Source organism: Diplotaxodon limnothrissa, linkage group LG19 (assembly GCF_057381915.1).
Source record: "Diplotaxodon limnothrissa isolate DT_005_m linkage group LG19, D_limnothrissa_male_GT1.1, whole genome shotgun sequence".
Taxonomy (NCBI): Eukaryota; Metazoa; Chordata; class Actinopteri; order Cichliformes; family Cichlidae; genus Diplotaxodon; species Diplotaxodon limnothrissa.
Window position 1 is genome coordinate 7,457,381 of NC_140614.1, and position 136,648 is coordinate 7,594,028.

The following is a 136,648-nucleotide window of genomic DNA, read 5'->3' on the forward strand; positions in this document are numbered from 1 at the left end:
CACTGTGTAAAGTCCCCAGAAATGTTTTCCACATTTTAATGAGCTGAGTCATTTCCTGATCATCTTCACATATGGCTTATTCTTTGCATGACGAAGCTTTAACCTGCACTTGTGGATAGCACAGTGAACCGTGACAGAATCATGACTGCTTTTACTTCAGTGCCGCCGGGCCTGCAGGGCATTCACTGGTTTTTGGCCCCAAGCCTTGCACACAGAGATTTCCCCAGAGTCTCTGAATCCGTAAATATTGTGTACTGTACTGCAGATAATGACATATTGAAACTGTTTAAGATTTTATGCTGACAAACTTCATTCTGCTGTGGTTCCACAAAATGTAGATGCACTTTTTGGAATATTGGTGAACCTCTGCCTCCAAGGTGCTCTTTTCATACTAATCATATTACTGACCTGTTTCTCTAACCGTTTCCTTTTAGTATCCCTTAGTTGTCCAGGTTTTTGTTGCCCCATCCCAATTTGAAGATGAGTTGCTGTCTAATTCAAAATGAGCTAGTATTTTTCAGGAAAAGGTAAAATGTTTAGTTCACATTTTAGCATTCTAACGTTTTTGTAAGTGGGGCTGTACCTTCTGCACAGAGCATTTGTTTGGAGACACTATTCGGCTAATGCTTTGCAAAAAAAACAAAAAGCCCTTTATGAGATGATAAATGAGAACACCCAGAGCTCAAATTAAATACAGCAGTAATGATTTCTTGCTACACCGGATCTCTCCTTTCAAACAGGGGAGGGGGAAACCTCAATGGATGCATTTGACGGAGCAATCACTCAGGGTGTTTATGACAGGTGGAGGTGTCTGTGTGGAGGAAGGACTGCAGACAGATTTTTTTCCTTGTATAGGAGACTTAACAAACAGATGGAATCTGCAGTTTAACAGGAACATACACGGTTTATGTTTGAAATGTAACAAATGTGTGGTTTCATGCTGTTAAATCAAACTTCAAAGCTTCTGTGCTTCAAAACAGAAATATGACACAAATATTGTCCCACAATCATTGTATTTATTGAAAATAATAAAGCTCCTTCTTCCCCAACAAATAAAAGCAGAGCTTATCTGTAACTCTTATGAAAGGGAGAGCCAAATAATCAGCTATAATCTCAGAGTTATAAATCTTAATCTTCTCAAATGAAATTGCTCTTCAATTCATTTTCAGTCCTGCTTGATGAAAGCATCGAACCGGTGCCAACTGACAAAGCACAAAATTATGTAACGCGCAAAACTGTAAATCCTCCCGGCGCTGCAGTACCAGGCAGGGACGGGAGGAGCCTGGTGCTCCTGCTGGATTACCCGAGCCTTAGGAATGACACCAGAGTGAGGTGGATTATAAACTCTGTTCCAGAGAAATCCCTCTCACTCCAAGCTTTAGGTTCTTGGTTTGGTAGCAAAAGTAAGGTACCCCGTGTGGCCGGGCATTTCTCTGGGCAGCGTGGTGGTCTTCAGTGAGATGGAGGCGTGGTTCGGAGGAGCAGCGGGAGTCGCCTCCTCTGTGGTTTCGGGATCAGGGCCGAAATCTGGCAGCGGTAGAGAGACAGTTCGGACATCGTACTCTCTCAGCAGCACCTCCGTGGTGCTGATGTCTTCGAAGCCCTGATCCTGCAACGCCTCGCATGTTTTCTGAACTTGCTCTATGCATGGAGAGAAGGAGCACAGCCGACCACCTGCAGGAGACGCAGAACAGAAAACAAACCACAAGTAAACACGAAGCTCCCAAAAAAGTATCAAGACCATGTGTGACCACAATCGTTTAAGCGCCCTTTGTTGTCAACTTATCCCAGTATTGGTCAGCTCATGTTATTTAGAGAGGTAATGCAACATAATCGCTGCTTTGAAAATAATCATGACATCACTTCCTGTCTAGCTTCTAAAACACTACTTTCAGTAACCAACTGCAGTCTCCTGTGCAGCTGAACAAGTGCGTCTGCTACCGTATCTTGTTTTTCCCGATATATATAAAACTCAAAGCTCTCTTCTACGGTCCTGTCAGAATTCCTGCTCTTGAAAGATATCCAGTGTTCATGACCATTAAATTGAGCCCGAAAACCTTATTTTGTCAATGTCACGGCCAAACCAATATTTCAAAGCAGGGTGTGAGTTCTAGTTTTTGGCACGTGTAATCAGCTGTAACGTTATCATCAGGACAGCGGAAAGCATTCTTGTTACCGTCACCAGATTCAGGTTTGCGTCTCAAAAAGTGTTGCAGTAACAGGAATGAGCTGTCGTCGCCTCAGTGTCCTGGTACAAAGTCTGTTTTTTATCCATATTTTCAATAGTCTGAAGTAAGATCTTTGACCTGTTACTGTGCAAACTGAACAATAATTACCGTCAGACTGCCAGGTTGTATTGACTCCCAACCCTTCTGTTTAATGTCAGTACGAGACATCTCTGCACATCTTAATCTGTTTAATCTGAGTTTATCTGCTAATCATTACACAGTATCATCTTTAGAGTTATTTTCATCACTCTTTCTCAAAGCATCCAAGTATAGAAAGTGTTCCACGTTTATAGTCTGAAAACAATTCTCCTCAAAAACATCCCTGAATGAAGATTCATAACATAAACCAGATTTGTAGACCTGATATGGACCGAGAAGACATTGAAGTATCACCCCTGGGATCCCTACGATACTACACCTTCTATTAATAATTTGTTTCTTTCCAAACACCCTGTAGCACTTTCCAGGCATATTTCCTTCCTAACAAAGCAGTCCTGTGACCTGCTGAGTCCAGACTGCAGCTTGCGGCTCATCAGGGGATAAGCCGGTGCTTTAATGAACACAGATCACCTACTGGCCACGGCCTTTCGTCTCCAAATGAATCCTTGCTGTGATCGCAGCGTGAGGCTGGAGCGACCAGCCAAGAAAACGCTCACTGGCTGTCCTGAAGCCCAAAGAATGTGACTCTGAGCGATGCAGCTGCATTGGTCAGGGGTTAGGGTTAACAAATTTAAACATCTTAGAGTGAAAATCTTAAGTGCCTTAATAGGGGTTTAATATGGAGAATATAAACTTTTCTAAAACCAACACCAACTAATGTTTCAAAATATGAATATGGTGACACCAAGACAAGCAAGTGAAACACACTCAGTCTAAATCTGTGGATTCTCTGTTTGGATGTCTCTGATTGAGCTGCTTATGTAATCAGAAGGCTGCCGTGTGGCTCTCTGTCATCTGTAACCTGTCGTTGTTCAGTCACATTCTACTCATAGACCTGCTCTTGCACCACATTATACAGCATTTATTGTAGCACAGAAAGAACAGGCAGGTCCACCACCACATACACTACTAGCAGAGTACCTGCTCTGGTTACAAACCTAAAGTCTGACCTGATGGTTGCACTGAATGCAGATGTCACAACAAAAAAAAGAGCAAAAGAATAAGATGTTTACATTTTCGTCTTTGATTACTGGCTTGTTGTTTCATGCTACAGATACAGGAGTGACCCTACGCTGTGTCCCTAAATATAACTTGTAGCCCAGAAGATTACAGCCGTCCTCTGCAGCTCTTACTTGCCACTGTTGCCGGTTTTTAAAAATCACTTAACACCCAGAAGTGGAAAAAATACTGCATTTTGACTCATGTGGCACGGCTGACAATAAAAGGATCACATCTGCAGTCCATTGTGTCTGTAAACACTGAAGGAGACGGCGGGATTATTGAGATACTGGTCGTTCCTTTGGCCAACAGAACCAGCGGTCTCCCTCGAGACAGCATTAAACACATTCAACACATTCAACAGCGGTCTCCTGGAAACCACGGTGAATACACAGGGAGGGGCTGGGTTGATGATTATACAAGGGTGTTTCAAATGGTTATTAGGGGCCCCGAATATCAGCCGCACAAATGGCTTTAATATATGCACGAAACTCTGATTCCTAGTTGTAAAGTTTAAGGTTCTTGAGTGTCTGAGACCATGGGACATGTTTGCTTTATACTTGCATAATACCACCCATAAGTCTGCGAGGGGGAGCTCTGATAGGATTCAGGATCCTTCTCAGGGAACAGCCGAACACAGGGCCGGGCTGCTTGCCAAAACATTAGGAGAATTACAACTTTGAGAGAGAAAGAGAAATATTTCCCTGCCCCTTGTCTCACACTCTGTTGACTAAAGAAAATGCGCTCTCAGCTATTTTATTCCTCCAGTCTCTGCAGTTCTCAGGCAGGTTCTGAAGATGGAGAATTTCTTTTCAACAGAATAAGATGTATGAGTTTTTAATCATGACAGAAGCTGTAGATGATAATCCCACCAGAACCCTGGTGTTTTAATTGATTATGATATGGCCTCAGCAGAAAGCACGTCTCTTTCACTTCATGTGGGAGCCTGAGAGTGTGTAAACCCCACTCCTGGGGACTGCATCCCTATCACCAAGCACACAACACCCCATTCTACTTCTATCTTTGTTAGTTTGTTTACTATTACATCTTTTTGTGTTTAGCTGGAACATATTGGGGCATTGATGTTCTGGGGAAAACCCAGTTTGAACAGTGGGCAGTAAACCAAACCTTTCCTCGTGGAGCCTCATCAAGCAGCTCTCGGCCTGCAGCATAACCCTGTATGGTCATGGGACTGCTTCTGCAACAAGGCTGCACTCTATTTATCTCTATCTTTGTGTGTGTGTGTGCGCGCGCATGCACGTATATGCATGCAAGGGCCAACAGCTCATGGATGGAATATGTAGCTGTGGCACCATAAAAGGGAGTCAAAGAGGTGGTGGGAGAGTTTCAGGGCAGCATCCTCGTCCCCTCTGCATTCCTGCTCATACTCGGCTTACTTTGTAAAATCATTCATGAACTCTGGCTTTAAGATTCATAAAATACTAATCTTCTGCATATTAACTCTGACTTGGATTGAGATGTTAAATTAAATGTGACTGTGAAAGAAAACTTCAGTGCTTGTCGTGGCAGAATAAATATTGACACCAACTCCAGTTTGTGTTTTCAATGCACAGATGAAATTTAAACCCAGGATGTAGCAGCTAAGCTAAGCAAGTGTTCACCTACACAAGTGTATTCCAGTATTTTGGCCAAGGTGACTTTCTCAGGGCAACTATGTAGAGCTCAGCAGATTCTCATTACAGAGGACAGAGCCATGGTTTTTGGCTTAAAGTGTTTTACAGTAAACAAAATATGAACTCTCATGTCCACAAAAGCAGATCTTTGTTTATATAATTTCTGTGGCAGTATTTGTGCACATTAACAATAAAGCAAAGAATATACTTTCTCACTGTGTTACTCATCTAGTGTTGGGCTGTGCTAATGGATTATTTTGAGAGTGGCCGGTGACCACGATGGAAAGTTTTTCCTGTTCGGACCAGGGCCGACCCATCAGATGTAACGGATTCTGTGTTGACCTGCCGCATCCTGACGTGAACCTCTACAAATGTAACCATCAGGTCGTGATGCTGATCACAACAGCTGTGACTCTGCATGGAAGCAAAAGGCCATGCAAACCAAAATAACCACGACAGACTGAACTAAACAAGCATCTTTCTTCTTCTTCTGAAATAAAAGGTAATCTATTGTGGGGTTTAACTGCATCTTCACCTGGAGGGCGGTAGAGTTCTACAGTAACAGTATAGCCTACTGTCATTTCCTCATTTTCAGAGCCAATTCATGCATGAACCCCACTGATTCTGAAACAGATAAATAGGACACATGGTAGGAATGTGGCCAATGTGTTCTCAGATTAATGTGAAACTTCTCAAATAACCCCCACCCCTTTAAAAATAAATAAATTAAATAGTCATTGGGCTAAAGGTGCAGATCTTGTGAGCTCTACACAGCTCATGCAGTCTGAATTTATCGCTAACCACTGGTCCCCCCAGTGAACTGCCAACATGCCCGGGCATGCTGCAGATCCTGGTTGTCAACGACGCCTACGTGCTTTGTAGCTCACTAGCAGAGTTTGGATTGTGCTCCTGTTACTATGAAATACCACAAGGGCAAGGTTAATGAGAGCCGAAGAGCAGGATCGATGGTTGTTCTGGGAGTGCAGAGTGTGGCGACACGGCCGGGGGGAGATAAACTCATGGACTGGTATTTTAAAATGTGCCCGTTCACAGTCATGTTCCTGAAACACCAGGACGAGTCACGCCAAAGTCATCATCAGGTGGTGCTGATTATTTGTCTGACAACACACACTAAGTACACGTACACACAAAGCAAAGTACTTAACTATCAGGATCCAGATTCTCTTTCCTAATTTCTGCATATAGTTAGATCGCAGTCAGACTTAGTGGAAAAATATTTCTTACACATTTATGTGAAGAACAGGTAAACATGAGCTGCAGCACAGCTCGCAGTTTGGAGGAATCTGTATCTCCAGCTGGAATTGATCCCAAAACCTTTTACTTTTCCACCTGTAATCTTTCTGTGTGCTATCTGGGAAGACCTCTGTCTCCTGCTGATGCCCGGTTACAGAAACACAACAGGTCAAAAATAGAGCATGAGCCTACAGTCAGCCATGATGCAAACCATCATTGCTCGACCTTGCAATTTGTAGACTGAGCTAGCTGAAACACCCTGACTTGATAGTCATCTTGCTACACGCTCATTAGAGCTCTCCCCCTCCCTCACATGCACACTCACTCTTACCGTGCTTCTTCATAGCAACTTTGGCGTGTCCCACTGCATCCCAGGGGCTGGGGATGTCAAGGAAGACTGCATCTGCCACCCCTGTCACTCCAAAGCCATCCTTGCACACATCCTGGTTCCTGACGGTGACCAGATGATCCACGCGATGCTCCTTAAACTCCTCGGCCACCTTCTCTGCGCGCTGCTGGTGGAACTCCACTGTGTGGAGGTGACCTGTTGGGGCAATGGTGCGCAGGATGGCGTGGGAGAGGGAACCACTACCTGTACCTAGAAAACCACAGACAACAAGGGTCACGTAGTGAAACACAGAACATCTGAGAAGAACGCTTTAGTCTACACGAAACGGCCATTTCAAAATAAAAGTCAGCAAGCACAAACTAAATAACCAAGAAAGATTCAGACTTAAGGTATTATCAAACCTCATCTCTGTGTGTGGACAAAGCACTGCTAAAGAACTGGTCTTGGACAACACTTCACATTATGTTGCATGTATAGCAATCTCACTGACTTCCCTTAAATGACCAGTCTAGATACAGATACAAATTTTCGGGTTAAGTATTCTACGGAACAACGCAATCTCACAAAACCTCAAAATGAGGTGCTGTTGTATTTTAGAATAGACAGTAAACGCTGTCCTCAGTCAGTAGAGCCAGATCACAGATCCGACTACAACACACACCCACATTTTCACACTGCTCTGCTGTCTACTCTGGACGATAAGTGGACGCTACATTTCCGAGCAGGCCTTTTTCACCCTGAAGCAGCCCCGTGCTGTGCCCTAAACAAAGCCCACTAATTTACAGCTTGTGAACAAATGACACAAGTGATTGTGATTTTACAGGGAAAGTTGGGGGGGTGGAAGGGAGGACACCACTCTTCATGTGACTTGTTCGGGCAAGGAGTGTCGGGAACACAGCCAGAGGCCAGCAGATCCCCTCCTCCTCCTTCTCTCGACATTACATCACCACGGCCTTTGTTATTGTGGTGACAAAGAAGGCAGTGTTTAATACACGGCAGCGCTTTGACTTGCTCAAAGCTCAAACTGCTGGATTGGATGGTCTGTGCCTGCAAACACAGAACATTGAAAAACTGGAATGGCTGCAGCAGGAAACACTGGACCACATTAGAAGCTGGGGATACTTTAATAACGAGCCCTGTACAGGGCTGACAGAGCACGTCGTTTAGAAATGTTTTCGACTTACATTGCCTCATTTACAGAAAATGAAAACTTAGTCATTGTTTCTGTAGAAAGACTGAACTGTAAATTCTGAGTCACTGCACTAAATTAAGGTTAGACTTTGGTCAAAGGGGGGGGAAAAAAAAGCACACACTGATATAATGACTACAGTATCAAGAACATTACTGATGGAAACCTTGCAGATGCTAAAACAATGAGAAATCTAGGTGGTGATATGATGCACCGCACTGTAACACTGCAGAGAATTTTGGTAAGACACTTGTTTATAAACCAGAGTTTACAGTGGAGGCTCAGACAGTACCTAAATGCTACTTGCATACTCAGACCATCAGCCAATGACTAAAAGTCTCTGGACCTCAGGCGTCATGCCAGGATAGTGACATGCTCAGTTTCCATTATAGTTACCCTGATTAAAAGGGAAGAATGATAGCAAAGTCTGGCATACACACATACTAACGGGAACTTTTGAAATTTTAAATTAAACCCAGAAAATGAGTTTTTAATTACAAACTGGCATTACCGTTCATCATCAGTGCAGCGTCTGAGTGCAAAGTCTGGAAAATCTGGAAAAGGACCACAATTGATAACAAGTGTCTCTCTAAATGGAGACAAATTAAAACACTGAGAATGAGAGAGTGCTGGTACTGCAGAGATGAGGACTGCTCCACTTAACATCCGAGTGCACTTATTTCTCACTTTAGGACTTAATACGATAGTGACTATGGAATACTGGTTTCAGTATGAGCCAAAAACTGAAAAAGGGAAACTCGATTATGATGTGATACCACACTAAAACAGGACAAACATCTAAAAACAGGACATATAGAAGCAGCTGGTTTTACACAGAACAACAGAAAAAAATAGGCATCATTGAAATGATGATGATCAAATTTTAGCAACAACAAGACGAAAAAAAAGGTGTAAGCAGTGCGACGCATTTACAGGAGACATATGCTGTGAAAACTGTGAGATACCCTTCCAATGTGAGGCTTTCACGCCCATTCTGAGTAATGACGTTACAACAAAGAGTCATGTTCTGACTAAGTGTTGGGACACGAACAGTTGACCTTTACTATAAGTCGAGAAAGTGCATTTCAATGATTTTAAAAAGCCTCTATCAACATTTCTAATTTGCACACAGTGTTACACTGATTTTAGTGGTTACAATGTTTATTGTTGCATTTCAGGTTTATCATGCTAAACCTGCTCTTTAGTACTAAGGGTGTAGTGTTTGAAACTGACATTCCTCCCAAAAACCCCAAAAGGAAATTCATCAGACTTCCTTTTCTGAATGTTTTTTCAAAGTTTTAGACAAGTTGAGTTATTTCCCTGCGGTTCATGAGCAGCACTGCTAACGAGACAAAAAGGATCATGGGTATTCTATGATGTATTAAAAATAAATCAAACTAAAAACACTAGATACTTATAGCAATTAATATTAAATTAGTATTCACAACCTTTGCTCAGTGCAGCAGCAATAACAACCACAAGTCTTTTTGAGTATGACGCAAAACTTTTGGCAAACTTTCTTTTTAGGTTTCCTCCATTCTTCTTAAACATCATCAGGTTGGAAGGGGGCTGTTGGTGCACAGCCATTTTCAGAACTCCCCAGAGATGTTCAATCAGGTTCAAGCCTCGCTACCGGCAGCGTCACTCAAGGACGTTCAAAGAGTGGTCCCAAAGCCACTCCTTTCTAATCTTGGCTGATTGCTTAGGGTCATTTTCCTGTTGGAAGATAAACCTTCAGCCCAGTTCAGAGTCCAGCGCACTCTGGGGCAGCTCATCTGGAGCAAAGATGTCTCTGTACAAAACAGCATGATGGTTCCACCACCGTGCTTCACTACAGGGATGATATTGGCCAGGTGATGAGCATGACACTTTTTTTCCTTTGCATTCAGACCAAAGAGTTTTATTTTTGTTTTAGACAGACCAGAGATTTTTTTATTTTTCATGGTCTCAGAGTCCTGCAGGTGCCTTTGGCAAACTCTTTGTGGGCTGTCATGTGCCTTTTACTGAGGAGTTGCTTTCATCTAACCCTTCTACCATACAGGCCTGATTGGTTATCCTTCTGCTCTCCACAGAGTAACACTGGAGCTCTGTCAATGTAGCCATTGGGTTCTTGGTCTTCTCACTTACTAAGGCTGCTCTACCACGATTGCTCAGATTGGCCAGGTGGCCAGCTGTAGGAGGGGTCCTAATGGTTCGAAACGTCTTCCATTTACTAATGATGGAGGCCAATGTGCTGCCTTTCTTTTTCCTTAGATCTGTCCCTTGATACAATCCTGTCTCTGAGGTTTACAGAGAATTCCTTGGATTTCATGGCTTGGTTTGTGCTTAAATTTTATTTATACAATACCAACTCACAACAACAGATGCCTCAAGGCAATTTATATGGTAAGGTAAAAACCCTACAATAATACAGACAAAACAAAAAACCCTCCAATGCAGATTTATCGATTTTTGTTTTTCATTTTTAATAAATGTCACTTTGTCAATATGGGGTATTTGTTTGAGGAGGAGTTTTGAAGGTAAAATGAAATTAATCTATTTGGATTAAGGCTGACAAATTGTGGGACAAGTAAAACGCTGTAAATACTTTCCAGATGCTCTGTACTACATCAAACATGTAGCTCTTGTCCTCGTTAGGACGTGGGAGACTGTCACATGGTGTGTGTCGCTTTTAAATTTTCGGAATCTTAAACCTTAGTGTTTTAGATTCAGACATGTTTTACAACGCAACATGTAAGAATCAACCACATCCATCTTTTCTCCACTGGGGAAAACAAACAAAAAATACCTACATGACTGTACATGCTACCAACTGAGAGCTTTGCTTCAATGCATGAGTTTAAGAAATGAATCATATCAATGTTTCTAATCTCCTCCCACAACAAGGCGTCAAGTCAGCTGGTAGCCACTGTACAAGAGGAAGTAGTGATAAAGCCAGAGTGGGGGAGGGGGCTGAGAATGGGAATACAACTGACCTGAACTGAAGGTCATTCGTGCTTACTGTTCCTCATCTTGTTCCTACATCGAGTACAACATGGTTACTGGCCAGATGAAATGCAAAACCCTGACAGAGGTCACATAATTTAACTTCCCAGCAATTTAGAAAGTGAAAGCAACAGCAAAATGTCATCTGATCATTAACTTGTGATGTGTGAATGACCCTCAATTCCAAATGTTTTAGTTAAGCTGCTTGAGAGCCAGCTGTAAGAGGATGTTGTGGCTAATGTTGAGAGTGATCATTACAAAGGAGTAAAGTTTAAAAATGGCCAGCTTCCATTGGTCCCTTTGAGTCGTCTTATACAAGATATAAGCGCACAAATGTAGCTTAAAACTGAATCAGACTTTCAAGTAGCTAAAGAGAACCCAGTTATACAACGGAAAGGTATTTATTGTACTTTCAGATTTAATTATTGAGGTAAATGATCTGATAATACACATCTGTAACGAAGATAATATAAACATCAACGATTAGCAGTAAACTGAAAGGTAAAATCAGAGCTGGATATTTTCAGTGAAAGGGATAAGTGAATGCCCTGTTGTAAAGAAAATGTATCTTTTAAAGACTTATCCTCAAAAAATATTTTTGATGACGCATTTCTGAGGTCCTCTGGAAAAATGCTGTTTATGCAGCCTGGAAAAATCATCTAGAAATACTTTCCACTCCACAGTCAGACACACTGTTACCAACCAACAAAAGCACTGTATAAGCAAGGTGTCAGATCCACTCTGGGATTTCTTAAACGTTAACTTCTAAACAACAAATGTTGTTCTGCTAAAGAATGGGCAAAGATGAATAAATATTGTGCTTTGCAAAGGCCAAGTTGAGTCTTGGGATTAATCCAACAGAAATGGTTTGGAAGGACATGAAGGGAGCAACCACCAGCATCCCAGTTTAGTGTATTCTGGGCGCTACAACTGAGCATCGGGCTAAAATTTCAGGCTAACGTCAAGGTGCAGAGCTAACTGGCACTTATTGCTAACATTTAGGGCCAGAAAGTGGCATGTAAGTGCAATCCCCAAACAGCCCTCATAGGTGTGGTTAGATTTATGGGTGATTTACAGAGGTTTTGCGGTTTTCTAAAGACATGGGCAGTCGATTAATTTCAATATCAAGAGCAAAAAATAAGACATGCTTTTTTTGGCGTCACTGCAATTAACTGAAAATAAATTGCATGTTGCAAACATTTATTTGAAGCGCTTGACTTAAATATTCTGAAACCTATATTTAGGAAATTTAACAAAAAGAATGCATATGCAACAGGGTTTCCACGTCTTACACACGATCATGTCACTGTGCTCTCTTTATAAATACTAAAAAAAGGAGTAAAGGCTTCGGCTCACACTTGCCCAAGCGCTAAATGTTATCCTGACTTGATGTTCCACCTTCTGACATGTACGGTGTTACCCTTAGCAAATATTTGACAACTTCATTTGCTCTGGACCTGATTGATGACGCCTGATAAAGCTGTGAAGAAAATGAAGCCAGCAGGAAATCATTACCTACAAACCTTGGAGACCAACTTGCCTTCAAGGTGACTCCTCTACAGGAATAAATGCTCCTTCAGCAGGTTTAGCATGTCAGCACAAGAACAGCAAAATTATCACATCCAATCTCTGCTTGTTTACACAGCTCACTGGCAAAAAGTCTCCACAGCACATACTCGCTGTTGTTGTTGACTGTAAGGCTGAAATTTGTGAGTCACCACTGAAATGCTGATTTGTACCTCATTGACAAAAATGATGCTCAAGCGCCCCAAATAAAAAACTATAATCATTCAGGAGTTTACTTAACCATGTGTTTTATCTGCTATTCTAACTTTATTTGTTTAATAATTAAAGGGAAGACTTTTGTTGTATTCTATCTTGGCATGATGAAGCACTGCACCACACGCACACATCTTCTCCTACCCTCCTTTCTGCTTTCAGACTAAGATAAAGTGCAATCCATAGCCAAACACAATAACACACTCTGGGTGATTGCAATTAGACAAATGGAAATGATGGCCAAGCAGTGATTGGAGGAATCCCCGAGGACAAAAAAAATGGGAATGACACTAAAACTGCAGGTTACATAATGTCTGAATGTTCAGAGACACATCTGTAACAATCCCATAATGTTCAATACGAACAGCTGAGTTTCATTACGTGACAACATCTGGCTAGAACTCCAAGGTGTAAACAGGGTGATTCAAATGAGGCGATACTTAAAAGCTGCAACAGAAAAGATTTGAGGGCAAACTAAATTAAAAAATGCAGGACGTAACAAATCAAACTTTGCCACTTTAAGAGTAAAAAAACATTTGTTATAAATCCTCAGGTGAGACATTCTAAAAAGAGGATTTACAGCTTACCTGAACAATGTAACATTTTAATATTTAAGAGTTTCTTGGAGCTTAATTTAACATTTTCTAATGACTTCCACAACAAGCAAAGCTGCACAGGTCACTTACTTTAAAAAAATAAAAATTCAGCTGATGAATGTTGGATCTTACTAATGGATGACATCTCTACATCCATTTCATGAATGTCTGACAGAAGACACATGCGTTACCCCACTCCAGCTACAGGTTGGATAATAAGCATGTGCTTGACAAGTCAACCTTGTAAACATGTAAAACCTGTCTGTACAGCAAATTACTGCGAGGATTCAGTCGTCTGTTTGCTAAATACTAGGAAGAAAATATTAGTACCCAAGTCATCTGATTGCCTAACATGAGGTGTGGTAAGATTAGATGCTACTACACTAACAGGAGAGACATGCAGAGCTCAAAGAGGGACTACTAAAGTTCTCAATAAATCTGTTTACAAATAAACAAAACAAACAAACAAACAAAAGAATCAATGCTAAATCTGTCAGCAAAACTAGGGAATCATGTTACTAAAAAACCCACACAGAACAAGTGGAGCTTCAAAGAACAGCTGATTAGTCCCTTGTGAATGCAGAATAATATTTTGGAGTGACATGCACATCCCAAATCATAGGTTAAGGGTTGAACATAGGTTGACTTGCTAACAAAATCATGACAGAAAACAGCTGAATATTTGATGACAGAGACTGGTGCAGCATCAGCAGCATCCACCTTTAAGACTTGACTTTATGCTCAAGCAGGAGCACTGATACCTTTTTAGTCAGCAGTGACCCTATAAAAAGCCACACAGACCCTAAAGAGGGATGATGGTCATAATCTACCCAATATAACTGAGCTGACAGCTGCAGTGAACAGACCTGTGAGTGAGCTTCAGCTTGATAATCGCTTGCTAATTCAAATAGACCAGTTTGTCCCAGCATCAATAAAACACCCAGTATACATAAAGTTTGTTTTAAAACAGATTAAAATAGCAATCCAATAACATAGTGCACTGAAACCTTTCACATCAATTGAGATCACATTTCTTTATGATTTTCTATGTATTTGGAATATATTGTTAAAGCAAACACACACACTGATAACCCTTCCTTTCTAGAACGGTTTCCATCCACGAGACATCACCATGATGCCACCCTCACCTGACTCGCACACGATGGAGCCTGGCTTCAGCTCCAGCATCATGGTAATGAAGGCGATGTCTGTGGTGTAGAGGATTTGTGTGCGGTGCGGCAGGGCAACTGTCCACAGCTCCGGCGTTGGGTGGAGCACATGGAACCATCCTTTGCTGCAGGTCACCTTTGACCCGTAACGCTGACCAATCAGGTCTGTGGAGTGGCGAATGACTCCATAGCGTGTCTGCGTTTGGGCACCCTGCTGCACCTTGACAGGCATCACATTGTTGTGGCTCAGGTAAATGATGGCAACATCCCCATCTTGAATGAAGTCCGAGTACTCCACAAAACTCATCGTGAGCACGGCCACTCTGGAAAAAGAAGACGGGCCTACTTAAAGGGCATTTTTTCTTTTTACTATTTTAATTACACTGATGTAGTTGGTTGATCACTAATTTGACATATTTCACTCAACTTACAACTTTAAAATCAGGATAAGCCAGGGGTGGGCAATTCCAGGCCACGAGGGCCGGTGTTCTGCAGGTTTTAGATCTCACCTTGGGTCAACACACCTGAATCACATGATTAGTTTGTTACCGGGCCTCTGGAGAACTTCAGGACATGTTAGGGAGCTAATTTAGCCATTTAAATCTGCTGTGTTGGTTCAAGGAAACATCTAAAACCTGCAGGGACACCGGCCCTCGAGGCCTGGAGTTGCCCACCACTGGGACAAGCCATCACTGTGAAGGGATTTTTTTTTTTATAACAATTTCTTTTTACCTACAATCTACAGTTCAATTTAGTTTGCAAGCATCTCATGAGGGGAAAGGATGTATAAACTAATATGTTTTACCAAATCTTAATATCTTCCCATTTTGACATTGTAGATTCTGGTTGATCGTTTTGCAAACAATATCTTTTTAACTTTGTTTTCAATTGTATTTTCATTTTTGCACATTACAAACAAGCGGAAAAGGTAGTCTGCTGCTGATGCAGGCTCCTTGTTGCTTTGGTAACAACTGTGCCACTGTCACACGTTAATTGACGGAGCTGCTCGTGAATTGTCACGCGCACTGAACGTTGCTTATTAAATCCAGTATCGTTCAACCTCAGGACCAACGACTGTTTTAGTTCATCTGAACGGCGGATCTACTTTAACCAGCTTCTCCTTCAAGTGAAAAAAGGACAAATTTATATCGGAGAAACATGGAGAAGATGTCAGTGAGATGACTTTACAGTTATATTTCTATTTGTTTGTTAGTTTTAAAGACAACTTTTTTTTCTCTGGTATTGAAGTCAAGCAAACTGTGATGGCTTTGCCTATTAGGGGCAGTAGATCGTGTTATATTACCTCTTCGCTTAAATTTAATTTCTGTTTATAGTAAAATAAAGAAAAACAAGTCAATAGAGAATACGTTTTGTGTAAATGATGCTAACGTTAGTTACCTGAGCAAACTAACGTTCATGTTTGGGTCGCATTTACTGTAAATGTTTTTGCGTGTTTGACTGGTTTTGTGTTTAAAGTGGCAAAATTTGTAACTCCACAAAACCGGCAAAAGGCCACAGTGCAAAACGTCTGAAAACATAAGTCAACTTACGAAGTTTTCGTTTCAACGTTTACATGCTAACGTTAGCGATGCTAGCACCTGTTAGAACACCGGCTAACGGCTATTAGCGGGGGAAAAAAAGCAGCCGTTGGAAGCTCTCCACCTACCTCCTTCAGAAGTAGTGTTCTTTGACTGCTGGACAAAACAAGCAAAAAATAGACTTAAGAGGACCAATTCTGTTCTTAATGCGGCTCTATGTTCAGCAGTGACATCCATTCATTCCTCACTCACACATGTGGCTTTGTTTTCAGAGGAAGTTGAATCGATGAAACCGGAAGATAACCCGGTGTACAAAGCAGCAACAATCAGTAAAAACCTCTTTTGCCGAAAACCTGCAGATTCATATGTTTATTTTGTGCAGTTGGTTTGCGAATTTGCAAATTTCGCCTTTGGCAAATTTTTTTTTTTACCATCTGTACGATTATTTCCTGAACATTAAATAGGATAATTGTAAAAAAAATAATAATAATACAACAACAACAACAACAACAAAAACAGTTATCACCAGTAAGTTAAACTAGTGGATGTAAGATTGTAGTTTTACCGTAGTAGGAGAAAAAAGAAATATATGCTACTATGTATTCGTTTGCACTTTAAGTTGCATTCTGTTTTTTAAAGGTGCTGATAATTTGTCTAAAACTAGAAACCAGAAAGCTGAACGTGTAATAAGTAATTTAATGCACTGCTGCAAAAATGCAATAAAGACCACAAAAAACAGAAATGGGAGTGAAATACCAGCGAACAAAAGGAATCCTCGCTGGAGCGCGTCCAATTGAATGAATGGACTACAAATACTGACCAATGGGAGCGGAGGATCGTCTGCTATAAATCACCATCTCAAGTCTTTAGTCCGGTTGGAGAGCTGCTGGGACGCTGCTGGTGGCTTGTGAGCTCCTCGGTCAGGAAAAATAGGGATCTTTGTATCAAGCCCTGGTGGCAGTAGTAATAATCCGCAAATTCTACAACAGGTAAGATTTTCGCTCAGTTTAATTTAGAATTAGGTCGCACCGGCAAAATCTCTTTAGCTTTTACGATGAAATTAAAGGCGCTTTTTACTACAGGAACTAATGTTAACATTTGAGTAGTTTTTTAAGGTGATTTAAAAAAAAGAAAAAAAGAAATACGATCAATTATGCTTAACAAAACTGATGTGGTGCATGTGTTGTCACCTGCTAAACGCGCTGCACAGCGGGATGAATCGTTTATCTGCTAACCCCCCCCCCCCCCCCGAAACTAACACCCATTTGTATGTGCATGTCAGCTGTAGACTCAGTCCTGACTCTATCGGTATTTTGCGGTTTGTTTGGGGTTTTTTTCACCGTCTCTCCCTTCCGTCCTCCGACCAGGGATCAGCCATGCCTTTCGGTAACACGCACAACCAGACGAAGATGAAATACTCCTCCGAGCAGGAGTACCCGGACCTCAGCAAACACAACAATCATATGGCCAAGGTTCTGACTCCTGCTATGTATGAGCGGCTGAGGAGCAAACAAACACCCAGTGGATTTACTCTGGATGATGTCATTCAGACTGGGGTTGATAACCCAGGTATTTATTAAAAAATAAAAAATAAAAAATCCCAAGCAGCTTTTCAGCCAAACTACCATCTGTTCGGTCTGATCCACTGCCTGTAATGGTCTCAGCGGTGCTTTGTGTCCCTGTTTGTGTGAGGGGGAGGCTTTTTGCACTGTGACCTTGTTAAGGGGATAAAGTCAACCAATTTTTACAAACATATGGAGTACTGATTCTATTCGAACCTGCCACTCTCCTCTAAATGGGTTTCCATTTTCAGGCCAGTATTGCACAACTTAAAAGCAAAGTGTAAAGATTACCAGAGTTACATAATGTATGCAGCTGATAGTCCCTGCTGCTTTCAGTTTATTATGTGCGATATTCTCTACTGTATTGAAGACTACAACACAAATGAAGTTGATGTTATAACCCTTCAGGTTGGGATGACCTGGTAGCTGTAAACTGTATGGCAGGTAACTCTCCTCACCCTGTAGACTGTTTCTGTTTAGCTCTGACAAAATGGTCAAGCTGACCCTGAAGAGGCTGTCAGCTGAGGATGAGTACCCAGATCTCAGTCAGCACAACAACTACATGGCCAAGGTTTTAACCCAGGACATGTACAAGAAACTGAGAGAGAGGGCTACACCCAGCGGCTTCACCATAGATGGTGTCATTCAGACAGGGGTTGACAATCCTGGTACAGTAACAGTCCCAGTCTGAGCCCTGACGACACAGAGCACATTTAATTTGTGAGGATGTTTGTTTGTATATTGCTGTCCGCGGTCTCTTGTGACCCTGTTGGCTTCACGTGCAGGCCACCCCTTCATTATGACTGTGGGCTGTGTTGCTGGGGATGAGGAGACATACGAAGTCTTCAAAGACCTGTTGGACCCTGTGATCAAGGACCGACATGGAGGATACAAACCCACAGACAAGCACAAGACTGACCTCAACTCAGGCAACCTGAAGGTACCGCAGCTCTGCCATCGCTTAACAAAGTCGAATTTAACTCTGGAATCTCAGCCAAGCCTAATGTGACTCTGCTCTCTAAGGGTGGTGATGATCTCGATCCCAACTACGTGCTCAGCTCCAGGGTCCGAACAGGCCGCAGCATCCGCGGCTTCAGTCTGCCACCACACTGCAGCAGAGGAGAGAGACGCGCTGTGGAAAAGCTTTCCATTGAAGGTAAGGAGGCCTCTGTACTGAAAGAAGATGGTTAGTGACAGTGATTGTACTCTGCTGCAAATCACTAAGCTGATCTACACAGATGGAGACGGCCTGCCGCCAGATGATTGTTATATAAAAGCAACACAACTCTATGCCCTGAAACCAGTGATTCACGTTGCTCATGCTTGTGGACTCGTTTGTGAGGCAGTAGATGCCCCCTAGTGTTTGTTAAAATGCAGCACAGAAACAAAGGTGGATTAGACTCTTATGACCAATTTATTCTGATGCTAAAAACACTAGTAAATCTTTTTATCTTAATTTGATTTTCCAAAGCTCAGTGTGGAATTGGATCAGTTCAGCATTTTTTTCCCCCCAAACTGTTCATCACAGACCGGAACTGCAGCCTAAGAGTAATTTGTCCACAAATGTCATAGTGGATTTTTCATGTCTCAGATCTGTCATAAATCACGGCTCTTGTCCCTGCAGCTCTGGCCTCTCTGTCTGGAGATCTGAAGGGGAAATATTATGCCCTGAAGAACATGAGTGACGCAGAGCAGCAGCAGCTCATTGATGACCACTTCCTGTTTGACAAGCCAGTGTCTCCTCTGCTGCTGGCCTCAGGGATGGCCCGCGACTGGCCCGATGCCAGAGGCATCTGGTAATGTCTCGTCTTTAATGCAGTTTGTCTGCCAGGAATATGTAAATCTCTCCACTGGTATTTTGACTTAAAATTGTATTTCCTGTCTACAGGCACAATGATAACAAGACCTTCCTGGTGTGGGTGAATGAAGAGGACCACTTGCGTGTGATCTCGATGCAGAAAGGAGGCAACATGAAGGAAGTGTTTACCCGCTTCTGTACCGGGCTCACAAAGGTTGCTAGAAAAGCCTTAAGTTTCTAATCACTGATCTTTAGCAGAGTTTCTGTTCACATTAGCAAGACTCTAAGAGCATATTCTTATCTGTGCAGATTGAGAGCCTGTTCAAGGAGAGGAGCCATGAATTCATGTGGAATGAGCACCTGGGTTACGTCCTCACCTGCCCGTCTAACCTGGGCACTGGCCTGCGTGCAGGTGTACATGTGAAGCTGCCAAACTTGAGCAAAAATACCAAGTTTGAGGAAGTTCTCAAGAAGCTGAGGCTCCAGAAACGTGGAACTGGTGAGCTTTATTATTTTAGTTCCTACTGCTGGAACTGGTTTGAGTGTTCTCCAAATTTAAAACTACATTGAGCACATTTTCATATTTCACGACTAGTTGCATTTTCCTGAGCAGTACATGACAAAGCCTTGTTTAGAAATGCTCCAAATGTCAGTTTCTGTGAGGTGTGTTGAGTTGCATTTAAAAACCCTTTTGCTTTACCATCAGGTGGAGTGGACACTGCTGCTGTGGGTGGTGTCTTTGACATTTCCAATGCGGACAGGCTGGGCTTCTCTGAGGTGGAGCTGGTGCAGATGGTGGTTGACGGAGTCAAACTGCTGGTGGACATGGAAAAGAGGCTAGAGAAAGGACAGTCCATCGATGACCTGATGCCCGCCCAGAAGTAAATCCCTCCCAAACTCCCATTCTCCTCCATTCCTCACCCACAGTCTACTCTGGTTGACTCCATCCTTGAATGCACTCTATTACAGCTGGGATTTGTATTTAAGTTGAAACTGTTCCTGTAAGTTCTGACATCAAATAAACTGTTCTGTTCAAAGCAAAGCCTGCTTGTAATTCATTGCAGTGAAACTGATGAAATATTTGGAATATTTAATACTAGTCCTGGTAGCTGTGGAAAGGCCTGTAGCTAATTTAAGGCAAATGCAGATAAATGCCACATTTTAAGGGGAGCTGCTGATCTCTTTACATCAGTCTGAACTATGACGAGAGCCACCACCACATTCATTTTAAATGCTGCACAAGATGAGGGGGGGAAAAAAATAAAAATCAATGCAGTGGAAGATTAGGTGCCCAAAGCTTCCAAGTGACTCTGGTTGCACTTACGACATTAAACAAGCTGCAAATTTCCTTAAATGCATTTCCTAATAACTCCAGCACCCATTATGCATCAGCCAGTGTCCTTAAATACAGCTAAGTTTCCACTGACTCTCCTCAGCTAGTATTAGACTGGAATCATGAGACTTTGCTCTTTGTTTTGGGAAACACTGATGCAAATGTCTCAGACATGTAATTTAACCCTATCTTGGTGCAGATAGCACCGTTGAATTCAGTGAAGTTGGTGATAGAAGCAACTTGCAGGTAATTTTTTTTTTTTTTTTCCCCTCAAACCTTTGAGGCAAAGTTGGGAAACTGTGTTTAAGAGACCTGAATGAATAAACAAGCAGATGTCCCAACATGCACTGACATCAAATGTAATTTAGATGAAGCTGGAAACAAAAGCCCAACACTGATCAGACTCGAGGTTTAGGTTGACAGACACTTTAATTGAGACATGAGTGACCCTTAACCATGTGGGCATTTACATGGACTCCCCATCTCTACTTTTTAACAAAATACAAAAGGAGAAGAAAAAACAAAATGAGTATTGCAGAGAAGCCATCTTCAAAGTAAGATACATTATTTACACTGAAAACAGAACGCTACGTCATTTTCCTTTTTCCAGGAGAGAGAAAAATAAAGGTGAAATAAATAAGACCAGAAATGCTTTTTTGTCCACATTCACAGCATGACAAATCATATTCAACTCATTAATGTCGACCCTGTGCGGTCAGAACAGACTGAGATATTAGTAGGTAATTCGGTGATTATTGCCAAAAGCCTTAATCTATACATTATAATATTCAATACATACTCTGTGTTTTGTTTAGAAAAAGGAGACATTTGGAAACTGCTACTTGGATGATTGTACAGCTTAAATACTTCTAGATATATATATATATGTATACTTTAAACCCTTTTGTTCATAGCTTTAACTCATTGGCAACTTTGGAAGCAATGTTTTTGAAAGCGATGGATGAGCCGGATATCCTTTTGAACCTGACGCCATTGAGGGAGAGACGGGGAAGCTTGCAAACCTCCATCTCCCACTGCACCAGGTTTTCAGCTCGCCCGTCTCCATGGACGCAAAGAAGCAGGAAACTCTCTTGCTGTTCGTAGTCGCAGTTGTTGGCGTCAAGCACCTTGCGAATCTCCCGCATGATATCACAGGGCTCCATGGAGCTGGTGGTCCTCATACTCCAAGTGAATCTGAGGGAGCGGGGTTTACTGTCTTTATTTTCCCCTTTTTGATCCCCAGGTACATGGCGACTGTTGGGAGAAAGAGACACGGAGGAGAGGTTTTAGCCTCACACAGTATTCCTCCTGCATTTTACAAAGCAGGATCTGTGAATATATTTGAAAGAAAAACATTTTATTTTGAAAAAAATATGTTTTAAACAGGCAGAAGCAGCAGGAATTAGTTTGAATTAAATCATGTTTTACACAGCTCTGATGCATTTCCACATGAGATTTTCTAGCCCCAGTTTGTTTATTTTCATATGAGGGAAACAAGCAACATGAAAAAAAAATAATAATAATTTAAGTCTCAGCATGAAGCTGAAAAGCAGTGAAACTGACAAAATGCAGTAAAAACTTAAGATTGCACTTTATTTAAAGAAGCAAACCTCAAAGGTTTAGATTTCTTTCTACACAACTTTTATCATCATTCTTTACTCACCATTTGTTTGCATTTTGAACTCAAATATTTCACGTTTACTACATTTTGTCAGTTGTTTGATAGTGAGCAGCAAGTCTGAAAAACCCAGAAGACCGCTGCACTTTCTGCAAGCAACTTAAATCTGAGCCCACGTTTGACTCATTTCTTCAGGACCTACATATCGTTGTTTTTATTATATTAGACACTTAGATTAGTCACACTTTTGTCCGCTTTACATTACTTCTAAATCTGGGATCCCATCTTTTTGCAGTTTTATATCCAGTGTGTTGACTTAATATTGAGTCAAGATGAGGTGCGCAAACTGTGACTGAATGTCATTTATTTAGTTTTATAATCATATAAAAGATAACCAGTCTGGCATATTGGACAAATTAAGCCCCTACGATATTTATACACTACAGCAGTCAAATATTTTTGAGAGTATTAATTAAAAGACTCTAGTGGAACAGATTAAGCAATAAAGGACAGTAATCACTGGATGAAGCTGTGATTAAAAGACCATCACCATCATCCACCATAGTCTTGTAAATTATCTGTAATTCAAAGATATTAGGGTTAGTAATGTAAGTACTGGGTAACAATGAAAAGCAAAATTATCCTGTACGCATTAGAAATGGTTCTGTTCTAGTCCTCGTCTATATTTTGACCTGTTTTTGCTCCTCCCATCACTTCATTTTGAATTTAATTTTCATTTCTTATGTTCATTAGTTTCAAATTCATTTACATTGTAACCAATATGATCATTCAGAGGATTAAAACGTTTCTGGGTTTTTCCACATATAAATTTTTATTCTCTGGAAATTAACTTGTATGTAAACTGGAGCTAGACACATGGCGGCAGTCTTTGAGCTTCAGGAGTGACAAAATAAACAAGCATGCCATGCTAACAAAAGTAGCTCACAAATACAGTGCCATGCAAAAAAAAACAAACAAAAAAAACATTATGTCAAAAAACACTCAAAGACGAGGCTTTAAAGATGCAACAGTACATTCAAACGTCCCTGAAGGGAGTAAGCACAAAGTGGTTCCTATGCAGGGGGAAGGGGATTGAGCAAATTGGATGATGGTGCAGACGGAGACAAACTGAAGCCTACGTTCGGAAGGGAAGACACACTGAACGTGGGGGAGGTAACCTCACCTTGAGCCCTCAAGTCTCCCGTTTCTCTCAAACTCGGTGGAGACTCTGGGGCGTACAAGAAGATCAGACGGGGAGGAGGAGTCAGGGCGGGGGGGAAAAAAGAAGAAACAAAAAAAAGATGTGGGTCTTGCATGACAATCATTTTTTTATCATTTCCAGTGAAAAATCATATTTAAAAATGAGAGAACGTGACGAATACTTGAACGACGACGAGAGCCACCACCAAAAAACAGAAAAAGAAATGGAAGCTTTGACTTCCATTGAAATCAACAAAGAGTCGTGAGAGAGAGAGAGGAGAATAAATAAAGAAATCAAACAAAGAAGTGATGACTGTTCATGTCCCAGACTGAAGCCAACAGGAGCACACACAAAGAAAAGCTTGACAGCGGTGTGTCGACGCAAAACAGCAGCAAAATAAGAGGAGATGCAGCCTGCAGGCCACATTCAGGTGAGGTAGGAAGTGAAGGCAGTGATGCAGCGCTACTTGACTGGACTTTATCGCCTCTCAAAAAGAAAAAAAAAAAAAAAGATTTTAATCTACATCTGAACAGCACACAGCTAAAATAATAAAAAAGCAGATCCTTCCACTGGCCTATAGGATGACAGGAGATAATAGGGGGGTAAAAAAATAAAATAAAAAAGTAAAAAATTACAAGAAAGCTGATTATTGCTCTGCAAACACGTCCTTTGACGATGTATCGTACAGTAAATGTATATAAAATCCCAGTTTAAGCCTTTTAAATACACTGTTAGTGAACACGTGACCCATCTATTCTTTCTATTTAACAATTCGACACGTGACATTTTAAAGACGTCTACTTGCATTTGGACTAATTATCAGAATTATTTGATCACTTTAAATATTACATTTAAAACAGCTTCTGAAATGCTTACCTTTCCTAATATTAACAGTAATTATTATTATTTTTTTAAAAGGCAACTGATGATTAAATCCTGATTTGAGCCGTGTGTGTGACGCACATGAAAACAGACACCGTTTAGAGAAAAGCTCCCTCCAACATGAAGCTCAGGCTCTAAAAACCAAACCAAATGTTCACAGTTTGTCCCTGTGACCGAAGCTGCAGCACGTTCAGCCGCGCTGCAGAAGCGCGCTCGCTCTGATCGACAGAACAAAAAGCTCACCAACTATTTTTAAGTCACAAACGTGAGCCGTAGACAGGACTTTGTGTATATGTGCGGTTCTGTAATGGCTCTCCTACCAGCTAGAAGACAAGCTGACAAACTGGGCAGTGAGATGACATGCGGGACATTTTAAGGAAAGCACGATGAAATCTTCTGCATTAGTCAGAAGTAATTTGCCTTCCTTGTTTGTCCTCATACAAGTATTTCTATGGCAGGCATAATGAAGAAAATTCTTTACATAATGTGTTTCATGTGCAGTTTTTCCCCTCCATAAAGCAAAAATGACCTCTTTGGCTTACCGCTGGATTCATTCTGAATCCTTTACTGTTCCTGTGCATCTTATACACAGGAAAAATTAATTTCCTAGCCTCACTAGACTCAAGACAAAGACTCAAACAAAGACTCGAGATAAAGCAGGGGATTCCTTCCTACTAACCAGGTTGATTTCACAGGAAAATTTACTGGATTGCAATAAAAATTTAGACCTCCTGCAAGATCTTTCGCTCAAAGTCTTGACTGCCAGAAAAGACTTTTTGGGAGGATGCTGAACGACTACAAACAAGAAAAAAAAAAAGTCTGTACTGTAAGACAAGATTAGATTAAAAGCGAATAGTCAGTAATCTCCCCGTTTCTCGGACAGGATGGGTGTACTGTGTCAGGCTCCCAGCATGCATTGCAGCCTGCAAAACAGAAAACAGGACGGGGTTGTGGAGGAGGGACAGAGTCCAAACTCCTGACAGCTTGAGGGACTCGACAACAAGAAGACGAGCGAACAGACAGGACTGACAGCAGGTCCTGGGTCGGCCAGAGAGGCTGTGAAAAATCACAAGACCGAGGGGGGAGGGTGAGGCAAGGCGGGGTGAGGCAATGTAGGAAGGGAAGTCTGAAACTCAGACTTTAATCTCAGGAGAAATTGAGGGATGGAAACAGCCCCTTACTCTAGATCTTCATCTTCCTACAACTCTCTATATCTTCCGCTCCTGAATCTGAAAGAAAAAACGTGAATCTGAGGATGTGCCGGAAATCTCAGTGGACTCATGACAAGAAAAGAAAGAGAAGGAAAGAATATTTAAATGAATGGCATGAGGACAGGCTGAAAAGAAAAAAAAGAAAAGAAAGAAAAACATGGAAGATAATGAGAAGGAAGGAAAGAAGGAAAGGCTGAAAGAGACTGGAGGGCAGAAGACTTACTAAGGGTCTTTCCTCCCTGGGTAGAAGGGTTGGCAGGCCCTGTTTTGGCCGACTGCCGTTTGGCCGGGTCAATACTGACCCTAGGCAGAGAGGAAGAGCAGCAAGAGGTCAAGGTTAAAGGACACAAGAAGGTAAGGAAGACAAAAAACACACCGGGAGGAGAATGTGAGTGAACCTAAAATGTCCCGAGGACGAGGAAAATAAAGAAAACTCGTTAAGATCAGAGATGAGTTTTTAGCAGAAATGTACGGCGGCCCAAACCGGACAAAATGAAGTTAATGCCTATAAGACGAGTCAAAAATGGAACCAAGTAAATAAATAATATTGTTGGTTAAAATGGAGATTTTTTTAAAAAAGTGTAGCTAAGACTTTTCATCTTCAGAGGAAATTGAACATAAGACAGTTTAATAACTCCACTTTTCAGTTTGTTATTTTTATGTCTGTTCTTTGTAGCATGAAAAAAAATAATCATGCAATTGTTCCACATTTTCTGATTAATCCTTATTTAGATAATTAATATAATTGGACTCATTTTTAAGCTAGTGAACTTACTATTTTTGCTCTTTGTTGTGAACTTTTGCAATTGATATTTTCAGTTATTTTTACTTAACAGCAAGATCTTAAAATTGATGTCGCAGACCAAGATTGAAATAGTGACTGCACCAGGGTTCACAGGACAATAAAGATAACTTTAAACTAAAAAGAAATTAAGCTCAACTCTTATTTGAATACTCCATTATATTCATTTAACCAACTACACAATTTATTACTGTATTCGGTTTTATTTTCGACTCATCTTATAGTCTTTTGCTCTATTTTGTCACAGTGAGTGCGCCACAGAAATGAGGACAAACACAAAAACCCTAGTGAGACGCCATGAGTGGGAATGCAGGATGGTGATGACACCTGAGCAGAACCGACAGGAGGCTCTGGATGACGATGATGCTGCCAAAGGAAGATGACAGTTTACAAATCAGCCACCAGAGGGAGCCATGGGCCTCAAGACAGCTCCCTGAGAAGGCCGCAAAGCTCCTCTGATCTTTTGATATGTACATCAATGACTGGTTCAGTTTGGCCACAGCTACCATGCTGTTTCACAAGATCCGTTTGAGGAATTCAGTGTTTAATAGCCTCCTCTCTTAAATCCCAACCCCTATTGGAATGGCTGATCCGACTACTTGGAACGTCCGCAGGAAACCATCAGCATGTCCAAACAAAATAAGGCCTCCTTTTATAAAGTGGGACATTAAGAAAAGTTAAGAAAATGTCTGAAGAGACCCATTTACACTATCGTGTCACCACACACCCATTTTAAAACAAAAAACACCTTGTCGTAGTGAAAAAGTCTTACACATTGTTTAGTATGGGCCCAAATGCTGGAAGACACTAAACGGAAAGCAACGAGGGGAGAATATTTCCAGCACCTGCGTCTAAAACAACTTTCTGAAGACACAAAAATACTTTGAGAATTAGTATTTTTGTGTCTTCAAACATTCTCTGCAGCTTTTGCTTGCCTGACAGATAACCGTGAGACAAATGAAGTGCACTGAAAGCAAAACATGTTACAGAAGAAGTTTTCATTTTCTTCAGTAAAAACAACCTTGCTGATTTAAAAAGAATCACAAAATTAGAAAATATTTAACAGAGCATTTTAAATAAGGTCATTTCCAAGTTTAGGAACTGTGGAGTTTTTAATGTTGATTTCTAAGTTAAAATCCTAATCTGTGATTTGTATTAGTACTAGTGCTGTCAGTGTTAACCTCGTTAGAATGACGTTAACGTCATGCTGACAGCACTAATTAGTACATTACAAAAAATTTAATAAAAATAGCCAAAAATTGTCAGTAAATAAATGCTGTATTATATACCTGTGTGATCCCCCCCTTTTTTTTGTTCTTCTGACTTAAACTGAAAGTAAAAAACTAAAGCCCAGAAAACCTTCAAAGCGAAAATAAAGGGCAACGAGACAAAAGCTGAGCGACGTGCCTTTTAGAAGACCCTTTCTCTGAACATGATGTTTGTACCCACCAAGGGAATGAACCAAGTCTACAAAAAACATCAGTGTATACAAAGTTGCATTTATAAATGTACTAAACGGCTTAGAAACAGATAAAAATATAATCCTTGGTGGTTTCTTACTGACACAACTGGGTCAAAGAAAGTAAGAAAATATATATTTTGGTGAATAATGCAGCAGCAGAATAACCTACGATGAGTTCAGTCATTAAAATCAAGAATCAATGGCAGCTGTAAGAAGCAACCTCATGCATGCAATGACGACTGATTAGTAGCAAGCTGCTTTGTTTTTGCTGTATGGGTAATTGACTGATTGTTCAAGGAGTCCGGTCTGCTTTCCCAATCAGCCTTTATCCACCCAGACCAACCGTGGCCACCCCGAGCACATTTACACACAGAGACCAGGTAAAACCCAATCAAAGCAAAAGGAAGTTTCAATTTTTATTTAAATTGCAATGCATTCATCTTAAAGGAATAGTTTGCCATTGTGATAAATTTCAATTAAGTCACTTTTTTAAATAAAAAAAGATGAAATGATTGACAGCTCCCTTATGTACAATAGATATATACGTGTATTAAAAATAAAAAACCAACACATCTCAGACAACGCTGTCAACAAAAGCTAACTGATACAACCTACCACCAATACTCAGTTGCTAGTTTTTTACTACACCTGGCTACGAAGTCTAATCGTCCCACAGTAAATCCTCCTGTCCTCGTGAAAGCTTAAAATTCAGAGCTTCTGATTCTTCTGTATATTCGTTCTGCAGGATGTTGAGCTTGAGGAGGAGGAGCTTAAAAAGGTCCACAACATAGCTCCTCCAGAACAAACACCTCCATAAAACTGTTTATACACAAAACAGCACAGATAGCGTTGGGCGATCCAGTATCCAGGGCAGGACGGGGAGTTTAATTTCCACTTGAAAGATTAAGAGAAAGAAAGTGGGCTACACCTGCATCACAGCCTCCTTCGCATACAAAAGGTGACAGATTTAGTCTAATCATCTGACTGCACTTAATGACCATAAATGGGCGGATATCAGCCGAACAGCTAAAACAGTACTGAGACCTAATGTCTGCCCAGGTCTTTTTTGCTTCCCCTGCTTTAAGCCAACAGTTCTGCTGACTCATGTAAGCTGTTTGTATGTGTGTAAAATGAGTTTGGTTGTTTCCACATACGCACACTTATCTTAAACTCAAATTTAAAAGACAAAAAAAACCCAAGAAGAGTCAAACCAGAGACAGAAACCCTCTCAATCTGAACAGGAACTTGTGCTCATGCACACAAATGACAAAACAAGCCCACGTCCTAAGTGTCATTTACAATAGTGAAACATAATGAGACAACAGTGAGTCTGGTTACATTTAAAATGAATCTAGTAATCAGGAAGTGAAATATCACCGCCATCACTGACCTATGAGATCATCATCCATCTCCACCATCTAAAAGTATAACCTTCATGAAGGGAGGACTGCACGCACAAGTCCTCTAATACATAACACATAAAACCAAACTATTCCTTTAAGGACAATCTTACCTAGACATTAAATTATGTTACTGTGGGTTACTTAGAGTCACGTCAGTAGACCTAATATGTGAGAACAGAAATCTGTCACGTTAATCTGATTGTAAGCAGTGTGTGTAAATGCACCCAGAGAGCGTTACTGTTCTGCTAAGCAATGTGTTAGTTCAGTGCCAGCAGCCCCACACGTCTAAAGAGTTTCAGAGGAAGTTGTTCTGTGAGACTGTTGTCATTGTTTTGGTACAGAGTGAAAGGCAGTACAAGAGTCCTACCTTTTGGTAAACCTGAATGACATGTTTCTACAACAGAATCAGACAAAGAAACAGTGAAAATGGTGAAAGAGAAGTGAAGGAAAGGGGAGGGGGAGATCGAATGAGTGAACAAAAATGGGGTGATTGGAATCATTAACAGTGAAAGGTAAAGATTCATTTGTAATTTTTTTTTAAAAATTCAGTATTAAATGATTTCAATTCCTCATTTTAGGTCAGTCATTGCAGGTGGGATGTCACTGGCTTGGCTGCTGCTTTCAGTACCTGAACTCGAGACTCTCACTGTGACAATATTAACCACAATAAGAAGTGCACAAGAATCTGATGTCGAGATTTCAGGGAGGCCTGAAAATGCAATTTAAAGAAAAGCTATACAAGACTAACCTCGATTCAAAATGTATGCTTTCACTTTGTTTTGTTTTTAATGGACTATATCAAACTACAAGTATAATAGTAACACATACAGCCCTAAAGCACGCATAGTGCAGGAAATGATTACCGTATAAAAACATTACCACCCAAGATCTTTAAAGAATCATGGAAGTGAAATGATCTAAAATGGTCTGCTGTGTGTAATGAATAAAATGTTTGAATATCCAATCAGTTTCTTTACGGTGTTTGTAGGTTTTCTGGCAGCAACCAGGCAGCGACACACAACAAATGTAGACTTGAGCATAAATCACATTGTACAGGACAGTGAAGTGTTCCTCCAGCATGTAATTATTTATCTTAACTCTACATGGCACTGTGCTGATTGGCTTCAAATCTGAACAGAGTCACAGTAGATTATAAGGCACAGAGCAGAGCAGCGCTGGAGTCTTTCCTCTTTATATTCAAGCTTTAATGTTTTTAATCACTTAAAAAAAAATTTGCTTTAGAACAAATTAAACCTTTAAACTGACTGAACAGAAAGGAGCTAAACATCAACCCGTCACACTTCTCTACAAAATGTGCGCAGACGCTTTTCCTCGCCTACCTGCGGGTGAGTTTAGAGGTGAGTTTGGAGAAAAGGTTGCTGGTTCCACGGCTCCGGGTCTGAGACAGAGGCGTGGCATCGTGGGAGAGAGTAGGGGAGGCCGGCGGCCCGTTGTACGTGGCCGTGCGGCGGTCTCTCAGCTGGCCACCGTGGAAGGTGCTGCGGCTGGCTGTGCCTCGGGGGAAGCGGAGACGGTCGGGCGTAGTGGTGTTGGCGACGCTGTGGGTGGACGCCACCGGGTTCCTCTGACTGCCGGGAGACACGGCAACGTTGCTGAAGTGGACGGAGGGGGAAGTTACAATTAAAGCAGGTTTTACACTCCGTTTTTCCAGAGCAGACGTGTACTTCAACACACTGAACATTTCCACGTATTTGTGCAGGTAGAGTGTGATGGAGCCAGATTATACACAGTCACAGAAGCTGTGACTGTGCAACATACTCGAGTACACTTCTGCAATGGAAAAATGTTTGTGCAGAGTCACTGCACGTGCCTCTGCATTCCTAAAATGTGTGGTCTGGTTATTCTACGTGGACTTCTAAAACTGCCATGGGTTTCAAATACTGCAGGTTAGACATCAGCAGGGTAGGAAATTAAAATCACAACAGGACAAAGCCGCACATCAGCTGGTGGATTTAGACGCAACAGCCAGTCTGTGAATAACTAATTTGCAATACATTTTTTTTAAATTACAGCGAATGTTTTAGTCTTGCGACCACTGGCCTCACACAGCTGACCAACCACAAGCAGAAGCTGCATGTAGCACAGAGTAAGATCATCATTCCCTATAAACTGCTGAGCAGTTGTAGCCATAACTAACAGATTAGAACAGAGATGTCAAACGTCCGTTACCTTAGGGGACACATACAGCCCACTTTGATCTTAAGTGGGCCGGACCAATGAAACTCCCCTTTCTGTCAGTCTAAAGAAGTGCACATTTAATCTCTGAGGTATCTCAAGAAGAAGAAGTGCAATTTCAACAGCACATCTCAGTTTTACTAAGTGATAAAGAAATGTTGCTCTATTTAATGAAAGAAATCTTAGTTTATCTATTACTTTGGTGTATTATGGATGGTTGTGGGAGGTTTTCATCAGTAAGACAAGCTGTGAAAGTTATGAAAATACAGTTAAAAGTCTAAAACGTATGTCCTCCTTCACATTTACCAAAGACCGCCAGTGGGCCAGATTGGCATCTTTGCTGGGCCATTTCTAGCCCCTGGGCCTTATGTTTGAGACCCCTTGATTAGAGCATAAGTGTTTATTTAAACTGAATCCATAAAGCAGTGTCTGGTAGTACCAACAAGAGGCAGATTTATGATAGAGAGATTATCAGTAAACAAATACAGCTGGAAGATTAATTTTATGCATTTCATACCCACAGATGTGCAAGTATTTTGTGCAAACTGAGCTCCAGCACAGATCTGGTCTAAGAACCCAGCTTTAGTGCCTCCCTTTGGATTAAACGACTAATGCGCCACAAGGACTTCTGTCCTCATGTGTCTGTGAGTCATTTGAAGATTCTTCAAAGCAGAAAAATAACAGGAGAAATCTTTATAAGATCATTACATTGTTTGAGACCAAACTGAAGAGTTGGGACTTTCTGGGAGCAGAAACAAAATTAGGTTAACCTATTAAAATGGCGGCAGGGCAAGAAAAATAGTATAAGTGAGGTCACATGACCAAAACATCTTTATGATAATATTTAAGGCCAGTGTGTGAGATTTATTTCATTAAATTCGGAGCAATTTTAGAACAGGAAACGTATATAAAGCAGCTGGAACCAAAATTCACCAGCAATGAGCTGTTAATTTCACACCCCAGATGTCAAGCTGTTGATATGTACAATGAAACAGTGAGTTGTGAGCCTGATCACTTAAGAGTCTAAACAGAAACAGACGAGGGTCTGAGGAAGCTGGGACAGCAGGGGAGCCGTGAGCAGTGGGGGCTTTTCCATCATTTCGGAGACCAACAGGTGCAGGACCCAGACAGAGAAAATCAGGGGTCAAAGTTCACAGCAGAGGATGGAGGAGAGATCAGGAGCAGAGCTGTGTGAGTGCGTTACTGCAATGTCGCAAGGAGGGGGGGGGGGCCCCAAGCGGTCCTCTGGTTTATGGCTGGCAGAGGGATGATGGAAACATGGAAAAATATTATCACACACTGAGTTTAACCTATCGCTCGATTTCAGTGTGTAGATGCATATTTTTCTCCACTTCTCCTCTGGTTTGATCAGCGTCTGAAATAAACACTCAGAAATTTATCTGTCTAACTGACCTGCTTGGTCTCCCTGCTTCATTTATCATCTGGATTTTGGACAGTTTTGTGGAAATTAAATCTGGAAAAAAAATGTCTTTATTTAGCCACCTCCTGAAAAAGAAAGTGGCTAGTCCTAGTCTATGTGTCTGACTTTATAGCAGTGCAGTTACATGTCAGATTGACTACAAGCACCTTGACTAAGCCTCATTTTTAAGTCTGTTTATGTTGTGGAAAACTAATGATTCTTTTGATTCAGTAACACTAGCATACAGATAATACGTACTGAGGTGTTTTGCAGATCCGAGTATACAAATGCTTCTTCCTATCAACACCACCTCAGCAGTGTTACCAAACATCAGGTAAACCAAACAGTAGCACTAAGGCTCGTGTTTATATCTAAAAAGGTCTTCATTCTGACCATGAATCAGCACGTTAGACCGGCTAGACTTTGGTAGAGTAACAATAAAAAGAAGGAGGACATATTTTATTGAGGTATACCAGTCATTAGAGCAATTCATTTTACCTGCTCCTGCTGATGAGCATACATTTCAGACTCTGGCACCAAAAACCACTTTGCTTACTGTTTGTTGCAGGAAATGGTGTCCATGGTTTAGTTGTAGGGTTACAGAGTGTGAAGCTGGCTGGATGTGTGGGTTAGCAAGGGGCCAAACAGGGGCTGAGACATGAGAGGAGACAGACAGGGGGGTTTGGAGACCCTGTCGTCTTACTTGGGCGAGCAGTAGTCCAGAGCGTAGTAGGAGTGGGGCAGTGTGGCCCAGCCTGCCTGGCAAGCGTACAAAGGGCCGACAGTTTGATACCTCAGCCGCACCGAACTGGACGAGGCACCGAATGCAGCGGCTGCAAAGGCAGACGGGGGGCTAGTGGCACAAGCCATCTCAGTCATGCTGGTCATGCCGTAACAGGGGGGGGGGGGGGGGGACAAAAAACAAAAACCCCACCCCGAATCACAAACACACAGGCAGAAATGGAAGATAAGTTGATGAGAAAAGGGGAAGTAAACAGAAAGAAAGGAGTAGAAAAATCAGGGACTGAGACAAAGGAAATCTTTTCTAGGGATCCCATGTAGGTCCTTTTTTCCTCTATTAACAAGAAAAAGGGGTTTAAATAACTTCGACCAGTGTGAGTTTGAAATACCATACAAATATACATTTTCACACAGGTTGAGTAGAAGAGTCTCTAAAACAGTATTTATCTAAATCTAAAGAACTACATACAGACTCTCACCTGTTCTCTTTCCCGTTAGGAATGACGGAGAGGCGGTCTGTGTTGTTTCTGTCACTGCAGACATACGTGTTCCTCCTGGTCATACCCGCAGATGCAGTGTTATTCTGCAAACAGACAAATGCATTGCTTCAGTGGATGACCTTTTTTTTAAATGAAAGGCTCAAAGAAACATGTGTTACAGCAATTAAAGCACAGTGCACTTAAATTCAGTCTATCATGCTGCCAATCTCACCAAATTCGAATGAGTTTTGTTTAAACTTGGAAACAATGCGGCAGACTTTAGAAGTAAAACTTGTTTCCTTTGTACTGTACTGATATGTCCCTCGTGTCTTTGATCTCTTAAACATTTGCATTACTCGATTGTATATTAGTAGTACTCGTCTGTCACATTTTGTATCGCCACAGAGGCTCACTGTGGTCGATGTGGACAGGTGGATTAATCTGAAGTGACTCACACAGAGACTGCCACGTCATGGTTTGGTGGCTTTAAAGTGATAGAGTGCAGCTTAAAAACATTTCCTAATCTCCAGACCATGAGACTGAATCACATTGTTAAACAATACTCGGGCATTGTTCGTTGTGTAAATCTGGACAACTACATCGACACACAAAACCAGAGCTCAGGAGTCGATTGCTCACTTCTTTGATCTTTTGTTTTTTTTCCTTACAAGGTGGGATCACATGTGATGTCACCTGTTAGAGGAAGCTTTACCCATTTATGCATCATTTTCTCACAGATGCATCTGAACACAATAAAGTCTTTACACCATTATTTCCCCTTAAATGCAGTGGACTTCCCCAACGCCAGGAAGTACACACTGATGTGTAAAATTGGAATTTCCTTTTAAGTAACCATGACAGCCACTGTCACTAAACACTCTCATTTAGCTTAACTCCCCCTCCCCAAAACTCTCATACAAAAACAGAGCAAACAATCAAGTTTAACTTTTAAGCCAACTGCTGAAACACTCACGCTCGGGGCCGTGGTGGCTCCTTTCCTGCGGTCAGGAATGTCAGCCTTGTTGGGGTTGTTGGCGTTGCCCAGCAGAGGGCTGGAGGGTGGTGCCCCGCGGGTTCCTGGGATGCTCGGTTTACGGAGCTGGACTCCACCTTCCTCTTTCACGCTGTTCTCAGCAGTAGTTGTCTGACTCCTCTTCGGATGAGCCATCCCTGGAGGGAGGTTCTGACCAACTATAGAAAGAGAAAGTATAATTATCAGAGTAACGTTTGCGGGATGACTCAAGAATACGTCTACCTCTGTCAGCAAATACAATTTTTAAAGAAGTTCTATCTAACCTACATTTTGAAAAAAAAAAAAAATATGACCCAGACTTAGTCAAACATAATTATAGTTACAATTTACAATATAATCATCATCACAATGTTTGTTTTTCTTTTAATCCATGGTGGCCTTGAATCAGGTTTCACCATTTACTAAATGAATAAAGTCGTCTTCTTAAATTCCCAAAATATCAGAAACACAAGGCTGAAAATGCCACAGCAGTTTTTGAAATCACAGTTAACAATGTTTGAATGTTGGGTTTCTGCTGGAGTATAAAAAGGTTCTCAGCGTTGCCACTTAAGCTGCAGATCTCACAGACAGGAAGCATCGCAAACTGAGGTTACTGACAAAGCATTATATCACAGTGGACAACACAGAGCTGTGCAAACAAAGGAAAGGCTAAAGTGCCTCTACCATGTGACAGGTTTCGATTTGGCTTCTTTTATCAGCTGAAAACAAGCAACTGACAGAAAAGTACTTTTATTATTAGAGGTGACGTACAGCAGAGTTTCAAGTCTGTTCCTTTTCACGTGACATTGAAAAGGAAAGCTAGGACCACGACACTGTGTTTCACACAAAGAAAACAACACACCTTGCTCGCTGTAACGTCTCTGTTTGTGGTTGGAGGAGACGCTCCTCTGGACTTTGAGGTGGGAGGGCGACTGGCCGTTGAGCTCACTGCTTGGCCTCGGTTTGGCCAGAGACAAGTTGCTGCTGGAGGCCGAGTCGCCGGGCTCCAGCTGAGAGACAAAGGACACATACAGAACATACAAAAACCCTCAGTTTCTACAGTTTTACTACAGTGAATGTGATTTATGAGTCAAGACAGACCAAAAATCTAGGGCACATGATACGCGATCAAAAGAATTTTTGTGTACAAAGGATCATTTTAAAACTATTATTTCTGATGAGTGAGAAAGCTGTCATTTGTGAGCTTAGAGCTTCAGATGGCGACTTCAGACCCACTTTGTTTCAATTCCTGCACCTTTATTTATATCAGAACCAAGCCCTCATGGACAGTAAGGGGACTTACATGACTGCTTAATTAGCCGTCTGAAAAAAATGCCCCAAATGCCAAATCTTTGACAACGAACTATTTCACATGATCAAATTTAAAACCATTAGGCTTAACAAACGGAAAAAAGCCCCCAAATGCTTCAAATCAATTATTTTAATGCACTTTAATATGTGGCGAGAGTCTGCAAACAAGGTAGAAGTCTATAAATAGCCGAGTCACACACTGGTTTACGAACCACTGATAGCTGAACGACTGAAGAACTAAGACGTTTGTTATGTTTGTACCTCAGAGGCCTTCCTGCCCAAGAGCAGGTAGGTGGCTGTGATCTCATCATACTTCATCTTGGCCAGAGACTCCTGGATTTCCTCCAAGTTGTAGCCCATCCCGACCATCACGTCTGCACAAGCAAAAATGATCAAAGGCTCAATTTAATAACCACTTTTCACGACACCACTGAAACTAAAAGGGACACTGTAGATAACTGCGATCATTGACAGTTCATTGGGGTCTACATTCACCACAAAGTGAGTGAGAGAGTGCTTAATTTTAGACCCTTTCACAGTGATCTCTGGCGATTACAGCACAAAACCAAAACATGACTATTTCTTTTAAAAAACTTGTTTTAAAGTTATGTGGTTATCAACTTTATGTCAAATCTATGTTATTAAACTGACTTCTCTTAATGTGATTTTGCACATTCAAGAATTGTGTGTGTTTATTCTGGTGACTGAGCCGTGCAGGTTTATGATCCCGTGATATGCGGTGGCGCTACAGCGGATATCACGGGATCGACTACATTACACTAGAAGTTTGTAACGTAGTCAAGCTAGACACGCAACGTCAGAAGTTTCAGGCAGTGAAGTTCAGCTAATCAACTTCCTGCCTTTCTGGTTCACCTTTGAAGCAAAGCAATGCTGACTGGAAAGGGTTTGGAGTGTGAGGACAACATTTTTTTCCTGAAAGTCTAATCCGAAAGTTAAACTCAGACTACTTTTAAATTCCAAATCACAGCTGTAGTTGGGTTCAGAGCAGTCAGGTATGTAATCTGCTGTGTTTCATCTGAACAAATAGACACCTAACAAGTTTTTAATGAATGTCCACACATCAAAGCTGCGTGAAAAACGAGAAAAAGAGTCCCAACAAAGGAGAGATCATCGTCCATCTGTGATTTGTGGGTATAGTTTGATCTAGTCTTAAGCCAAACTTGAATCTGTTTCTAACCCTTACCTACCCTTTCAATGTTGGTCAAGCAGCGAAGACACAAGAGAATTGTCTCCACTCGCAATGTATGAAACTCAAATTTGTCCCCAGGAGACAGATTTACAGAGAAAGACATGCACAGCTTTGACATTAAGCTTCCTCATTGTCCAGGTCACATGTGTGGCAGCACACCAGGTAAAGCTGTACAGATCCAACATGATTTGTAAATATATTTGTGCTGTGTGTGTACACGCATGTTTTGTTCATTTTAAAAAAAGGTACATGAATCTCTGCACACTTACACCGTGTAAGGAGTAAAAAGCAAATACCTGCAATGTAATTCATTAAATTGTAGTAGGAACACTTGGTTTTTCACTGTAGCACTCATTTGTAAAGAAAAGAAAAAAAATGCAGCAATGTCGTCTGAAGTAATGGAAATATGACTTTGTTACGCCACCATGCATCACATGAAAGCTTTTTACACGCTGTGCAGTCTATAAATCTTTGAAAACGCTCTTCTATCTGAGACACGTTGGAGAGCTTTTTTATGCAGATTCCATCTTCAGAGATGGAGCGTCTGGTCTCCAAGGAAAGGTGTAGAAATGAGTCACCGGCTTCGTGACAGTGACCTGTGATGGGCTCTGACTTCCTGCCAGTAACCGTTCTGTCAGTGCAGGCTGTTTGTGTCCGACAGGAGATCGTTTTTTAAAATCACACTCTTTTTAGTGCAGATGATGTGCTGCCGTAGCCAAAAATGTATTTCTCAACCACAAACTCAGCTGCCAGACTTGACAACAAGAGAGAGGTGTGACCGCTTCATCATCATTTCAGACTCTTTACACGGCATCCTCAGGGGTTTATGAATTGATTTTAAAATGTTACCTATTACTACTAAATATTTTCATGGCTTCTCTTTCTACTACACTTCTAAAGGCTTAAAATGTATAATTTTCAGCACCACTCGAGGGTTTCTTTGTGCTTTAATGATTTTAGTTTTTGAAACAAAAAGCTCAGCACAATAATTTTAAAATATCTTCATTCCTTTGTTAATTGCTAAGTATCTACTTCACCTGGGCACGAACACTTTGAGTCTAACACCAGGTTTCATGCGTGGGAAGAGAGAAAGCGAGCAAAAAACGAGCTGCGCCTCTGTAACCAGGCAGAACCACTGATCTGCCATCTTTTCCCGTCCTTTGTTGGATCAAGCTCATCTTTCTCACTCCTGCGTCCCAACACTTGTGTTTCCCTCTCTGATTCTCGGCTCATTAGATGGTTTATGGCTGCAATCTTTGACAAAATGCTCATAGCTGAAAGAAGAAAGGACATTTTAACACTTATCTGGTAACACTCTACCTAAGAAGAAAAAAGGATTACTTTCTAGGCTTGAATTATGTAACATTACTGGCTTTATTCATCTGTTAACGCTACTTTTTTTTAGTTATTCTGACATAGGCTACACAGGTTAGGTCAGTTATGTAAAAGTTCTGTGTGGCTATATTCAGATACACCAGGACCTTTAAAGGAATAAGAGCGCCTTGGTTGCCTCCTGATATTTAGCTATGAGCTGATCACGCTGTCAGTGATAGATTGTGCTTTTCCTTTTTTCCCCTAAATAATTCCCACTGAGCTCATTGCTTTTCACAGTTAATCAACACGGTATACTACAAGCACAGAAAATTAATCTAGAGAGGCATGTAATTCTTATGTGCTCAGGTTTAAAGCCACATATGCATTCATTCATCTATGCAGCTGGCATGAATCAAAACTAAAAATATCAAGACTCATGTCACTGTGGAAGAATTATGGAGAATGTCCTCCAGGTCTACTACTTCCTTACACGCATCACATAAAATCAGACATTTAAAAACTAAATGGTGAAAAATGTTTATCCAAGAGTCCACCCATCCCCTACCCCAATAAATAAATATATCAGTTATGAATTCAATAATGTAACAGGCATTTGAGGATTTGGGGCCTTCGAGGTTGAGGATTTCCTTTAAATTGATCAGCTAATAGTTTCACCTTTAAGCTGGCCTGTTCACAGTGTTTCCTGGTGTTAAGAAAATAAATGCTCTCTCTATTGGCCCTTGTGCTGCTGAAGCCTTTAGATAAATTAGATGTCATCCACACTGAAAATTCGAAGCCTTTTCCTGTGTAAGACAGCATCTGCTCCACAATGCATTGTTTTCATTCAGTAATAATTTTAGGTAAACTTTTGCAGGCATTGTTTAGAATCCAGAGACTAGTCGGCAACTTCAAGACCTCATTCTCTCCCCTCCTCCATCTTTCTTTTTTCCGTTTTCCTGGGTGACTGGGAGTTCGCACCGACACATGTGCACCAACGGCTGACCCCAGCTGCAGTTATGTAAGAGCTTTCATCCAGGGCATGATGGGGAGGCTTCTCTGGTTCTCTTCTCTGCGTGCAGCAGCGCTGCTCGAATTTATTTATTCATCGTCACGTTTCATCTTTTTTCCTTTTCAAGCTCTTCAGCACTGAAATAATGAGACTGCCTCTGCACTGTGGAGCCGTAACCCCACTAACGTTCGACATCTCACGTCTTCTCACTACTGACGAAAATTACCGACTGAGCTTTTACAGTAATAATGGAGAAGGAGGGGGTGTGTACTTTTTTCTTTTGATTATAGAACAGTGTATATGACAGGCCTGAAAGTCAGAAAACTGACTTAAAAAGAACTTCAATGATGAAGCAATCCATCCTTCAAAAGGGGAAAACAAACAAGCAAAAAAGCAGTTACGATATTAATAGTAACATCAGCCTTACCTATTCTCTTCTGATCTGTGATGTCCAGCTCTGGTTCAGTGTAAGGTTTGAGCTCGTCATCATCAAATCCTGCATTGATCCATCGATCCTTCATAATTTGCTGTAAAAATAAAGACAGACAATTAGAACAGATGTGGCTACACATACGTAAGAGAAACAAACAAAAAACAAACGCCGACGGCACACATGCATACCACCGAATAAAAAGTGGCATTTTCTTTTTTCCCAGCACAGAAGTTTACAGGGTTTTGTAGGCAAAACAGGCAAACCTGAATAAACTGTGAGAAACTAATAGTTTGAAACGTTTGAGAGTGCTCAATCCTCCAGGTAAGGAAATCCCAAAAAAGGTGATCCATTCATCTGGACACCTTTTCAATGGGAGAAACTGGCGAACAATGGGCTGTGAGGCCACAGTCCATTGTTATTCAGTGGGCTAGTTAGTTCAAGTCTAAACTTGACAGATTTATATTTCTAACAATGCATTTAACATCCACTGTAATAACAGATCAAACAGTAAGTCGAGTGCATGAGGCATTCCACTCAGGTTTAATTACAATTCAGTCCTTTCCCAGAAACACTACACATTGAACTGTGCTCCATCACATTTGCTTGCACCCTTATTTTATTTCGCTAATCAATCATCAGCTGATCAATTGGTCCCTGGGGTTTTACTGAGGACAGAGCCAAACTAATTATCACGCTCTGCTGTGGCTGCCATAATCCAGGTCAATCGTGTGGCATCAAACGCCAACAGATGTGACCCCGACATTCGAGCCAGCACTATTTATTTTAACTCACGTACTGTCTGCTCTAAAGAATTCAGCAAAATGCAATCAAGCCATTTCCTTGAAATGAAAGGCGAAAATCAGCTTTGAGATTAAATAGCAAGTTCAGAGCTTACATGCCAAAAATAACTGTGAGAAGAACGATTTTTCTTTGTGTGAATGATTTACTGCGGAGTGTGAACAGCTAAAAGATGATCATTCACACATTGATCTGTGGAACAATTCTCTCTGTCCTCTCTTCCTCTTACATTTAACACTTGGATTATTCCAACCACCGCAGATGTTCTGACGGAAATAAAAAGTCCAGGTATTTCTGCCATTTTCTGTCAATCAACTTTGGAAAACTGATTTATTTTTGTCCAGTAATATTTAACTTAGTATGTGGACTCTGAGGACCTTTAATGCTTTTGGTTAAGAGGTCAAAATTTCATTTGGCTCATCAGAGAACATGCTGAAGTCTGATCGTACAACACCGCTGTTCGTTATCCTCCTACTTCTGCTGGAACTTTGAAATGTACTACAGACACATTTCTACTTATACATGAATGTTTTTTTTTAACATGTTTGCATTTACAGTTTTGTAGCTTTTGCTGCTCATCTATTATTTAATACTGTGACAAAAAGCACAAATGTTTCCTTAACAATAACTGGAGGATTTCTTGGACCCCAAATATTTGATCAAACAACATTATATGCTGCTCAAAAGGCAATGCACAATTACAAAAACAATGTAATGAAACTCATTTACAGTCAAACGGGCAATTTCATATTATATTTTGCTAACAGAAGAGTTTTGAACTCCTATTATGTTCACTTTAGAATCATGTGCTGATTAAAAGCCAAAGATATTTCACATGTCATCTATTAACCAGCTAATCCTCACATCCATGATGCTCGATGGATTTTAGGTGTGAGCACATTTCTGGACACCAGATTTACTGATAACAGATGGATTGTTTTCAGCAATGTTCCTGTTAAGTTAAAGCAAAATGAAATGTACTCGTGAGGACTGTGTGCTGTTTCTACTCAAAGCGAACTGAAGTGTTCGCTAGCACACTGCACGTTTTGATCTTGCTTAAACCGGGAGATAAATAAAATGCATTAAAAACGCAGCTGTACTTTGTGCTCATAATGACGCAGACTTAAATAAGTAGGTTATATGCACCCTCTTGAAAACTGATGTATACTCGAGGCACAAATGAAGGCAGAGAAGTGATCACAGAAGCCAATTTTGGCACAAACACAAAAACGTCGATGCATTATTCATGGTTACAACATCATAAGAGGAGGAGTGTGGGCCGGGCACACACGCACAAAACAGGACGCCGTCGGCGTCAGAGGAGATGATGCAGTGGGGAGATGCAGGGACTGAGAGGAGGGGTTTGAGGATGGATGGCATTCTCCAATGGTGCAGACGTGCTCTGGGAGTGCGTTAAGAACTAAGAGGTATATTTACATTTTCTGCGTCCTCCCTCACCTCGAGAGTACCCCGCTTGGCCGGGTTGAGCACCAGGAAGCGTTTGAGGAGGTTCTCGCAGTCTGTGGACATGTAGAAAGGGATGCGGTACTTCCCTCTGAGCACACGCTCCCGCAGCTCCTGCAGAGAAGGATGAACGGACTGATCTCAGATCATTGCTAGAAGAAATGTAGGGGCTGGTTTGTAGACTGTAACATCGTGCATAAGCTTTACTTTAATCATTTAAGAGAACCTGGAACAGCTTCCACAGGATTTGCACCATATAAACCCATGGTACATGTGACACTAGACAGTACCAACAGTTATATATAACAGCATTTAAATGACAACTACGATTGTTTTTATTATCGCTTTCTCAGTTGCTCTAATTGGACTGCTAAATGTAAAAACATCTTGTATTGTGTAACCTAGGATCCAATATAATAAGGTAGTCCCTTTTATTTATAGAAAATATGGAGAAAGAGCATCATCTCTCTCCTTCTGCTATGAGAAAGAAGCTGCAGCATCATGTCATCCACACGCTACCTTAAGATTCTGTCCGTCAAAGGGCAGCGAGCCGCTGACCAGCGTGTACAGTATCACCCCCAGACTCCAAACGTCCACCTCTGGCCCGTCGTACTTCTTTCCCTGGAAAAGCTCCGGTGCTGCGTACGGCGGAGAGCCGCAAAACGTATCCAGCTTGTTGCCCAGAGTGAACTCGTTGCTGAAGCCGAAATCTGCGATCTTGATATTCATGTCTGCGTCGAGGAGCAGGTTCTCAGCCTTTGAACAGACAAACCAGTAACTTTTAGGCAATCTGCTGAGCACTGAACACTGGTCAGTGTTGGAGAGGCAGCCACATGAAGGCCAAAATGTTTAAATAATTATTTCTTCTGTATTGCTGTCATTCAGCAGCATGAAGTTTGTTTTTGATGATATTATTGATAGACTTTATTAGTGATTATTTTTTAGACAAAGCCAAACACGATAAGCACTTTTTCTGCAGTCGCTTGATTAATCATTTTGTCCATAAAGTGTCAAGAAAAGTGCCAAAAATCAAAAACCTGTTTATTTATTTATGAGTCCAAAAATCCAGGATTATAAGGCTTTAAAAAACACATAATTTCTCCTTTGTGAATGAATGAAGATTTCAACCCAGCCATCTGCTCTTTGCTGACATGTAGCTGTAGGCGAAAGACTAATTAGAAAGCTGAGATGAGTACACAGAGGACTCATCCTTCCAGCTGAAACACTGAACTGACATCCTGAGAGGCTTGCAGCTGCATGCAAACAGCACTCATCACAACATGTCTGACCGTCAAAATCTCAGCAGGTGTTGCTGCTGAAGCCACAAAAAGCCCAGAATTCCTCAGAGGCACAAAATGGCCTACAAGCCCGAGGGACAGTGTTTGGTTAAAATGTGGCTTGTATACCTCTTCTACATCGAGTGTGACATTTGGACGCGCGCTGAGCAGCTCCGTGCTGCTCTGTCATCTCCCTACTCATTGATCATTGATGAAGCTTCGCAGAGGAAACACTTTGGATGTGCAGCTGCTGGCAGAGCAGATACACGGGCCTCTCTTCTCTTAGCTACTCCCACTGATGCCGAGATAAAAATACAGAGGCATCAATATTTATAGTTGGAGAACTAAAATGGAGAGCATCACGGCTGTGAAACAGAAGAGGCGGGAGAACATGTAGACAATTTATAGGGCCACCTACTTTTTCTTTTTTTTTAACACTCCTCCCACCTCTATGGTGCAAAGATTTGTTTCATGGTGGCCATAGTGGCCAAGGACACTGTCGGAAAAGGGAAAAGATGAGCCTCACTAGCTGTGTGTGTGTTGGATTCATCTGTGGGAACATGGGAGTTAAGACGGGAATCATAAAACAGGGACTGATGTGACCTTTAATTCATGATGGACAGCAAACTCTTTAAAATCTACTGACCCTAATATAATATGTACAGTATATCAGCTTCTTAAATGTGAAGATTCTGAGGACAGAAAGAGGAGTTCAGATGGGGATCAAGTTCCTCAAATACTTCAAGTTGAAGTAGAAATACATACAATACAAATACCAGCTGGATACAAAAATAACAGTGATCCCTTTTAATCTGAATGAATGACTTTCAACTGAATGATGCATGATGCACACCACAGTGTGACCTATAAAGGCTTTTGGATAAATACTGAAAATTCAAGTTCGATCTTTTTTTATTTGCTGTGTTTGCATTTTTAACCACTCACCTTGAGGTCTCTGTGAACAATGTGCTTCTGGTGGCAGTACTGCACCGCCGATACAATCTGTGCCGAACGAAACACAAGTACAGCTTAGTTAAATGTTCTCAGACTGTGATAAAGGATGTGGTGTAGGAGGAGATGTGGTTGAAACTAACAGGAAAGATACAACTCAGCTAAGGTGGGGCTGACGACACCAGAGCGGTGAGAAAACAGGTTTGTGCAGTAGCTCTGTCGTACATTCGTCTGACTCGTGAGGCACGTACGAGTATTGCTAGTATCAGGGCACAAGGAGTTCCTTTGAGTGACACATTTTAGAGCTTTTAAAATGATCATTTTTGAGTCTTCAGTTCCCTTCATTTTTAAGGCTTCAAGATTTGCACAGAATTTTATTTGTGTTGTCTTGAGAAACCAACACTACAAAACGCAAAATGTTAGTATATCCACCAACTCAGATGCACAGAGTTTATAACTTAAACACTGGCAAAAAACACCACCAAACTGAGTTTTTTGCATGTTTTCAAACTGCATCAAGGTTGTGTCACTTTTATGAGCATTATCAAAACAGTTCATAAAGTAGAATGGTAACAGGATGGGGGGTTACATAAACTTCTTCAACTGAAATTGCAGCTAGATCTGATTATCAAGGGATTGTTTCTCATTACACAATTTAAGATAGTTTTAATCTAAAATCTGATCACACCAGAGGCTGTTTCATTTATGATGCCAGATCACTGTCGTTCACTACTAATTAAACCAATACCAACACGGGCAAAAAGATACAGAGAGTCTGAGTGTTGAACATGAATACATAACAGCCAGGTGTTTTGGACCAGCTTCTTAGCACTTCACACAACAGTCGATGGCTTGTTTGTGACAGTCATGAAGAGGTAAGTGATGGGGAAGCAAGTCGGTTTAGACATTTCATCAGTCTCAACACAACAGAGACGCTTCTGTCCTCCGAGGACACACAGAGGACAGCGTCCTGTCTGAAGCACAGCCAGGAGCAGAGGTGTGAAACCAGAACACTGCAGGGGGAGAAAGCTGGGTACCTGTCTAAATTTAGCTCTGGCCTCTTTTTCCTTCATTCTTCCGTGTGCAACCAGGTAGTCAAACACCTCTCCTGCAAAAGAGCAGAAAGAGAGAAATTGAGGAAAACACTAAAAGTAGAGAATAAGCAGTGAGGAAAACGGATACGAAAAAAGTAGACAAACACAAAGTGAATCGCAGCTTCTAAAAATCTGCAGATAAAAATAACTTATACGCAGCTGGCCTGCACCATCGCCCATGTGCATGGTTCGAGGGCGTTTCTTGACCATATTGAGTTGAGCTCGGCAACGCTTCCTCCACACTGAGCCTCTCCTGGAGGCACAAAGCTGCCGCCGAGCTGAGCTCCACAGCAGCAGACCCTTCCCTCGGCCCACACGCACAACCAAAACGTGACTACACTCCCTCGTGTGTTAATTGAACTCGAGTTGCTGGTGCGTGCATGTGCACGCCCATACTCGGGTGATAGGAAAAAGAGAGAAAAAAAAAACAAAACAAAACAGAAAAAACCTCCCCCACTTCTCTTGAATCCTCAAAACCCTTCCGCGCTCTCGGCGCTGACCTGCAGAGGCAGCCAGAGTGTGCGATTCTGTACTTATAAGCATCAATTCATCAGCGGTCTCTGACTCAACCGCTAAAGACAGAATGAGCGTGCTGAAACTCTGCATGTCAGAGGTAAATAGCATGTCGTATGTTGTACATAAAGATGAGCTTTAATAAAAACTGCATGCAGAACAAAACTATAATTTTGTTGTCTTAAATTAATTTGAGGCACAAGACTGTAAGGCTTCTTAAATTCTGCCATCACTTTTCTGCACTATCAAATAATCCTGGGGCAACTTATCAAGTCGGACTCAGCCACAGTTAGAAAAGACGAATAGAATAAACTTGTCACTTTGTCATTCAGCACATACAGTTTTACAAATTTACTAATAAATCTAAAAATAAAAAAAAAGGATCTAGGATATACACATGTAAGAATCTAAGAGAAATGAGCTGTATACATTATGGAAAAAATGTACAAAATATCAGGACATAATGATATTGCACAGCAATAACAGCATTCCAGGTATGAAATTGCACTGCCCTAAATACAGTCTCATGTGCATATATACTGGAGTGGGCAGTTTGGTTAGTTATTACACGCCACCTCTTTGCACCGAGTTTTCTGCTCTTAAACATCACACAGCAACTTACTGCCAATGGTAACACTAATATTCTGACACTAAGCAGGTATTCTATCATGACAACATTAGTTAAGCTGCACTTTTTTTTCAAGCAACCTGACAGGGTCACCTTAAGATCCTGCATGACTTCTGAGAAAAATCAATGACGAACTGAAACAAGTATTCGATTTACGTCACTAAGAGCTAATGCAATTGGCCAGTGATCAGAGTTCCCATCTCAGTGATAATGTGATTTGGTACCCAACAAGCATGTCTTCACAATTTGTCGTCTCTGCTCAGCTCAGCAGTCCAATAATGAACAGCTCAAGCAATCGATGGAAAGATGTGGCATGACATGACATGAAATGAGAATTCAGAAAAAGAAAATTTCCCCCAGCTGAAGACTTCCAAGAGAAAACTCTTTGGGGGTCTTACAGCTACATATATCTCAAGTTGGAGGGTAGGCATAGTTTATTGTAGCTGTTGCGTGCTCCCCTTCACTCCTCTTCATTTACTGCAGCACAAAACCCACCTCACCTCTTTCACAAGCTGCCTCAAGCAGACTGGGAGAGAAACCCTCAGCTATCCTGTGACCACGGCACCCACAGGCAAATGTATTTGGATGTCAGTGTTCGCAAAAGTATGTATTGAAGGATTGTTTCAAGGCTCTGAGTGACAGTTTGCACGCCCTAAAAGGTAGTATGACTGAGACTTTGATAAAGTAAGGCATGAGGAACTGTAGCAGCTGACCGTGTGAACAAGACCATAATCCCAAATTCACCTACAGAAACATTTTAATCTCCTTCATTCTTGATAAATCTTGTTCACTAAGGTTTTTTCTCTTGTCTTAGCTGAAGCTAATCTAAGAGCAAGTTAGTCTTAGCTTTTAAAGGATGCTTTTCCAACAAAGTCATTTATCCAGTGAACAACTGAAACTAATGTTTACTTTAGTGGAAGACAAAATGTTCAAATCGCAAACATGCAACACTGTAGGAACTTTCAGACATGCAGTGTCCCACAGAGCTGATGGTAGCTGACCAACATGTTTTTCCTGCTCTGACTCGTCTCCTGTGTGTTGAGTGGATTTGTTCATTTTCCGCATGGATTAATACTTATGTCACTATGTTTCAACGTTTGGGGAGTAGCTTTAAACTTTACATTCCTTTTCATATATACTGCATGTGGGATACAAATGTCTCAGAATGTGGCAATAGTTTCATGAGAGCTTTCATATAAGCATTTTGTAATTTTGGTAATAAGTATAAAAGAATGTGTTTGAACTCTACGTCTAATTAACTTATGTTTAACTTAAATTTGGTAGTTTTTTATAAATTATAGTAAATTTTCTGAGAATAAAAATATGTCAATGCCTATCATACAGCGCTGCACAAAAGTCTTGAGTCACCGCTCATTTCTATACATTGCGGTAGGAAAATAGGTTCATTGCGTTAATAAAACATGCAAACATATAAAACAGAGTTTGTACAATTCCAATGTGCTCGAAAGCGAATATTTGGTGTGAACACCTTTAATCTTCAGTACAGCTTGAACTCTCTAAGGCAGCTTTCTTATCAAGTAGTGTTCAGGCTTCTTGAAGGACATTCAAAGCTCTACTTTAGATGTTGGCTGCCTTTTTGTTGTGCCACAATTCTTCAAAAATGTTGCTTTTCTGGCTCTGGGGAGGCCAATCCATGACTGATCGTGTCCCACTGTGTGTTTTTCTATCCAGATGTGCTTTTACTGCACTGGCACAGTTCTTATGATCACTGTCATCCTAAAAAAATGAAGCCATTGCCAATCAGATGCTTTCCAGATGGCACTATGTGGTGGATTAAAATCTGACAGTATTCTTTTGAATTCATAATTACATCAATTTTACAAGATCCTTAACACCACTGGCTGAAATGCAGCCCCAAATCATGACACAGCCTCCGCCGTGTTTTATACATGACAAAAAAGGCACAATGCACACCATGCCGAGATATGCCACATTTGTCTGATAGCTCTATTTTATGCTGATCCAACTGTGTTATGATTGTCATTTTTCATAGATTCAGCAAAAGAGTGTTTTGGTGACAGGCTGCTAGTAACAAAGTGCCTGAAAATAAAAGACCAATAGAAAGCTTAGAGAACTATTCCTGAAGACAACCTTTAAAACAAATTACAAAAAAAGTCCTTGGAAGCAAAATATATAGACATGAATGAGGGTTCAAGACTTTTTCCACATTACTGTATACTTCGTGCAGAAGTCAGGTTAAAGCTCAGGCTATGGTATAAAACTGTTGTTGAGCTCTTTGTACAAGTAATCTTGTTCCTTTTTTCCCCTTTCAGCTACAAGTGCAGTTTGCAGATGATATGCTGCTCCAAAGATATATTAATTATTAACATGCACATTTATCACATTGGGCATTAATAAATTATTCTCGGGAGCAGCACAGAGAGCAGATTTCTACCAACTATGTGGTCTTGAGTGCAGCAGCTGTTAGTGGAGTTGTTTTTCACATTATTTATTTTCATGGGGGTCTAGGAAATTCTTAAAGTTCTTGGCATTATAAAACCATAACATTTGTTTAAAACCAAAATTTATTATGCAATTATATTTACTAAATGGCTGCCTGGGGGTGTAATAGTACATGGTTCATATTTACTTACATTTTGAGGATGCGTTCAAATCTGACCAGTTCGAAGTATAAAATAAATTACAACAACCATAACAAACTCTTAATCAACTTCAAAGAATCCATTAAAACCAGAACTGCAATGTCAGCTTTAACACAGCACAAAGTCACAGGACCTCGCACTTTCTTCGCTATCACAGAGAAACTTTATTGGAATTGCCGGTGGACAAAGTGAGTGGGGGCTCGTTGCTCGTGTTCAGAGTGAGCACCACATGGCGACCAGTCGACTGAGCCGTAGAGTGTGAGCACAGAACTTGCAAGTTCTGGCATTTCCATTTCACCATGTTGTGAGTTAAAGTGTCGTGCAAAATAAAAACCACACAGCATCTGCCAGCTGTCAAGACAGAACCTCGACTTCAGGTAAATATCATCCAGGAGTTCGAGCACGGCAACATAAAGGGACTTCTGCAGCCAAACTCTTGAACCAAATGTTGCACTTACAGCTACTGTTACAATCCTAATGGTTGTAATTCACAAGTTTGACATGTTGGAGATACTTTGCTAACCACTGCATCTATGTCTCACCTCCACTGGCGTATTCCATTACCAGGTAGAGCGTCCTCTCGGTCTCAATAACTTCAAAAAGCTTGACTGCAGGAGGGAGAGAAAGAGAGAGAGAGGAATTATAAATTCAATTATGTCAAAAGACGAGAGAGATCCAGACAGAGGCAGTAATGAATTCATGCTCATGAACACGGAAAAATTGTTTCCAAACACACACCCCGAGTGAGTCGAAGAAAAAGTGAAGTCACGTGGAACTGTGCGTGTCGTGACCATGTAAGCACATCATAGTTGAGCTGAGCAGCACTCGGTATTTACTGTACAGTCCAAATTCTTTTTTCTTTCTTTTTCCCCCTCCCTTCCTTCTTTTACTGCAGTAGCTCACCGATATAAAGGACTGTGACGAGCAGCTGAGAGCTGCACTGCTAAATATAGACAAGGTGGGATGAAAAACAAAGGGAATGCAGGAGGGGAGAGAGAGTTTATGGGCTGGTGATAGCATTTACTATCACTCTGATAATTACTATTATACTTTTGTAGAGGAACTCAAGCAGAGAGGACATGGGGAAAAAACAAAACAACAAAAAAACCAAACAAACAGGAAATTCACATTTCAAGAACAAAATGCACTGTGGCAGACTTCTCTAATCTGTTTCATGACAAATAAATTTGTCAGATTTTACTAGTATATACTTATATGGTCATAGTACATATAAGTGCACTTTCATGCCTAGAAACATTACCAGAGTTGAGGGGAATACAAAGAAAGGAGAGGAAGGAAAAAGAAAAGAAAAAAAAAAAAATCCAAAAACTTAAATTTCCCCCCATTAAAAATCATCTGCTACACTGGCAACATCTGTATTTCCTCTAAAACGTACATATAAATAAAGTCATCATCAATAGGACTTTTGGTAAGCTTTATAATACCTGAGGATAAAATATTTTTCTTACATTTTTTTGGAATAATAATTCATGAAGATAAAATATAATATTAATTATTCATTTCAGCACAAAAGCTTTCCTGTGGCTACACATTCCATAGTCAGGCGCTCCACAGCTAAGGTTTGTTTGTAATGTAGGTTCCTTGTTGTTGCTGTGGTTTGGCGTTTGTTGGCATTTTTGGCTCTCGCAGACGACTCAGTGTTTCCAGCGTTCATTATGGCTCCGAGCAGCATGCGCTCTCTTGTTTACCGATCATACTCCGATTCCAAAACAAAGCGGGACGAACGGTCCTCCAGTTTCAGCCTCAATTACCGGCAGTTAACAGCAGATGAAGGTAGTAAAGTCTGAATGTCATCTGGGACAGCTTCCTGTTTTATAGTTTCTCTTTCACAAGCATTTTATAAAATGCCAAGAATGCAGGCTTCGACCTTGTTACTGAAAATGTTCCTGGTACTTTAGATGGCTTGTTACATGTATGCTACAAATCCATCTGCTCAAATCTCCTGACTTCTTTTATGTTTCAGTTCATGTAGAAGTAAAAAGTTTAATGAGTCATATCTAGTTAGATAGATACTTTATTGATCCTACAAGGGAAATTAAAGCAATGACAAAATGCATAGCAGGAACTTGTTGTTTCATGTCCACCAACAGAAAGGTCCAAAGGTTGAACCTGCATGTCAGTCGTCCTCGTCATTATAAAGCTCATATACTTAAAATTCTTATTTCTAAACAAGATGCACTTACCTATATTGGGATGATTCAAGATCTTCATTATTCTAACTTCTCTGAAGAGCTGAAAATTAGAAAAATTCAGAGTTTAGACTTCAGCATATAGTCTACTGAGCAACAAAGCACATTATTCAACCTCAGAAGATAAAAACCACAATAATAAAAGCTGCTGTATGTCTTTGAGCACTGAGCACTTTCATGAGGGAGTCAGCATGAAGTCAGACTATCCCAGTGGACTGTGTGAGTTAACCTGTCCCTTTTCTTCATGACAAAACAACTTCAAAGCAAAGAAAACAGAGGCTTCATGTCAAAGTGTTTCAGTGCAAATGCTTTTTTTAAGAAATATTTTTAGATAGCAGGCTACAGACATGCCATGTCATTACACAGGCGCAGGAGATAAACACATTCTGAATAAACTTTGAAAAACATTTGCAATGTTTTTCCTCGGCTGATTGCTTTGGGAAGGCAGGAGGTTTTACATGAACCAATCAAAAGCTTCCATGCAACCTGTCCAACTGCAGTCACAGACTGCCTGTCTTATTTCAGAGAGCGTAGCACTTGTTTGGGAGCTTTTGCTACACTTGCAGTAGGCTAAGGAGTTCTCAACAACACAAGTAAGCCATCTTGTCTTCTACCTGTCTTTACTCAACGTTATGCTGTGTGCAATGCTCCACCCCCCCGACACACACACACACACACACACACACACGACAACATCATTAGAGTTAAATCATGACGACAAACTAGTGCAACTACATGATTATTTGGGCATAGGTTTAAGAGATGTGGCTCACTGGTTTTGTTCATATAGTGAGGGGTGAAAAACTCCGAAAGCCCCCCCAAACTGTGCATTAATACATTTTTAAGAACACATTCTCAAAATGTGTGACCATTCTTAATATATTAAGACTTTTTAAAACTATTATTAACACTGCTTTCCTGAGTGCTAACATGGCATTTCAAGCTCTGGTCTCTACTAAACATCCTCAGCATATTTGTCAAAGAAATGTGGTCATTATGTCGCTGCTGCTGACACAGTGACAGGATTACAGGAAATTCTGCAACATAGTGGTGGTTTCAGAGCCACTGACGGGCAAAGGTAATCTAAACTAAGTTCAACATGTGGTGTCAGATCTCCATCCCTCAGAAAAGGAAGACACTTAGCTGACATGCTTCCTCATTATGCTTCAGAGTGATCAGACAAGGAGATCTTTAGTGGCCAAAAATCCTTTTTAGTGTTTCGCTTTAGGAGGCATAAAGAGCACCACATGGGATTTATTATTGAGCTGCTGAAAACTACACCTCACTTTCTTCTCTTCCATAAAAATATAAAACAAGGTATCAATCTTTCATGAGGCAGGAGAAGTCCCAATGTGCTGGTTCGCTTGCTGACAAACAGATCTTGGACAGCCCGAAAACACAAAGTCTTCAATCAAATGAAGAAGTACATGTTTCAGGAAAGATTTATCCACTGCGTTTAGATTTTTTGGCTAAAAAGTGGAAACCTATAAAACATTCATTACATAAAACTGTCATCTTTTCCATAAATGAAGAAATGTTTCAGCAGCACCATAAAGGATCCTTTATAGCATCACTTTTGCTGAAAATTCAGAGAGGCAATGAAACATGAAATATGAACCAGGAAGTCCAGTTTGAAAACTGTAAGGTGGCAAAACATGGTGCACTGTATCAATGACACCTATTGCATAGTTACCCATAGCAGCAGAAATTGTGACTGTAAAAATACATCATTCAGTCATTACAGTTTCTGCCACAGATGATCACTTCTGCATCACAAGTCTAATATTTATCCAGTTGTTGAATAATTGACTATTATTAATCCTCTTAGTTCACAGAAAATGTAAACGCTCCAAGTACGGCTTTGTTAGAACTTCCCCTACAAGATTTCTTGGTTTTCCTTTCATACCTTGGATAATAAGATCTGAAATATTAATAAAGGTTTCTCACAGGTGACTACAGAGTAGGTTCACTAATTATTTACATCTAAAAGGATTCGCTCTTTTTTGTCAGATTTCAGAAAGAATACATTCTATTATCAACTCTGCATCCCCTATACTTAAAAACAAAACAAACAAAAACAAACGATTAACAGTAATTTTAAATGTTCAGATCATGTAGAGAATTCCAGCTGTGGGCAGTTGTTGACTTGGATAATAAGTTTCATGTAATTCCTTGCTCAGAGACTGAAGGGAATATTATGAACTCCAGTTAGTGAGGCCTTAAGGAGTTTTTTTATTTTTTGAGAAGCCCCCCAAAAATAAAAAAATTAAAAGACAGAAAAACGAACTGATGCAGGAGTTGTCTGGCCTCTGACAAAGATGACGAGAGGAAGAGGAGCACTGGAGTGAGCTTGAGGTCTCCTCACTGTCATTACACCCTGATCTGCCCGTCATTATACTCAAAATACTCTCCTGAGCTCTCTGAAAGTACAGGGGAATAAATCTAAGCTGGTTTTCTGTGTGACAGTGGAAACCTCTTCACTGCAGCTCAGAGAGGAACTCTTTCCTTCTTACTGAAGAGAAGCTGCTGCAGCTTTGAACAACCTCATCAGCGACAGAGAAGCATCTCAATTTATCTTTTCTGTGTAACTTTGTGAAGACTTCGGTACAAACTGTGCTGTCCTATATAGCATATACAAGCCTTCTGAAACTTGGGTGGGTTCTAAACACAACACGCCAACAAGTACATGGGAATACTTTGTCAGGTATGTTACGCAGTAAACAGAATTAGTGGAAAAACTCTGGAGAGACGGGGCTGATTCACCACATAATACAGCTATTAGGTCGAGGACTCAAACCTGCTGGTGATCCAGTCATGCCGCTGCAATAATGCACAGCTGTCCTGATTACGCAATCCATCTTATGATCTATACAAGGAACCTTTAGGCCACATGACACACAATTCGAGGGTGAAGTCACACCTAAAACTAGTTTTTGTCAGACTACATTTTTAGTTGCTGCATTTTTCTGTTTAGATTGAAACAGCCTCAATTAAAACAGATCTGAGGCCTGTAAACAAAATCTCACGGGTGCTACATTAGATCATTTACTGGATGTTTTCTTTATAAACTCTCATCCCACCAGGTTAGACGCTTTGAGCGGAGTCATATCAAATCAGATTACAGCCCCTGCAACTTCAGCTAAGAACGATGGATGTCTGTGCACTTTTTGAGGTAATCGACCCCGGCTGTTTACTTCAGCTAAGAGAAAATATATCCCGACGGCAGTTTTACTTTACTGTGTTTTGTTAAGTTCACCTCCTCAGTGGGCTTATTTTGTCCCTTCAAAGCTCCACGGTTATTGTTTTCATCCGGGCAAACAAATCAACCTGAAGGAATAACACTATGGTTCAAATTAATGGCTACTATCACACCATGTTTATGAGATTCAGAGAAGTCACCAGTGGTAAAAACAAACTTGAACGCTGGCTTCTCCAATTCTCTTTCCTTAGTCTCCATATAAAAGAAGGACGTAACAAACCAGTGGCTTATGTTGCGGTGGCTAAGTGCCATTTTTTAAAGATTTAAAGTCAGCATTTTGGTCGTCACCATGTTGGTTCCTGGAGCCACGTGTGACCATATTTGGACATGAGTGTATAGTGTTAGGTTATTATTAAAATGAGCTGTATCTGTAGATGAAGTTTGGATCTACAAAAAAATGGTTGATAAGTCTAGCTTCGCCCTTAAAACTATGTTTTAACATGGGAGTCTTTTGGTTCAATTTTGGAGCTACTTTTGAAAAACTTTGTTTTACTTTTTGTTTCCATTTTAAATGGTAAATGACCCCAAAGTGCTTTACACTACATTCAGTCATCCACACATTCACACACTGGTGATGGCAAGCTACATTGTAGCCACAGCTGCCCTGGGGCGCACTGACAGAGGCGAGGCTGTCGGACACTGGCGCCACCGGGCCCTCTGACCACCACCAGTAGGCAACGGGTGAAGTGTCCTGCCCAAGGACAAGACCGGAACCGGAAACCTTCCGATTACAAGACAAACTGCCAACTCTTGAGCCACGATTGCCCCATTTTAACAGCTCCCAACATCTAAAACTATGTAAACACTTAAGTGACTAAGATAGTTTTCTTGAGGATTGAAAACCTACAAATAAAACAATACTGGGGAAAAAAAAAAAAAAAAACTTTCTCCCCAGTAACTTTTTGAAGGCACTTCTTTCTCTTAAAAAAAAAATGACATTTCTTACTTTTTTGATATTATGAGGTTTTGTTGTCAATGTCTTATGTGAACCAGTTTGATTCATACATTTGGCTCAAATTCTTTTACATCCAACTGATTCTTCTTCAGTGCCAGTAACTAAGTCTTACTGACAGCTCAGGAAAAATTTCATGGAAAAAACGTCATGTTAAAAGCTTTTAATAACAATCCTCCAACCACTAAAGGCAAAAACAAACCTGACACTGGACGTTGTCACAGACTAAGCTTCATACCAACACTGTTTACATTTAATCAAGACTTCCAAGCATCATACTCCCACCCTGACCCCTGACAAGGATAACAAGACCACCACAGCAGGTTGAATCAGGACAGAAAGACAAGAACAGAGCGGGAAGCTGGAAGCAGTTTGCCAGGAGCCGGTGACAGATGTGAATGTCGACTCATCTCCGCCAAACTATTAAGAACAGAGGCTGAAAATAAACATTTAGGCTTCAGAGACGATACACCCCCTCCACCCCCACCGCTATCAGCCTCTCGCCAAGTCTTTCAGTTACATAAGAGGTCAGGACACAGCGGTGCTGGCTCTGATGCAGGTTGGCTGTTTCACCAGCACCAGCTCAAAGGTAAGACTTGTGCAAAGAAAAATAGAAGAGATCCAGACATTCAAAACCCATCTGAACCGAAAAACGTCATCACATTGACAAACTTGGAGCTGTGCGATGACAGTCGGCTGTTAAAATACTCAAGAGATTCAGCTGGCATTTTTGGATATTTTTCTCATGATCAACAAAGCCAATGAAAAGACCCACCCCCTTTAATCTTCATCCAGGCTGTCTGTGGCTCTGTGCCCATTGGTTACTACTGCAGAAGTAAACACTTAAAAACACATAACTTTACTCTAATAAGCAAGTCCACAAAAACCATAACAAATTACATTAAATAACACTCATTTTCACAACTAAAATGCATCTCTTTAGCAGTGGATTCGTCTTTGTGGCATTTTGTAATGTCATTGATAACATGCTCTCACATTCAGGAACTTTATTTTTCAGTCCGTGTATTTGATTAAGTTATCGGATGTTAGCAGTTCTTGAAAGAAACTCACTTATGACTCATCTACTGAAAAGAAGGAGCTGCGAAATAAAACTGCTGCGACTACAGCACAGGTGATGAGGATGTAACAGTACTTTTAGATGGATAGTCTTCAGGTTCCTGTCAGATGGACCGAGTCAGTTCTGAGATTAATGATGATGCTCCATTTAAATCATCCTCTGGATTTTTAAAGAAATACCACTGTGAACTTTTACAGATACCTCCAACAGAGGTGCATTTTAAATGCAAATTTCTGGAGCAAAGTGCAACAAATCAGCTACAAAGTTGACACCATATTCTACTCTTTGTGATGTCCTTCTGTGCAAATGCAGGCACAGTGCAGGGCAGGGGTGGGCAACTCCAGGCCTCAAGGGCCGGTGTCCTGCAGGTTTTAGATGTGTCCTTCATCCAACACAGCTGATTTAAAAGGCTAAATTACCTCCTCAACATGTCTTGAAGTTCTCCAGAGGCCTGGTAATGAACTAATCATTTGATTCAGGTGTGGTGATCCAGGGTGAGATCTAAAACCTGCAGGACACCGGCTCTTGAGGTCTGGAGTTCAACACCCATGGTGTAGGCAATAATCCAAACAAGTCAGGGTCATGTGCCTTTTCCCCCCTTTTCCCAGCGTTGTTCCTTAAAACATCGGTATGATTTTTGTGTGTGATATAAAAGTGTTATAGTGAATATCATTACCATAACAATGGCATGTAATTACACTCCCTACAGTACATGACCAGACAAGCCCAGGCATGTCTGACAGGAAGATCTGGGCATCAGCCTAGGATGACTTTTAGCTCCTAAAAATGAACTACTTCAGCAACCTCCAACAGAGCACAGTACTTATAATTAAAGTTAACAAATTAGTTGTGTAGTACGACTATACAACAGAGGATATTCTGGCTCTTATGAAAGCCAGATATATTTATTAAAAAACAAAACAAACAAAAAAAACAATAACACCTTGATGACACACACACTGGCCAGTGACATAAACATGTACTGCGTTTCTTAGTGCTCACCTAGATCCCTGCTCGCTTGCTGCCAAAGAAACAGCCATCTGTTTCTGTAGGTGGTGTTAAGTCTAATGATCCACTAGGTTTTACTGTTTTTGAAGGATTGGTTAAAACAAACAAACAAACAAACAAACAAAAAAAATACAATAATTACCTTTTCAAAGCCCTCATCTTATGCAGTTGTGAGCTGGTTTACAAGTGTGGTTACAACACAGTGGCTTAGTTTAGCTTAAGGACCAAAAGGAGAAAACAGCTACCCTTGCAACTACCAGGCCTGCTATGGCTCAATTAAATATATTCTAATTGTCTAATACATTAAAAGAAAAAAAAAGGTCCTGTTAGCATGGAGCTGGCAGGAACCAGCATCTCCCCCATCCTCATTCTTTATGCTAAGTTATTGTATAAATGGCTGAGCTTCAAGTTTGCCAAAAGAGTTAGGGTTAGGCCAAAAATGACTCCTTTAACAGGAGTGGTCCTCCTTATTATGAATCTTGCTGGATTCATTTCTCATGCAATTACTGCTCCAATTATCTAGGCCAAGTCAGGATTTCCTTTAACTCTAAAACTCAAAATCAACAACAACAAAAAAAAGTGGGAAAAAAGAGATAGTTAGCCTATAAATGGCATCAGGTGACAGGAATGAGAACATTTAATGTGTCAGTCATGAAAAGACTTTAAAAAGCCTTTAAATGTGGCTTCTTTTCCCAGCTCGTTCCAATTGCTTAAAATAAACAGTAAAAAAATAAATAAATCTAAATCTCTTGTGGAACAGTAGGAAAAATAACTTGACAAGCACCTAAAAGAGTTTTTATTCTTGAGTGTGACAAAAGCAGTAACCTAAAAACAACAAGGATTGCCAACAAAAGCCTCACGCTTTGTGTTTCTGTGAACAGCGCTGTCATGACTCAGTGTTTTTCTGTCAACGTAGTGTCACAGCCAACGCCAAAGGGCCCGGGCCTCTGAGATACAAAGGCCGCAATCAATGGAGCTTTGGAAAAACTGATGGAAAACCACTGGCCGACTGCTGAGAGGGATGAGGGAGAGAGGAGCCGAGCAGCAGGGTCCAGCTCAACATCAACACACGACATCATAAGCGTCACCACCAGCTGCAGCCGCATTGCTCCGCTTCATCCCCTCTTATCTGTCTAACGATGGGGGAGAAAAAAGAAAAAAGGGCCTCGGGAGCTGCAGCAGAGTCGATATCGTTCCGACTTCCCCGAAACCACTTCCAGGCCCAGAGACAGAACCAAAACTCACGGCGGCACAGATCAAAACGACCACGCACACACATTTCTACTGCTAACGATTAGAAACAAAAAAGGAAAAGGACAAACACTGCAACGGGCAGCTCACTCTCAACTCGCTGACTTCAAACTGTAAAGTTAGACTGCCATTCACTAAACTGCAAAAAAAAAAAAAAAAAAAAAAAAGGCATTCACCCTCAGTCTGTGAAATTTGCATTTTAAAAGAAAGCCCACTTCCTGATTTGGTTGATTTAACAAGGAAAACCAAACCGTGGCTCCCAAGTTCCATGACAACCATGCAACATGAACTGGGAAAAGGTAGCAGGAGGAAAAAAAACAAACAAAAAAAAACAAAAAAAAAACAACTATGCTTGTTTCCAACACATCAGGAAAACCACCTAAAAACCTTCAAATGGGACAAATCTACAGCTATATCTTATAAGCCTGTTAAAACAGTTCCACTAAGAATTCTTCAAGCAAATTCAAAATCAAAGAAAACAAGCCTCAACAAACCATACAATCCTTTTTAAAGGCCTCAGTCTGAAACATGTATCAGGCAACTTGGAACAAAGTGATCTTTACTGCAGCAAAAGCCTTATACCTAATCATAAAAAGAAGCTCCTAATTCACCCCAGGAAGCTCTATGGAGAACATAGCTCAGTCTCAGAATGCCCTGCTTCCCATTTACACAATTAATACGCAATCTGTTGTGCTTCATGAATTAGTAAATGAGTTCTGCCACATTATAACAGGAGAGAGAGAGAGAGAGAGAGAGAGAGAGAGAGAGAGAAAGGGAAGGAGGGGTAAATTACCTTCTGAAGGCTGTTTGGGTTCAGCTGTGTCTTGTCTATTATTTTAATTGCCACCTGTAGAGAGGGAAAAAATAGAAAGTTAGCTAAGTGGCAAATAATAGCAGAGGAGAAGTGTGGCACAGAGGAAGAGGAACATGGCACCGAAAACAAAAACCAAAAACGAGAAAGAAAAGAGCTGAGAAAAGGAACGTGATGCTGATGTTTTTCCAAACTGCCGTTTTAAGACTTGAAAACTAAACAGGGAGGGTTATAAAATAGTTTCAACATCCTCTTTGAGTTAAAAATATGTCTAAATGCACCTGCCAAATTATTATCTACAGAACAGAGAGGACAAAGGCAGCAGAGACGCTTCCTTTCCTTAAATGTCACAGGCTGCATTAAGAAGACGCTTGCCCTTTCTCCTCATCAATTATGAACAAATCAAATGTTCAGCTGCTACACACTGCACTGAAAACAACCATTACTGCCTACAAGATTTACAGCGATGAATGGGTTGGTGTACAAAGCTGGCAGCACTGTTTTTATGTTCCAATAACATACACATTTATGAAAAATGCATTTCAAGGCTCTAAATTGTAAAAACTAAAGCTAAAAGCAGTATTATAAATCAGGATCAATCTAACTGAAAAACAGGCAAGCAAAATTACAAATCTGACCAGACATTCAATGTTAGTGCTTGACAGTTTGTGAGACACTGCCACACACAAACACACACACAGGTCACCATCAAAGAGGAACTGAGATACAAATTAGGTGTGAGCTCAGCAAAGACATCCAGCTCCTTAACCGCAGCTATTTCGCAGCATGAGGGAGAAGCAAACAGTGATAAAAACTTTTTTATCTGTAAAGCTTTGTACTGTTTTGGATCCTTTCTTAAAGAGAGAGAACAAAAATAGTCAGCATCACTGTACATCTTACCTCTCTGCCGGTGAGCATGTGTCGGGCCAGTTTGACCTTGGCAAAGTTGCCCTTGCCAATGGTTTTGAGCAGCCGGTAGTTGCCTACGTGGGGCTGCTGCGGCTCCTCGGAGCTGCGGGCCGGACGCACGCCCGTCCGGCCTGAGCGTGTGCTGATCTCCTGACGGCCATTGCTGTGAGAGGTGTGCTGTGGAAAAGGCACAATGTTAGACAAGCACTGGCTGTTGAATGGCTCTTATGTGTTGCAACATCTACTTGTAATCAATGGTGACTCATGTTGACCTGCTGTGGCACCTCGGCTCAGCAGGAAAAAAACACTACTGATATTTATAGTTCTGATGCACACAAAGAAAGTAAGCTTTTCTTCCAGCGGCCACAGATGGCTGATAAACTCTGTGCTTATCCCAGCAGTTTCAGAGTTTCATCAACCAAACATCCAAAAGTACAGATATTCCCATGAATATTATTATTATTATTATTATATTAGCTGAACAAGATCCAGCTAAATAATGTTAGTCAAATATTGTCCCACTAAATACTGTTTATATTGAAGTGACATTAGAACCCATTAATCGCATTTTTCAAAAAAGAAATCAATTTCAACCGTCACTGAAATGTGTAATATTATGGACCATGCACAAAGCCAAATGTGGATAATGCCAGCACCACTAACGGTCTCTCCTTACAGGTTTAAGTCCACATAAGTGCACTGAACAGGTTTATGCATCACCATGTTTGAGTGCTTGCATGCTACGTTTATTCGAAAAGCCTATTTTCATTTTCTGGTTGCAGCAAACCTGCCTTCCCCCACATTTTTCCACTGGTGCATAGCAAACACCACTACTTGCTTTCCTTTTAGATGCTTCTTTAAACCAACTTAATTATTGCATTTTCTCCAAAACTATGAAATATGAACATCATGATCAGTTTTAAATAATGTCAATATGGATAGAATATGTTGAAATCATAATTAGATTCATGTAAAGTTTGTAAATTGTGAGCATGACAAGGCTGTTAGTTATAATTTGGTATTAAGAGATGAACATAACAGTCACTTGGCTTCTTGTTTATGTGGCCAAGAATTTCAGGGCCACTTAATCAAGTCCTTGGACACAGATTTATTTGTTATTGTTTTGGGGAGGGTGGGCAAGGGGTAGAAGCTGCTAAACTACCCATTAATTCACTGTTAGAGATATTGTTCCAATGCAGTGCTTTGTCACATGCTTACAGAATGTCCTTATCAATCAACTAAAACTGAAAAAAGTAGCATATCCTTTGATGGGCATACAACAGTTCCATTAACATAAGGGTCCTTCTCACAGTGCTACCACAGCACCAGTGGTAGAAACTACAGAGAGGAATCTGCAAACCAACAACGTCTCCTTGCAACTTCTTTTTAAAACAGTTTAAACAATATGCACACCAATATTTGGCGTTTTCTGCTAACTAGCTGAAGCTAACCCTTGATACCCTGAAAAGTGTTCCTTTTTCTTGCCAATGTTTTCACCTGGTCAAAGTTTCATGTCAGGACTTTGAGGCTAGCAAAAGAGAGATGTCATGGAAAACACAGCACATGTGGGTGGGGGGAGGCAACAATGGTGGTTTCTACCGCTCAGTCTGCTGGCGATTACATACAACAACCACACAAAGCTCTGCATATGCTCTGAGCGCAATTGATCAACTAGTCATTTAATTCCAGTCGACTTCTTTCTTCATACATTTTCATTCTAATAAATGTTTTGGGTTAACAAGGTGCCATCTCAAACCTGCGAACTGCCACTTTAAAAACAGAAGTGAGGTGATGGAGAAACGTGCCTCTACACACATTTCCTGATTCTGTATGAGCACGCTGAGCTGTCGAGTACAAAGTGGAGAGGGGTTCAGTGTTAGATTTAAAAAAAAGTGGTGATAAAACACAATAATGACATTAATTGCAGAGATGGGACCTTCTCCTTGGTTAGAGGCTACACCAGATTACACATGCGGCAGCATCATGATGTGTGCCCTGTAAGCATTAGGATTACAGGGCAAATTGTAAGTGTTCCACAAACAATTTATAGTCTTAATGAAAAAGAGAAACTGCACAGCCTTGTGATTTTGAGGTGGTGTACTCTGACAGCACAGCTGATAGATGGATCAATTCTTGGGTGCTGTGCCCAAAAACTGGAACAACAATCTGGCAGATACTAAGTGTGGCCTCAGTATCGACCACCTTACCAAAGCCTCATTAAGGGTAGTGATGCACTCTGCCCCACCCGGTTCTCCCCATCCCCTACAGTCCCTAACCTGGCTGACCCCATTCACTAAGCAGACAAAAGAAAGAGACACTGATAAAGTGGGAAATTAAACAGACGTGTAGTTGCTGCAAAATTAAACATTTAAGAAACTGTGCACAGATTGCACCTCATATCAAGGCAAGGTCAGTTAAAACTTAATTAACACTGCAGAGTATTAAAAAGTATCAGAGCAGTTACAACACAGCAACTCTCAGTAAGAAACCCATAATTTGGTTATGCATGTACAATGACAATAAAGTGCTATTCTATTCTAGTCTATAAGGTCACTTTAACAGCACAGACATACTTTTAAGTCACTACAGGAATATTTTAGGACTTCTACAGCGATAGCAGAGGAGATAAAAATACCATCAACTAGGATAAGGTCACTGTTGGATACCAGAGACAGACTGGGAACAAATGCAGTGGAAACACTCAGATGAAGTTTTCATTATCTTTGAACCACACAGAAAACATCCACCTGTGTTACCATCGTGTTATTTTTCCAGCTAACAACTTGTAAGAATTAAAACAAGAACAACAACAACAAAAAGTCCCTTTTTATTGGTTACTCACAAAGCTGCGGTGTCTCCTGGCTGCCTGGGAGCCAGTCATGTTTCGACAGGAAAGCACTGCGCCCCGCTGACGATGCCCACAGAGATTCCCACAACACCAGATTTTTCCCAACTCAGAGCCCCGATAACCGCAGAGACACAGAGAGGGAGACGGCAGGAGGGGGAAGCCACTGATCCCAGTCAAGCCTGCGACAGCCAGACACACCCAAACCGGAAACCAGACGATAGGCTTTCATAATAAAGGCTTCCTGTCGGCTCCGTTCTCATTGTTGCCAAAACGGAGGAAAACGCCAGTATCGAATTTCGTACAAACCTTTAACGCTTCCAGAGCTGCCCCTAACACTTTATTTGGTACTGCTTAATCTTTTGCCAATCAACGTCAGCGCCTATGAAGATATTAGAAAAATGCCAATCACAGTACCACATAGTACAAATGATATGAGGTGTTTATTTCTGTCCACATATACAAATATTTTAAAAAAAGGTCTTAGACACCCCCCCCCCCCCCCCCCAAAAAAAAACAAAAACAAATTATCAGCACTTTACAACAAAAATGTTTTAAAATGCTGATTAATTCCCTTTTAATCCCTGTGACGTGAAATGAGCCCTTGTATTTACTGTTGCCTCTACTGATTTAGTATTTCAGTGCCTGCTGGTCAGTAATAGATCACCAGAATTCTCTGGCGTCTTATCACCCACATGCTTCTCTCGTGCAGTATAACCCTTATCACCATCCCGCTCTATACTGCAACTCAGATGAGTCATAAGAATCTGGTGGTAGTTCTTGCATATTTGTACCCATGGAATATGGGGGGTAAATGTGTGACAGAGAAAAAGCGTGGGGGAGATAAGTTGCAAAAGACCTCCAGGATACACACAGTCTTCCATAAAAAAAATCAAATAAAATGAATAAATACAAATAAAAACTTTGCAGCTAAAATATTCAGGACATTAAATTTTGTAGTAAAGATTTGATTTTCAGTGGAACAAGGCTTGAGGTCTATTAAAGAGTGCCTAAAAATTTCCACTATAGTCACTTCCACTTTAAAAAGGAGAGAACTATAGGTATACTTTAAAAAAACAACAACAAACAAAACAAAACAAAAAACAAAAACAAAACAAAACAAAAAACAAAACAAAAAACAAAAAAAAAACAAAAAAAAAACAAAAAACAGCCCTTTGGTGATTTCTGTTTATTTAAATGTACTATATAAATAAATTTGAAATTAAGAAAAATAGCGGAGAGTCAAATTGACCAATCCTGCATATACATTATGCTCATTTTGCAGCTTTTATGATTAAGTACGCTTAAGTTCTCCATTTTAGTTCAATTCTAATTTTGAAAATCCCGACCGGAAGCTCAAATGGCTACATTGTCACTACCTTCACACCGGAGGTTCTGTTAGTCACGAGGGGCGGACTCACGAGGCCCTTATTTGGAAGCTGAACGGGTGAAACCTCTGAGCGACAGCTGGGGGAGCCAATAGACAGGCTGAAGACAAACTACTGTTGCCTGCCAGAACCAGCAAGCAAAGTACTGTGGTTTTGTTCACCGTTGGGCCTGAATATTCTTAGTACAGTCTAATTACCTACAGTCATATCGATACTTCTCACACACCAACAAAAAATACACACCAAGGCGCAAATAAAGCCCATTACTAACACTCATTAACAGAGGCGTGTTTGACGTAGAAGATATGCTTGTTTACGATTTACCAACCAAGTGTGAAACAACCATCTATCATCCGGTCTAACAAGGCAGCAAAAAGCTATTGAGGATCTACGTTTTTTTGGCAATCCCGTGATATTTTTACATGTACTTAAAGAAAACAACCCAAGAAAAAACAGCCCCCTTCTACTTACACTTTCCGTCACCTTCTCGTTGACTGTAGGTAAAGGAGTTTTTGTTGACATCTTTTATTCCTTCTTCCTCAGCCAGTCGCCGTTTTAAGTCCAAAATACACAGTCTTCAGCCCGACAGCCGAAGAATGAAATTATTGCTTTGCTTTTCGGCTTCCTCCGGAGAAACAGTCTCAGCATGGATCGTGACAATTTTCAAACGAGACCGGACGTGTTAGAGTCGAGCACCTGAACAGCTATGGGCAGGAAAAACCCTCACTAAAGAGCATAACAATCCCTCTTACAGCATTTACACGGCGTGTACAAACCGTGCATGGCCTGTGCTAAACTCGGCAGGGAAACGAAATCAGTGTCCGTCTGTCCGTTTAGGTTTGAGTCACTGGAGCTAACTATAATAACGTTAAGGCGCTGTCGGTCGCCACTTCCAAAAATCGCCACAGGCTTTTCTTCCACAAAACCACTCTGTCTAGAACCGTGCCATGGCGTCGAGTGTCACCTCTGGATAATTCTCGGAGTGATTCAAAAGATTCAGGTAGCTGAAATACTCGTCGTCGGCTCGGTTTCTTCCATCTCCGGCGGCCCAAAGTGAAGCGGGTCTGTCTGTTTTAGGTGGGACCAAAATGGCTACTCAGCGGCTGGGCTGGATTATGCTGCCTTCACGGACACCAACTGAGCTCCGACATTAGAAATTATTCTAAAATGTCGGTCAACCGACCTAATAATGGCATTTCTTTGTTCGACTGGGTGATTCAAGAAAGATCAAAGAAAATATTTTTTCTCTTAGGAATAAGATTGAAGCTTTTGTGTGCAATATACTACTTAACAAGCTTAATAAAAAGTAAGAGATTGTCATAGGATTTAGCCTGCAGTTAAATTGCTTTTATTAATAAATATTTTGTTGATTATTTTCAGTCTCTCTGCAAAGTTATTATTATTTGACCAACATCAAAATGTATTAATTATCCTTATAAAACACAGTGTGTTTTCTAGTACTACAACTCAACTGTAGCAATCAGAAATTGCGTTACAAATACTAGTTGTTGTTTTTTAAACCCCACATTATCTGAATTAAATTAAAACCATAACAGTGTGGGATAAAGTTATATAACAGCTACATTTATAAATGTTTCTGACGTGTTTGTGTGTGTGGTAGTTTAAAAACATTAGAATCAGTTTACATTCTACAAATAGACACATTACATATGGTAGGTGTTACTGCTTAGTTATATTTTTGTAGGTCGGACTGGATGTTTCAAAACTAAACTGCGGAGGGATTTAGGGTTAAATGCCTTAGACAATAAGGAGTTGTTTTTCTAAGCCTTGCTTATTTTCATGTTTGATTCCATACACTAAGACGACGCCAAGTTCCCCGTTTTGGGTTTAATGTCGAATTCAGAGATTTGTTTGTGATGGAATGTGAGTATCTTATTTCCCAAAGCACCTGAAGGCAGCACGACTGTGTCCAGTTGAACGGGTGGAGGAAGTGAGGAAACCGACTGACCTCAGTCCCACAGGACCACAAGTACAGAGAGGCCTGTCATCAGTCGGGAGGAAATGGGAATTTAGTGAGCTTCAAAGGAAAACAGTTGTGCGCCTTTGTCAAATATTAGCGAGACAGAAAAGAATATCAACACCATCCTTTTATTCTTCGAATTCAATTCGAATAAATGAGAGCTTTAAAGGTCGCTAGTATCTTTTTGTTTTTTTTTTTGTTTTTTTACACAAAGTCTTATAGGTTTCATACAGGATACAACATTTACAGGTCGTAGATATACCTTTTGGATTTCTAGGCTGTGAATTTCTACACCACAGTTTAAGTTTGAGCTAATAAGTTCACCGTTTCCACTGCTGGAAAAGTGCAATATAATAAGTTTGTCCGTGACATGCAGCTCTAAATCAGTAAAACTGAATAAACAGTAGAGCTGCCAAGTGTAATGAAGGAGTTTTCGTTTTACAAAGCATCCGTCTGCAGGTTTTTCAGCCTAGCAACAGTTGTTCTTACCAGTGTTTTAAGTAAACCAGTCGCAAATATAACACCATCACCAATGTCACCTTATTCAAAGTTCTATTTCAATGTGAGATGAGGAAGAGTGGTATAAAACAAAGCTCAGTATAACTGGATTAAAAACCACATTAGTTACATTCTGGCTTTTTATCTCAAAAATATAAGTTTTATGTGAAACTGCCATTTGGGTTCCTTACTTTGCAAATTAATTCTCAGTCAGTTTCCAGGTCTCTTTCTGTAACATGAGGCGAACGTGTATGTTTAGTTTAGTACGACCAGTGGCGTTACAGATAGTTGATCTAGTGTTGTTTGAACTTTGGTTTCCTATTACAAAACATGGACACATGCATATTTTCCCTCCCTCACAGAGCTGCAGTGCAGATTTTTAAAAACACACCATCATGCTCTGAAGATGAATCTGATCACCTTTTTTTTTTTAATGATTTAACAATTATGTTATTTTATTTATGATATAGAAAACATCTGGCTTCACAGCACAACATTTAAGGGAAGAGGTTTCCCCTCAGATTCTCTGTTAATCACCTACCAGAGAAAAACTGTCCAATCTCACAGATGAAACAGTCAAATGTGCTGGATAGCAAAACATTCATTCTTTATTGACTGGAAAAATACAAGGACCAAAAGAAAAAAAAAAAAAAAAGTGCAGTCAAAACAAAATTCCCAAATCACCCGTGATTAAAACCCCCAAAAGAGACTTCATTTCATCAACTGAATACACTTCAAAATGACAGCGTTAATGTGCAGCAGATAAAGCGCTATGTTAAATCATGCCACTAAGCGGAGAAGGGATCGCAGAGAGGGCTGGTGGTGGGACAGGTAGTAAAGGAGGGAAAAGGCCAGCCATTTAGCTAGTGCAGGGCATCGTGAGTCAAAGCCGCAAGTCAGGAAAAGCATCATCACTCGAGTCTCTCAGATCGCATCGATGTCAATGTCGTCCTCTTCTTTCTCTGGCGTGTCTGGTTTCACAGTCTCCACTTTGAGCTCGCGGGCAGAGGACGAGTACACCACCTGAGGACAGGAAAACATGCAGCTGCTCAATAAACACCCCCGACTGCATCAGCATCAGTCCTCTCACAACAGAAACAAATCTGTCGCATTTTAAAAATTAGTGCAACTCTAACCTTCATGCTTACTGTCATTTTTAAAAATTGACTTTCAAGCTGCTAACAAGCGAGGTGTCAGTAGACCAGAGTCACCCGGTGGTCAGCCGGTGAAACGGAATATTGGAATTTTATGCAGGTTTCATACTCAGTCTCCAAGTATAGTCTACAGGTATTAAAGTGATTTGATTTTCATACTAAATTGCAGTTTTTATATTCGTACGGAGCAAAACAAAAAACAAACAAAAAGCCACTAAAAGTTGGCATCCATTTTAAACTGAGTGACGCAATAGTCACAGGACTGGCCTCTTTGTGCTTCCTCCTTTCGGGGTGCAGCTTCCTTGTTAGAAATGTTATTCCTAATTCTTCCAGGAACTAGTGGGTGGAGCTGACCCAGTTAATGATGCAGCACACCTGAGCAGGCTGACAGACTGGTGTGAGTGCATGCATGCATATATGGATATAAGTATACAAGTAAATGCACTCACTTATATACACACCTATATCCATAATGCACACTCTGACTACATGTGGCAGCTGGAAGCAGTTGTGACAATGACGCGATTAATTTTTGCTTTAATCTGGACGTTCTCAGTAACTCCTGAACTACAGCTGTTTTTTTTTTTTTTAACTGTACTTCACGGCACACAGCCAAGTGACCACTTCAGATAACTCTACCTCAACATTCTCATCATCTTCCTCCTCCTCTTCTTCGCTACCCTCGCTCTCCTCCTCTGCCTCCTTCAGCCATTTGACAAAAGGAGCGGCCTTGGCATGGATCTCTTTGGCAAGTTCCTTGGAGACGTACTTCTTAGAAACCTGATGAAGAAGAAAATGGATTTAATGCAATGACTGATTTCAGTGTAAAAGACCTCAAATAAACAAGCCCTTGGGGTTATTTGAACTGTAGTCTTCATGCTGCTGTTGCAGTATTTAGCATCTAACAGTTAATGTGTATCCAAAGTAAATAAAATACCGTAACAAAAGTCACAGTTAAGGGAAATCTAGCTCAAATTTTCAGGACGTAAAGACTTAGCAAAACTCAAGTAATTCTGTATTTATTAATAGCACTTTTTATCTTTATACCTATTCCTCCACTTCTTTGTTTAATATTTTTAATTCACACATTTTGAATTGATTACAATTCAATTTGCTCTCAGCTGTGTCTATTCATTCCTAAACCAGCTTGATTGCATTTAAAATATGCCACACACAAAACTTACAACTATTAGGGGCCTCAATAGTGCACCCGAATCTCAGCCCACACACAAAGCCCCTTTAAAAAGACCAGGTCTTACATTTCTTTGTTAGTGGCCTTTTTAGGCTTTCTTTGGTGTAACACTGTGTGAAAGGATGTGTTGAGCCCAACACTCTGCTTTTGTTATGCAGTGCAGGTTAGGTGTGTCACTCTCACTCCCCACTTGTGGTGGGAGATGGGGAGTCAATGTATGGTCAGACTGGTGTAACAAAACAGACTAGTTTGGGCTAACACACACACACACACACACACACACGGGAAGTGTGAATTCATTCTTTGTCAAAGGCGGCCCTAGTCCACTGCACTTCCTGCTGTTTGATGTATTAATGTCCTAAAAGCTCTTGACCTCAACTTTTTGGCAGCATTATACTTTCAGCTTAATATAGTCGTACTCCTGCAGCTAAGGACCTGGAACCAGACACATATTAGAGCTCATGTTGTTTCATTTGCAGAATGAATCTGTTCAAACAGATTCCAACCACCTCTTCCTCACGCTACTCCAATCATCAATATTACCAGAGAGGTTTGATATGACGACTGACACCTCTGCATACTGCAGTCTGTTAGGTGTTTTTAGTGGCTCAGTGCTACAGTTTCTGAGGTTGGAGGTTTATCCAAGTGTCCCCTGAAGCATTTCAGTCTTTCAGAGTCAGGGTATAAGACAAGCTCTAATTTCACCAATTTAACAAATACCAGCTTTCAGTAGAATACAGTTTAGATTTTTATTGTTTGTTACTCTAATGAAGGCTCTGTGCTGCAAAGAATAAGCCTAAATCTAATTTAATTTGCCATTTCCCTTTTAAAGATCTATCAGTGAGTGCTCATAACCGATTCATGGGGTAACGATTAACTACCATCTGCTCCCAGATCACCTTTAGGCTTTTAATTTCTGGGCAAAATGGGATCAAGTTCAGCAGGCATTTCTTTTTGTGATTCAGAACACAGAGTTTAACTTGACATTAGTAGTTAAGTCCCTCACCTTCTCTGCCCAGGCGAAAATCACGTCCTCCTCCAGCAGGTCAGCGTCGTACAGGTCTTTGAGGATGATGGGAACACGTGGCAGGAGCTGGACCTGATGCAGCTTCACGACACACTCAAAACCTCCCAGCAGATACTTCTGGGCTTTCTTGTTGTTGTGGCAGAACTAAGGAAAAGGTTAGGAAAGCCATGAGACATGTGAAACACACCCTAATGTGAGGAAGAGGACAAGACAGCACCATAAGGACACGCAGCACAGACTTGAAAATGACTTACACGCAGGAAGTGACGTTTGTACTTCTTGATCTGGTCACGGATGTTTTCGTTGAACAGCAGTTCGCTCAGGATGAGCGGGCCCATGGCCTTCACATCCAGGCGCTCTGCCTCCGCCAAGATCTCTTTATCAGCTGCGTCAATCGTTCCGCTTTCCTTTTTGTTCTGCACATTTAAAGAACAAATGGTTACAGGGGAGGAACTAAAGTATCTCCAATTCTTGTGTGTGCAAATAAAATCTATGCGTAAAGGCCAAGCACCGAACACCGGTTCTTCATTTTTAAAGTGTACTTTTGATGTTTCACAAACTCCTGCCGAGAAAAATTCAGGACAATCGAGGGACCCTTACTTTCACAAAGCTGTAGAAGAGGTTGACCCTATCCTCCAGGGGTTTCTCCAGGTCCTCGCTGAGCGTCAGGTTCTTGGCGTGATCGCTGATCTCCTCCATCCTCCGCCTCTGTGCCTCCTCTGTAGTCTCCTCTGCCCAGTCTTCATCATCGTCATCTCGATCCTAAACAGGAAACCACAGAGGATTCAGGCAAAGCGAGATGGTGCAGAAACACTCGGGCTTGCTTGGATTTTGCATCTTAGTGGGTCATATTATGGTGAAATGCAAAAGAGGGCTGTGCAGCCAATAATAGTAATAATAATAATAGAAAAAGAAAATTAAATTCAACCAGAACCCCCCCCCCAAAAAAAAATTGCATTAAAAAAAAAAAAAAAAAAGAAAAAAAAGAAATTGCTGATGTAAACTCAGTCTAAAGAGAAACTCTTTCATTTGAACTGGAGGAAGTGGTTCCGGTTGAGAGCTTCGAGGACACGTATACTGCAAACGTGGAAGTTGCTAGACTCCCTTTTTATGCAAACGCAAACTCTTTTTGGAGGTCTTTGGGTGACGGCCCCACCCTTTCAGTGAAAAATCCATTACAAAGAATGTTTCACAACACATGTGTCAGTGTGGACCTTAATCATTATTACCATTCCTGTGAAGGGGGAAATGTGGGATACATATCATGAATTGTGAATACTAAGGAGTTTGAACAGTTCTACAACACTGATGCTTCACTAGGAAATCTGCACCACAAATCACTACCAAGCATCAAACCTGAGCAAACTGTCAACTCTGAGCTTCTTATTTTGACGGGGTTGGTTGCTGAGAACTTTTCAGAGTAAGGGTCATCGGGGAAAAGTTACAATTTACACCAAAATAAAAACAGCATACGAGCACGAGAAGACCCCTGAATCTCTACTCAAAAGCCACTAGACTGTGTCTAAAATAAAAGCTGGCACTTTGCTGACTACTACTGACTTCAATGGTGTCTGAGAAAACCGTGTGTGAAGTGAAGAGAAACGTTTTGTGCTAGTGTCCCGTGGCTGTAGAAGCCCAGCGGGTGTCTGGGAGCACAGCAGACGCACCACAGCCTCGGGAGCATCAAAGTTGTCATGGTTTCCAGCCTCGCCACTGCCAGAGCCGTTCTCCTTGTCCTTCTTGCGGTTCTTCTTCTCCTTCTCTTTCTTCACAGATGCAGATCCACTATCATTGCTCTCTGTGTTAGGAAAGACAAAAGTCTTCATTAGCAAGTCTGTCTTGGGGTTTTGGCTGCAGTTCCCTTTTCTGGATTCACCACAGAGGAAAAAAAAGTCTCACCAGGTGGGTTTTTGAGGATGAATGTGCAGAGTTTGTGTCTGGTGTCTAGCATGCCGCGGTATCCACAGGCCTTACAGGAAGTACCAATAGTTTGTTTCTTGGGATTGACATGCTGCAAGGACAAAAAAATAAATTATTTTGTACCTAAAAAACTGCCACACAATCTAGTACTCTTCTTTACACAGGCAACTTTTCTTATACTGAATCTAAAGTGGGAAGTATCTTTATTTAGTAATTTAATATTTATTTATTAACCACGTGATTTTCATAGTCACAAGGTGCTGTAAACACAAAGGAAATAAATGAAAAAAATTTCGGGTCATAATAGCCAATAAAAGGGGACACATTATCATCATTAAGTCATATAGTTGTATTAAATTATTACTTTGTTCTTTCCCTTTCTGTCGCCCACCCACAAAAAAACAAAAATACTCTGCACCTGCCCCGGAGATGCTGTGAAATATTTACCAGATCAGTTTCAGGGTTGTCACACTCGGCACACAGCACAAATTTTCTGATGAACCCATCAAGCATGTCCTGCAACTTGTTCGCCTCGTGGGATCCGTTGACGATGTAACGATCGTTTTTGGTATCAAACTGGGTCTGAGCGCCGAGTTCACAACCAAAAAACTTGGTCGGGTCTGCGGAGGAGAGGAAAAGCAGCACATGAGGCCACCATGACCCAGCAAAAAAAAAACAAAAAAAAAAAAAACAAAACGAGGAGACTTTGCCCTGGTAATTATTGATTTTGAAGAACGTTACTGTTTTTTTTATCTTTAAAGGAAGATGTTAAACATTAGGTGTTTGTTTGCTTTTAAACTGGTAATGAACATGACAGACATTTAAGCTTGATCATCAAATACTCCAACTACAAAATTGTGTAAACGAAAAATGTCAAGAGTACACAAACTTGTCGACCAAGCCAAACAGCCTTTCCCCCCCCCTAACGTGCCGGCACATCTTACAGTCTCAATCGAACGGGGTCATTTCATTTGAGTAATTGCCACATCATCATGTTTAAAGAATTCTATAAACAAAACATCTCTCCTTCACCTGGGGTGAATATTACAACGATGAATTCAAAAGAGAAAAATGAGAGAATATAAAAGTGACAGTCAAAACGTCAAAAATGTCATTGTGAAAATAAACAGACTTTAACAAGCTCTAGTTCAATTCCAGCTAAACACTAAGATTTACATGTTGTTACTCACATGTTGGAGGCCTGTTCAGAGCCTTTGCAACATCAACCATGTTGACAATGACCGTCTTGATTCCATTCCCTTTGCCTTCAACCTGGATTGAAAGGAAAAACCCACATGTTATATTCACACCCAAACATTTCTTCCTACAGGACTCAGGAAACTTTAGACCAATTCCAACCACTATTCTGATGCTGTTTTTTTCTCCCCAATGGACAAATCTAAAAAAAACAATAATGAGTGGTTACCTTGGCAATCAGACGGGGCATCTTGTAGCGATAGAACTGGTCTGACACGCTGCGGTTGACGTTGACAGACATTTTGGCTGGATGTTAGCACTATCAGTAAGATAAAAGGATCTTGGTTGGGGATTTTTCGGGATCTTCTGTCTGGAAAAGAGGGGATGACATAAACGACTGCAAGCGTGCTCGGTCTCTGACATGAAAAACGCTGTGCCGCTGTGGCTGCAAGCTCCTTGCTTGAAGTCTAGATTTCCACCACACAGGTTCCAACGGCTGCGCAACAGCTCTGAAAGACGAGAGGGACAAACATCAATATTTAATAAGGAAACCCCACAGTTCATGTGGGTGTTGCAATCCTACATTGGGTGCAAATACAGGGTTTTGCCCGCCCCCCCCCAGATTTGTAGACATGCACTCATGTTACACTTCTAGTCTGTCTTTACAGAACTTGGTTAACCATCTAGTCTCTGGAGGAGTTTGTTTATATTCTAGTTCTACAAAGTAACAACTTGATGACTGCTGCAATTGCATAAAGACAGCAGTGCAAATATTACATTTCAGATGACTTATCATGTAAAATAAACATCTTTTCACCACTGTCAGTTTATATACCATCCAATTGAGAAAAGGTACCATGATGACAACAATAAGATGCAGCCTAGTTCATTTTGTGAACCCAGTGGTTTGTAGCCTTGGTAGCATCTAATCCACAAGAAAACAGTTAAAGATTCCTGTGGTGCAGGCCTGCTCTTGAGTGACTGCCACTATTAAGAAAGACCAGACTCCATTACGACACAGATCCAAGCCAGAGGGAGAGGCAATCGAGGACCCAGTGGCTCCCAGAGACGACTTATTCAAATCATTTTCTCAATTTAACAGGAATTCCCACAAAAATGGGTCAAGACTGAAAATATCCCAGCAAATCCAAATCATAATCATGTGATCCAACAGTGAGCAAGCATGACGTGGGCCCAAAGAAAAATAAAAGCTCTGCCACAAATCTGGATGTTTCTCCCACCTTTTGTTGCCATATAATGCACAAAAAAAGAGCTTTGTGGACACCCTTTGTCTTACATGAGGGCCCCTGGCTTTAGTCATATAAGGCCTGCACTTTTTTACTAGGTCACAAACAGGGAGGCCTAGCAGCTGCCAAACAACTCCCCCCGCTGATGGTTTTAATATCAACAACAAAGTCTGCAGCAGTTATTGTCTCACACACGCAAGTGCGAGTCTCAATGAAATGCCTCCCAACTTGTTTGCGACTGACACAGTGGTGTCCGATTTTAAGATCTTTGAGAAGGGCAGAGGTCGAGCCTATTTCAGGAGGAGGCTAGCTAACTAGCTTAGCAGCTTGGTGCAGAGTGCGTCATACAGTCACTGCACACGAGTGACGGACTGGAAGACGCCATTTTGATACAGTGGCACAGAAATCGTGTCATATTGCTCAATAACGCTGACTAAAGCGTTAGCTTTGACAAACACATAACACGACACCAAATATCGCGCAAGAAAGTTGAAATAAATCGTAGATTGCGTCCAAAAACTTACCGTTTTCGCAAAACAAAGACATAAACACAACGCTGATCTTCCAAGAGCCGCAGTGAACGGTGGTCGATGCCTGGTGCTGGTTGATGTTATTGACTGCAACAGGGTTTCTTAATGATTTTGATGCTCTCAAAGAGGCACGATTAAAGACCATAAATATCCAAAGTGCGGCTGCTCTTCCTCAAAGGCAGAAGGAGGTTATCTGGAACGTCCTCGGGCTTTGGGGACCTGTGGGTGGGGGGTGGGGGGGGGGAGAGATAGTTTCGTTATTCACACAAACTGCGAAGTAAACTGTTTATGTCGAGCGAGACAGCCATCTGTGTTCACTGGGTGGGTATTTGAATAGTCACGTACAGCATAACTGCCACGAGGATTAAACGCTCCATTACCCCCGTTAGCGATTTACCCCCGTTAGCGATAGTGCCACACCGTGAAAAGATAACGTCAGCCAGCTAACTGGCTATGGTTAACATTGCACGTGTTACGCAGTAAAATTCCCCATAAATTATCTTATAGATATAACAATGAAAGCGGGACAATTAGAGTTAATCCACTAATTTGTACCTTCAAATTGACCTTCATTGTTAGCATTATCCGATGCGAAAACAGTAGCTTGAGGGCCAGTAAATAGTCAGATCCCATGCGTTAAAATGAAACGAGTGGACGTCACACAGCTAACGCAGTTATTAGCCAAGTCCAATCAACGCGGTTGACGGAAGATAACGTGATTAAAATTGTCCTCGGTGGTAGCTAGCAGCTATTTCTTTGTAAAATTACAGTCATCGCTGTGAAATCGTCGTTAGGATGAGACCATGTAAATGTGATGAAATAATTTCGGACCTACCTCTCGAATGTTCTGCGAAATGCTGCTACACTCGTCGCTTTTACCAACGAACGTCAAGCTAACAGCTGCAATAAGTTTAGCAATATCCGGGTCTCAGCATTAATTTTAAATTAAAAGTCTGCTGAAGTCGCACTCCATGTGTATGCGAAACATGAACTTAGAAAATTTAGGGGAAAACCCCATCCTTTAGGTTTTAAACAAACGAATTAGAAATAGAGGCATAAAATCGTTTTAGCCACCTGATTTTTCTTTCAATGCCAGACTGCAACTGTTACCCCCTCAATACTTCTCTCAATTCCTCCATACTTTAGCTGTTTTATTTTGAAAGGAAAAGGAAACAATAAGCTTCTATTGACACATCCTCGTTCCCCATTGGCTGACGTCGTGACGCTGTACGTGCGTAGGCGCTTCCTCAACTTGACTGCCTGCAAGCCGAAACATTGAAGATGGTGAGTATGAAATGGCGAAAAGGCCACGGGTTCTCACGTTTTCATTCGGTGTATCGAGCGCTCGACTTTTTATGAAACTAGCTGTCGACGTAAAGGGACCGTGATCATGGCTTCAGTTTCAGGCTGTGTTGCATTAAAGCTCAGTTCCGAGATGGATCAACGGATCACATGACAGTTGAGCAATTTAGTCTCCAAAATTCACCGGAACAAACTGCAAACACCCATAAAGTCACACATTTCCATTGCACAGCGGGCTCCCAGTGTGTCTTGCTTGTTCGTGAATCATTTTGTTATGTGTTTGATGGATATAACGACTTCTTTTACTTTTCCCTTTTTGTCAATGAGTTAGCTTCCGGAGCTAATAGAGCTAACACTTCATCTTACGATTTTACGAAGCACTTTCCTGGTCTGCTTTAATGTTTATCATCCAGCTAGCAGCCCGCACATGAGCAGTCATTTTTAAAATTTATTTATTTAATAACCCAGCTAAACAAGACTGTTGCTACTTTGGAACTACAACTCATAGGACTACATTCATTTTGTTATGTTTTATAATTTCCAGGTTCTGTAGTTCGACATATTTATAAACACAAATACTTCGACACTAGACGATTCATCAGAGCTTAATTGCAGCCATCTATTTAATTTGCTTCACCGCATTATTTTTCATTTGCTCACTGTCAGGCGACTACAATATGTTTTGCTTAATGATTATCACTAACCATCGACCATTAACAACTGTTTCAACCACATTGTTGTTTTAACCTTTTTTTTTTTTTTTTGGTTTGTTTGAATGATTAATATCTGTCTACTTAATCCATTCACTTTTTAATTTCTAATTTCAGTTTCCCCTTCTTGTCCCCACTGTTTCTTGTCTTTATTTTCATTTTTAAAATTTTGTTTTTGTATTTCTTTACCCCAATCTCTGATCACGCCTCATGTTGATCTCTCCACGCACATCATGCCTTCCTCTCTATCTCACCCCACCACCGCACTCTGCCTTTTTTGCCTGTCTCCAAACAACCAGGCTGGTCACCGGGTAAGTGTTCCCGCTCTGTCCTGGATCCCTGTTTTCTGATCGCTCCTCTGCCTGGCTCACTAACATGGGACTGGGATTGCACGGCCCCAGAGGTCTGCTGTTTCTGCATCTCTTGCACAAGTAGCTGCTGCTCCTATAGCAACTGCAGTGCACTGAACTGTTGCCTAAGCAATATTAATAAGACACTAATCAGTTACAAGAAATCCACTAAACGTAACACAGCAGGAAGCTAAAGATGTTTCAAAGTCTAAACTACTAAATTATATTATCTTTTCTTTTTTTTGGGGGGGGGGGGGGGGGATTCATCTGTTTTTAGAGAGGGTAAACTGGTCTTTACTAGGACAGAAGATAACATGATTGCACAAATTCAGATCAAGTGTAATATTGTAATATAAAATTTTGAACATGGTCTAACATACTTTTGTGCATCAGTCCTGGTTTGTCTTAATGTTCACCAGTTGAATTCAGACTTTTCTTTTTTTTCTACCCAAGTCATCACATACGATCACAGCCATTGCTCAGAATTTCTGTGCTGGCTAGTAGTTAAAAATATTTGTAGGTTTAATGTTTAATATAAACTCCCGGTTTTAATGGTGTTTGTTTCTCATAGACTCTTGGTGCAGTGTAAAAACATAACTACCTCTTTTATCTGCCATTGAGCGTCTGAAATCCAGCTGTGCCAATTCAAACCATATTTTTCTGCCGTGGGCTGTCTTCCAGTTGTGTCGAAAGTTACTTTCACAATCATCATCATCATCGTCGTTTATTTGTATAGCACTTTAAGAACACACCAGGCAGACCAAAGTGCTGAACAACACAGATCAAAACAACTACCAAATTAAAAATACCTTAAAATCATTACATACAATAAAATAAATAAGAAGGTGTCAGTTTCCTACAGAGTTAAAAGCCAGGGAATAAAAATAGGTTTTCAATCTGGACAATGCCCAGTTTGGACTCAGACACTCAATTTAGTCAGATCTTTACTCACAACTGTTGCTTTTTTTCCCCAGATTTGAGCTTTTTGAGTGAAACCTGTTTATCCACTGTACTAAATTAATCTGTGCAATAATATTAAACTGTTCTGAAAAAAGTACAGGAGAATTTAACAATAACTAACAGAGGAGTGTAGCGGTTATGGTGGAATCTGTTTGCATTATTCTCTCCTGCAGAATTGACCAGTGGCGTCCCGCAGGGCTCTGTCCTCGGCCCACTTCCCCTTTCTGTATTCTTATGCTGCAGCATGCAGGCTGTAGCAGGGATGGGGCATAAATTTCTTTTCAAGGGACCACATGAGAAATTGGGATTGTTGTGCCACACCAATAAGCTGAACTCGGCTCTGCTCAATATGAATTTTATCTCTTTATAAGCTTATTGGTGCGCCCCTTCTCAGCTGTCCCATTTTCTAATCTGGCTCACTGGGAAAATGAAATGCTCAGCTATGGCAGAGAGCTCATCGGTGGGTAACTAACCTGTCTGTGTGTGTCTGTGCGATGATATCAGTTGGTCCTGGTGTTAGGTGACCTGCACATCCCTCACCGATGCAACACGTTGCCAGCCAAGTTCAAAAAACTGTTAGTGCCGGGGAAGATCCAGCACATTCTCTGCACAGGGAACCTCTGCACCAAGGAGAGCTATGACTACCTGAAAACCCTCGCTGGGGACGTCCACATCGTCAGAGGAGACTTTGATGAGGTTTGCGTCTGTGTGTGTGAACAATAAAATAAACCACGTAGAACATACTAATCACCATAAAACAATTTTATTTCAAAGAATGTTCAAAAACAGGGTTCAAATTATGTCTACAAATTGTGTTTCTGCATATTAATAGCACTGATGAAGAACATCATTTGCTGTTCCTAATGACTGATTGCTCTGTAATTAAATTGTAATTGCTGTTCTCTCAAACTGAGATTTATCCATGTAGATCATGATTTTCAAAAATGATCCCATTGAGGACACGACATCTTTTAAATATAGCTCATTCTGCCATTTGCTGTCTGTTTTAAATGTGTGTATAATTAGTACTTTATTCCATAATTGGACTTGTCAGATAAAAGCAGTGTATAAAACTTACTTTACTCCATGTTTTTCCCATCTCTCATTTGTCCTCCTGATATTTTCTCAGAACCTGAACTACCCAGAGCAGAAGGTGGTCACAGTGGGCCAGTTTAAGATTGGACTCATCCACGGCCATCAAGTGATCCCCTGGGGCGACATGGCCAGCCTGGCACTCCTCCAGAGACAACTTGACGTTGACATCCTTATCTCTGGGCACACACACAAGTTTGAGGCATTTGAGAATGAAAATAAGTTTTACATAAACCCTGGTTCTGCAACTGGAGCCTACAGCGCCCTGGAAAGGTGGGAGCCAATATAAACCATGAATTGAGCTCTATTTAGGAGGCGAGTTAGCCATGTTTTCATGATTTTGACATTGGAAGGTTGGTGGTTTGAACCCTGGCTGCTTCAGCGAAAGTATCAGTATCTAGGTGCAAGATACTGAACCCAGAGTTTCTCTTATTGAAGTGTGAATATTAGATAGAAAGCAGTTACATTTCTACTTGAGTGCTCAAGTAGAGTAAAAGAGCACTGTATAAGATACACTTATAGACATTAAATTCTCATAGCCCTGCATAGAACAAGTACACAACAATATACTACTCGACATGTACTGTGGAAAAAACACGGGTGATCTTATACTGCAGTAAAAAAAGTGTTGAGAGTCACTGGGCAACCCGTCACTGTCCCTGCAACAACCAAGTAAAAAAAAGTAAAACATGCTCTGCACTTGTACAGTGTTTTACTGCTCTTAGCTGTGCACTCAGACACTTTCAGCGACAAGCCTCATACTTCCAAGCACGTTGTAACTTTCACGCACACACTCACACTCCAGTGGATTCATCAGGCTTCAGTATCTTTCCCGAAGACACTTTAGCATGTGAACCAGACTGGAGGCTCTACATTTTGAACCAAGCTGACAGAATTTCAGTATATTAAGATGCCCTGTTTTCCTTGTCATTGCAAAAAGACATTTTGACAGTTAGTTTGGTTGGTGTGTTTGAGATTATTTTCACAGTGAAATATCATATTATAGTTATGCCTAAAAATAATGAAAAATGCTCTTTCTCATGTGCAAAGTAGTAGAATATTTGGAACAATTTCATATTTTGATAACTGATTCTAATTGGAGAACTGATCATCAGCAACTAAGAAAACTGATTGCTTCAAGCCAAATTATGGCATCTTTTAACATGAACTAGTTTTCCCACATTATAACAAAAACAGATTTTTGCTCATGTCGCATAATAGATCTCCATGCAGATAGTTCTGGATTGATGTTTGAGGTCTTTAGATATTTGTCTCTGAATTTTCTCATCCACACAGACGTAATGGCAGCAACTGAAATTCTGTAAATCCCGCTCAAAGCATTTACGTTTAACACAGATATTCTAGGAAAGAAACACTGTTGTGGATGTTTTTAATACTGAGGTGTTTGCAGTTAAAGGTTTTTTCATTAAACTGGGTGTAATTAAAGAAATGCATCTGTTTTTTTTTCTCTCTCACAGCAACATCATCCCCTCTTTTGTATTAATGGACATCCAGGCATCTACAGTGGTCACGTACGTTTATCAGCTGATCGGCGATGACGTCAAGGTGGAGCGAATTGAGTACAAGAAATCTTAAAGGAGAGCACAAAGAGATGGAGAAAAATTTGCATTAACAAGCCTCAGATTATATTTCATTCCTGTCCACCAGGGGGCGGCAGCTCCCTCAGAGTCACCACAGTGTTAATGCTATGACTTCTGTAAGTTAACTCTAAAAGACCTGTGTATTATATTGTTTATATGTCATCAGCATTTGCTTATACCTGAGCTGTCTTTTGGTAACTGTAGAGAATGCAATAATATTGGGTGCCATTTTTTTTTCCTTTGGGTTTTTTTGTTGTTGTTTTAATAAACACCCTCCTCACATCCTGTACATGTAACAGGCCATTGCTTCCTGTAGTTAGCCTCCTTTTATTCATTTCTTTCCCACAATAAAGATGTAATTTCACTCCATCTGTTGCTGTGTGTTAAATTATATTGACAGCAGTAATAGCTGTGCGTAAATAGTGTTTTGATATTTCATTTGGGAAATTCAAATTTATTTATACTTTTACTCTTCTGTCTTGAAAAATTTGAGGATAACGCAACGTGCTTATTTGAAAAAGAAATCCCCCTAAGTATCAATGCACATAATACTGGAGCTTTGTGATACCACACAGACAGAAAAAGCCTCCCTGTTCCTGATTTCAGGCTACTGAAATGTTTAAACCTCTGTCTGGCTTGGTGTACATCGCTCTTTTATACTCAAAGCTGTTTGCTTCTCTGAAAATTGCAAAGCATTGATTTTTTGCCATGAGGGAATTATGATCATCTTTGCATATATTATAGTATTGTCTAAATAAAAATAGTTATGCCCCCATTAAATAACACACCTGGTACAAATCATGATTACAAAAAGGTGGAAATGATTATTAAAATGTCTTTGAACCACATAATAACATTATTGGCGGGGCCATGGCAAACATAAGCAGGATACATTAGGTTTCAGGTTACCTTAAATAATAGTTTAAAAAAGGCCCCTAACTCAAGTGATGAACCAGTGTTGTCTCTGCACATAACAGACAACTTGGCAAATCTATGAAAAATGCCCAAGAAAGCAGTCTGACAGACATGAAATAGTATTTTTGCACGAAAGAATGTGATTCGTAAAAAGCTATCAGCTAAAAACTTGGCATATCTCAGCACAGTGTGCAGTGTGGCCTTCACAAATTTGGGGAAACTGGACCAGTAGAGGACAAAAGAAGAAGTGGCAGGTCTAAAAAAATCTATTTACAGCATACATTTTTTGGATATGACTCATCTTTTAGAAATTTAAAAAAAAAAAAAATCCAGCAAAGACCTGACACAGGGCTAGAGACTCTTCAGTTGATGAATAAGTGGACTGAAAATCAGTGGCAACAGGTCTTAAGGTGTGGTGAGTCGAAATCTGAAATTTTTGGTTCTAATCAGCCGCTTGTGAAAATTAACAGAAATGTGAAAGCAGAAAAGTATCATCAGACTTTAATCCACCATTTAAAACAATCTAGAAAGCATCTGATTGGCAGCACTTTCATTTTTCAGCAGGACAATAATCCTAAACGCTGCCAATTCAGTAAAAGCATACCCGGACAGAAAACCCCCATCAGTCATTGACTGGCCTTTCCCAAACCCCAGACCAGAACATTACTGAAGCAGTGTGAGATCATCTTGGCAGAGAACAGAAGAAACAACAGCCAACATCCAAAGACGAGAGTTGAATGTCCTTGAAGAAGCCCGGAGAACTATTCCTGAACACCAAAGAAATGACAGGAAAGCTGCCTTTTCTTGCAAAATATATTAAGAAATGATGGGGTGGCTAAAGACTTTTGCACAGGACTGTAAAACAGATGAGTAGAAATTAATAGCAGTGACTATTAAAGTGAAAATACAAGTTCCTAAACAGATAAAACAAAAGAGACAGTCACACACAACTATAAACATATACATTTAAGAATTGCACATGCAGAACATAGATGTCAATGACTTTATTCTAAGTGAAAATAAAAAAAATAATACAGTTATCAGACCTCAGCATATCATCAATGCCTCTCTCAGAGAGTTTTCATCCATACTAGTTCACGTGAAGAATTTGAAGATTTTAAACTTTCCTGAATTCCAGAGGTACTTATGCAACTAATGCATCCCAAAACATCTGTTTCATATCAACAATGGGAAACCTGTGTTAGCAGCAAAAAAGGGGGGGAAAAGGCTTTACTTTTTCCGTTAACACTAAGAAAAAAACATCCAAGTCGGCTTCATTTAGCCAGGGAAATGAAAAATGAAAGCAAACTCTTCTTTAAAGCAGCCAAAGAAACAGTATCTGCTCGTGATGAGCCTGTGGCCAGCACCAAGCGCTAAGCACGCCAGCACAGGCACGCACTTCCCATTATTCCTCTCTTTAACGGTAGCGATCACGTGACTTCATGGAAATCAAGTCTTCCAAAGGATTTCCCCCAGTCACAGAGGGCGCTACATTAACTTCATCTTTACGTCTTACAAAAACTGATCTTGCAGATGCATAAAACATCGTTTAAAGCTTAAATAGGCTTTAAAAAAAAGAAAAACAGTTACACATTCTGATAAGGAGGAATTCTAACTTAACACAAAACTAAGACACAGCTGTACATTTAGAAGCTCACATACAGAGTATTTATTTCAACAAATACAAATAATGCATGATCCAGATAACTGTAAACAATTTCTAGATGCAAGTGAAAATCTCAATTCAAAATTCCTGAAGCTTTCCTTTAAACACCAGTAGTGTCTGATCAGTATATACAGTATATATACTGGAAACTGCATTTTGTGGCATTTAAGTAGCAGAAAGCGTCACTATATTATTATAAAAGAATCACAAATCAGATAAGCTGTCACCGTCCCATCCTCCCACAGAGAGGGAGCTCAGACATTCACTCAGAGAATCATTTGGTCCTCCCTGCTCTTCTTCCTCATCCGACAGTCTGATCCTGGCTCCTGGCGAAAAATGAAATGTTTAACTCTACAGAAGAAAGTGAATATTTATAAGATAGTTGATAATATTCTTGGTAACTGGCATACTCTCACTGGCTGCCTTATTATGTTGATTCTCTGTGGCAAAGATTCAACAAAGTGCAGGAAACATTGCTCAGAAGCTTTGGTTCATGTTGCTAAACATCCATGATGTAAATCTCCCATCTCACTACAAAAATTGCTCTACTTGACTGAGATCTGGTGACTGTGGAGGCCGTTTGAGTAGAGTGAACTCATCTTCATGTTCAAGAAACCAGTTTGACATGATTTATAACATGATACCCTATCATGGAGATGTAGCGCTCATAAAGGGTCAGACATGCGCAACACCCAGGTAGGCTGTGGCATTTACACAATGCTTGGCTAGTACTAAAGACCAAAAGTGTGCCAAGAAAAACATGAAAAAATGATATCCTCGCACTAGCATCTACCTGTACTGTTGATCCAAGGCAGAATGGAGCCATGCTTTCATGTTGAATACTCCAAAATCTGTCAGTCTTCTATTGTCCAATTTTGGTGAGCCATCAGTTTCCCGTTCTTAGCTACAGGAGTGTCACCCAGTCTGCTGCTGTAGCCCATGTGCCTCAAAGTTTGATGTGTTGTATATTTAGAGATGCTCTTCTGCATATCTGGATTGAAATAAGCTGATTTGTGAGTTACTGTTGCCTTCCTATCAGCTTAAATCGGTCTGGCCATTCTCCTCTGACATTAACAAGGCATTTTCATTTTGCCTCTCACTGAAGACTTTCGTTTTCAAACGTTCTCTGTAAAGCCTAGAGATGCCTGTGTGGGAAAATCCCAGTAGATCAGCCATTTCTGAAATACCAGCCTATCTGTCACCAACAACTATGCCATGTTCAAAGTTACAAAAGTATCCTTCCTTCCTCATTCTGAGCCTCAGTGTGAACTTCAGCAGGTTATTTAACCATGTGCCTTAATGCAGTGACTTGGCACCGTTTGCGTGTTTATGCGTGCATATTCCCATGTATTTGTGTTTATGAGCAGTTGAACAGGTGTAATTAATAAAGTGTCCAGTGAATTTTTAGTTCACAGATGATTGTAAACTAAAATATAACATTTTTGAAGAAAGTTCCAAATAATTCCAAATGTTTTGCTGACTTGCTCCTCGGACTTTTCCTTCTCTGTGTTTGTGACCATGTGCACTTCTTAGCCTTTCTATGTGTTGATGCAGATGCATTAAAGGACCTGCAATTTCAAATATGTTACATTAAAAGTTTTGACTTCTCTTTCTTTTTAAAAAACATTTTCAATGTTCTCATTTTGAATAAAGTCTTCTTAAGTTCTCTGTATTGTAAGATCTTAACCTTACAATATGAAGCACTTTGATGCAACTGCTGTTGTGATTTTGCACCATATAAATAAAACTGAATTGAATTGAGAATTCTTTATCATTAAATAATATTATTTATGTTTTTTTAAATTAATAGTTTTTTCTTTTTTTGTTTTCCCTTTCTCAGTGTTTTTCTCTCTTTGCTTTCCTTAGTCGGTACTTTCCAACCCAAGGGGAATTTTCTTTTTTTTCTTCTCCACACTGTTGCCAGTTGTTTGCTTGGGATTCTCGAGTTCCTATCTATAATGTATTGGGAACTTTACAGTATAAATTACCATGAAATGATGGTTCTTATATTTTACATTTTAAAAAATATAAAGATGAGCTAAATATTGTGTCAAAAAGTTTTCATTTTAACTCTTTGCAAGTCTGAAAAGTAAACATGGAAATGAGCTGCTCGTTAAGTGCTTTCAAAATCTCCATACGTGACAACTATAATTATCTACATGTGCAGACTAGTTCAGATGCGTAAGGCGTAAGGGTGTTAGAAGGACATATTAAAAAGGGAAATAAGGTGGGATAAAATAAAGCGATGATCCTTAGGATATTTAAAATATTGTAACTTCAGCTATCACTTGATAGCTCACGTCTCACCTGGCTTCTCTGTTCTTTGGGACGGTTTTCTAGAATGTTTTGCACTGGTCTTGCGCTTGTTTTTTGACCCTGAAGAAACTTCCGATTGTGTTTTTGATAGATGATCCTCTCTGTCATTCTCAGGTGAGGCCACAGAAGCCTCAAAAAGTATGTCTCTTTTGTGGTTGTAGTCTATGACTTGGCACAAAGACAAAACAAATATACAAAACAAACCACAGTGTGAAAGCCGTTACTCAGCCGTTGCTCAATGACTCACTGTAAAGGACTGTAACAGGATAAGTCAGATGCTTATCAGTGAAAGTGGTTTACAAACAGTTTAGAAAAACAGAGAGATAGCACACAACAACAAGTTACATCTGAATTGTATTTATTTTATTTTGTTTTGGTTCTTCTCACCTGCTCGTATACACCTGTACTGCACGTTCATGTAGTGCTGGGTGACGAGGCGCCGGACATGCTCAGTGCTATAGGAAGCTGCAATGCTGTACAGATACTTCCTCTGAGCTGGTGTTAGTGCTGCATGCTAAGAGGCAGGCAGAGATCACTTTTCACTGGGATCCACACCGAACATATGAATCCACACGTGCAAACACATTTAGGTGTGGATGTTACAGAAGTTACAGAAGAAACAGAAATGTATGCTTTTGCCAGTGCTTCTAAAGTCCTCTGACTATGATGAGGGCACATTATTTGCTGATGATAGTGGACAAAAATGGTCTATAGCCCATACGATCAACAGTTTACCTTCAGAAATGAGGCTGTAGTCACACTTGTGGGGATTTGTATAGCTGTTAGGCGTTGATCAGCTGGTCTGCTGATTTTCAAACCGCTGTTGACGTTTCCAGCACTATTTTGAAATTCTGTTAGTAAATAGAAAACAGACATTTGGAAAAACTTGCATTTGAGGCTAATTGACATTTTTACTTAGAGGCAGGATGTGAGGAACTATGGAGCTTCAGGTGAAACAGAGAGACTGAATAAATCAAGCAGGAAATAATGCACAGGTACTGACCCGCCCCTCTGTGACTGTGACAAAAGGCAACGTTACCACAAAGAGATGAAAAATAGCTACAAAGATACTCAAAGCGACTCCACATTGACCAATAGGAGATGCAAAATAATCGTGTCTGTAATTTCAAAAATGAAAATTTAAAACGGAAGACAAAAAGATGACAATTTTTATGCCATATTGACTTATTTAACTAATGTAACACTGGTTAACTAATGGATGTTGGGTTCGGTTCTTCAGATGATTTCCTGTTGGATTTTGTGCCATGAAGGACTCTCAAATAAAAGATTTTAAAAGCTTAAAATCCACTCAAAGACTTCTGGAGTTTTCTGGAATTCTTGCACACAAATTTGACCCATTTTGATGTTTGACAGCTGTAAAAATGACATAAATCTTCTTTTTTTAACCTGAAATTTGATGACTTTTCCTTAAGTGACCCAAAATACATTTACTATAAGATTATAAAGTGGTTTATAGTAAAGAGAAACCTCATTAATTCTTATTAATTAAGCATTCTTCATCCATGTATTAATGTCAGGTATTTATACATTCTAAATAGATCTGTAGTTCAAAATTTGATATGAACATTAATTAAGGGAAATTTTTGCAGTAGGTCAAATTGACCAGGGTCATATTAGGTCATCTGGAATATAGTCTATATAGTCTGCAAGAACCCAGAGATTTGCACATGGGCTCAGTTACACTGTCAAACCAAAAGGACTTCTAATTAAAAATCAGCACAAGTGAGCTTTCTTCCTGTTACCTATCAGGCCTGACCCCGGTCAGATTCAGGTGTGGGATTTCACCTGGTTTCCACTTGTCCTCAATAACAAAAACCTTCCTCTCAAGTTTCAGTGCAGACAAGATGTAAGATGTTTGGTTTATTTAACCATGGAAGTAGCACATGCATATCTGAAATCTAACCCAAGGAAAAAGACTGAAATAGACACGATACAATGGATTCAATATGCAGAAGGGTTCAGTAGAGTGGCGTCACCGTGTGAGTTTCTTCATAAATCTGCTCATTTTTTTTTACTTTACTGCTCACTTGTTCATTTTTAATGATATGCAAAAATTTACACATACCCATTTTCACTGATGCATCAAAATAAACCTGCAACAGAAATGTATGAGTTATATTAACATAAAAATAAAATAAATGCAATAAAGATGGCATGTTCACTTTGGCATGGATTAAATTTCAAACATTACTTTACCTTGGCATAGCCTCATTATGATTGATCCCATGCAACACCTGGTTTTCTGCAGATTTCACTTGCTTTTTCAGTATGAAACGGCACACAAAGCCAAATAGTCCGTGCACAAGCAGCAGCAGCCAGTTTACCTTACCTTTAACACATATCGTCCACGCTGAGGCCAGTCTAGATAATTAAAGAAAAGAGGCGGTCTGATCTAAGGACTTTGAACAGTGGGCGTGTCCTTTCAAAGATGTTGCAATTATAAACTGAAAGAAAGATATGTTTAAATTAATATTGGTAACGTTAACTTAAAGATGTCCTGTAATGCTCAACATGGACAAAGAGTACACTGAGATCCTTGGAAAAAAGCAGCCGCGTTGGGCTGTGGTTATTATATTGTTTTACGCATGCACTACTCTAGTGGCTACTGGAGGCTTGCTCTAAAAGCAAATCAGTCCCTGTGAATCACTCCCATGGTACTCTCAGGGCCTCCCCCTTTTATAACAACTGTATGTTTATGTTTAATGATTTCTTTGTTTGTTCATTTGTCCTGTTTTTGCAGTTTTCTTTCCTGGAAAGATCCAACATTTTTAAACAATCATAATTCTTTTGAAAAATAAAATCTTCTGCATACATTTGAAGCTATCAGACTCTGAGAGGGCCATAAATAAGGTGAGCTCTTGTCCCCACAGCGAAGCTTTGTACAGTATTTTCGGTACTTTCATGTAACTATTGGAGCTCTTTTATCTCTTGACGACTCAGCTCCTAGTTAGATATTTGTGTAAACAAATTTCAAGTTGTAAAAATACACCTCATACTCCAGAGAGTCAGTGGGTGTTAAATTGTATTTTCAGTCCATGCAATAATCTTTTACCCAAACAATCAGATTGATTCTATTAAAGCATGCATCAAATAAAAATGCAGACTACTTGTGACTGTTTTACCATTTACCTTTCAAGTTTGCCGGCAGTGAGGGGATTATCCAGATCGTCTGCTTGCTGTTGTGCACGCCCATGTAGGGATAATCCCCGCCATGTTCATAACAGCTTTCTCTCCATAAAATATTTGTAATGGAAATTTCCTCAAGGTTTGCAGAATTAGACACGCCGACTGTAATTAGTTGAGGTAAACGGTTTGCAGCAAGCAGCATCAACAACTGCAGGAAAAATTTTAAAAATTTGAATGCAGGCAGTTTCATTGGCTCACAGAGGCAACTGTAAAGTGTGATGGCGTAACAGAAAGACTGAGCACCATCAATTGGGTGACTGAAAAATAAATAAAGGGAGCTAATATTTTACAAGATTATTTGCACATTATAGAGTAAGCTAAAGAAAATTCAGCCTCGTGTCCAATGTAGATACAGAGTAAACACATTAAATATCCTCCTGGACAAGGAGGGCTGCCATAAAGAAAGTAAATAATGTATGGTATGTATAAAGTAAATAAAATACCTTTTAAAATACCTATATTCATGCAAGACTGATATGATTAACTATAACTACTGCTTCTCTATAAATTGAATTCCTTTATTGATTCATAATTAAGCCCTTTCAAAGCAATTTTTAGCGAATATTAAAAATAACACTGATCATCTCGTTAACAGGCATTGTTCTTTTGGAAACCATTCCTGTGGATGTTCCTTTGACTCACAACAACTAGTTAAAACTGTTGTATTTGTTGTACTGTTGGGAGACGGTTTTCCTGGGGAAATTCCACTCCCAAGTCCACTCCTAGTCTCTCTCTCATACACCTCTCATCCAGTTGCTGACTTTCAATTCATCATCAAAATGAGATACAGCACCGAGGAGTTGTACTTTGTTGCAAACAATGGCAGTGACAACAGTAATTTTTTAATATAGCGCATTTCATTACACTTAACATAAAACCTAAAAACCTATGTAGGTCTACTATGCCTCAAGGCAATGGAATCAACAAAAGGCACACAGTGATTAAATATCAGCCTGTGAGAATAAAGAGGTTCTGAGTTTGCTTTTGAATGTAGACACGGCTCTGTTTGACCTCACGTCAGCAGACAGCTCGTTCCAAAGGACAGGAGCACAGTAACTGAAAGCACCAATGCACTAATTCTGGTTTAAAAGAGCTGCATTTGTATTAAAGATAGGTAAAGAGTAACAAAGAACACATCCTCAAGGATCCACTGTTCGAATTTTGATTTCTGCAGATCTAAAACTACTGAAATACAAACACATCTATCCTCATTGTGATAAAAATCAGTTAAGAACCTGATCTGTTAAACCAACTAAATCATGAAACCTTTGAATGCTGAGAAAATAAAGATCTGAGACAGGGCTACAGTTACCACTTAACAATTGATTTAAGTTTTTATTTTATTTTGAAATTGAACAGTGACATGTCTTCGTTGCACTTTCGTGTATCTCGTTGACATTACATGTACATTATCTTCTACCTGTATGTTACATGTACATGTATGTATATTTCATCTAAGTGTACATTATGTCTATGTTATGTCTACATTACAGGTGCACTTACCTTGTTGACGTTACATGTAAATTCCGTGTACGTACGTACGTATGTATGTATGTATGTATTTCGTGTACGTTGTTCGGCTTAAAAGTGAGGAAGTGTCCCGGGATGACCCGGTGTGGGAAGAAGCTATTGGTGCACCGTTTTCATGCTGATGTTAATGCCAGACGCACTAAGCAATTTATCTGTAGCTTTGTGTGGACTGCCATTTGCTGTGGTTCCCAAAAACTTCCACATTTGCAATAATATCACCCACAGAAATTTCACAAACTCACTTGTTGTAATGGTGACACATTATAGAACGCACTCAAATTCACTGAGCTCTATAGTCTTTCACAAATATTTGTAAAAGCAGATTGCAAGCCAGGTGATTTTATACAGTTTTAGGGCCAAAAACACCTGAATTCAAAGAGGTGTGACCCAGTACTTTTGTACATATAGTGTACCTGTTGCCATATTTTGTCAGCTACTTTACAGATTAAAAATGTCTGTTATGTTCAACATAAATCAGTACTGCAGTTTTACTTTACTTTGCATGCCTACACATACACACATTTCTTTTTTTTCTTTTCACTCTGACTCATTACATTGGCATTGATAGTTATTTATAGACAAAGTCCTAAGGGCAGAGCCAAAGAATGTCTCCAACTCACTTTCCTGCTGTTGCTTTTTTAAGGTTACTACATAATTGTAGGTTGCATATGTAATAAGTACACACAGTATTCTTTGACTGATTCTTAATGAACAGATTTCATGTAGTTTTCATGTGTGCAAGTTAAAGTGGGACTCGTTTTACACTGTAGTACAACGACTCATTCAGCAATGTGTAACCACAGTGTTCACACTTTAACCCCCCAAAGTGATATATTATTTAAATGTTAGGATGTTTTCACAAATTTCACAAAAGTTAGGACAACAGGCTTTCTTCGGCGAGTTGTAGGTATTATTGTTGTTATTATTATTACACATTGCATCATTGCTGTTAGGATGATGTCAAATGATGCAGAAACGAAAGCATTTTGTACAGTCGCAGTGATGCTACGGGAAAATCCCTTCGACTGCTTTATAAGCTCCACACCACACAGCGCTGCCAGGAGTGCATTACTGAAACGTGACACTGCATGTGTTCAAGCATCGTCTTTGCTAAAAGAGCGAGCAGTTAAAGTCGATATGAAGAAGATTTTCAGCAGAAAGAAGAAGATTCGGATGAGTGAGGGCAAGAAACCCTTAATAGAAAATAACAACAACATACAAGACGGTAAGAGCGCTTTACTATTATTACTGTGGGAATCCTTCATCTGTATAGTTTATATGTAGCAAGGAATAATAACTGGAATCATCCACGGACTGGCTATTTTATATTTGTTTGAAATAATTGCTATTTATTGATTGATTGTTACTGATAGGCCATTAACTCAGAAATAAAAACTAGTTTAACACACGAGCAGCACAAGCTGTTGCTGAAGCGGCAACAAAGTAACGTTGCAATATTTGCATATCAGCGCAGCTTAGCCTCAGGTATGCAGGGTATTCCCAAACAAACCACAACAAATATGTCCCAACATGCATTCCCAAGTTAATATCGATAAGTGTCGAGGCTTCCAAGTTCACACTTAAATTTCATCATAAGTGCTGGTTTTACTTCCTCCTATCCGAAAACAAAGCGAATTTTATGTTTGGATATGATTAAGTGAAAAAACATGCACTGTAGCCAGAAACTAGCCACAAGCTACAAGTGGAATGTCAAGATTAAAGGAAGTAGACAATAAGACTCATAACCAATGGCATCAGGTGACTATCACCAATGTTAACACTCTCGAGGCAGGCGTTGCCGATTTGCGACAGTTAAAAACTAACAACCTGATTACCCCACATAAATATTTTATGAGTTTTTTTTTTTACTCAGAAGTACCACTGCAGGACTTGGTTGTGCATCAGCAACAAAAAACTTAATTTGAGCCTGAGAGGGTTAAAACTGACACCTATTAGTCCTTCTCAAAGGGACCAACTCAGTGGTAGACACTGTTGTCTTGATGGAAAAAAAAAATCACCTGAGCTCAAATGGAAAGAGCATCAGGAGTAAGGATGAGCTTGATAAATTGCTTAGTCTCTGGCACTTCATTCATTCACAATTACATCACCCAGGCTTTTAGAAGCTGGCAAACTCTGACAGGCTCATTGTCACAGATCTTGGCCGAGTCACAGCAAGAATTTTACCTTACCTCGTCTGACACGGTGCCCCTTTTTATCAGAAAAAAAATATATAAAATATAACCCCTTCATTTGGCTTGGATCAAGTCAAAACATGAAACAAATGTAGAGTTCACATGTTTGTTTGTTCTTTCTGGCTCTTTCATAGGACATGACTGTGCAGGTCATGGGTGTGAGAACCCTTTGGCCCAGAACTCCTTTAACTCTGCAGAGGAGCAATCCATGCAGAGACAACAAAGCAGCTCACTTATGGATCTCATTCAGTGTCTTGGGGTGTCCTCTGAAAGCCTTTACAACCTCATAGAGGCTAATTTGGGACAACAGAGTGTCATTGAATGGTCCAACCCTCAGACATTCAATATCCTGAACAAAATGCTCCAGGAGATCAAATCTGTCAAGCAATGCCTGCAACTGATGGACTGGGTCCAACATAAATATCCGAGGTATTTATGTGCCAGCTTACTTTTTTTTGTTTAACTAGCCACATCAGCTCAGTGCTGTTGTGTGCATTTGTACCTTTAAATATAGATTTGGTGAAGATCAAACCAATGACGCACTTGGATGTTAAGCTGGTTGTTGGGCGTGTCTTCCAGCCCAGATGCCAGAATATGCAAATGAGCATTTTGAATGGTCAGTAAGACCTAAGTAACTATATAACAACCAATCTAGTCACCATTCACATACATCTATGAAAACTAGCGTTCAAATTTATAGTTAAGCACAAAAGGTAAGAAAAAATATGAACTATGATCATCACTTCTAGAGCTCTCGGATTAATTCAGTGTGTTATTTCTGTTTTATGTGTTCAAAATTTAAGCATAAATACAGAGATTTGCTATAAAATCCTGGCATATAGCAAACTGGTTCAGTCTGCTTTTATTCATTGTTATTCACAATATCTTCAACCTGTTATTTCAAAAACAGGGAATTAAAATGTTAAAGCAGGTTTCATCATATCAATAGGGAATTAGGATTGAAAGCATTTGTCTCTTGTCTGAATGTTAGCTGTTAACACATGCTGGTGCTCACTTCTGATGTGGGTATTTTCTGGTACTTTCCAAGCAGGGAGGTGCTTTTTAGTTCAGACCAAAAGCTGTTCTGTGAATGGAAAGACAAGGCAAAGGAGAAGCTGCTTCAAAGTGTGCAGGTAAGAATACCAATATAACTTATCATACATTTTATGAGCCAGACAATCTTTGGTGACACACACACACACACACACACACACACACACACACACACACACACACACACACACACACTGATATCATTCAAGGTTGTTTTCTACACAGCCTCTGTGTAGCTAGGTGTGTCTTTACAAATACTATTTGTTTTTTTTTGTTTTTTTTAAATACCCAAATATCAGGTATATTCAATATAAGCATCAGCATTAAGCATAATTAACCATCAGCAAAATCACAAATAAATTATGATTTTGTGTTTTTCCAAGTCTTGTTCAAAAACATGTATAATCATGTGTTGGTGACACATTTCTAATGCTTCACATTCCTGACACTATTATGCCAAGGTCAAAGCTAGATCATGTCTACAGACACAAAATCAAAACCTTTTCACTACACAAATCACATTTCTCATTTAACATATTGACCCAACTTGTATTTTGAGTTATGTTTGATTAAAAATAATGATGATTAGCAAACGCACACAAACTCTGTTTCCGGATGTTTAGCCTTTTCTCAGATGTAGTGAGAGGTAAGCCAGTGGGACTTCAGTCTCTATCTGTCCCACCTCTCTCAACACTTCTCACGCAGAGGTTGTTATTGTGTGCCAGTGTAAACCACAGCTGTGGGACCAAGTTATTTCCTGGAAGTGTAACACTTTCCCCACAATCCCTTTGGTGGCAGTGTTGCTCTTTGGTTTGAAAGGTGTGAGCAACCTCAGGCCTTAACCAGATCAAAGAACAGATGCATAGAAGTAGTTGAGAAAAAAAAAAGCCACAATCTCAGCCCCTGTTCACAAGTAGACTGGCTCATGATCGCCATATAAATGAACTGGAAATGAAAATGTTTCTAAACGCAGTATTTGCATTACTTCATTGAGTCTTCTTTGAATATGAGTTAGTAAGCAAAGTGGTTTATACATTTTAAGTATCTGTAGGAGTCATGCAGGTACTAAAAGTGCTCAAAGTTGACTTGACTTTCTGAAACTTCAGCCCAATCAGATGTCACAAGAAGAAAAGGAACAGAAACACTGTTACAATCATCTGTAAGAAAAACAGGCCAGACAGTAATCTGATATCAACAGCCTGCTGGGAGAAAGTGTCACTCAGTAAGTCTGTCAGATCCCTCAATGACACATTTAAATGAAAGCAACAACGTCCATCCTCTCAGCAGTACAAATGTACAAAATAGAAACCAAACTACTCTGAACCAAAATGGCCACTAGAGTTAACCTCAACTGACATGAGCAAAATTGGCCTCAGGGCTCACTTCATTAAAAATATGCAAAGTTACATTTCTAATTTGGGACATGGTGTTTCCCTGGTAGAATCTCAGATTGTATGCCTGATAGAAAGTAAGCTTACAGTCTACTTCTGTGTCGTTTTTGTCCACAGAAAGAGATCAGAGAGTCGCTGGACAAAATCCTGCAGAATGAGACCGGCATAGCTCCAAACTGCATAGAAGAAGATTATGTTAAACTTTATGTGGACACTATCCAGGTAAGAAAAATGCTCTTCAGCAGGAGCGTCAGATGAGTTTTATATCATAGGTCACATACAGGGCACTTTTTGTCAGTCTAATGAAGTTTATGCATTTAGTCCATGAGTTAGCTGAAAATACAATGTTAACAGTATGTCTCAGTTTTTCTGCATGACAGAGAAATGCTGTTGTAGTAAATGACAGGAATGCTAAAAGTTTTCTGTGAAATTATAGAAAATGTTCTGGTAGATCATTGCAAAGAAAGTTTATTTGAAATTTCTGTTGTAAATAGTGAAAAACTGTTAGTGACCTATCATATCATTTGTCCCTCTTGAAGTGTATTAATGCCGTACCCAGAGAAGCACAAAAACTCCTTCCAGAACTGCACGATGAAGTGCAAGAAATTTGTTTCCAAGAGTTTCGAACATTTGTCAAGAGGTGAGTCTTTATCTTTTCTTCAGAAATAGGTGATTCATCACGTCTGAGATTTTGAGATTTGATGAAACTCATGTTTTTTTTTTCACTGTGTATTCTCTTTGGTTTGTAGGTACAGTGAAGAGCAGTATGTCGATCTTAAAAAATGGGCACAAACTGACAACCCAGAAACAATACACTTCCTCAAAACACTGAAAACATGTAAGGAACTCAGGTGAGTGGTTTCTGTGTTTCTGTGGCAAATGTTAATTCAGTTTCTTTGAGCCCTATAATTGAATCAAAATACTTATTCACCACTGGATATCTACTTGAAGGCTTAACATGCTGTAGAACATGATGATCAAAGCTGATGCCTGTTTTATAAATATTTTATGCTGTTTCTTTCAGGAAGTATGCTCAGACGATTGGTACGGGAGTCACACCTTCTCTTGTCAAAGAAACTGTGGAAACACTGGAGAACCTGGAGCAGTCTACTTTAACATTCCTGATGGAAATTATAACTGTTATTGCAGAGGTATCTATCCATCCTAACCACAGATTAAAAAAAATATATATATAGGTAAATATATTTTCTTCTATTAATACGACATTTTCTGTCCGGCAGAACCACTTTAAAGATTTCTTCAGATCGGGCAGCAACTTGAACCACTTTGTTTACCGTGTTTACAGTCACTTCCCCACACTGCCCTATGTTATGGATGAGAAAAAAGTAAGAAAATTCCCAGATGTCAAATATACACAAATTTACCTGTAGTTGTTTTTTTAAACCGATTCAGTCAAACTGCATTCATGTTGTCTTTATGTGTCTCAGGAGGTGGTGGATGAGGCCTATAAGATCATCGCCCGCACTTATGTCGAACATCTTATAACAAACAAGCAGAGAACCCTGAAGGGCCGATGGGCTCCTAATATTGGTGAACAAATACATGAAGATGCAAACCATCTTCACAAGAGCATTTCACTCTTGGTGAGATCAACAAGTTGCAAACAGTCTGCTTATTGTTATGTGAATGACGTTTTACCAAAAGAGCAACTGGAAAAAAATCTTAACCTTGACATGAATTCCTGTCATACTTTTTTGTGATTTATCAGGCTCCCGGTGTCCACGAGTGGCGCAAGATGATGCTGGGCATCCAAGAGGTGTTGGACTGCACATCCATTGATGCACTGAAGATAATAATGGCACGTCTACAGCAGGACTATTTCAGAAAGAGGTAAAATGATCTCTTACCTGTATCAATACAAACATGTTTACACACCTTCTCAGTAAAGGCCTCAGCCTCTCGCTGATAGGAAAGAGGGTGCTGCATCGATAGCCTCCTTCTGACTGCTCTGACCAGCAGATTTCTGTAGTTTCCTTCAGAGACACAGACTTATTTTCAAACTGTAGTGCAATTTGACACATGCTGGAAATGTAAGTCAAAGTACGCTTCTTCCATGTTATGAGCAAACTATGGGCAACCACAGCAATCTGCTTGCAACCAAAGCAATTGCAAGGACAGGAAGCAACATCCCTGACCAACTGGTTGTGAAACCCATTTTCACCAAGAGACCATGGGATCACTAAGAGCCCTAAGGATTTTTCTTGATATGACTATTTCACTGCTGTAAAACAAATGTAAATATAACTATAGATCATAATTAGGAGCTTCCATAGATAACCTATTTGATCGAGCAGTCAACAGTCTCATTGCTACACTCCCCTTGAAAATGCACACAAATTTGTGCTTCATTCAGTCGTTTTTAGTAACGTCTTACCAGCTTGCACGTGTAAAACACACTTCCCCAGCAGAGCAGCTATATTCTCAATTCGTCAAACATCCCTCATGTCTATTTTCTGGATGCAAACACTTGGCACAAAACAGTTGTGCGCAGTTTAGCTCATCCTTCCAGATGACAGTGTGCAAAGAGGTCATCAAGGAAAACATCTTTTCTAGATGCCTTATTTTATACTTTTAATCTTGTAAATATTGTTCTTCGCTGTATAAAAGAAAAGAAAAACTCTTTTAAATGAATAGACCTGTCTAACAGAATAATTTATGTGTCACTAACTCTGTGGGGTTTCTTCTTTGACTACAGTGAGGACTTCAAGTTCCTGAACAAGTTGCTGAAGTGGAAGGGTCTTTCTAATGGCGATGTCAACGAGGTGCTGGACGCTCTTCCCGGCAGTGAATCCAGACCTATTTGCAGGTCCTGTTTCTCCTGCCTTACCTGCTGGTGACGGCTTAGTTGGGCAACACGGGATGAAGCGCAACAAAAAGATCAATGCTGATTGTTACATGTTTGTTTATGAAACATAAAAAAGACAGCAGGTGGAGTTTGGCTGCGGGAGCATTATAAGCTGTGCAATTTCAAATGGCACAAAAAAGTTTTGGTGAAAGAGCTTTTTAGTGACATTTAGTAGCAGCAAAATGTGTGTTTTTTACTCTTACTCTGTATTACAGTAAACAACAGTAATGGTTGTTTATGTACTTGAATTTGCTTTGTTTACTGAAGTTAGTGAAAGAAATGTTTAGATCATGTTTTTAAAAAATATTTTAATATTTATTACATTTTATTTATGAAGGTACAAACATACATTTCTACAGAGTGAGGCGATTTAAAAGCCCACCTATTATTCCGTTATCTACACTGAGACTGCTCCTGCCTTGTTAATAAACATGCAAAACCTCATTGTCTGATAATGAAGCACAAGCTCCTGGGATTATTTCTACTGCCTAGCAAGCTGTAATATTACAAATTCCATTAAAAATTCTCAAAAAAGGTGACAAATGCTCACACACAGGTCCCGTTTAATGACCCGAAGTAGCAGATGAGTCAGATGAGCATGAGCTGCCTGTGTAAGTCATCACTGCCCCCTGATGGGGACTCACTTCCCCAGCCTGAACTGCAATTTTTGCCACTTCAGCTTTGGCCTCATTTTTCTGCTGTTGACAACTACTTACAACACACACACACACTTCCTAAACTGCTAATTTTGAACAAGAAAAACAAGGAATAATTAAAAATAGATATGATGAGTGTAAAAATATAACACAGGCTGAATGCAACACAGTTGCTACAGTCCAGGCTGTGAAGTAAAGTTACCACAAAGCTGTAAGAGTGTGCATGTGCAGGTTAATGGAACAGTGAAGGCATAACTGCAGCTGTGTTATTCCCTTAAACGAACGTGTTGCTTAGATGTAATCTTTGGGCATCTAGAAAAATTGTAGCTTTCTTTCAGTTGTAACCTTTGACCCTGGCTTCTCTGACAGACACGATGGAAAAACAATCTCCAAGGAAATACCTGAGTCTGTTGCTAGAAAGCCATGATCCATAGAGTAAGCAGTCAGCAGACTAGCTGATAGGTTCCTGTAATGTCTCAAATGTGGCTTATACTGTTTCCAGGACATGGGAATGTATGGTTTTGATGCAGTTTCTTTGTTCTATTTCTGTTGAAGAAACCTGACTTTTGTTGTCCTTAGTAATTCTGAATTTTCTTTGAACTGTGTACTGTTCTTCAGATTATGTGCCTTCTACACAAAATCTCAACGTTCTGAAATTGCTTTAATCTTTACCTGCTACTTTGCGTGAACCTCCTCCATCAGCTCTGGTTTATGGTTTTACGTTTTAAGCCTCTCTGTTCAATGACTTTTCTTCGTGAAAGAAATGATTCTGTACATTCCCACGATCGTTCTGTTGCTAAAGACTGACTGTGATGAATAAACTTCAATTTAAAAACAAATGACAGTATAGTCTTTGCGCCACCAGCAAACACCACTAGATGGAGACCAACATCACCATAGTAAAATGAGACTAGCTGGTCCCATGTTCTAGTTTTCATAGGGAGAAAAATCTGACGAATCTTTAGACAAAACAAACAGTAAGTTTATTATGTTTTGCAACACTATGGATATTTCTCTTCTTCAGCTATAAACCCAGCCCTTTAAAGCCATGTGTATACTGTCCATGCAGGCATACAGGTCCAGATTTGGAGATGATGACAGACAGGAACATGTACAGGTGAAGAAGGATATCGGGCTATTTTATTTATCAAACCCTAAATTTCAAGCAAACTTATTTCACTTTGTCATTATTGGATAGTGTATGTAGAATTCATCCATTTTGGAATAAGGCTGTAGTGTGACGAAATCATAAGGCTGTGAATACTTTCCAGATGTGCTGCAGTGTAACAGTGCCAGAACTCACAGGCAGAGAGGGGCAGACTAGCAAGAAGAAAAGAGAAGACCACAAAAAAAGGAGGGAAAGATTAAGAAATAAGTAAAGCATAACAGGTCATCTTCTTACTGAGTGTCAACCATCATACCTGATCATCTACATCACCTGCAAAGGCGAGAGCTGAAGCTTCTATTTCGGCATCTTACAGCTCGAACTGCTGTGGACCAAGGCTGTTGTCCCAGGCCGTAACAGGCTTCAGAGTATATTGACCCATGCAGGTTCCTGCTTAATTTTCATGGGCAAAAAAATCCCCCCTCGCTCTTCTATTTTTTCAAAAATCTTGCCCTTTTAACAGAAAAAGTTAAAAGGTCAAAAGATATTAATAAAACAATAAACTGACAGACTGTGGAGGTCAGAGTGTCATAGCAGGAAAGCACAATGGAGTTTCTTATCAGCCTGGTTATTCCCAGTCAAATTCATCACTAGATCCTTTAATGAGTTCGCTTTCCTTTACTCCCTCTGCCTCTCATTGGGAAATTTTTTACTGTGACCTCCTCCCCCCTGACTAGGCAATATCCCACGTCCTGCAGTTATGACACACTTTCAGGACAAAAGCCGCATTTTGAAAATAGTTTCCTTCAAGACATGCTCCCCCAGCTCATTGGCTACAAGTATATAAACAATGACTAAATAAACTGGGATTCATTGAGCGTGCCAATGATTTCCCAGAATTGTTCAAAGCTGCTGGAGACACGGAAGAGCAATTCCTCTCTGGGTCGGGAAACCAGTGGATGATTATTGTTAATACTCCCTTGATGAACGGTTCATTAAATATAATCTTTAAAGCCATGTAACCTCGGACTTCACAGGATTTCTTCAAAGACTTCCTCAAAAATTCATGGGTTTCATGCAAGATAATTTCTTAGAAATATCAGATGATTCCTTATATGATTCAATAAATAAACCTCTAAGAAGGAGAGTCGTAGATTTACACAAGCTGGGAAGATCTTTTAGAACCATTTCTGAACTATTAATGGCTAACTTCCCTCCATGCTACCTTGATCATAGCCTCTCCTCCTCCATGGTTTTGGTGGAGATAGCTGCTGTAGGGTTTGTCCATAATGCTGCATTACCTATCAAGCTACATGTATAGATATAGTGTTCACTTGTAACCTGCAGTTATCATTCTTATGATTTTTATGATTAACATATGTTGATACTTATTATAGACATTAACTGTAACTCCATTCCCTGTCTGTTGCCAGTACTATTGCTGTTTTTTCCACATACTATAAACCCTACAGTTAGTTTACATGTGGATCATCTATTAAACAGAGTAAACAGTAAAAACAAATTGAGCTGGTTTTTGCACATTTTGTCAGGATTCCTGGGTCGGTGACCCACTGTTTTCAGTTTTGTTCATGTTCAGTTTATTTTGCCACTTCCATGTTCTCACTTCCTGCTTTTCCTGTGTCAGCTCGTCTCGTGTCATTAGCCAGATTATGTTCAGCTGTGTACTCACCGGTCTCTCATCATCATTCTCATCAGTCTGTGTATTTAAGCCCTCTGTTTCTACTCATTCACTGTCGTGTCATTGATGTTCATGTCATCCCTCCGTCTGTATGGTCAGCCAGCCATTCTTCCAGTCTTTCAGCCAGCCAGCCACTCCATCATTCCTGCTTTGTTCATTCGCCCTCCAATAAATCCTCTTCATTTCTGCACCGTGAGTCCAGCGTTTGGGTCATCTCTTCCACGCCTCCACACACAACCCCTGACAGAATGACACGACCCGTGCCAAGAAGACACGCTTTTGACCCAGTGGACTCCGAGTCCACTGGGTCAGACCAGTCTGACCCAGAGCAGACTGGGTCAGTCCAGTCTGCTCCTGTCCCCCAGTCGCCCGTCCTCCAGCCTGTCCAGTCTGTCGTTCACTCTTCTGTAGTCCAGTCTGCCCCTATCCAGTCTGTAGTCAAGTCAGTCCAGTCTGTAGTCCAGTCGCCCATCCACCATCCTGTTCGGTTCTCAGACCTGCAGCCACAGCACCCAGAGCCAGCTGTGAGCTCTCCTGCTCCTCAGCCAGGGGTTCCCGCACCCGCTGGCCCGGCCGCTCTTCGGCCAGGGGTTCCCGCACCCGCTGGCCCGGCCGCTCTTCGGCCAGGGGTTCCCGCACCCGCTGGCCCGGCCGCTCTTCGGCCAGGGGTTCCCGCACCCGCTGGCCCGGCCGCTCTTCAGCCAGGGGTTCCCGCACCCGCTGGCCCGGCCTGTCTCCAGCCAGAGGCTTCCGCGCCTACTGGCTTCGCCTGGTCCTGCGGCTGCCACGTCGTCGCGCCAGCCACGTTCTGGACGTCATCGCCGGCGTGGCCGCCCACCGGACCTGCTCAGCGGCCGCCGCCGTCTTCCTCGCGGCCGCCCACCAGACCGGCTCAGCGGCCGCCGCCGCCCACCTGAACTGTCTCGTCTCGGCCACGTGGACGCCCACCTGAACTGTCTCGGTGTGGACTCCGTCCCTCCGTCCTGGGCCCCCTCCGCCCGCCCTGTTCTGGTCTTTTTCTCTTTTGGCCGTCGGGTGCCGGCCGTTGAAGGGGGGGGCTACTGTCAGGGTTCCTGGGTCGGTGACCCAGTGTTTTCAGTTTTGTTCATGTTCAGTTTATTTTGCCACTTCCATGTTCTCACTTCCTGCTTTTCCTGTGTCAGCTCGTCTCGTGTCATTAGCCAGATTATGTTCAGCTGTGTACTCACCGGTCTCTCATCATTATCCTCATCAGTCTGTGTAATTAAGCCCTCTGTTTCTACTCATTCACTGTCGTGTCATTGATGTTGATGTTCATGTCATCCCCCCGTCTGTATGTTCAGTCAGCCAGCCATTCTTCCAGTCTTTCAGCCAGCCAGCCACTCCATCGTTCCTGCTTTGTTCATTCGCCCTCCAATAAATCCTCTTCATTTCTGCACCGTGAGTCCAGCGTTTGGGTCATCTCTTCCACGCCTCCACACACAACCCCTGACACATTTATTAAAAAAAACTCAACTTACATCTTTTTATGTACATGAGACATGTATAATTCTCTGTAATACAATATAGCATAAAATACAACTTATGAAAAAACTAGACTTTAACATCATTGTAGTTTTTAAACAAAACGACATATAATAGAACGACACTGACCTGTTTGTAAGTGTGTAAAAACAGACTTTTGCATACTTATTTACAGTTTATATGAAATGCACAAAAATTACCAGCATAAATGTGACATCTAGCTTATGTATACAGTAACATACATTAACTACAGCAGCATTCACCATCACAGAGTCTGCGTATAATCGGGATTTCAGTCTAAGTAGCATCTGAACCAATGTTTTTCCCTGGCATTCACTCTGTATGTCTTTACAGAGATAGACTGTAACACAATATAATACACAATAATATTGCTGCTCTGCAATCAAACTCTCAGTCAGTGATACTCTAAGAAGCAAATGTGCGGCTCATCTGACTTCAACTTTGGAGAAAAACTTCCGGGTTCCAGGATCAGCACGGCTCTCTTTCAGTGTGTCTGACAGAGTGGTTTTGACCTCATAAAGAAATGAGTTTGAGCATTTTTAAATAGAATCTGCAATGTTTTATTTCACTTTCAACATAAGAATAACAGAAAAAGTTATAACTTCACTGATCCCGTCTAAACTTGTGTTTCATTGACATGTTATGTCTTTTGCTGTGTGTAGCCAGTTTTCTGCCCCTGACACACATCCTTCCTACAAACACTAACAGCTGTCATTAGCACATCACCAAACCTTTTTTGAATTGCTGAGAAGAGGGGAGATGGAAAATGTGACTCAGTCCACCTCTGTTGGAAATCTGACAATAGGTGGAGCTCTTACTGAAATGGATCCGTGCCTCAAATGCATGTGACTCTCCGAATATGAACTATTTTTTACCAAATAACTCTTCCATAAAACTCTTATTCAGCATAAGTATATATGAGTGCTATCAAGAGCAGTGTTTATGTCTCCTGGTTCCCTTCTTCCTTTTTCTTTAAGGTTAGAAATAAAACCAAAACTAGACAGTTTGGTTTTCCGGTGGAAGAAATCTTTCATTTAACTCTAATTAACAGCATTATTGACTTCATCTACACAAAGCTGCTGCTGCTTCTCTCATGCCTGCATGTTTTATTTAGTTCTCTGTTTCAGTGCACTATCAGTGAAACTGGTAATGTAAAATAGAAAGGCAGCACATCTACTTTTAACTAATGTTAGTTCCCATGAATGTAGCTCATCCTGCTCACAAGATATATCTGATACCAATTAAGATGTTTCGCTCAGTCTGCTTCCTGTTTTCCCTCAGCTCTCTCTGAAAAGCACGATTGTTTATCCTGACCTAATGTCTCACAAACCTCTTATCATGATATAGTTCTTTATACACTTCTTCAGTTGTTTATGATACATCAGGCCCAAAAACCGAGAGCACATTACATTTGCGTGAGTTATACTCTGTATGTTTTTGTATTAAAGTAAATAATGTCTGAGTCAATTCAAAAGTTACCTGAGGTCGGGATAAGCAGATCCCACTGAAACAATTTGCATCTGTATGGCAGGAATATCTTGGAGTTTTAGCACTTCTGCAATCTTGGTCAGGATTTCCTTTAACCAGTCTTGTTTGGATCCCTGTGAAGACAAATCAGTGACGTTAGTTTAGTCTGCAAGTTTCCCCAAACTGTAATCAGCATAGCTGCTGTTTTTGGAAATAATGATGCTTTTCCTTCAGGAGCTATTGCACTGGAACTTCCAGGTAGCTGGGCAGTAACTGTGAATCTAAATTATTTCAGTTAAACAAACTGGAATTTTGCTCCAATTCTTACCAAAAATCTTGTACTGCAAGTGGCAAAGGATCTTGTTCCATTTAATAATATTATAATCCCTGTCTCATAATTGTAACTCCTTGTCCTCTCACCATTCCAGATCCAATATCTATTGACAAATGTCTTTTTTCTATTTCTTACTGATTTTTCTATTTCTTCACTTCATTTTGAAAGTAAAACGAAAGTAAGAGGATAAATTTCAAAACTTTAATATAGCCCGTCAATGGTTCTTTTATTATTGTTAGCTGAATTTGTGACTAAGGTTGTTTCACCCTGTCAAACGATGTTATGCTGATCAGTGTTTGTGCTTGATTGATTTTATTTGTGTCACAGCTAAAGTGTGGAGTGAAGGTAAGTCTCACCATTCTGGCAAACAGCTCGTGCAGTCTCTCTGCATTTTCTTTCACAGTCTCGTAAGCCTTCAGCTGACGATCCTTGTCCTTCAGTTTGACCTCTCCTTTCAGGAGCCTCCGGACATATTCTACTGTCATTTCCTGCTGAAGCTGACCAATCAGCTCCTGAATGTAAGTAACAAGATCATATGTTAGTCCATTGATTTAAAAGTTGGTAATAATGGCTTCATAGCAAAGTTTCACGCTGTCATGTTTCTACCTGATGACAGGATTGAGTCGAACCCTGAAGTTCTTGAAGCTCGTCTTCAGTGCTGTTCAGCAGCTTCTCAAACGTGTTCTTCTTCAGCCAGTCACTGGTTCCCACCTTCTGGTAGTGTGGCTGTGTGGGGAACAAATGTAAGGCATTCTGTTGATCTGTGGAGATGAAGAGGATAGCTGAAATGAGAAAAAACTTCCTAAATCTGTTTTAAAGATGTAGGGAAATTTCAGAGAGACCCACAGAGCCACACATGCCATCCCTCCCCTTCTAAAGCACACAGTCACGCACACATGTGCGCGCACACACACAGAAAGCTGTGCTGTTTTTAGCGCTAGGACAGCAGCATTCTTGGCTTCTGGGTCAACTTCTCTAAACAGAGACTTTGTAGACTGAAATATTGTGCGGTCTTTCATACTTTCAATGATCCTTTTACTTTTATTTTCATGGTCAGGTCAGTTGTGCAACAACACTAAAAGCTCACTAGAATGTTATGTTTTTGAAAATTTAGTTTTTATTTTGTTACCAACCAAAACTGATGGCCATAAAAAGTGTAAAACGGTGATGTTGTGTTCAGGTTTAGTCATTTACTGAATTTGGAGCCATCAGAGCTTTAGCGGCAATTATCATCAATAAACACGTGTGATGAGCATTAAGTAGACCGTGTCGTGGCAGATTTCTTTTCTGATGTATTAATCACATACTGTAACCATTTCACATTAGTAATAGTAATTTCACTTCCTCACTTTAGTATAGTATGCATGCATGTAGAATATCATCACAGGTAGGCCCCAAGTTTTATTGCACCTTCACGGTGGACCCATTGTAGACTTGAATATCTGCAGACATCCTGGAGGTGACGGTGGTCATAACTTTTCTTAGAGTGGGCGGGGGTCAAGGATGAGCTGGACTGAAGGCATGGGGATATGTGATGTGCTGTGGAATGCTCTTTGTTTGAGAGCTCACTGTTATTGTTAAAATTTCCACAACAACCTTTCTTTTTCTTTCTTTGCTTGTCTGTAAAAAGTATTTTTGTGGCCAAACAAACTATCCACATGATATATATCTATAAAGAACATAAAACATCTTTCAGATTCTACGTCACAGTCACTGCTTTGAAAGTAACTGCAGCTGCTGTGAGCTTTTATGCCTAACGAGACAAGCTCCTCCTGCTCAGACGATGTAGGGAAATTTCAGAGAGACCCACAGAGCCACGCATGCAATCCCTCCCCTTCCAAAGCACACAGACACACACAGACACACACGCACGCACGCACTTAACCAGATTGTTTGCAGGTCAGAAAGTCTCGGTGCGTAGTATGCTTTGGATTGCACTGACAAATTAAGACTGTTGCTTTTGTTTGGCGACTCAGTGAAACATTGAGTTGACTGTTGTGACAGACCAAAAGAAAAAAAAAAGTTGATGAAAACATATCGGGGATTTTGCAAAAGCTGAACAAGTAACAAAATATTTTTTCTTTCTGCCAGATGATATAACCTTGCAATATAATATCTTGTTGTTACAGCAGCATTCAGGACCAGAATAACACGCTAACGGAGTCAGGGCCACAAAAGTAAGTGATCCTTTAACTTGGTTTGCTATCAGTTAATTATTAAAGGTTTATTCATACATGTGAACAGACTCTTTAGATCACTTTGTTTTAATACAGAAAAAAATCAACTATGACTATTACTTTATTGACATTCAACAGAAACCTTTGCCATCATGTACTTTGGTTTCATATTGTGCTTTCTGGTGCTTATGTTGCATCCTTTAAATGACTGACCTCCTTTCTGCTGTGTGGATACTCACTGCAGGTATATCTTTTACTAAGTCAAACTAACATTTATCCAGGCCTGGGTTACAGAGGGCTGCAGTCTACACAGAGACTCGAAACGTGCCCTAAGCAATTCCAAGAAGAAATCGAGGAAAAGAGGCTGTAGGGCCGGTATCCAGGTACACATCAGACGAGCCTACAGATCGGAGATTTCCCGACTCGTCTGGAGGCGTCCCCGGTTTCTGCTGCCAGTTACCCTTCCGGATTTGATTGGAAACACGTACTTGCAGCCACTACAGCGTGGATCCTGCCCATCTGATGCTCTGGATTTTGCCGATTATCTCCCCACTGCTGGGCCCTCACAGCCTGCATCGCACAACCGGTGGTTGGTCCCGCCGGTTCCGTGGCGCTGCTGGAGACCTCGCGTGCGGACACAGTGTTTGCTGTCAGTTCCATGCCGACAGAGCTGATGGGAAACCTGCGCTGCCAGCTTTTAATCGGATTGCGCTCTTGAACGCCCGCTCCATCGCAAACAAATCCTTCTCTCTGAATGAGCTCTTCACAGGGAAAAACCTGGACTTTCTGTTCCTCACTGAAACATGGCAGAGGGATGGCGAGTTTATTCACCTAAACGAACAGTGTCATGCAGACTGCTCTTACTTGGGCGCCCCCCGTTTAGGTCGCTGTGGTGGAGGACTTGCTGTTGTCTTTAAGGACAGTTTCACCTGCAGAGGTATGCAAACTGAAAACAATTCTTCTTTTGAGTCGCAAACAATTAAGGTGGGCTCTACGAACATCTTTTATTGTGTTTTAGTCTATTGCTCTCCTGGCCCTGCTACTGAGTTCTTAAAGGATTTTATGGACTTCTTATCTTCTATTATCAAGCTGGAGAAAGTTTTAATTCTTGGGGATTTTAACATTCATATTGATGATGCCTCACCTAACTCTGCAGCTGAACTTTTATCTATATCTGAGTCTTTTAACTTTGTCCAACATGTCTCCGGTCCAACCCATGTAAAAGGCCATACCTTGGACCTTGTTTTTTCCTTGGGCCTCAACATTGGCAATGTGTTTGCTGAGGATGTACATTTGAGTGATCATAACTGTATCTTTGTTGAACTCAATTTTAGCTCTAAACAAACGCCTGTGAAGTTAAAAACTCATAGACGCATAATAACTGAGACTACTGCTGAGAGGTTCTCCATTATGTTTGACAGGTCTCTACTTTTTACCGGAAACTATGTAAATGTTCTTATTCAGTCTTTTAATAGGGAATGCACATCCATTTTGGATCAAGTGGCACCTATTAAAACAAGCTCGGCTTTACAAAAGAAGGCATGCCCTTGGATAAATGAGTCTATCTTAAACTTAAGGAGAATATGCCGCAAAATAGAACGACTAGGGAAGAAAACCAAACTTGACTACACAGGCTCCATCTTCGAGATCTCATGCTCTCCTTAAGTGACACGGTGAAAACTGTTAGATCAGAATACTTTTCTAGACTCATAACAAAATTAAAGAGAAATCCCAAGTTTCTTTTTGACAAAATTAGTGCAATTGTCTCCCCAGATGTGATACCTTTAGATGTACTCTCTAAAGTAGATAGTAATAAACTCCTCCGATTTTTTGTTGATAAGATTAATGACATCAATGCTAAAATCTCCCCAAGGCTTTCCTGTTCTCCGAGTCAGGCACTCCCTTTGTACTCCTGGTCGACTTTTACAACTGTAACATATGATGAAATAGCAGCCCTGGTGGACAAAATGAAGCCATCCTCAAGCCCCTCAGCCATTATCCCCACTAAGCTTTTTATTAATGCCTTTGACACCATTGGTCCTTGGGTTGTGAACCTTTTTAATGTTTCCCATTAGACTGGGGTGTTCCCCAGCTTTTTTAAACATGCCATTGTGGAACCAAGGCTCAAAAAACCCAACCTGGATCCAACACTATTTCAAAATGTAAGACCTATGTCCAAACTCCCATTTATGTCAAAACTCCTTGAGAAGGCAGTAGCTGTCCACCTTACGGCATACTTGGAGAAATATAACATCCATGACCGTTTTCAATCTGGGTTCCGTAAGTTGCACTCCACCGAGACAGCACTACTGAAAGTTACTAATGATATTATGATGTCAGCAGACTCCGGAGAATACACAGTCCTAGTCTTGTTAGACCTTACCTCAGCCTTTGATACAGTCAACCATACCATCCTGATAAACAGACTGAGAGACCTGGTTGGGATGTCTGGCTCTGTTCTAGACTGGTTTTCATCTTATATATCTGAAATGAGTTTTAGTGTGTCTGCAAACCAGATCATGTCGGAATCTACAGAGTTGTTGTGGAGTTCCTCAGGGCTCTGTGCTGGGACCTATTCTGTTTTTAATATACATTCTTCCTTTAAGTCAGATAATACAGCAGTTTCCTGAAGTATCTTATCATCTTTTTGCTGACGATATTCAGCTATATTATTCTTTTAAGCCTGCTGAAGCTCATAAGCTCTCCAATCTGATTGACTGTTTAACCACCATTAAACAATGGTTGAACAATAATTGCTTACAGCTAAACCCGGTCAAAACAGAAACTTTGATTATTGCACCAGGCAGTGAAATACCCGATATTAAACGGCGACTGGGTGACTTTGGTTCCTCACAGAAACATAACCTTAGAAACCTGGTTGTATTTTTGATGAAGCTTTTTCTTTGGAGGGACATTTAAATCAGATAGTAGGAACCTGCTTTTTTCACTTGAGGAACATTTCTAAACATCCATCGTGTCAACAAGTGAACTCGAGATGATAATACATGCTTTTATCTCTACAAGACTTGACTACTGTAACAGCCTGTTTACTTGTCTAAACATGAAAGGGCTAGCCCGCCTACAGGTTGTTCAAAACTGCATCGAGGCTACTGACCCGCTCGAACAAGGGTGCTCATATGACCCCTTTTTTAAAGTCGCTGCACTGGCTACCAATCAGATTCAGGTTCCATTTTAAAATTCTAGTTTTAACTTTCAGAGCATTACAGAAAGTTAATGCCCCCCACATACCTCCACTCGTAACCTGAGGTCATCAAACCAAAACCTTTTAGTGGTCCCCCACACTCATTTTAAAAACCGAGGGGAGCGATCTTTCCAAACTGTTGCACCCAGACTGTGGAATGCACTTCCCCTACTACTACGGGGCTTGGACTCAGTGGAGATCTTCAAAAAGCAGCTAAAGACATTTTTATTTCAAAAACCTTTTAATTAGACCAGGGTTTTTGTGATGTATTTTATGACTGTATTATGTTTTTACCTTGTAAAGCACTTTGTGACATATGTCTGTGACAGGTGCTATATAAATAAACTTTACTTACTTACGTACTTACTTATTTTTGGAACCATTTCTGAACTATTAATGGTTAACTTGCCTCTGTGCTACCTTGATTTTAGCTTCTAGTCTTCTCCTCCATGGAGGGCAATGCTCCTTGTGGCTGTTCATCTTGTAGCCAAGCATCTATCATGTTCACTTGTAACCTGCAGTTATCATTCTTATGATTTTTATATTTAACATATGTTGATACTTATTATAGACATTAACTGTAACTCCATTCCCTGTCTGTTGCCAGTACTATTGCTGTTTTTTCCACATACTATAAATCAGGGGTCGGCAACCCTAGGCACGCGTGCCAACTGTGGGTTAACTGATGGCATGACCATAGCTGGACTGGCCATGCTAATTAATTTTCTTTCTTTTTTTTTTTGTAACAGTATAAACAATGAAAGGTGGTGGATTGGCCAGATGCTGGCCGGTGTGTAAAAATAACTAAAGTTATTTAGTGGTGGCTATGGCGGAGCTTGCACAGATTCAGTAACATTAGCAAGTGGTGGAGGCCGGCAGGTGGATCAGGGAGAGGGGAGGCAGGAGGAGCAGAGACCCGAGGCAGCCGCTGGTCCGAGTGTCAGGTGAACTGAACTTCAGGTAAGAAGTTATGACCTGCAGTCTATCTGGGCCAGATATAAACCAAGTTTAGGTTGAGTTTATTTTCGTTGTGCTAACTTTTTACAGTCAGTTACAATAACTCGTACAGCTACTAGCTAGCATGATGGAGTTTCTATACAGCTGGGTGGGTGCTATGATGTTACTGATAGTGAACTTTATTTTATTCATAAGGTTAGTTAGTAGAGTTGCCAACCGTCCCGTAAAAAGACGGAATCGTCCCGCATTCAGAGAAATTATTACGCGTTTTATGTTGAGCTGAGAAGGGACGCAGTTTGTCCCGGACTTCAGCTAGAATGGAAAAAGACACAAAGGTGGATTAATTCTGTCGTTACGCTGTCAGCTGCCTCTTCTTCTCCTCTCATTCTCTCCCTTCTCTCTCCTGTTGCTACTTTAATCATGAAACTGATCAATGATCAGTGTTGGGAAGGTTACTTTTAAAATGTATTCCATTACAGATTACAGAATACATGCCCCAAAATGTATTCTGTAACGTATTCCGTTACGTTACTCAATGAGAGTAACGTATTCTGAATACTTTGGATTACTTAATATATTATCATGCTTTTTACAACTACATGAATGTACTATTGCTGTGTGATTTATTACTGTTACTGAAGGTCCGCGACTCCGAACTGTAGTAAAGGGACCTCTGACTAATACGGCGCGGTCCCTGTTGGCTCGTAGCCGAAAAATAGCTTTACTTTGTTGTGTGGGTCAACTTTTCTTGTGAGAGACAGAGAGAGGCGTTGAAAGACTGCTCCAACGGAACTTATTGTTTTCAGAGGAAAACAGGAACACGGTGTACAGTCGAGTCTTAATAGCTTACTTACAACTGGGCTCGTCAGGCTCTCTTCTTGGCTGAAGTGGTTATTATTATATTTACATGCTTCCAGCTCCCGTTTTTCCTCGATGACAACTCATACCTTTCCACTCCCCTTTTTCTCCCTCCTCGCGCTCACAGACCCATAACGTGTATGGCAGTCCATTCTCCCTGCAACACGGACTACACTGCCCATGATGCTACATTCTTTAGAGCTATGCTTGTAGCATTCTGCCTGTTAGCTTAGCACAACAACAACAACAACGAAAAGGCGCTCTCACACCCAGGAAACACACAGTCGCAGAGAGAGAGAGAGAGCGTGTCGCCCTGTAACCATGGCAACCGTAACGCTGCCGCCTGGAACAACAGAACGTAGCTGTCAAACAAAACCCAAACAGTCCTGACCCGCGACTATATGAAACAGGAAAGTACCGCAGTGTAATCCATTTATCTCAACAAAGTAACTGTATTCTGAATACCACCTTTATAAACGGTAACTGTAACGGAATACAGTTACTCATAATTTGTATTTTAAATACGTAACGGCGGTACATGTATTCCGTTACTCCCCAACACTGTCAATGATCTCTTTTGTTTGTTTATCGCCCACTTTGCGCCAGAACGGGGAAGCCAGCGGATGTCGCGCTAAACAACAGCAGCACGTTTAAGCTTGATCAGATGTTGTTAGAATTTATTTAATATTAATTTCTAGTATCAGCTGATGTTTGCTGGAGCCACAGCTGTAAAGCTGCTGGTCATGATGTTGGTTTGGATATGTGGTGAGAGGGAAACATGAAGATGAAACCAGGAGATGTCCTTACTGAATCATCAGAGCTGAACAGGTGATGGAGAAACAGGTTTACCTTTTAGGTGACATGAATGAGTTGAAGGGAAGTTATGAACTGTTTCTGAGAGACAAATAACACCAGGATCTGTTTCTTTGTAGCTGATGCTGGTAACTGTGCAGGGGTGGATCTAGCAAAGTTCTGCCAAGGGGCCAGGGAAAGGGGGGCACAAATGGCTTTAATACCTGGTTGGCCGTCTCTAGTCAAAATGCCCGGGCTGTTTTTTTGTCCCAGTCCAGCCCTGGGCACGACACGCAGTGAATTAATCTGAGAAGGTGCATCAAAAAATAAATGGCCGCGCCAGCGGTGCACATCACAAATCAGCTTGCATAGACACATTAGTTGTGCTGCTTCTTTATGACGGTATCTTAGCTAACAAACCCAAATACCAGATTCAACTTGTAATTGGCTAAAAATAACTTAGCCTACTGGTCAGAGGGACGTTGTTAGCTTTCCACATTCTGTTACGTTTCGGTGTTGTCAGTGTTTTGTTTTTTGCGTGACTGTCATGTATTTCCTGCTTTACTTTGAAAGTCTGTGTCATCTTAGTGTGTTCAGATTACGCTTCCTTGTCTCGTCTGGTCTAATTTGCCCCAGCTGTGTTTCCCTCCTGTGGTCCATTCCCTGATTGCTCCTTCTATGTATTTAAGCCTTGTGTTTCAGTATGTCATGTGCGCGATCTGCCCCCGTGTTGTAAATAAAAAGTTTGTTGTAAATAGCTGTAAATGGGTTTTGTCAATACTTTCGTTTTGAGACACTTCCGTTTTGGGGATTTTGGTGGAGAGCCTTAGTGTTTTTTTTTTCGTGTGTTTTTTCCTTATTTTTATTTTCCTGCGTTGCACGCCGGTTGCCTAGGCCGGGGTGTAACATATGGGGGCTCGTCCGGGATTGCCTTCGCTGGGGGGTCCGGGGACCGCCCCAGCCTTTGTCGTCTGCTGGAGGGTCCGTGGGACTGCTCCAGCCTTCATCCGCCTTCGCTGGGGGGTCCGAGGGACCGCTCCAGCCTTCGTCGTCTGCTGGAGGGTCAGTGGGACCGCTCCAGCCTTCATCAGCTTCGTCTGCCTTCGCTTCAGCCATCCGCCTTCGCTGGAGGGTCCGAGGGACCGCTCCAGCCTTCATCCGCCTCTGCTGGAGGGTCCGAGGGACCGCTCCAGCCTTCATCCGCCTCTGCTGGAGGGTCCGGGGGACCGCACCAGCCTTCGTCGTCTGCTGGAGGGTCCGTGGGACCGCTCCAGCCTCCATCAGCTTCGTCTGCCTTCATCCGCCTTCGCTGGGGGGAGGGTCCGTGGGACCGCCCCAGCCTTTGTCGTCGCTGGAGGGTCCGTGGGACCGCTCCAGCCTTCATCCGCCTTCGCTGGAGGGTCCGAGGGACCGCTCCAGCCTTCGTCGTCTGCTGGAGGGTCAGTGGGACCGCTCCAGCCTTCATCAGCTTCGTCTGCCTTCGCTTCAGCCGTCCGTCTCCGCTGGAGGGTCCGAGGGACCGCTCCAGCCTTCATCCGCCTTCGCTGGAGGGTCCGGGGGACCGCTTCAGCCTTCGTCATCTGCTGGAGGGTCCGTGAGACCGCTCCAGCCTTCATCGGCTTTGTCTGTCTGGATCAAACTTTTCACTTGGGGTTACATGTTTGATTTTTGGGTGGGGGGAAATGTTACGTTTCGGTGTTGTCAGTGTTTTGTTTTTTGCGTGACTGTCATGTATTTCCTGCTTTACTTTGAAAGTCTGTGTCATCTTAGTGTGTTCAGTTTACGTTTCCTTGTCTCGTCAGGTCTAATTTGCCCCAGCTGTGTTTCCCTCCTGTGGTCCATTCCCTGATTGCTCCTTCTATGTATTTAAGCCTTGTGTTTCAGTATGTCATGTGCGTGATCTGCCCCCGTGTTGTAAATAAAAAGTTTGTTGTAAATAGCTGTAAATGGGTTTTGTCAATACTTTCGTTTTGAGACACTTCCGTTTTGGGGATTTTGGTGGAGAGCCTTAGTGTTTTTTTTTCGTGTGTTTTTTCCTTATTTTTATTTTCCTGCGTTGCACGCCGGTTGCCTAGGCCGGGGTGTAACAATTCTGACACTTCAAAAGCTTCAGCACAGCATCAGCACCACGGAGATACACAGATACATCCGTAGACTCGAGACGCAATGCATTTTTGGGACTTTCAAGTGTATGGACCAATGTTTTATTTTCTGATCAAACCACAAATCTTTAATGAGCAGCTGGATTTGTCTCGCTTTAACTGGCTGAGTTAATGCCAGTTAATGCAACATCGAAGCAGCTGGAATCCATAGCTGTGCGTGTTCATGGAGCTTGCATTTTCACCTGCTGGACATCACTATCTGACAAGTTTAACTGTCTTCAGAACATTGCAGAGGCCTATTGACAGTATTTGGCTCTACATGTCTGTGTGAGCAGATTTTCTCTCACATGAGTCCTCAGGTAGCCGTCTGAATGCTGGACACTCGGAGACCTGTGTCTCTGAGTGGGAGACCAAAGATCACATTAACATGTGTATCTCTGTATTAACAGACATGCCATATTGGCTTAGTTTATTTTTCTTATCATTGTTGTGAGGAGACCATAAATAGCATTTGTATTTTCCGTTGTACAGTTCATTTGCTGTTATGGATAAAAAGTGTCTTTTTTTGTTTCAAAGTAGCTGATAACTATTCGCTGATAGCTGCCAACATCTGCAAACAAATATAACTCTATAAAATGGTTCTATATATTGTGTAACTGTTCATATAGAGCATTATTAAATTTATTGCTAATGCAATCATATGGCACACTGACTTCTGAGGAAATTTTAAATGGCAATCGCCATCAGAAAGGTTACCTACCCCTGCTATAAACCCTACAGTCAGTTTACATGTGGATCATCTACTAAACACAGAGTAAATCGTAAAAACAAATTGAGCTGGTTTTTGCACATTTATTAAAAAACTGAACTTACGTCTTTTTATGTACATGAGACATTTATAATTCTCTGTAATACTATTTATGGCATGAAAATATTAGACTTTAACACCATTGTAGTTTTTAAACAAAACGACATATAATAGAATGACACTGACCTGTCTGTAAGTGTGTAAAAACACACACTTGCATACTTATTTACAAAAATACATTTTACATGAAATGCACAAAAATTACCAGCATGAATGTGACATCTAGCTTATGTATACAGTAACATACAGTGACTACAGCAAGCATTCACCATCACAGAGTCTGCGTATAATCGGGATTTCAGTCTAAGTAGCATCTGAACCAATGTTTTTCCCTGGCATTCACTCTGCATGTCTTTACAGAGATAGACTGTAACACAATATAATACACAATAATATTGCTGCTCTGCAACCACACTCTCAGTCAGTGATACTCTAAGAAGCAAATGTGCGGCTCATCTGACTTCAACTTTGGAGAAAAACTTCCGGGTTCCAGGATCAGCACGGCTCTCCTTCAGTGTGTCTGACAGAGTGGTTTTGACGATTTTCCTGTCGGCTTTGGAGATGTTTGTCTTGAGTTTGAGCAGAGCCGAAACATGTTTTTCACTGTTGGTGACAGAAAGAAGAAAGAGTTTAAAAAGAGATTATTTTCTCTATGTAAAGTCAGAGACTGTGAAAAAAGGATTGTCATGTGAAAGCTGCCACATTTGACATAGAAAAGAAAAAATATAAAGAAATTTGAGCATTTTTTTAGCTAAATATAATCTGCAATCTTTTATTTCACTTTCAACATACGAATAACAGAAAAAGTTATAACTTCACTGATCCCGTCTAAACTTGTGTTTCACTGACATGTTATGTCTTTTTGTGTAGCCAGTTTTCTGCTCCTGACACACATCCTTCCTGCAAACACTAACAGCTGTCATTAACACTTTACTACACCTCTTTAAACTGCTGAGAAGAGGGGAGGTGGAAAATGTCTCAGCCCACCTCTGTTGGAAATGTGACAATAGGTGGAGCTACTTTTAGCTCATGTTAGTTCCCGTGAATGTAGCTCATCCTGCTCACAAGATCTGAAACCAATTAAGATGTTTCGCTCAGTCTGCTTCCTGTTTTCCCTCAGCTCTCTCTGAAAAGTACGATTGTTTATCCTGACCTAATGTCTCACAAACCTCTTATCATGATATAGTTCTGTCCTTATTGTTTATGTTACAGTTGATACAACAGGTCCCAAAAAACGAGAGCACATTACATTTGTGTGAGTTATACTCTGTATGTTTTTGTATTAAAGTAAATAATGTCTGAGTCAATTCAAAAGTTACCTGAGGTCGGGATAAGCAGATCCCAGTGAAACGATTTGCATCTGTATGGCAGGAATATCTTGGAGTTTTAGCACTTCTGCAATCTTGGTCAGGATTTCCTTTAACCAGTCTTGTTTGGATCCCTGTGAAGACAAATCAGTGACGTCAGTTTAGTCTGCAAGTTTCCCCAAACTGTAATCAGCATAGCTGCTGTTTTTGGAAATAATGATGCTTTTTCTTCTGGAGTAATTGCACTGGAACTTCCAGCTAGTGTGTTAAATGTGAAAATGAAATTATCTGAAGTGCCTCAATGCTGTGCTTTATATTAACTAAAGTGTCATATAATCATATAGTGTAGTAATGAATGGACGTGGCCCAGATATTAAAGGCCTTAGACTGCATGTCTTTTAGTGATAGAAATGTAAGAGACTCCTGCCCACGCTTGTCTGCAGAAGTTGATAACAGGGAACATCTGCCAGTGGAAATTTACTAGAAGGGACTATGGAAAAGTCGCAGCCTCGCCAGAGCTGAGAAAAGATGTCTTGCAGCTAACAGACAACAACCTATAGGTATGCTATGCAATGTGACTACTGAATGCTTGTGTAATACTGTTGTTTAGACTAGAGCGGGACACCCTGTGATAAAACTGGTAAGTGCACATCATTATTTCAAGATTCGCGGCAGAGTGTCATGCAGGACGCATCTCCTTTCCAGAAGTAATAAAAGTGTTAAAATGGTCTACTGAGCAGTGTGTTGTCTTCCATCAGATGCTTATGATGAATCAAAAAACTTGGTGAAGTGTTGATATTTAACACTGGTAAATATATGTGAATTTTAAATTCTTTCAGTTACACAGATGTTGTTGATGTTAGCTGAATTTGTGACTAAGGTTGTTTCACCCTGTCAAACAATGTTATGCTGATCAGTGTTTGTGCTTGATTGATTTTATTTGTGTCTCAGTTAAAGTGTGCATTAAAGATCAAGTCTCACCATTCTGGCAAACAGCTCGTGCAGTCTCTCTGCATTTTCTTGCACAGTCTCGTAAGCCTTCAGCTGATGATCCTTGTCCTTCAGTTTGACCTCTCCTTTCAGGAGCCTCTGGACATATTCTACTGTCATTTCCTGCTGAAGCCGACCAATCAGCTCCTGAATGTAAGTAACAAAATCATATTTTAGTCCATTGATTTAAAAGTTGGTAATAATGGCTTCATAGCAAAGTTTCACGCTGTCATGTTTCTACCTGATGACAGGATTGAGTCGAACCCTGAAGTTCCTGAAGCTCGTCTTCAGTGCTGTTCAGCAGCTTCTCAAACGTGTTCTTCTTCAGCCAGTCACTGGTTCCCACCTTCTTGTAGTGTGGCTGTGTGAGGAACAAATAACACATTGTTTTAAAATCTTTGATTAAAACATATTAGGATTTAATTCTGAGGATTATTGATATCTGCAGTTGTAAAGAACTTACTTTGAGGATCTTGTGCACAGGGGTTAATAAATAAGTGTGGGCAGACTGTTTCATCTCAGTCAGGACCTGCAAACAGTTTTCCTGCACATTCTCTGGGAACAGATCGTGCTTCTCAAAGAAGTCCCTTTAGACAGACCACACAGGACACATTAGCTCACAGTGAAGTATTCTCCTTTTATGATGAAGTTAAAATCTGAATTTCCATCTAACTGGATCAGAAACATACCTGAACTTTTCGACACAGCTGAGGTTTGCCTTTATGAAAGCTTTGCTGTGCGGTTTGTTCTGCTTAATGACGTCTTCGTGAAATTTTTGATACCTGCAGAAGATTAAAAACAGTTTTCACTTTTATTATCTTGTTATTACCAAACATAAAACTAAAATGTATTTTCAAATTACAATATTTAAAAGACAGCCTTGTGAAGCCTTGTTACCTCTGCATGAAGTCTGTCAGGTTGGATGTTATTTCCTGGGCCTTGTGTCGGTCTCTTACAGTTATATGTGCTGATGTCACGATGCCGTTGATCAACTGAAGACAAATGTATTGACAAATCAGTGGCAGTTTCAAGTACTCAAAGCACTTTACACAGCAATGCACTTCCATCATTTTCAGATCCAGTTAAGCACCAGGAACCAAACCCAGTGCTTTACAATGTTAGTGACAAACCCAAGTGATTAAACTACAGAACCATGGGAGGGTTTGAAACTGTGACGCTGATCTGACAGTAAACGAGTTTCTATAAATGACCCAAACAAAAATAACGGTCCTTTCTTTGTTTGTTAATCTTTTTCTCAAAGTTTCTAGAAGTCTTTTTCAGTTTGGTTAATATGTGCAGCAGGCTGGAAAATATTTGTCTGCACATTTTGTTCTTCTATGATCAAAACAATGTTCTGTCAATATTTCACCACAATAATTTTATTGCACAGTTCTGACATAGCAATGTATACAAAGCCTCTAATCATGGTTAGTAATGGTCAACAATTAGAAGTCAACGAACCCATGATAAGGACCCTTAAAGCAGGCCAACACAAGTGACGCCTTTCACTTTATATTAACACCTTTTTATAAAAGCATCAATTTCAGCCTCTTTTATATCAAGTTGTTGCAACTCTACGGCAACTGTACCTGGATGACATCATAGGCCACAGGACTGGAGTAGCAACCATCATCTCTTCTCGGCTCCTTTCCTTGATCCCACTCTTTCTTTGCTTCATCCAATACTCGGCCAATATAAATCATCAGGTCGCTCTAAACACACAACAACACACAGCTGTCACTTTTAAACCGCTTTCATGTGTAAAGATTTAATTACTGACAGTAATAATTACATCTACAATATTATGTTCAAAAAAATTAAATCAACAACTCTTTGATGCTGCATTTACACATCTCACTTTAAGCCCTGCAATGACCATACTGATTAACTGGATACACGCCTCAGATACACTGTGTTACCTGTTGTTTGCTGAGGTACTGCTCCTCCAGAGGTTTCAGTAACTCATCAGGAAGCAGGTTTCCCAGCGCTTCAGTATTGATATTACTGGCCAGCTCAGGTTTTTCAAGGATTCTGGTACACAGAGCAGATAACACATGAGTTTCTATAAACACCCCAAGTTGTGTTTAGTCTACAAAAATGTCATTTTATTTAGCACATTAAGAAAACAAGAAATTAGCCGTTACATTTGTATTATTATTCACTATCTGTAATTGCTCAGGTATTTATTCTTCTAAAACCAATGAAGGACCTCACACTGACAGACATCCTCATGTTTAGTCACAGAAAGATGCTGCTTCAAACAATAATTGAACTGGTGGCTTACCCTGGATAAAACTCCTTCACCCATCGCAGGAGGAAGCTGCAGTCCTTGTCATCCAGAACAAAGTCTGCAATCTTTTTGAGTCTTGCGCTGAAAGTTTGATGGTACTGTCTTGCATAAAAGTTACAGATGTCCATCTCTGGTGGGTAGCAGTTCTTCACAACATCCACCACCCACTCCATGTCTTCCTTCAGCTGCTTGCCCATGGACTGGATGTCTGCCTGGATCGAGGACTGGTTCACCTGATCACCAGTGGGGCTCGATGGGTTCTCCAAACGACTATACACTAATTCATGGAGCACTTTGTCATGGTGCTCCTTCCACTTCTTGGGCCTCCAGGCTGGTGGTGTCTGGCATCTTTGTCTCCCCAGGTCCTGCTCTTCCTCAAGCTTGATGGCTTTCACTGCTGATATCAAAGCAAACACCTCTTCCTCACAGCTGAGAGAAAGACTCTGCTGCACGGTCTGCTCTAAACGCTTTTCAAGGGCTTCATAGTCTGCAGCAAGCTTTTTTACTGCTTCCTCGTGAGCTTTGAGTGCATCAGCCTCTGTTTTCTCTCCAAACAGATGTTTCTCCCTCTTGATCAGTTGTTGAGTGGCTTCAAACAGGTATTGTCCTTCAAGGCATTCCTCAAAAGTAGGAGTCACTGGTGGAGAAAAACAAAGATAAATAATCTTTAAACAGTTCATATTTCTCCTAAAATAAGGTATTTAACATTTCTGGAAGAAATGGAGAACCTTATTTCTGTAATAGAGGTGTTTTTTACACATCAGCACTATTTCGTGGAACAACCGTAACATCAATTTCCTTTCTTTTTTTAATATGTCACACAAAACACAATTTAGTTGAGATACAGAGGGTTAACAGGAAATAGCTAATAACAGCTGGATGTATGTCACCTACCAACTGGCCGCTCTTCTTCAGTAGGTGATTGGTGTCCATCAGTAGTGGAAGGACCGTTGTCACTGGGTTGACCTGTGGGGCTTCGCCAGAACTTTTTAAACCATTTTCCTCCAGCTCTTAAAGTTTGTTCAGGGGAACTGTTGGACGTGCCTGTTGTGGATGAATCCGACTGTGTCCGCATTCTTCTCCAGGTTGTAAAACGTGACCAACAGGCCAAGAAAGGTGCTGAGGAATCTGCAATTAAAAAAAAAACCTGCTTTAATATACATTTTTTTAATATGATTGGCATAAACTAAACATTTTAGCCTTGTTTATAGCATGACCGTGAAATTAAAAATAGATTAAATCCATTCTAATTACAACAATATGCCAAAGTAAGTCTGTAAAAAGTATTTTTGTTGCCAAACAAACTATCCACATTATATATATCAAAAAAATTCATTAAGATTCTACTCACATAAGCTTCACAGTCACTGCTTTGAAAGTAACTGCAGCTGCTGTGAGCTTTTATGCCTAACGAGACAAGCTCCTCCCGCTCAGACGATGTAGGGAAATTTCAGAGAGACCCACAGAGCCACACATGCAATCCCTCCCCTTCCAAAGCGCGCGCACACACACACACACACACACACACACACACACACACACACACACACACACACACACACACACACAAGCGCGCGCACACACACACACACGTGCGTGCGCACACACACACAGAAAGCTGTGCTGTTTTTAGCACTAGCACAGAAGCATTTGTCTTATGTGGCTTCTGGACCAACTTCTCTTAACAGGTACTTTGTCGACTGTTAGGAAATGTTGTACAGTCTTTCATACTTTCTTTATGACTTTCATGATCCTGTACTTTTATTTTTATGCCATTAGCAAGTCAATTGCACAACAACACTAAAAGCTCACTAGAATGTTATGTTTTTAGCCATTTAGTGTTTATTTTGTAACCAACTAAAATTGATGGCCAGAAAAAGTGTAAAAAGGTGATGATCCTTATTAAACATTGACCAGCCTTAAGTACACCGTCAGTGTTTTTTTGTCTGCTTTTTAAAGAAAAGATATTATAATCAGTATGACTCACTTATTTGTTAGACTCCTAAATAAGCTAAAGGTGGAAGTTTGTGATTTTGTGAAAGTAAAAAAACAGAACCATGACAACTAATAATGCCAAACCTCAACCCAGACCACCACACTCAACCAGATTTTTTTGCAGGTCAGAAAGTCTCGGTGCGTAGTATGCTTTGGATGGCACTGACAAATAAAGACTTTTGCTTTTGTTTGGTGACTCAGTGAAACATCGAGCTGACTGTTATGACAGACAAACATAAAAGCAAATGAAATAAAATGTTTGAAAACAAATCTGAACAAGTACTAAAATGATTTTTCTTTCTGCCAAATGATGTATCCTTGCAATTTTCTGTTGTTACAGCAGCATTCAGGACCAGAATAACACACTAATGCAGTCACAAAAGTAAATGATGCTTCAACTTGGTTTGGGTATCAGTTAATTATTAAAGGTTCATTTGTACATGTGAACAGACTCTTTAGATCTGTTATTTTGTTTTAATACAGAAAAAGTCCAGTATGACTTACTTACTTATTTTGGTTTCATATTGTTCTTTCTGGTGTTTACATTGCATCTTTTAAACGACTGACATCCACTTTGACCTTTCTGCTGCTGTGTGGATACACACTGCAGGTATATCTTTTACTAAGTCAAACAAACATTTATCCAGGCCTGAGTTACAGAGGGCTGCAGTCTACACAGAGACACCCAGATCTCTCTCTCCCTAGCTCTTCCAGTATAGGGCACTGAGCTGTTCCTGGGTCATCCAGGAGAATCTCTCCAGTGTAGGGGTGTGCCTGAGAGCCTTATCCCAGCTGGATATGCTTGAAAGCTCTCACCTAGGAGGCTCCCTAGTCACATATCCACACCAGTGGCTGCTTTCCATGTGGAGGAGCAGCAGTTGTGAGTCCCTCCGAATGATTGAGATTGTCACCCCATCTCTAAGTGAAAGTCCCCCTACCCTCTTAGAAAGGTTATTTCCAGCATTTGTATCCACAGTCTCATGTTTTTGGTCACTACCAAGAGCTCTTGGCCATTAATGAGAGTAGGAACATAGACCAGCTAAATGTCACCATTTAATTTAAGACAAATAGCATCAAACACCATTTCTACAATTTGTATGAGTCCTACAGTCCTTTCAAAAGGACACAGTGGCCTCTTTGTTGATGCCACATTAGTGGCGGTTGGGCAAACAGAGTACACAGACTTTCTGTTCAAATTAAAAGGAACAACAGCTTGGTCAGGCAGAAAGGATTTTACTCAACATTGTGGAAGAGGTGCCAGGAGATGAGTTGGAGCAAGGCAGGATCAGACAGGAAGGTGAAAGCTGAGAGGAAGAGATAAAAGCTTTGAGGATGCCCAACAGGGAGAATGTGTTTGTAGCCACTATAATAATATGTATTGTTTAATGCAGCGCCCTGAAGGCTTTAAGTATTATGATGTCTAGATGGAGAAATGACAACAACACATACACGCACAAACCCCTGCGTAGGCTCCTCTAAACCCTTTAGCTCTTTGCTCTGTTGCGCTATATAAACACCAGTCCATTTAAGATGCCTTTCTTTCTTTATCCTGATCTGGGAGATGTAATTATTGGACTAACAAAAAGAGAATGACAAGCACACACTCGTACACTTTGGGAGGAAATCCACGCAGGTGCAGGAAGAACATGCAAACGCTCCACATGAAGGCCCCGCTTGTTGCTGTAGAGCGCTAACCACTAAAGTGAGGCACAAAAGGTCAAAACCAGTTTTGTTTTCTTGCTCTGGTGTTTTTTCAGATCTAAGGCAATTGTTCTTCCCCTTCAAGACCCTCTATGATTTCATACAAAATTGCAACAGCAATTGAGAAACATTCAAAGTGTCTCTTTTGCAATTTAAATGACTTCAACTGATTTTTATAGTAACATTTTTGTCAGTTAAAAGTGTCAGCCACATTCGACCTGTGTGGTTTTTACTGCCTATAACTTAAATCTGCTGCTGTGATACAGTAACAGTCTTACCGTTCACTCTGTAGGATCTGCAGGATCTGCGGGGGAAGCAGCGGGGAAATGTCGAACACATTTTTCCTTAATGCAGCAACTAACAGTCGAGTCTCAGCAGCAGATCAACTCAACTGAGTCGAGGACGAGATGCAAATAAGTACGCAAATACCATTTGATGTGAGGATGTTGGCAAAGTCACACAGTGAGAAACACTTCTCCGTTTACTGTTTTTACACCTATATGGGCTTCCTCTGAGTTTGCACCTATGATATGAGAGTGAAACTGTAAAACCTCATAGTGGGTGAGATGTGTTTAAGAGGCAAAATCTCACATTCACTCAGGAGCTTAATAACTTAATTCCACATATATATATTTTGCACACATAATACTTGCTTTTGTACAACTACTGTTCATAAAACATCTAGGCAAAAGGAGGAACATAAAGAATATTTTCACTTCCTTAAGAAAAACAGAAGTGTCAGGCCTGAACAGATTTAACACTATTTTCTACTATTTGCCACAAAAATGTGAGGTATCCTCCAAACAGCGCTTAGCTTACATGCATGTGACCTAAACGTACTGGTATTGTTAACAAAAGAAGTAAGTAGCAATACATTTATTTCAGGGCTATGAAAGACATTTAAGCTCTGTTAAAAACTGCAACTAAATCACTGATTGTAATGTCTGAGTACTCTGAGGCCCAGGAACAAAACCAAAACTCCAAATGGGCACCCTGGACTGCTTTGAAAAATGTGAAGGAAGTCATACATTTAAGTATATCTTTACAGGTTTTTCAGCTTGTCTTAATCATAAAAAGAAGGAAAAGTTGTATGGCCCTATGGCCATTCATACATAAAATAAAGAGAGGATGAATAGTTGCTACTACCAATAGTACCTACAAGAAACTGTTTGCCATTTTTCTTTTCTTTTCACAGGTTTCTGTGATTCTTTCATTTGAAAGTTTAGAAAACACTCATAGCTGGATGTAAAGTTTAGATTCCCTTAAAACCCAAAATCTTAACTGATTATTATATTTCAGTTCTAGTTTTTTGTTTTTGGGGGAGTCACATAGAGGAATTGTATCTTTTTACACAAAACATGTTGATGTTGATATCTCTCTGTGTCTCACGCACATATAGACTGTACTACCCCTTATCAGTAAGCTTCCTATTTCAAACTCTACTTGAGCTTTTAAAAAGATTACACACCTAATTTGTGTTTCTCTGGTTTCAAAAACAGGCTTTCAACCTATTTGGGGATAATAAATTAGAAATTTATCCTACCGTTTAACTCTGAGTTCGAACTGACAGTGGAAAGTGGAGTTTGACAAACGTGATGGAAATATAAATGTTTAAATTGCCAACAAAGTTAGGCCACTGGAGAAAATGAAATTTTGAAGAAATCTGCTGGTCTTTTGATCTGAGATTGTTTCCTGAAATAAAATATAGAGAATCCATTTCAGACTTTAACCAAACCAAATGTAAAATAAAGAAATTGTTGCTCTAGTATATTCATGTTTCAAGTATTACCCCCCCCCCCCCCCCCTTTTTTTAAAAAAATATAATTGTAGGGGCCTTTAACTTGAATACATGAAGATCATAAATTGGGATGCTGTAAAACAAGCTTTTTGTCTCTCCTGTTTCCAGAAGAGGAGGCGTTTTCATGTTTTTTGCTCATAATATCTTAATTTTAAATTCTTTCCCACAATGTCACAAGACATTGGTGCAACTTGACATGTAACCACAGGGTTAATACAAAATAGTCTTTGCAAAACATATGAGGCTAAATGAAAAAGTGAAAGTATCAGAACTGTTGCCTTCTAAGTTCTGTGATGGAGGAAAGCAGCTGGTGAAACAGGAACTGGCAGACACCGCAATTACCAAAGCCAGAGCGAGTGGAACTATGGTTCTGCTATAAGACAAGGGAGACTTTACAGGAAATAGCCCCGTTATTATTCATCTGCTGCTGCATTTTCCAGATGTCTGCAGTTATTAATGCTGGGATGTTGCGAGAGGAGGTCAAAGGTGTTCTTGTCCAAGCATAACCAGGAAAAACACAGAAACCATGATACGCATACCCATAATTTCCACTCATTTTGCATTCTGAAGAAGAAAACACAATCTGAGAACATATTTACACTTTTTTTAATGTAGCACAAAAGCCTTGACTTCATATCAAAAACTAAGATTTGCTCTTTATGTGTTATCTTATGGATGCAAAAGGTCTCAAAGGAAATAAAGAACTTGACAATGAAGGTCAGCAGAAGTAATTGCTTATTTAAAAATATGCATTTTTACGCAGTCATTTGGCCTGCAAGTCAACATATGAATCCTGCAGAGTTACCTGGTTTTCTGCACTCATACTTTATAAAATATATTCACCTCAGACAATCTATTGTATTTATAATGGGCCAGCAATGATATTCATTTCTTTTCTGTCCTTATTAAACAAAGCAACCACTGAACTATCACACTGCTTTTGTTGAGACTAAAGGTCTGCTACTTGGTCTTCCTCTGACTCTGTTATTCATAATCTGTGTGGTGATGTTTACATGTTAGCCTGTAATGGCCTTTTGTTGCCACACATAGTGTCATGTGTGTTCAGCCAGCTCAATATTTCCAGTAATATTGTGAAATATTAAAGCGCTCGCTTCCTAAATGTGCCACAAGCAGATGATTAAAGCCTGAACAGAGTGGACATTATCTTTAAGGATTCCTTTGATATTACAGCTGCTACTCTTTTAAACTCACTTAAGATTGTGCTTCGTCTGAAACACTCTGTGGGCTAATCACGAAATATGAACTCTTTGAAATAATTTTACTTTATGCAAATAAACTATCCCTATGAGAAATTCTATTTTAGGATCTCTAACCCACCCTTACATTTTTACAACTTAGCAGTTGTACTGATAAGTCTATTAACTTACACAGTTTTTAGACTTTCACCACCTTTGCTCGCTGGCTTATAATGATCTGCAGTACCATGATATTGACCAAAATCCACACACTATCCATCCATTCTCTTCCACTTATCAAAGGAGCTTGCAAAGAAAAGCGTCTGGACTTCTTTAAGTTACTTGAAGACGTTTCTCATCCGAGAAGCTTCTTCAGTTCTAAGGTCAAATGGTGGAGAGTCCCAGATATAAACCTAGTGGGAGTAACCCCCCACAGAGGGACAAAAGGACCCCCTGATGATCCTCTAATCGCCTGAGCCAAGGTGTGAAACTGGGTGTGGGTCCCAATCAGCCAGAGTTTCGGGTGTGTTCATTGTGAAACCTGGCCCCACCTTATCATGCGAATTCCTGAGGTCAGATGGCCCAGGATGTGAGTGGGCGTTAAGGCGTCTGGGAAGGGATCTCAAAACTGGATTATAGATGGCAGAGAGTTGGTGTCGTAAACCCCCGCCTCTGCTCAAAGATGGTCGCTCACAGTGGACATAGATGGCTTCTTTCACTCCTCTTTCAAACCATCTGTCCTCTCTGTCCAAAATGTGAACATTGGCATCCTCGAAAGTTGTGATAGAAGCTGTGATAAAAGCTGTGATAAAATGTTCACATTTTGGACAGAGAGGACAGATGGTTTGAAAGAGGAGTGAAAGAAGCCATCTGTATGTTCACTGTGAGCGACCATCTTTGAACAGAGGCGGGGGTTTACGACACCAACTCTCTGCCATCTATAATCCAGTTTTGAGATCCCTTCCCAGACGCCTTAACGCCCACTCACATCCTGGGCCATCTGACCTCAGGAATTCGCATGATAAGGTGGGGCCAGGTTTCACAATGAACACACCCGAAACTCTGGCTGATTGGGACCCACACCCAGTTTCACACCTTGGCTCAGGCGATTAGAGGATGATCAGGGGGTCCTTTTGTCCCTCTGTGGGGGGTTACTCCCACTAGGTTTATATCTGGGACTCTCCACCATTTGACCTTAGAACTGAAGAAGCTTCTCGGATGAGAGGTGAAACGTCTTCAAGTAACTTAAAGAAGTCCAGACGCTTTTCTTTGCAAGCTCCTTTGACTACGATGACCTGGATGACTGAGAACCTTCACAGACATCTTCCACTTATCCTTATCTGAGGGAGCATGTCCCAGCTATGGATATGCATATGGTGAGAGGCAAGGTAAAACCTTAACAGATCACCACTTCGTCTTTCGAAGAGCTAACACACAAAAGTTAATCACCAACTAACTAACCATGCTAAATGCATGTGTTTGTATTGCGAGGGGAAGTTGCAGTACTCAGAATGTGCAAACTCCACACAAAAAGGCCCTTCCTGCTTCCTGCTGTCAGGTAACCATTAACCACCATGCCATTGTGCTACAGTCAAAAAAAAGAAGCATGATTTTATTTACTTTATATGCACAGTCTGTGTAAAAAATGTAATATCTGTTGTTCAAAAGAGCAAACCCAGTCAACATGAAAACTCCAAGTAAATCTGCTATCACTGTAAACACCAAACTACTTATCAGGCTGAACCTGTACAACAGAGTGACCACGGATACTCCAAATTTCTCTCGGGTTTTCTTTCCGTTCAAAACTAACACAATGCCACAAACTGTCATGGAAATCATCATATCCGTTTTCTTGTGAAGCAGACTTAACCTTGGAACAATCATATGAGTGTTTAAAAATAGTTCTGCATGTGCTTAGCCAAGACTTCATTTTTAGAAAGTGCAAAAATATAGGAGCTCTAACACAACCTTGAGCAGCACCAGTACTCATTGCTTTCAGCTGGGTCACAGTGTTATTGACTTTAAATAAGAATGATACAGTTTAATGATTAGGAGGGTACATCCAATTATTTTAGCTTGTGGAAAAAAGAAAAGAGTAGATAGCATTAAATGCAGCGCTAAAATCTATAAAAAGCAGCTGAACATAAGCTGTGATCTTCAAGATGTTTTAAAACAAAGTGCATAATGCTATGTTTTGTGTGCTATGTGTATGTGCATAATGCTATGTGTGCTTCTCTCAGGACTTCAGACATTCTGTAAGCCTGTTTTAGTGATGCTTGAGTCACATTTAAAGGATGACAGGGCTCTTGACATTGTGGAGAAAACACTGGCACAAAAATACCCCTGACTGTTATGGTCTTTTTATATGTGAGCAGCAGCTAGCAATGGTTTGTGGTTAGTGATCAGAGGTATATCTAGAAGACTGGCATGGACAGCAAAGAGAGAAACTATGAAAGGAGACCAAGAGGCAGGAATAAAATCACCAACTGCAACAGAAACAGAGCAGCCTCTAACAGGGGCAGGAGGGCGAGGAGGGGGTGTTGTTCTGTTTTGTCAAATAGCTAGATGATGAGTTAAAGACTTGCTTAACCTCTGCGGGGATTATTGTTTTATAAATCAAATGTTGTTTTTGTGCCATTGCCACGTTCAAATTATTTTAAAGCCATTGCTTTGGATTATGGTTGAATATCCTTTGATGAGGAACACATAACTAAGTGATGTGGCATAGTGGTGATGTAAAGGAAACATACTTGAATGGGTTCTTTATTAGGAAGATACACTGTGGTTTGCTAGCTGATGCACACTTGTCAATGGTCAACATGACTGGCAAGGGACTCATAATAGCATGTAAATTACCAATTACATTTTCCATCCACCTGTTAGTGCTGTCTTTGTGTCGTGGTCTTGCAATGGTCAGTAGTTTTGATAGGTTGGACTATCAACATCCAGTCTCCACCAGATTGTTATCTGTAATAATCAGGTTTCGTCATGGCTCTAGTTCACAAAGCGCTAACGTTCCCGTTCTCTTGGTTTCCAGTCTTTACTACATGACTTCTGAGTGCACACCCCTTTAATACCCACTGACCTGTGAAGTTGATCTATTTCATCTGGAAGATTCTGGCCAAATACTTACCAGTCATTTGAATCACCTTACCACAGAAACCAGACATATCATCATATCATCATCAGCTTTTTAGCACCGTTAGGCAATCTTTGACATATAACTTGGCCTGGACTAATTCTCCTCTCTCCCAAAGTTGCCCTCTCGGACTGTCTGACCAGTTTTTTCAAGCCTTCTCAGTTTCTCAATTCCAGAAATAAAAACTTTGAACTATAAACTGTTAAGTCTTGGGTCCTGCTGAGGAGTCTTCAAGCCAGTGCTGTTGTAACACTGTATGAAAGATGAATGTCTTTCTTATCTGCAAGAGTTCAGCTCGAGTTTGAGGACGTGCCTCTATTTCAGTATTTCAGTGCCTTTATTAAGCCAGTTCACTGCTTCACAATGCCACTCTGACAGCGGAACAATGATCTGAGTGCGTGTATTTTATAGTTGGTGAAATGAGTGTGTGTTAGTGCTAATATGGTACAATATGGCTAAGAGCCTACATTAGAGCAAATAAGAGCGTAAAACCTACATTGATAGAATGACAGAGGAAGCAGATGCCACAAAGCAGGCAGTGCTTTTCAAAGTAGGGTGTTAATAGCACCTATCTTTGAACTTAGGGCCTGTTTATGCTAATCAAACTATTCTAATTTTTCTAAAATTACAAAAAACCTCCAGCAATTTCACTTCTAAAATTCAGATTTCTCAGATTTGGAAATTGCAGGTTTCTAACATTTATGTGACCTAAATTTGTAGGATACATTCCATAGCTGTTTGATTAATGTGCAGCTTATCAAACAGGTTTAGGGCGGTTGTGCAGAATGTAGTTGACTCATATGATGTAGAAATTTTGTTAACGTTTGTGCTACATTTGCATTTAAACCTCTGTAGTGGAGGGAGTGTGTCTTTCTGAATCACAGAAGCTCGTCAGAATAAAAAAGTCCATATCGACAGATGGGTTCCGACTAGAGCTGGGCGATAGAACGATAACGATATGTATTGCGAAATAACTTTTTCTCGATAGAAAAATTAAACTATCCGATTGTTCAGTCTGACGTCACTAGCCGTGTCTGGGCCTAAACTCTGCTGCAGGTCCACATATCAAATGATCACTGTGGCATTACTGAGAGTTAAAACACTGTCTTAAGTCTTTCATCTTTAATAAAATTATCAGCGTTATCTACCAGGTGTAACAACTGAGTTTAACATCCAGGCATCCATGAAAACGGAATTTATGACATTTAACGGAGTTAGAAGTTAGCAGGAAGTTAGCTCGCTAGCTTCCATCTAAATACAATATAGCATGTCTTGACTGCGGGGTTTTGGAAACAAATTAAAATGTACAGCTTTCTTATCACTTCCAACATAAATGAAGACAGAAAACTAAACAGCAGTGACGTTTGTAGGGTTACTGAAGTTTGGCTAGCTGGTCATGATGTGCTACGTGACCGCTAGCGACACAGCTATGTTAGCATAATATAAACAAGCTAACTTTTTTTCCACTCGATAAAAGTTAACGTGAGTGTTCTCAGTGGTCAGGAACAAATGTAATCGCATGGCAGGATGCTGTAAAAGGACCAAACTTCAGCCAGGAGAACAACTGAGATAATCCATCCACAATACGAGGTTAGTCATTCATATACTGCTGCATGGGCTGGGCTGTAGTTACATCCTAAGGTTTTAAAAACTGAGCTTAAATAAATGATTAGCGGTAATAAAAGCCGAGGGAGGTCAACAGTAGGGTTGCCAACCGTCCCTTAAAAAACGGAATCGTCCCGTATTTCGAAACAAAAGTACACGTCCCGTATTGAGCTAATAAGGGACGCACTTTGTCCCGTAATACAGTGAGAATCAAAAGTAGTCTATAAATGTTAATGGAATTAACGCTTTGTTTGAAAACATAATTCCCAGCCCCTCTCCTGCTTTGTGACCAATGAGCTGACAGCACACTTATGACAATTCGAGTATGACAATTCAGATTATCTCATTGGTCGAGGAAAGGTCGCTTGCGGAGAAAATACCGGAAGACAACAGATGACCACAACAACAAGCATGGCCAACAGGGAAACAAACGCCGACACTGCGGTGCACGTCTCGGATGACAGTACACCTAAAGCTGGGCAGACACTGCGATTTTTTTCAGTCACGTTATTCAGCTCTTGCTCAAACTGCACGATTGACTCGCAGGGATTAGAAGTTTGCAGGTCACGATGCAGGGTCTCACACTATACGGCCTGATGCTCTGATGCGACCTGAGTGCTCACACTGTGCCTCCATAACATGAAGGTTATAACAGAAAATCTGTCACTCGCTCTCTCTGTCTTTCACTCACACAGACACACCACCACCATCAACTTTGCTAAATTGCTAATGAAAAACATGATCAGGCAGCTGTGATTGAGCAGCAGTGTAAATCCAACTATTTTCACGGTTGTTGTGGTCGTGATAATTTTGTGATGCCACATCGAAAAGGCTCGGATGAGCTTTCCAAAGTTCTACAAGTGCCTCCATCACTTGTGTCCAGATCACACGCTGCACAGCCGTGCTGCGCCGTCTTTTTCACCGATGTTTACGTGTTTGCGCATGAGCAGTGTGAGCGGCTGTGGTGACACCCTCACGAGCGATTGATGATCGGGAGCTGGTCGTGAGGTGTTAATCGCTTCTCGTTACCCCACGTATACTACACGATGCACGATGAAGGCCAAAATCGGGCCGATCACCAAATCGGTCGCACGACTCAAAAATCGGCTCAAAATGGGCCAAAAATCGCACAGTGTAAGCCCAGCGTTAGAGCAGCAATGTTTGTTCCCCTCAGAGAAAGAAAAGAAAAAAGGCTGCAAAAGTACAGGGAGGACTGGGAAAAGGAAAACACCTGGCTGGGAAAGTGCACGATAACACCTATAAAGCGCACTGCACTGTGTGCCGGCGCACTTTTTCCATAGGCATGCTTAGTGGTGGGCACAAGAAGAACATGAGGGGCGTGAAAGCTCGGGGAACCCTTAACCAATTTTTTGTCCACCAGGCCACGGCAGAAGCAGATATGGTATGTAAACACTGGTTTGTTGTTTAAACCCTCTGGTTAAGGTTAATATGGGCATGTGCGATGAATATCAGCGCTATGTGGCCAGAAGTGTGATAATATCATTTATTTTGTGTAATAAACAACTGCAAGGATGGATGATTACAACAAATAGATGAATAATACATAAAAGTAATACATAGATGAATAATGATGATGAGTTAAGATGCGTAATCATGGGAACAAGCGGGTTTACAAACAGGAGCAGCTGATTAGCATTAGAAAAGCTGAAATAATACCTCAACTGAAGCCAATTGTACTAAATGCACTAAATGTGCACAGTTACAAGAATATTTTTCTTTCTATTGTTTTCTATTAATTTATATAATTTTAAGTTAAGCAGGACAGAGTTCTTTTAAAGAAAGATTTACTTATATTCTCAAAAGTTAAGCATGACAGGCTTCTGTTTAAGAAAGAGACCTGTTTTACTGTGTTAATGTTGTCATTGTGAGCTAAAAATAAATGGCTAAATGATCATTTGTTTCCCATATGGTCATATCACAAAGAATATGCATCTGCTTAAATCAAATTCAAGTCAAATGGTTAAAAAATAATTTCACACACACAAAAAAAGAGCTACCACACTGGGAAGGGTGAAGACAACTGGGTTGCCTGGCCCTGGCCACGAGGTGTCCCTTATTTATTTTTCAGGGAGTTGGCAACCCTAGTCAACAGTGATCACTGACTTTTTTTAAGGAGCTTTTTGAGATTAAATAAAAGAAAATACAAAGCATTAAACATGTTAACAACACAAAAGCCATATAAAATGCACACTACTTTAGGCCCGGAAGTAGGATTCGTCACGTCATCACTTAATAATCGGATTGCGATAGGCCTCACCGCTCTTGTCCTCTTACAAAAAAAAGAAAAAGAAAAAAAAGAACAGCCAATCCAAATTAAGTAGCGCAGAGCCGAACCAATCACAGCCGCAGCGTCACGTCACGTGACTTGTTACGTACAGCACAAGTGCCAAGCCGCACATGTGTATTTGTTTGGGAAGCAGCCAGCCGCCGTGCCGCCCGGGTAATGGAGGAAATGAGTGTGCCGACTAGAGAAAAATCAACCGAGAGAGTGACCAAAGGTTACCGAAGAGAAAACAGATGATGGTTCCAATGCCGGAGAGATTGTTGAACAGAAGAGCCATAGAAGTTCTGTAGCGTGAAGGTATTTCGGCTATTTAAAGTCTAACAAAAAACAGAGTAGCGCGCACTGTAAATTGTGCCGAAAGCAAGTCTGGAAATACAATAAAGCGGTGCATACTCAGTCTCTGACTGGAAGCGCTAATTCGTCATTCGGCTTTTGTCAGACTAAAGTAACTGTTAAAACTGTTTGAAAAGCTAAGCTATACAACAAGGAGAGATTGAGAATTTCATTTTAGTTCTCAGTTTATTTGATATTGACAAAAGTTAGTCAATTTTGTCTGTTCTTCTGTAAAACAAACTAAGATTTATTTTTAGAATTAATATTTTGTTTCTAAGTGGAATTGACAATTTAGTCTGTTTTGTTTGTTCTATTTTGAAACTTAAACGCTTTAGCGGCTACCTTTGTGTAGTTTGCAATATTTGCCTTATATTTTATTTTGCAATATTTGATTTATTATGGGAAATAAATATTTAAATCAAAACAAGCTGCTGATTATTTCACATTTTACTTGTGAGCAACAGCACATTTAAATCTTACAAATATAGTTATTTGGCTTATATCGTGATATAAATGAAAAAAACATATCGTGATATGAAAAAATCTTATATCGCCCAGCTCTAGTTCCGACCCAGTGCTTTGAGTTGAATATATTTTGATGGTTTAGGATTTATGTTTAAGTTCATTTAGCTGTCTTAAGCTCATTCTGTTTGGCATAGGTTGCCCTGTTGTAGTTCATTGTTTATAAGATTCCCCTTGTGTCTCCCTCACCCTTCATGTGTTCCAGTAATGTCTTTGTCTCCTGTCCTCTCCTCTTGTTTACATGTGACACATTCCTTCTGTCATGTGTGTTTCTCCCACCATCATGTTCTGTTAGTGCTTTGTTGTGTCCATGTCTCATGTCCGGTCCCCTTTTCCCCTCTGTATGTTTTTAAAGTGTACGTGTTCTTTGTCTGTCCGTCATTTCCAGTCCACGTCTATCTAGGTTTCCTGTTTTATTTTGACAGTCACGAGTTTTCCACGTTCAGTATGTTTAGCTTTGCTTTCCAGGTCTCTCTAATTATCCGGGTTTAGT

At 40.6% G+C, this 136,648-nt stretch overlaps 8 protein-coding genes across 17 annotated transcripts; 3 read left to right on the forward strand and 5 right to left on the reverse strand.

The window, feature by feature from the left end:
- Window positions 1–1,148: 1,148 nt before the first annotated feature.
- On the reverse strand, window positions 1,149–16,127 carry trmt61a (tRNA methyltransferase 61A). Its single transcript, XM_085343587.1, has 4 exons — window positions 16,008–16,127; window positions 14,321–14,664; window positions 6,606–6,872; window positions 1,149–1,674 (listed from the first exon to the last, which is right to left on the reverse strand). The coding sequence occupies exons 2-4, from the start codon at window positions 14,646–14,648 to the stop codon at window positions 1,379–1,381; spliced, it is 891 nt and encodes a 296-aa protein (XP_085199713.1). The 5' UTR covers window positions 14,649–14,664; window positions 16,008–16,127; the 3' UTR covers window positions 1,149–1,378.
- Window positions 16,128–16,770: 643 nt separating this feature from the next.
- ckba (creatine kinase, brain a) lies at window positions 16,771–20,246 on the forward strand. The gene is made up of 8 exons (XM_085343586.1): window positions 16,771–16,868; window positions 17,247–17,448; window positions 18,227–18,381; window positions 18,465–18,597; window positions 19,066–19,237; window positions 19,330–19,453; window positions 19,549–19,738; window positions 19,946–20,246. The coding sequence occupies exons 2-8, from the start codon at window positions 17,256–17,258 to the stop codon at window positions 20,122–20,124; spliced, it is 1,146 nt and encodes a 381-aa protein (XP_085199712.1). The 5' UTR covers window positions 16,771–16,868; window positions 17,247–17,255; the 3' UTR covers window positions 20,125–20,246.
- Window positions 20,247–20,987: 741 nt separating this feature from the next.
- mark3a (MAP/microtubule affinity-regulating kinase 3a) lies at window positions 20,988–66,422 on the reverse strand. 6 transcript variants are annotated; one of them, XM_085343409.1, is made up of 19 exons: window positions 65,808–66,422; window positions 61,095–61,280; window positions 60,177–60,230; window positions 51,830–51,878; window positions 50,168–50,233; window positions 45,804–45,874; window positions 44,761–44,817; window positions 43,058–43,294; window positions 42,533–42,652; window positions 40,271–40,370; window positions 36,572–36,684; window positions 35,862–36,009; window positions 34,961–35,178; window positions 33,988–34,091; window positions 33,471–33,647; window positions 30,492–30,764; window positions 29,519–29,545; window positions 23,374–23,418; window positions 20,988–21,826 (listed from the first exon to the last, which is right to left on the reverse strand). In XM_085343409.1, the coding sequence occupies exons 1-19, from the start codon at window positions 65,856–65,858 to the stop codon at window positions 21,481–21,483; spliced, it is 2,442 nt and encodes an 813-aa protein (XP_085199535.1). In that variant the 5' UTR covers window positions 65,859–66,422; the 3' UTR covers window positions 20,988–21,480. The 6 variants fall into 6 exon arrangements, with proteins under 6 accessions (XP_085199535.1, XP_085199529.1, XP_085199530.1 ...); XM_085343407.1 differs by lacking the exon at window positions 33,471–33,647 and adding an exon at window positions 25,708–25,787 and having other exon boundaries at window positions 21,679–21,826; XM_085343403.1 differs by lacking the exon at window positions 33,471–33,647.
- Window positions 66,423–68,436: 2,014 nt separating this feature from the next.
- Window positions 68,437–76,980, reverse strand: eif5 (eukaryotic translation initiation factor 5). Of its 2 annotated transcripts, none has more exons than XM_085342973.1 (12): window positions 76,918–76,980; window positions 76,077–76,301; window positions 74,535–74,814; window positions 74,299–74,380; window positions 73,556–73,728; window positions 73,088–73,199; window positions 72,856–72,986; window positions 71,789–71,950; window positions 71,443–71,604; window positions 71,168–71,332; window positions 69,609–69,749; window positions 68,437–68,838 (listed from the first exon to the last, which is right to left on the reverse strand). In XM_085342973.1, exons 3-12 carry the CDS (start codon window positions 74,604–74,606, stop codon window positions 68,740–68,742), a joined length of 1,299 nt encoding a protein of 432 aa, XP_085199099.1. In that variant the 5' UTR covers window positions 74,607–74,814; window positions 76,077–76,301; window positions 76,918–76,980; the 3' UTR covers window positions 68,437–68,739. The 2 variants fall into 2 exon arrangements, with proteins under 2 accessions (XP_085199099.1, XP_085199100.1); XM_085342974.1 differs by lacking the exon at window positions 76,918–76,980 and adding an exon at window positions 76,638–76,911.
- A 332-nt stretch (window positions 76,981–77,312) lies between these two features.
- Window positions 77,313–82,460, forward strand: vps29 (VPS29 retromer complex component). 2 transcript variants are annotated; one of them, XM_085342743.1, is made up of 4 exons: window positions 77,313–77,366; window positions 79,909–80,100; window positions 80,534–80,769; window positions 81,975–82,460. In XM_085342743.1, the coding sequence occupies exons 1-4, from the start codon at window positions 77,364–77,366 to the stop codon at window positions 82,090–82,092; spliced, it is 549 nt and encodes a 182-aa protein (XP_085198869.1). In that variant the 5' UTR covers window positions 77,313–77,363; the 3' UTR covers window positions 82,093–82,460. The 2 variants fall into 2 exon arrangements, with proteins under 2 accessions (XP_085198869.1, XP_085198870.1); XM_085342744.1 differs by lacking the exon at window positions 77,313–77,366 and adding an exon at window positions 78,328–78,405.
- A 1,604-nt stretch (window positions 82,461–84,064) lies between these two features.
- On the reverse strand, window positions 84,065–89,334 carry fam216a (family with sequence similarity 216 member A). 3 transcript variants are annotated; one of them, XM_085343086.1, is made up of 7 exons: window positions 89,212–89,334; window positions 89,081–89,108; window positions 87,730–87,845; window positions 87,382–87,508; window positions 86,986–87,162; window positions 85,472–85,669; window positions 84,967–85,004 (listed from the first exon to the last, which is right to left on the reverse strand). In XM_085343086.1, exons 2-6 carry the CDS (start codon window positions 89,082–89,084, stop codon window positions 85,533–85,535), a joined length of 561 nt encoding a protein of 186 aa, XP_085199212.1. In that variant the 5' UTR covers window positions 89,085–89,108; window positions 89,212–89,334; the 3' UTR covers window positions 84,967–85,004; window positions 85,472–85,532. The 3 variants fall into 3 exon arrangements, with proteins under 3 accessions (XP_085199210.1, XP_085199212.1, XP_085199209.1); XM_085343083.1 differs by lacking the exons at window positions 89,081–89,108; window positions 89,212–89,334 and having other exon boundaries at window positions 87,730–88,124; XM_085343084.1 differs by lacking the exons at window positions 85,472–85,669; window positions 89,081–89,108; window positions 89,212–89,334 and having other exon boundaries at window positions 84,065–85,004; window positions 87,730–88,122.
- Window positions 89,335–92,861: 3,527 nt separating this feature from the next.
- On the forward strand, window positions 92,862–99,250 carry LOC146611631 (uncharacterized). The gene is made up of 11 exons (XM_085343302.1): window positions 92,862–92,956; window positions 94,058–94,352; window positions 94,975–95,056; window positions 96,485–96,589; window positions 96,907–97,007; window positions 97,117–97,218; window positions 97,392–97,518; window positions 97,609–97,713; window positions 97,816–97,971; window positions 98,097–98,218; window positions 99,084–99,250. Exons 1-11 carry the CDS (start codon window positions 92,869–92,871, stop codon window positions 99,223–99,225), a joined length of 1,425 nt encoding a protein of 474 aa, XP_085199428.1. The 5' UTR covers window positions 92,862–92,868; the 3' UTR covers window positions 99,226–99,250.
- Window positions 99,251–117,016: 17,766 nt separating this feature from the next.
- Window positions 117,017–122,938, reverse strand: LOC146611632 (tumor necrosis factor alpha-induced protein 2-like). The gene is made up of 12 exons (XM_085343713.1): window positions 122,913–122,938; window positions 122,456–122,689; window positions 121,556–122,198; window positions 121,191–121,302; window positions 120,861–120,983; window positions 120,169–120,263; window positions 119,961–120,053; window positions 119,735–119,858; window positions 119,513–119,632; window positions 119,263–119,418; window positions 118,294–118,415; window positions 117,017–117,577 (listed from the first exon to the last, which is right to left on the reverse strand). Exons 2-12 carry the CDS (start codon window positions 122,634–122,636, stop codon window positions 117,427–117,429), a joined length of 1,920 nt encoding a protein of 639 aa, XP_085199839.1. The 5' UTR covers window positions 122,637–122,689; window positions 122,913–122,938; the 3' UTR covers window positions 117,017–117,426.
- Between the last annotated feature and the right edge of the window lie 13,710 nt (window positions 122,939–136,648).

Bases quoted from the DNA above. Each gene is read 5' to 3' on its own strand.
- ckba (XM_085343586.1), top strand. From the start codon at position 17,256: ATGCCTTTCGGTAACACGCACAACCAGACGAAGATGAAATACTCCTCC. The intron at 19,238-19,329 runs GTAATGTCTCGT...TCCTGTCTACAG, and splicing joins CCCGATGCCAGAGGCATCTG to GCACAATGATAACAAGACCT. The intron at 19,454-19,548 runs GTTGCTAGAAAA...TTATCTGTGCAG, and splicing joins TCTGTACCGGGCTCACAAAG to ATTGAGAGCCTGTTCAAGGA.
- trmt61a (XM_085343587.1), bottom strand. From the start codon at position 14,648: ATGAGTTTTGTGGAGTACTCGGACTTCATTCAAGATGGGGATGTTGCC. The intron at 6,873-14,320 runs GTGAGGGTGGCA...GTGGTTTTCTAG, and splicing joins CTCCATCGTGTGCGAGTCAG to GTACAGGTAGTGGTTCCCTC. The intron at 1,675-6,605 runs GTAAGAGTGAGT...CGTCTCCTGCAG, and splicing joins AGTTGCTATGAAGAAGCACG to GTGGTCGGCTGTGCTCCTTC.
- vps29 (XM_085342744.1), top strand. From the start codon at position 78,328: ATGCCTTCCTCTCTATCTCACCCCACCACCGCACTCTGCCTTTTTTGC. The intron at 80,101-80,533 runs GTTTGCGTCTGT...ATATTTTCTCAG, and splicing joins TCAGAGGAGACTTTGATGAG to AACCTGAACTACCCAGAGCA. The intron at 80,770-81,974 runs GTGGGAGCCAAT...TCTCTCTCACAG, and splicing joins GCCTACAGCGCCCTGGAAAG to CAACATCATCCCCTCTTTTG.
- mark3a (XM_085343409.1), bottom strand. From the start codon at position 65,858: ATGTCAACAAAAACTCCTTTACCTACAGTCAACGAGAAGGTGACGGAA. The intron at 51,879-60,176 runs GTAATTTACCCC...TCTAATTTTCAG, and splicing joins ACCCAAACAGCCTTCAGAAG to CTCTTCAGAGAAGTTAGAAT. The intron at 36,685-40,270 runs GTAAGGCTGATG...TTGCTTGTGCAG, and splicing joins CACAGATCAGAAGAGAATAG to ACGTGATGGTCGGGATGGGC.
- fam216a (XM_085343083.1), bottom strand. From the start codon at position 87,903: ATGTCAATTAGCCTCAAATGCAAGTTTTTCCAAATGTCTGTTTTCTAT. The intron at 87,509-87,729 runs GTAAACTGTTGA...CCTGCCTCTTAG, and splicing joins CTACAGCCTCATTTCTGAAG to CATGCAGCACTAACACCAGC. The intron at 85,670-86,985 runs GTGAGACGTGAG...ATTTCAATCCAG, and splicing joins CCAAAGAACAGAGAAGCCAG to ATATGCAGAAGAGCATCTCT.
- LOC146611631 (XM_085343302.1), top strand. From the start codon at position 92,869: ATGAAGAAGATTTTCAGCAGAAAGAAGAAGATTCGGATGAGTGAGGGC. The intron at 94,353-94,974 runs GTATTTATGTGC...CTTTCCAAGCAG, and splicing joins GTCCAACATAAATATCCGAG to GGAGGTGCTTTTTAGTTCAG. The intron at 95,057-96,484 runs GTAAGAATACCA...TTTTGTCCACAG, and splicing joins AGCTGCTTCAAAGTGTGCAG to AAAGAGATCAGAGAGTCGCT.
- eif5 (XM_085342973.1), bottom strand. From the start codon at position 74,606: ATGTCTGTCAACGTCAACCGCAGCGTGTCAGACCAGTTCTATCGCTAC. The intron at 72,987-73,087 runs GTGAGACTTTTT...TTCCTAACACAG, and splicing joins CATCCTCAAAAACCCACCTG to AGAGCAATGATAGTGGATCT. The intron at 71,333-71,442 runs GTAAGTCATTTT...CCTTTTCCTTAG, and splicing joins ACAAACGTCACTTCCTGCGT to TTCTGCCACAACAACAAGAA.
- LOC146611632 (XM_085343713.1), bottom strand. From the start codon at position 122,636: ATGCGGACACAGTCGGATTCATCCACAACAGGCACGTCCAACAGTTCC. The intron at 118,416-119,262 runs GTGAGACTTGAT...TTGTCTTCACAG, and splicing joins ACGAGCTGTTTGCCAGAATG to GGATCCAAACAAGACTGGTT. The intron at 117,578-118,293 runs GTAACTTTTGAA...TGTCACCAACAG, and splicing joins TCTGCTTATCCCGACCTCAG to TGAAAAACATGTTTCGGCTC.